General features: G+C 33.5%; 3 protein-coding genes across 6 annotated transcripts; 2 read left to right on the top strand and 1 right to left on the bottom strand.

Annotated features, from left to right (window-relative positions):
* The first annotated feature begins 4,917 nt into the window (after positions 1-4,917).
* Positions 4,918-26,071, top strand: LOC131846221 (uncharacterized). The gene is made up of 18 exons (XM_059195473.1): positions 4,918-4,965; positions 7,046-7,283; positions 7,375-7,583; positions 8,914-9,086; positions 11,180-11,280; positions 12,657-12,731; positions 13,380-13,542; positions 17,531-17,625; positions 18,128-18,306; positions 19,130-19,187; positions 19,441-19,596; positions 20,564-20,670; positions 21,168-21,323; positions 21,759-21,924; positions 23,456-23,622; positions 24,089-24,255; positions 25,069-25,150; positions 25,498-26,071. The coding sequence occupies exons 1-18, from the start codon at positions 4,918-4,920 to the stop codon at positions 25,498-25,500; spliced, it is 2,343 nt and encodes a 780-aa protein (XP_059051456.1). The 3' UTR covers positions 25,501-26,071.
* A 3,690-nt stretch (positions 26,072-29,761) lies between these two features.
* Positions 29,762-45,505, bottom strand: LOC131846213 (uncharacterized). Its single transcript, XM_059195462.1, has 12 exons — positions 45,121-45,505; positions 40,059-40,755; positions 38,709-38,933; positions 38,383-38,500; positions 36,686-36,874; positions 35,711-35,851; positions 34,228-34,364; positions 33,531-33,670; positions 32,941-33,091; positions 32,337-32,476; positions 31,267-31,374; positions 29,762-30,679 (listed from the first exon to the last, which is right to left on the bottom strand). The coding sequence occupies exons 1-12, from the start codon at positions 45,329-45,331 to the stop codon at positions 29,898-29,900; spliced, it is 3,039 nt and encodes a 1,012-aa protein (XP_059051445.1). The 5' UTR covers positions 45,332-45,505; the 3' UTR covers positions 29,762-29,897.
* A 35,647-nt stretch (positions 45,506-81,152) lies between these two features.
* Positions 81,153-141,846, top strand: LOC131846219 (forkhead box protein P3). 4 transcript variants are annotated; one of them, XM_059195469.1, is made up of 18 exons: positions 81,153-81,282; positions 88,468-88,494; positions 123,171-123,259; positions 123,927-124,020; positions 124,704-124,916; positions 125,378-125,489; positions 125,912-126,028; positions 126,696-126,804; positions 127,159-127,337; positions 127,623-127,700; positions 127,857-127,901; positions 128,012-128,088; positions 128,445-128,546; positions 129,262-129,410; positions 138,412-138,487; positions 138,889-138,980; positions 140,132-140,280; positions 140,982-141,846. In XM_059195469.1, exons 1-18 carry the CDS (start codon positions 81,235-81,237, stop codon positions 141,143-141,145), a joined length of 1,920 nt encoding a protein of 639 aa, XP_059051452.1. In that variant the 5' UTR covers positions 81,153-81,234; the 3' UTR covers positions 141,146-141,846. The 4 variants fall into 4 exon arrangements, with proteins under 4 accessions (XP_059051452.1, XP_059051451.1, XP_059051453.1 ...); XM_059195468.1 differs by having other exon boundaries at positions 123,912-124,020; XM_059195470.1 differs by lacking the exon at positions 127,857-127,901 and having other exon boundaries at positions 123,912-124,020.
* The last annotated feature ends 2,333 nt before the right edge of the window (positions 141,847-144,179 follow it).

The raw sequence follows: 144,179 nt of genomic DNA, 5'->3' as shown, positions 1-144,179 counted from the left end.
CTGACCTCCACGCGGTTCCTCTGGAAACCATCGTAATCAATTCCTGGTGAATGTGTCACGATGGGCACTTACCTGACTTCATGCTCATATTCATATTGTTGTCCACCGGTGCCCCGCCAGCGTAAATCATTAGCGCAAGCGGGGCTTAGGAGGGCCCGTCTCATCGTTTAAGAAAATATTCACCGTTTCTTAAAAAAAAAAATAGAAATCGAAGTAACTATCATCAGCTATATATTGATGGCCTTTGGTCAATCGGTTTAGCACATCGCCTTACTTTCGATGGTCGCACGTTCAATTCCGGTTCGGTTCACATAGTGCAAACATTTGTATACATGAGTAAGGTTGTTTGTTTCAGTCTGGGTTTTTCTATGTATATTATGTATATATTTACAAAAAAAATTGTATTTATATTTTGTTTTTATTTTATTTATTTAGGTAATAATTGGTTGTATAAATATGGGTAATAAAGTACTATATTATGAATGTATTAGGTATATAAATATATTTATTATATAGTATTTTATTAGCCTAGTCATTCAAAGGGGGGGCGCTGCCAGTATCTTCGGAACCTAAAGATATTTTAGTTACTATATTATATTTTATTTTAATTTATATTTTTTAAGGTTTTTGATATAGTATATTATATTATGATATTATATATCAGTAATCTTATTATTATAAAAAAAAAATTATTTACTAAAACTTCAATGCACAAATACACAAATACGTTATTTAATATAATGAATTTTGAACAAAATTGTCTATCATATTTTATTTCAACGAACACTTTAAGAGACATCTTAGTATTAATGAAAGAAGATCCTTACTGATCGACCGACGTGCGGAGCCAGGATGGGTTGCTAATGTTAAATAATTACACTCATACACAATATTTACATGTATATACATTACATTAGATTACGTTGAAAAAGTGTGGATGGACGTAAACAGCGCAGATTTAGTGTTCGAAGATTGCTATCAATAAATAGCATCAATAACATCAGTGCAAGTGTTTAATGACCGTATAACTATACTCTCCATACAAATTAAGGTGCTTGCGTCATACATATCCCTGAGTTACTTTGTATGCACAATCTATCATCCTTTTTGGGATAAAAATAACCTATGTATGTCATCGTGGTACAATTTATATCTTATCGTGTATATAAAAATTTCATTAAAATTTGGTCAGCCGTTTAGCCGTGAAAAAGTATAAGACATTTCTCAATATTTATTTTTATAATTATAATATAGTACTTAACTTTTATATTTTTATCTCAGGTCTAATATAACATGCATATTCTCATATTTACTGATGAATCACTGTTTCAAAGAAAAGGTTCATAACTTTATAGATTACCTCATTCTTCTTCATAAAGACAACAAAGAATACAACAGTAAATGTCCAATTAAACATAACACGCAACACTCGACATTATAACCTCAAGAACAAAGCCGCTTTTACATCAGCAAGGGATAATAATTTTTGTTCAAAAAACCATAAAAGTTATGAAAGAGATAATTCAGTGGTTTAAATTACCTGACTTCTCGGGAGAAGGATAGCAAACATAGCAACACAGATCACGAACTTTTGGACTTCTAAATATAGCACGCCCTAATTAAGCAATGTTGCACGTAACATGACACTTATTTTTCTTTCATTAAACAGTTCAGAAGGAAATAAAACGTATAGCGGATAATTTACTGTGTTATTTTTAACAGATTTTAAATATAGAGGTCGTGGAAAATAATAATAATAACCCTGGACAATTCACACGCGCCGTGTAGTCCCAAGCTTAGTAGAGCTTGTGTTATGGGTACTAGACAACGGTTACAATTACATAGATTTTTTATAAATACATACATAATTTACGTACAAAACACCTAGACCTGTACAAACAATCATACTCATGAATACAAAAATTTGTACCGTGCGAGGAATCAAACCCGCGATCATCGGAAGTAAAGCGGTGTACTAAATTACGTCATCGAGACGTAAATAATTTAGCACTGAGGTGGAATTTATACAAAGTCGTCTGCTTAGGTAACTCTATCTAACATATTAGTCAGCCGCTAAGCAGCTTCGGTGAGATATGGCAGTAAAATTACACTGTAATCCAGTCTTAAATTAGTTTGGCAGTCCGAATGACAAAGCAGGAGTGGTAGATACTACGAGTATCACCTGGTAATGTCAGGGAGCATACTATGTTTTGGCGATGATTACTTATCACCATCAGATGGGCCGATTACATAACTAAATCCTCAATCTATAGGTACATTTAATTTAGTAGACATACCGATTTATTTAGAAGTTAATAATAATATCTTTATTCACAAATATATCTGTACAATTTAATAAATTCAACCATTTAAATAATAGATAGATTTTGTTAGTAGATCGCATACAATCTCGTTACCTCGTTACCGTCTGAATACGAGTGGATGTGGACTATATTTATCTCATGATACGAGCCAAATCCAATGTGTCAGTGCGTAAAATATAACAGTTACACCCCCACATTAACTAAATCATGATGGTCATCGACTGAGGAGACATCAAGAATCCAATTAAAGTTTATTTTTTCGGTTTACTCTAATGCTGTCTGCCGCAGCTGGCCTTTACAGATTCTCCAGACGATATGCGAGTGCATATGACATTCCAAACCAAAGGAAGAACTTATGAAGGCCAACTCCTGCCGGACAGATACGACTTAAGTCTGAAGGCAGCGCTAGAAGTTCGTTTCATTCCCATTTGACGCCCATCCCCCCCAGGACGGGGGATCGATCAGAGGGGAACTGTGGTAGACTTTGTAATAAGTCGTTTAGTTACCTGTCTTATCTCATCTTTTCTTGTAGATATGTACATAATATATTGTACATTGAAAACATTCAGATCGATAGAAACAATCATAATCATGATTACAAATGTTGGTACCGTTCAAGGATTCAAACCCGCGACCGTAGACCTAGACCACCGATGCCGTAATTCAGTCAGTCAAATGCATAATGTCTACGTAAACCTCTATAATTTTCCAAAAAATCTTGACCTGTCTAGAACTGCAGTGAATTCAATACCAGAATGTATACCTAAAGCTGCACTAGCAGGCTGTTACCAGATTTGGCTGGGTAGGGAGTAACACGAACGGTGAAGATTCAGCAAGGGGGCCTTAAACCTACGCCCGGGTCAAAAGTCCCGGAAATTGCTCGAAGTTTCTCTGCTACACGATGGATCCATTACCCGTACGGTGAATCTATAGAATGCTATTGACTGTTGATGTTCACCAAGGGAACCCTTAAACCTACACCCGGGTCATAAGTCCCAGTAATTGCTCGAAGTTTGTCTGCTACACGATGGACTCATCACCCGTACGGTGAATCTATAGAATGCTAAGAAGTTCTTCACTTGTTTACATAATAGAAATATTACATACATGAAACATTACACGTAATATTTTCTTTCTTTCACGCAAGCTTCTTATATCCGCACGCAGTGTTCGAACTACTCGTTTAATTACTTAATATCAATTAATCTATAGAATGGCTACATTGCATTCTTTATTTGAATTTACATGCATATGAGATAATATTACATACTGAATTGTCCACACGGAATGATTTTGTTTCTTGGTCACGCGGAATTGAATTGGATATCCGCACGTTCCCGTCTCTGGATGTTAATGTTTTAATTTATGAACTGATGAATATCAATAATGACTTTTTTTTTTCTTTAACGCATACACAATGGTATATAGCATATGTTTGTTTATTTGAATTATTATCTTGCATATTATATATTATCAACGATGCATAGATGAATACATATTTAGTCTGCAATTGTTTTCAACGTGAACGGATTTGATGTATTCTAGCTTTATTTGAATGGTATGCGGAATTGAATTGGATGCATGGCGCCTCGTTCTCGTCTCTGGATGTTAATGTTGATTAATTTATGAACCGGAGTGATGAATTTATAAATAATGACTTTTTTTTTCTTGTAAATACATACACAATATGTATATAGAATATGTTTGTTTATTGAATTATTATCCAGTTCCAATATTAGTTTATATATTATCAACGAACTTCCAAATAATTATGGTATTGTGAATTCGACTGTATATTTATGTGTTACTTCAGGACTGTTTTCAACGTGAACTGATTTTTATGATTCTCTTTTTATTTGAATACACGTGCTTCTCGTTTAAAGATCTAAATAGGGACAGACAGACAGCGACGCTTACAAAAAAAATGCTGACTGAACTTGGCAACATGGCTGGCTAAAATGTACCATGTCATGTTGGGAATTACAGGGACACACCATCTCGACAGACTTTCCACACCACCAGCGATTGCATCTTTGATAATATTTGTTTGAAAACAAAATTTTCGTTCTTTAAAAAATATAGTCTTACATTTGACGACCTCGGTGGTTAGCGGTTAAGCACACCGCTTTACGACCGATGGTCGCGGGTTCGATTCCTCGCACGGCACAAACATTTGTATTCATGAGTATGATTGTTTGTATCGGTCTGGGTGTTTTATATGTATTTATAAAAAAAAATATCTATGTATATGTATCAGTTATCTAGTACCCATAACACAAGCTCTAGCTAGCTTAACTTGGGTCTAGATGGCTCTGTGTGTATTGTCCTGAGATTATTATTATTATTACATTGGTATTCATATGAAATTAATGGTATTCATATAACAAATTTTATTTTTTATTTATATTTATTAATTTCTGCAATCAAATTTTCTTATGGGCATGTTATGAACAAGAGTGAGAACCAGAAAGTGTTTAATATGAACGTGAATGGAAGGAAAGGGAGAGGACGTCCATAAAAAAGATTGTGTGAAAGATATAGGAGCGAGGATCATGGTGTAAGATATGTTTAATATGAGCGTTGAATACATAAGATGGATGGATTGTGTGAAAGATATGTAGAAGAGGTGAGTAAGCGAGAGGTGAGTGAGGAAGAAGAGGACAGACTTCACCGACCACAAATAATAGAATAAAAGCAAGGCGATAATGATAATATTATAATTCCTGCGTTTTATTTGGTCGAACACAAGTATAAGTCATTATCCCACGCCTGTACATGCCGTTATAATTATTTATAAACTATTCCTTTGTCTTCTAAATGTTTTTTTTCATGAGAATCTCCAGACGGCTGGTCTATGCCACTGATCTCCACGTGGTCGCCCAAGGGCAAGTACTACATCATAATCACCTCTACTCCGTTCCAAATAAATATACACTTACGTCACAATATGTCAGTGGACGCCTACCTTTATTTCGTCATATGTATTTGTGAAAATGATAAATCTTAAATATCAGTCATTATCCCAAAATTGCAGACTTGCGAGTAAGATCTTTAGTGATTCAATATTGTCTAGATTGCCCTATAAAACATTGAACGCGATGTTTATAAAATCATTCTGTAAAAGAAATTGGAGAGATATACATCTTAGTAATTTTGAAAAATATATTGTAATAAATTTGAAAATGCTTGCAACACTGCCTTTTCTACATGGTAACTATACGTACTTTGTTATACATATTCCTATAGGCCGGTAGTGCGATTTTTTTTATATCAACGGGTCTTTGTAAAAACATAGTGATAACTTACTTACAGAGTCTACTTTGGACTATCTGGTAACCTAAATTGGTTACCAGATTTTATGAATATTTATTTGAAAATGATGAAGAATGAATTGACACGATTGATATGTTCTTGTTTTTTTTTTTTAATTTTAATATACAACATCAAAGTCTGCTCGTAACTCACAATATATCACTAGAGATTTCTTCGAACTTCATGAAGCAAAATGTAAAAATTTAGTCTATGTTTTATTGTCACCATCGACAAATTTTACCGCGCAAAATTTGTAATTCAAATTGGAATTTTAATTTTTCCTGCCAACTTGTCTATGAACACGTATAAATTATGTTTTTTCCCCGCAGTTCGTAATGCGCTACAAGTTTTATTAGTTGTTGTAAAAATTACATGACTATCTTTCATAGGAAAATAGTTGTATTCAAAAATAATCAGTCAAAATAATTGTATTTTGACTTTGATTCTTAAAGTTGTCTACGTTCACATAATAATATCGTTAGATTTAAGCTTGTTTTGTTCTGTCTAGCCATTCTCCGCCATAATTCAATTTTCCAATTCTTTACCGACCCGTAAAGAATTCGAAAATTGACTTTTTGAAATGGACATTAAAAAAGATCGGTAATTAATTCGAAATTTAAATTATGGCGGAAAATCGCTTTTTATAAAATTTGTCCTTGATTCGATTTATTTTATTTCACCATGAACCTCAGTAATATTTTACATTTTATATTTAATGTATGATAATGGAATGTTGTGTCCGCCTGCGCTAACGTTATACGATTGCGGGGCACCAGTAAAGGATGATAGGATGAGCATGAGGTAGGGTCAGTTGACCATTGTGACAAATTCACCAGGAATTTATTGCGATGGTTTGCAGGGAGAACCGCGTGGGTGGAGCCAACTGACGTGGAACAATTGTTCTTCATTTGTCCATATTACTAACAATCCTTCCTCCCACTGAAGTCTGGTTTAACAGCGAACTATGGCAAGCGCTTACTGTTGACGCTAAAATATGCCAGGACTTTTTCCAAGGGGAAACCGCGTGGAAATCAACCTGACATAGTGTATTGCTGGCAACGGGGTCATCAGTCCAGATTACAACAATCCCCTGCCCCCCCTACTATTCTATATTACTACCATTCTATATTTAAACTTGTATGTTTACGAACTACATATATTTTACTTTCCTACAGTGTGGCATAATTTCACACGCAATGTTACACGGTTGGCAAAACAAAATAGATTTTGCTGAATGCTTTCTACGTTTTTACGGGCAGCCATTATTCATGTTATTGTTTATCTATTTAATTGTATAATTAGCCTGGCAAAGAAATAAAGTGGACACTTTTTCCTAAATATATACTTACGTCTATTCGTTTTTAGTTGTATGTACCCCAATTGTAGGGTTTTTTCATGGGTGGTTTTAGGTATTAGAAGGGTTCTTCTTTATGTGCCGTCTCCTACCGGTTGGCGTCTTAACTTTGTCCACCGCTGTACGGAACAAGGATCTGATGCTAATCCCAAACGCCATCTTAAGTTCTTTAGCCATGACGTGCGTCTGCCGGGTCTTCGTCAAACCTGGATTTTACCTTGCATTATTAATTGCAATATATATGCAATACAGCCGCTTGTCTATTTCTGACTCCACCTACCATCAGTTGAGCAGTCAGATTGGTGGTCCTTCCTGTTTCATAAAAAATACAAACCTGAATACCAAAAAAACTGTCCACTTTAAAAAGAATAAATTTTATTTCAGAACACAAGGCAATGGCGTTGGCTACTGCTTCTGCCACGATGGAGTCGTCACAGACCCTCATCCAGTCGGAGTCCAGGGTACAGAGAAGTTACCAGGAGGTGCAGGTCACAGAGCAGAGGCAGGTTACCGAGCAGAGGCAGGTAACGGAGCGGTCCATAAAGAAGAAGAGCAAGAGCAGGAGGCATAAAGATGAAGGAACCATATCTGTGGTCAGTACCGATATAAATGTAACCTGAGTAACTAACTAGCTGTACTTCGCGGTACTCTTCACGTAGAATGCTAGTCTATGATCTGTAGATGAAAGATTTTCAATAGACTTCAAAATGGAGGAGGTTCTAAATTAGAATATTTTTGTGTTTTGTGTTTGAAATCTAAATGAACTTTAGAACTTCTGAGGTTACACAAAAAATATACATATGGAATTAAAAAAAATCTATTTTCTAAATATGTCTACGTTCTACATGGACGTATATATTATTTTTTATTGGAGATTAATTAAATTAATTTTTTCAAAATTTAACCCATATTATAAATATTTTATAGACTAACATGTATAAATTTTTATTTCATTATTTATTAGACAAAACCAAATGTTTTCCTCTTTAAAATAATACTAGCTGTGCCCGAGGTTTCACCTGCGCGAAATGTATAGCCTATGTGTTATTGTGATGTATTAGTTACTGCAAAGTTTGATCAGAATACGCACAGTAGTTTTTGCGTGAAAGAGTAACAAACATCCATCCACCTATCCATACATGCTCACAAACTTTTGCTTTTAGAATGTTAGTAAGATTACTAGACCCACTCCGGTATTATACGGGCAATTTTTTTTTTTGATTGAATTGAATGATTAAATGAATTGAATTGATAATGATACATGCTGGAATAACTCGTTCAGTTAGGTCTCCTTTCTCAAATCCGTCTATTTCTCAGATATTCGCTCTATATCTAATCAGAGATTTTTCTCATCACACTCGATCGCTGTATTTTTTGCCTTAAATATTTACGATCCGCTCTACTTGGCTTCTTCTATTATTGCAGTGAATATAATAGTTTTTTACTTTATTCTAAAAATTCATTATAATTCCACGATTTCCCACTTTTTATATTGTCTTGGTTTCTTCATACGATTAAGCTAAAGATATGCTCTCTTTTGGTGAATATCGAATTTCTCAGTTTCGAGTATTTAAAAAACAAACTTGTTTAAGAAAATCTGTGCAATGTGAAACGTTGATACCTGTTGCCTTATCCTATATACAATTTTTTTAAGTTTAATTAGTTATTGTATATTTTTCGGACTACTTTAATGCTGTTGGTCGCAGCTGGCCTTTACTAGCTTCACCGCACAATAGGGATGAGTGCAGATGGCATTCCGCCTGATAGTTACAACTTTAGTCTAAGGGCACCGCTAGGGATTCAAACCTCGGCTCCGGCCGTAATTTCGATCCCCGCTTGATTTGGACGGGGAATCGAACGGATTTTTTTTATAGATAAGGGTAGAAGACATGCAGTTTAACTAATATCTATTAAATTTTACAGTCAAAAAGCTCCGAGAAGATATACAAGAAGATGAAGGCAGCGGCGGACGGGGAGTCGAACCCGCAATGCGAGAAGTGTGCACGTCCCGTGTATGCCATGGAACGGATTAAGGCGGAGCGGCGTGTGTGGCATAAGGAATGCTTTAGATGCGTACAATGCAATAAACAACTCACGTAAGTATCCATTTTTCTTTCTTTATTATCTTATTGCATTAGGACAGATTTTGTACAAAATTGTCTATGTGGCGTCACACGTCTCTATCTATACATATAAATAAAATTGGAGTGTTTGTTTGTAATATTGAAATAACCGTTTTTTATTACATGCATATGAATATAAATACCGTACATACACCAAAATATCATTTTTTACAAATTTTGTCTGTCTGTCTGTCTGTTTGTTCCGGCTAATCTCTGAAAGGCTGGACCGATTTTGACGGGACTTTTTTTGGCAGATAGCTGATATAATAAGGAGTAACTTATAGCCCAAGAGCCCACGACTGCCAGACATACGTCATTTTAGTAAACGTGAAAGTTCTTCTATGTGTGTCCCCAACACAGGTAAGAACGATCCCCAAACATGAAACCTGGATCGTGGTTCCTTTGGCAGGTACCAGGTAACAAAGGTGTAAAAAAAATCATATCAAATTCGTTATTTTAAGAAACTCCATATTTTCATATATTGTTCGTAGCATTATTATAACTTGCGCTGCTCATTGCCAGACACTTAGTGTGGTTCCAACCCCCCGCCGGACCCCTCTAAACTATACTATTTTAGAAATAGACTTACGTCATTTTAATAAAGCTGAACTTTATATATATTTTTGAGAGTTCTCTCAAACTGAGTTTCCTATATTGCCAGACAGTTTTCTTGGTTCCTTATCCTACCAGACTCATTGAAACCGTATATTGGGTAACAATTTCATATCAAATTCGTTATTTTAAGATGCTCCATTTTTCACATATTGCTCGTAACAGTATTGTAACTTGCTCTGCTCGTTGCCAGACCCTTAGTAGTTCCAACCCCCCGCCGGACCCCCCTGAACTATACTATTTTATAAATAAACTTACGTCATTTTAATAAAGCTGAAATTTATATATATTATTGAGAGTTCTCTCAAACTGAGTTTCCTAAATTGCCAGACAGTTTTCTTGGTTCGACAACGAGCAGAGCAAGTTATAATACTGTTACGAGCAATGTGTGAAAAAATGGAGCATCTTAAAATAACGAATTTGATATGAAATTGTATACACCATTGTTACCCAATATACGGTTTCAATGAGTCTGGTAGGATAAGGAACCAAGAAAACTGTCTGGCAATTTAGGAAACTCAGTTTAATAGTTCTCTCAAAAATATATATAAAGTTCAGCTTTATTAAAATGACGTAAGTCTATTTCTAAAATAGTATAGTTTAGGGGGGTCCGGCGGGGGGTTGGAACCACACTAAGTGGCTGGCAATGAGCAGCGCAAGTTATAATAATGCTACGAACAATATATGAAAATATGAAGTTTCTTAAAATAACGAATTTGATATGATTTTTTTTACACCTTTGTTACCTGTTGCCTGCCAAAGGAACCACGATCCAGGTTTCATGTTTGGGGATCGTTCTTACCTGTGTTGGGGACACACATACAAGAACTTTCACGTTTACTAAAATGACGTATGTCTGGCCGTCGTGGGCTCTTGCTCTATTAGACTACTTTTATTTTAGAAAAATAAAGTTAAATTCCACGCGGACGATGTCGCGTGAACAAGCTAGTCTAATATATAAAATTATCGTGTCACAGGTTTCGTGTTTATACTCCTCCAAAACGGCTTGACCGATTTTGATGAAATTTTGTATGTATATTTAGTAGGTCTGAGAATACCTAGGTTTATAACTAATTTTTAAAACAATATGTTAAAAAAAATTCCACTTTTTCGGCATTTTATTTTAAATTTTTATTATGTGGAATTAAAAAATACATACAGCCTTAAATTTGCTTCTTCTACTACCAATCCTTATTTTTTAATAACGTTTATAATTTATATGACAAAACAATGTTTAGTCTTATATTGGCTTGGCCGATTTTTATTAAATTTTATATGCATATTCAGTAGGTCTGAGAATCGGCTACTATCTATTTTTCATAAATGATAGGGGTCGTCCACCCCTAACATTTTTTTTTATTTATTGCCAAATTTTTGTCTTTGTCATCTCTTGCACGACATCGCCTTAATAAAAAAAAATAAAAATCTTATTTATATTTGGATTTGATTTCCAGAGTGGAGACATATCAAAGTGACCACACGACGTTGTACTGCAAGCCGCACTTCAAACAACTGTTCGAGCCGAAACCCGTCGATGAAGAAGACACCACCGATGGTAAGAGTTGTTTAAGTGTTGCCATTCCTGAAATCTAAAGTGTCATGTCTCCGTACCCAGTAATTAATAATAATAATAATGTTAGGATAACTCAAACAGCGCCATCTAGTGTCAAACTAAGCAGAGCTTGTATTATGGGTACTAGACAACTGACTAGTGGTCGAAATTCGGCTATAATTAATTTAAAATCTGAGTTAGTAATTTTTAAGGCACTAGCAGTCGCACATGATGGAGATATTGTGTGGAATACATATATAGCAGTAAATATAATTTACTTTGGTTCCGATCGCAGTTGCACGTTACATACAAACTGTTACTTAGCAACAATAGTTATTTTAAATGTGATAGATTATACTTTTTCTACTTAAATCAATGTGCCTAATAGCACAGGCTATAAACAAAAGAGCACATGCGCATGTGTTTCAAACACATGTATATAATGTTTTTTAAATTATTTAATGTATTTTTTATTGCATAATTATTAAAAAATATTCGCATTCTGCACTCCTTGCGGAACGAAACTCGTGTGTTTCTTGCTCGTTCTTTTTGTGATGAGTCTTGCTCGTTCTTTTTGAATGAGTGGTAGAATAGAAATAATATGACTATAAAAAAATGGTTGTATTCAATTTATTTGAATAAAGATTATTTCTATTTCTTCTCTAAATCTTTACATAGTATAAAATGACTTTCACTGTCTGTACCCTTAGATATTTTAAACTACGCAACTGATTTTGATCCAGTTTTAGCAATAGATAGAGTGATTCAAGAGGACGGTTTATATGTATAATACATACCCGTGCGAAGCCGGAGCTTGTAGCTATTAAACTATAAGTGTGTGAAAATTCCTTCATACGCGCAATTTTCTTAAAAAAAGATAGAAAGTTTTTGTTTCAAGTATTAATATAGTGATATATAATATATAAATATTGAAATTTATATAGATATATAAATTTCAATTAGAAAGTTCCACCGTCGAAGTTAAGGATCTTGCTTGGGCAAACGCCATCTGTGCATGCTGGAAAGAACTTCTGTTATTCCATATATTTTAATAATTTTAACTTCATTTACTAGATGGCGCTATATTAGTTGTTTGACTGCCTCGGTGGTCTAGCGGTTTACTTTCGATGATCGTGGGTTCGATTCCTCGCACGATACAAACATACGACGGTATTCATAAATATGATTGTTTATATAGGTTTGGGCATTTTCTATGTATATATTTATAAAAAAAATCGAAGTATTAATATCAGTTGTCTAGCACCCATCAGATCTGCAAAGCTTTAGATTACATGGCGCTGTATGAGTTGTCCTCAGATATACATATATATTAATTAAATAAATATATTAAAATTTTTATTTCTGAACTTTACCAACAGCGACTCAGCCGAAGAAGCACCAGATGATCATTTGTGAAAGTAACCCCGTGGAACTGCCACCAGATGTCGTTAGAGGTACGTATATATAAAAAAATATAAGTACAATTAAACATTATTTATATTGTTAACCGAGTCTTAACACGAATAATTTTATGGTGAACTAGCTTTACCCGCGGTTCCATCCATGTGAAGTTTATAGCCTATGTATACTATTATATTATATATCTATAGTATGTGCTATTCTGATGTATAAGCTATATTATTGTAAAGTTTCATTAAAATCCATTCAGTAGTTTATGTGTGAAAGAGTAACAAATATCCATAGATCTAAATTCACAAACTTCCACGTGTATAATATTAGTAAGATAAGGTAGTAGCTTTGCCCGTGACTTCATCCGCGCGGAATAGTGACCTTGACCAAATAAAGAAAATATATTTAATAACAATCTAACCCAAAAGAGCCAAAAAAAGTTTCATCGTTCTAGCTTCAAAAATTACGAGATTCCTTAGAAACTTTCATCCCCTATTTTATTTACCCCCTTAAGGGTAACATTTTCACAAACTTTGAATGTCATGTTTATTTATACTTAATAAACAGCCTAAAAAATTTCTAGCTAGCAGTGTACTTAACCACTGCACCACAGGGTTCTTAACGTCCTCGAGTGATATACCGATTGAGTCTACTAAATCAAACCGTAAATTAATACTATATATTACCTACAGCATCAGACAAACCGGATCTGGGTTTAGAAGAACTGTCTCAACTGGATGTCAAGTCGCGTTTCGAAGTGTTCGAGAAGAAAAGCAAGACCAGCGAGGAACCGCTGCCAGCAGAACCTCGGGCACCAAGAGAGAAGAGCTCAGCTCTGCTCTCCAAACTTGCCAAGTTAGTAACACTTACTTCTAACGGCCTACTACTTTGACAATAACAAAAGTTTATTTCTCTTCATTTCAATTGGTTTATAATATTTATTTATACACTCCTCTCCGATCCCCCATCAAACGGGTACCGAAATTACAACGGCCTGAGCCGTGGTTCGAACCCCCTTCTGTGCCCTCAGACTAAAGTCGTATCAGGCGGGAGTTGGCCTTCAGCCGCTCCATAAGTCCTTCCTTTGGAGTGCCATCTGCACTCGCCACCTATCGTCCGATGAACCTGTAAAGGCCAGCTGCAGCCAACAGCATTATAGTCCGAAAAAAAAACCTTTGGGTGGATATAAAAAAACAAAAAGAAAAGTACGTATGTAATAACCACAAATATATATACAGTGGACCCGCGGTAATCCGGCCCCTGTCTTATCCGGCCCCCCTTGTAATCCGACATGGTCTATTATTTATTACTGAGTATTTTTTTGACAATATAGTTGAGAGTGCATATACCTACATACATACACATATATATAACATAGAATCTTATCACTGGATCTGTAATTTGTCGGATTACAAGATACTCTACTAAAAAATTCCGGACTATAGGGGACCCTTAGGCAGTTAAATGTAAAACATCCTCACGTATATATATATATATATATATATATCCATAAATGTAAACCAGCCTTACATAATATAAAATGAAGTCGCTTCCGCTATCTCTTCGCTTACATCTTTTAAACTACGCAACGGATTTCAATGCATTTTTTAGCCATAGATAGATTCAAGAGGAATGTGTATATATGTACAATAATACATGTACCGGGGCTGATAGCTAGTAAATAAACCAAATTATATAGACGCACCTTGTTTACTTTGCAGTACTGACTGTTACAAATAATATTATATTTATTTATTTTCTCCACAAATATCAATAGTGTCCCATTTATAGTGTTTATATGTACCGTGCATAGCTAATTAATATGTATACATATAAATATAGTTGAGGGTCTGTTTGTAATATTGAAATAACCGTTTTTTACTACATGCATATGAATATACGCATGTATACGGAACATACATCTAAATATTATAACATTTTGTACAATTTTTGGCGGTCTGTCTGTCTGTTTGTTCCGGCTTATCTCTGAAATGGCTGGACCGATTTTGACGAGATTTTTTTGGCAGGTAGCTGTAATAAGGATTAACTTATGCTAATTTTATTTTAGAAATATTCTTTTATTTTAGAAAAATAAATATAAATTCCATGCAGACGAAGTCGCGGGACCAGCTAGTATAATAATAAAATAACAATATACATCTTACTACCACAGTCTACTCTATATTTGCAACGAGTATCCAACACAAAAAAATATACGAATCTAAAATAAACTGTAGTCGTTACACGTAAAATATACTTTTTACTTCTCGTGTTTCGTTTTTTTTTAACTTTCATATTGATAGTGTACAGAATTCAATATGTCAGAAACGGAACTGAGAACATGTGTTGTAGTTTGATTGAATCGTCTTGATACTTTATCTATACATAGTAGTGCCGGCGACTTCGCATGTACGTTTGTAGATCGCCATCTGTTAATAACTCTATGTTCGTATAAAGGAAAGTAAAACTGTAAATGTTTACTTTCCTCTTTTATTAATTTATTGTCGAATCTAATTACAATGAATTATTTATACATATTTTTATTTGACGCCCTCGGTGGTCACTTGTTCGATTCCTCGCACGGTGCAAACATTTCTTGAGTATAATTGTTTGTATCGGTTTGGGTGTTTTCTATGTATATTATGTATGTATTTACACAAAAAAAATATCTATGTATTTGTACAGTTGTCTAGAACCCATAAGACAAGCTCTGCTTAGCGTGGGACTAGATGGCGCTGTGTTAATAGTCCACGGTTATTTATTAAAGCAAATGTTATAAAAATGTTATCCAAAGTCATTCCATGCAGACGAAGTCTTAAATATATCTGAACATAATTTCATTATTTAACCGGATCAAAGATATTACAGATTTATGATCTATAAATTGATCAATAAAATCATAAAATGAAAGTATCAAAATCTCCATTATAACATCCACCTTACTACTTGCGTCACAAGAAGCGTTGATTTCAAATATTCTATTTTTGTGACCGCTGAGAAGTATTCTACCGTGTACCAAGCTACTCATCGATTAGAGCACGCTATCGCTATTACTTCGTACATTGCTTGTGCAGACGTTTATAATAATAATCTTAGCACAATTCATACAGCGCGATCTAGACCCAAGTTTCGCCCATATCGTTCATAAACTGAAGATCCATGCCCTTTTTTGTGTTTTATTTGTTTAGTACTAGCTGTGCCCGCGGTTTCACTCGCGTTAAATAAAAAATATAGCCTATGTGTTATTCTGATGCATATTACTGTAAAGTTTCATCCATACTTACACACTTTCGCACTTATAATATGAATAAGATTATAATATTCGTTTTTACTCGCTTTGCTTGCTCCGCGAAAAGATGTGTTGGGACCCGCAGTTTATTAATGAATTAGATAGGTTTTATAAACTTATTCTTATTCGTTCGTTACATAATTTAATTACAGTACATGTATGTTATAAAGTTACTAGTATTTCATTTATTCAAAATTTAAGAGCTGTGCTCTTGTCGGTGGAACTTCCGCCACCTTCCTTCTATCAATCTTTTTAGCTGTTGATACGACATAACTACAACTTTTGCCTTAACCTGCTTGATATAGCTGTGTCTTGGTCTTCCACCTCCTCTCTTTCCATCTATTTTTCCTTCGACAATATTATTAATAAGTTCGCTGTGTCGTATCAAGTGCCCCAACATTTTTCCCCGCCTATTCTCAATAATATATATGATCTGTCTCTTTTCTTTAACCCTTTGAACCACTTCCATCTTCCTTATTTTATCTTTCCAGCTAATTCTTTCCACCTTTCTCCAACACCACATTTTAAAGACTTCCAGTTTGTCACTTGTTTTTGTGTCAAAGTGTCCACGTCTCACGAGCATACAAGGCTATACTCGGGAAGAAGGTCATGATTAGTCGTTTCTGAAAAGACTTTGACTCTAGTATTTGACATTATAAATTCACTATGCTGCTAGTTAACACTTCCATGCATACCTTAATCACTATTTTATTGGCTGTATTTGACTTCGACAAGTAATGTACTACATTTAAACAAAATTCTCGCTCTATAGAAAAACATTGTAAGCACCAGACTTCTATAAAATACCAACTTCTTTTCTCCATCAAACCTAACAATCATTGGAAAATATTCCTTAACATAATAGAGTTAGGATAGTAATTTAGTTTTAATAATGTATTGTTAATCTTGTTACTTTAAAGAACATGGCATTATAGTGGAGTATTTCGAGGAAGTTGAACGTGTTAGAATCTTTATTAATTATAGTTAATCTGTGGATAGATTGAATTAATCAAACGGAAGTGTTTGGATATTTTTACACTGGTAATATATATTAGTCATTTTTGTATTTCGCGATTGGATACAGATTAAAAATATGTTCGTATTTTTTTAATAAATTCTCTATTAATTTACGGGCTCGGATGTTTAGTGGTCCTCGTACGATGCACACATTTGTGTTCATAAGTATTATTATTTGAAATGGTATATGTGTTTTCTATATATATTATGTATGTATTTACAAAATAATATATCTATGTGTTTATATCTGTTGTCTAGCACCCATAACACAAGCTCTACTAAACTCGGTACTGGATGACGCTGTGTGAATTGCCTAGGATTATTATTATTATATTCAAAGACCTCTATATTTAAAATCTGTTAAGAATAATATTGTAATATATCCGCTATAAGTTTTAAATTATTTTGTTTTCTTAGTTAAGATACTGTTATAATAATATATTAGATATTATTATTATTATTGTTGTGGTACTCAGGTTGACTTTGTACAAAATCTCCCTCTAGTTATGTTGTTTCTAATCAAATTTATGGTCACAGGTTCAAAGCTAAAGGCATGGATATCGGAGTGTCTGACGAGTCTCTGAACGGTGTACCGGTGGAGCAGAGCTCCAGTGAACCCGAGGATGAAGAAGGTAGGTAAAAAGTTATTGTCTAATAGTTTGGAATCGAGCCAACACCAAAATTAACATTATTTAGTGAAAATATTAATTTATTATACACAAATATTTACAAAAAAGAAAACTAAATTACTCTGTTAAATAAATGTACAATTGCATTTTTAAAGTAAAATAATTATTTGAATATAGTTATACTATACAATTAAATATTATGAATAGAAATAATCTTTATTCAAATAAATTTAATAAACGAGTTTGAATATTCATACTTTTTTCCACCACTCATTCAGAACGCAGTCTGCGTTCTGAATGAGTGGTCACATGACATGATGGTCTCATCACATGAAGAATGAGCATGGAACTTGTGTGTTGCTCTTTTAAATTAATACACTTCTTTTTTCAAATTTTCATGGTTTAAACATTAAAATACTATACTTAATTATATTAATTTATTTGAATAGAGGTAATTTCGGTTCTGTTCTGTTCTAAAAAATTTAAGTCAGTGATTGTTTTTTAGATGATGAAGACTCAGTACTTAGAAAATCGTACAAGCACACGGCAAACAAAGAGCAACCAGTCTCGTTCTGTAACATGAGCGAGATAGTCGGCAAGTTTGAAACCGGCCAGCATTCGTCCTCTGAGAGACACCGGGAGCGTAAGCAGGAAATACAAAATATACGCAGTAGACTCTTCATGGTGAGTGCAGTATATATGTATCTTTATATATAAAAATTGTGTCGGACACACAACGCGACATCGCGGACAAACAACGTGTCACGTTGTTTGGACTCCTAAAATACTGAACCGCAAATTTGATTTGCACATTGTGTGCAATTTGATCCAACTTGAATGATAATCCTATCATTCAAGTTGATGAACTATAGAGATATAAGCTATCCAGCTTACATCTCTATAGTCGCAATATTATTTTATTCAAGAAATTTAGCCACAGTATATATATCAGTATGTATATATATCTTTTTTTTTGCAAGACATTTCACTAAGGCTACTTCTGATAAAAGAAAAGAAAGAATTACTCATAATGACTAATGGAACGGAATGGCAACTCAAGCGTGATATATCACGGGTGTAACATGATGTCTACAGTGCTGGTCATTTATTTAGACGACCGTTACCACTTATCTCGTCAAATGAGCCGTCAACTTGATTGTCACTCTAGCCGCATAAAAAAAAACAGTATTTTTATGCTAATTTTGTAATTAAAATGCGTTTCTTGTTATTATCATTATGTATTTATTATAAATTTTACATGCCCTAATGGATCTGTTACACTATAAATCGTGGAGAAAATAAATCCATTACATAATATAAAATAAAATCGCTGTCTATCTATCCCTATATATGCTTAAATCTTTAGAAGTACGCAACGCATTTTGAAGCGGTTCTTCTTAATAGATAGAGTGATTCTGGAGAAAGATTTATATGTATAATACATGTACACCCGGGCGAAGCGGGGGCGAGTAGCTAGTAAATATTATAATACGATTATTTGTTATAGGGCAAGCAAGCTAAAATTAAAGAGATGTACGAACAGTCAGTACTGCAAAGTGAACAAGGTGAGTCTTTAATCTTTGGTTTATTATTTGCTACAAAATTTGTGTTCTTTTTTTTATACATTACCAAAAACTTTATACCTACACCCGGGTCACAAGTCCCGGGAATTGCTCGGAGTTTCTCGAAAATGTCTATATTTACTAATTTTTGTATATTATTAGAACATTTATTTTTTTTCGTTGGATACAATTATATTATGTACTTACCGAGTTCAAAAAAGGTTTCTTATTTCTAAATTTTTTTTTCCATTAATAGGTGTGACGTCAGCAGATAAAATCGCTCGCGAACTCGAGTTAGACGCAGAGAAGTCGCGGGCTATCAAGCAACGCTTCGAGAACGGAGAAGTGTTCAATGATGAGAATCAACCGCCCAAGAGCAGGGAAATTGACGACCGTACACTCTTCAACGAAGGTTGGTTTTTTTGTTGAAATATTTTTTTATTAATTTAATTTTTTTTTTATTTAATTAATTATTTGTTTTAATAGATGGCAGGTAATGCGTAGGACTGAAGATAATGTTTTAAGGAAGGTGTTACATATGAATGTGGATGGTTATAAGGGCAGAGGGAGGCCGAAAAAGAGATGGATGGACTGTGTGAAAGATGATATGGTAAGATAGGGAGTAAATAACAAGATGACTGCGAATAGGGATGAATGGAAGAGAAAAACATTACGCTCACCGATTACGGTTTGTTTTAATAGAACATCACACCAGGAATATTGGTATTGTTTTTTTTATGTTTCTTTTTGTTCATTTCTCGAACATTCCGCTGTGTCATTAAATCCAGTATACCATTAATTCTATAATTCCTTACATGGTACAAATATTTGTATTTATGAGTTTTTTTATTGTATGATAATGACACGGTGCACCCCTTTGCTAGTAATAGGTTCGATTGACCTATGTACATACGTTTCCCCTGAAAACCATCGTGATAAATTCATGACGAATTTGTAACGTGGGCTAACTGACCTGGCCAGGGGGAAGGGGATTGTTAGTAATGTGGACTAATAATCCTATTTCCCCCTGGAAACTATCGGGATAAATTCTTGGTGAATTTGTAACGTGGGCTAACTGACCTGGCCAGGGGGAAGGGGATTGTTAGTAATGTGGACTAATAACCCTATTTCCCCCTGGAAACTATCGGGATAAATTCTTGGTGAATTTGTCACGATGGGCTAACTGACCTGGCCTCATGTTCATCTTATCATCCTCCACACACACAGCTGCCGCCAGCGTAGACCGTTAGCGCAGGCGGGGCACCTGTGAAGGATGATGGTTTTCAAGGGGAAACGGAGGTCAACCATGGAGGTCAACCGAACATATTACTAGAAAGAGATTGAACACAGACATGAAATTCAGTGTATTTTTTGCGCAGGTATTGGCAAGAAATCTCGCTCTATATTCTTGGAGCTGGATGCTAACGCCAAGAACATGTCACCCACTTCCCCACCACCACAAGAACCGCCCAAACGGAAGGAACTGGTGAGCTACTAACTTGTAATACTTCCCTTATCTTGCTAGCTGTGCCCGCGGTTTCACTCGCATGAAAATAGCATATGTGTTATTTTGATGTGTAAGCTATATTATTGTAAGGTATCATGAAAATCCGTTCAGTAGTTTTTGCGTGTAATAGTAACAAACATCCATCCATACTCACAAACTTTAGCGTTTATAATATTAATAAGATGTTATAAACTTGGAAGTTTCTAAGTGTGGATGGATGGATCGATGTTTGTTACACTTTCACGTAAAAACTGCTGAATGAATTTTAATGAAACTTTGCAATAATATAGCTTATACATCAGAATAATACAATAGATCTATGTAGGTCGCAGTCCTACGAGTCTAAACATTTGCCAGTAGCCTAAACCCCTCGATAAAAAAAATAACTCACGATTGAGCTGGCTTTGCCGCACTAAATCGCACGTGAACGAACGTGTCATCTATAGCTATTGTTTAATCCATCAATTTGTGTTTAGGCTTTCGTGCCTAAGGATGTGGTTCGCGCGGCAGATAAGATAGAAGAGGTGCAGATCGAAACTGCTGACATCTCTGACCGGTTCAAGTTCTTCGAGACTTACAAACCGGAGACCAAACGCAAGGAGTTCCGCATGACGCCGCCCAGGCAGACTCAGGTGAGTAACTTCTTTTGTTTTATACCAATTTTTTATTGCGCATATAATGAATATAGAGTTCATATACTTGTATGAACAGATGCAAGCATCACCAATATATATCTATACTAGCTGACTCGGCAAACATTGTTTTGCCATATAAATTACTATTAAATAATAGGGGTTGGTGATACCAGGGTAAAAATTTAAGGTTGTATGTATTGTTTAATACCACATTATAAAAGAATAAAAGTAATAACATTAGACTAAAAAATAAAAAATAAATGTTATGGGGGTGGAGAACCCTCACTTAGAGGTATGAAAAATAGATAGTAGCCTATTCTTAGACCTACTGAATATGCATATAAAATTTCATAAAAATCGGCCAAGCCGATTCAGAGGTATAATAACTAACATTGTGACACGAGAATTTTATATATAAGACTATTATTCCAGCGTCCAAAGTCACCCTCGCCTGAAGTATACCACGAGCCAAGTGTGGTCCGCAGCGATGAGCCAGCAGTCGACACTGGCCTTGCAGCCGACCGCCACACTGCTTCCAGGATGATCTCCGTCTTCCGCCAGATGGAGGAGCAGCTCCACAAACAAGAAGAAAACCAGGGTAACCTCACTGTCCATTAGTTGTTTTTTTAATAGGTAAAAGGAAGCTCGTTTGCCAACGACCTGATGGTCCACCTCTTGGTAAGTGGTAACCGTAGCGCATATTCGTGAACAGTGGGCTAATTATGTAACTTCGTTCGCAACGATTTTCGTATGTAACGTAGTGAAAATGACGTCATCTGTCAATAATGCGATCATATAGACGCCATTTGACGCTGTCAACTAGCATTGCAACGTAAACGCAACTTTACATATCGATAAAAATTATTTCTATCGAATGTCGATTTAGTAACCTCGTTGCAACGTCACGTAATCGCTATTTTGCCGAAATGACAGCGTGGAATTGAAACGGTTTTTACATTATGAGAAACAATTTAGAAGGTGTTTCTTTTGGTTACAATCTTTAAAATATCAGCATTAGCAGCATTATTTATCTTGTTTTGGTAATTTTCAGTATTACATATATTTTTATTATATTAAATATTACGTAGAAAGTCGTGAAAAGGTTTTAAATTTATTAAAATGGGAAAATTGTCACGACTCACAACACGACATCAGTGTTGCCAATTCTATTTTATTTTCGTCCCAAATCACATAGAATGTTGTATTAACTAGAGTAAATGTTTAATATAAAATTAGGGTTGATTATGATATTAATATAATTAAAAAACTATTTCAATGAATACGGTGCTCTGTGAACGGAATACAACGTTTATGATGCTCTGTGATTTGTTTAAAGTAAATAAATTTATTTGTTTAAAGTTTTTACAATTATGTACAAATTTAAAAAGATGTGCCCATATCATTTAAATTTATATGGATACCTTTACTTACCTAGGTATCTATAGCAGAAAAAAAAATTTAATTTGTAGGTTAGATTAATATTATTAATGATTATAAATAGTTTGTATAAAATATGCTTTTATATTCAAAATTATTAACCTTATTTTTTCATTAGAATAGAATAGACTTTCTTTATTTTATTTTATTAAATGTCTATTAATAAAATTAAAATAAAAACTAACAAGTGAACACTGCAGTATATTTTGTATTTATTGAACGCAATAAAAATTGTTTCAAATCAACCAACTAGTGTAACAACCCAATAAATTAAAATGTATCCCTCTAAAGGTATAACCTATCTAATGTACTGACTTTTTAAATTGGTCGGATTAACAATATTCCGCTGCAACTTCATAGTAGTGTTTTATCGATAGAAATGATTTATGTTGCGGTCATTAGACCTTACTTGATCGCATTTTTTAAATTGATGAAATGATTTCATTTTTGAAATGATTTCATATTGCATCACAACTTCAACAGAAACAATTTCATATCGTGTTACATAATTAGCCCACAGGACTACAAAAAATATTATTACTATATACCTATGCAAAATATAAAAAAGAATAATTTCGAAATAAAAATAAATTGCATAAATGTGATAAACAACCTTATTGCTTAAACTTTAGGAAAAGTTATCGTTTACACCAAACAAAACAGCCGACTTAATCTATACTTGATAATTCCAGGCCCAAAACCACTAAAGCGGTTTACTCCCCCACCACCCGGAGAAAACAACCGTCACGTAGACTCCTCAGAGGAGGAATATAGCTCCGAGGAGTACGAGGAAGACAGCGAGGACGAGCGGAGGAGACTCTACCTCGAGGCGAGGCAGCGCGACGAGGCGCTCAAACAGGTCAGAACAGAAACTTCTTTATTCAAATATACTTAACTTGAAGCACTTTGAATAGTTATACTTATTTTTTTTAATCTAGCAATAAATAGTCTTATTGTTTTTTTAATCTGGTATTAATAGTCATATTTATTTTTTTAATCTGGCAATAAATAGTCATACTTATTCTTTTAATAGGGCAATAATAGTCTTTTTTTTAATGTAGTAATAATAGTAATATTTTTTTTTATCTGGCATATTTTTTTTTTAAATATACATACTGTATTTTTAATGTACCAATAAAGGTATTACCTATTTTTACTTTAGCAATAAACATTTGTGCACTAGTATGACGAACGAGCCAGCCATCAATGTACTAAAGTACTAGACTAGACCATACGCTCGGACATCAGTATGACGGATAAGCCTAATTATTGTACTTGATTGTAGGGAACATAATGAATGAATTTGATTGGAATGTTCCCCACAGGCTCAGCAATTGGCACGCACGACAAGTTTCCGCGACCGATTCGAGAACTGGCCTGATGCGGAGCAGCGAACACCACCCGCCGCCCGCCTGCAGCCAGACCTCAGAGAACGGATGGAGGCCCGGGATGACGACGAGGATGGTGAATCCCAGTTGGAGACCGCCAAGAGGTCTGTTATTATAACCTTACATAACTGATATAAAAAAAAATATATTTTTTTTGTAAATAAATAAATAAATAAGCCTGGACAATTAACACAGCGTCATCTAGTCCCACGGTAAGCAGAGCTTGTGTTATGGGTACTAGATAACTGATATAAATACTTAGATATTTTTTTTGTAAATTCATACATAATATACATAATAACAACTAAAATAATACAAAATTTATGAATACAAATGTTTGCACCGTAAAAGGACGCTTCCGATCTATCGCCTGTCCAATTCAAACGGTAATCGCTAATTACGACAGCCAGAGCCGAGGATTGAACCTCCAGCGATGCCCTCAGACTAAAGTCATATCCGTCAGGAGAGAGTTGGCCTTCAGCCGCTCCATAAGTTCTTTCTTATATTTGGATCCATCCATCCATCCATCCATCTTATATTTTGGTGCCATCTGCACTCGCCCCCTATTGTCTAGTGAAGTTGTAAAGGCCAGCTGTGGCCAACAGCATTAGAATAGTTCGAAAAAACCGTGCGGGGTATCAAACCAACGACCATCGGTAATAAGGCGGTATGCTAAACCACTTGATCGCCGAGGCTGTGAAATATCTTATTAATAAATAATATAAATATAAACGCGAAAGTTTGTGAGTATAGATGGACGTTTGTTACTCTTTCACACATAAACTACTGAACAGATTTTGATGAAACTTTACAGTATAGCTTATACATTAGAATAACATATAGGCTATAAGTTTCACGCGGGTGGTAAGTTTCACATCTAGTAAATTGTAATAATACAATGATTATCACTATTTCAGTCTACGCGAGAAATTTGAAAACATGAAAGTGCAGCAGACTACCGTGACGAAAGCCTTTGTGCCAAAAGTTAATAGATTTGTGGTGAGTACACAATTATTATTAACGATAATAATAATCTCAGGACAATTCACACAGCGCCATCTACACCCAAGTTAACCTAGCTAAGGCTTGTGTTATGGGTACTAGACAACTGGTTTTTTTCGCAAATACATACATATTATACATAGAAAACACTCAGACCGATACAAAGAATCAAACTCATGAATACAAAATGTTTGTGACATGCGAGGAATCAAACCCGCGACCATCGGAAGTAAAGCAGTGCGTTAAACCGCTAGACCATCGAGGTCGTCAAAATTATTAGTCATTAAAGAGTTAGTGGCGTGACCATTTTGTGTAAGTTTTTAATTTTGTTCGTTTGTTTGCAGTGACCGCGCCGCCGCGCCGACTTCCCACAAACCATCAATTACCAAAGCGTTTTAACCCTTCAAGTTGTAAAATTAACATGACTTGCCTTTATATAATCTTAAATAATAATTAAGAAATGGTTGTAATCCCCGAATTTTGACGAATATTATTTAGATATATTAATATTTATTTGTATAGGACTGATAGTTGTTGCATTTTATGGAACAAGTGCCTTACGCGTGCAATTGTATTGAAATTATAGAATTTGTTGTTCGACAACTTTATATTCTTACATTATATTTATATCATGTTTTAACTTGAACATAAAACTGCGAATTTGACATGAATTAAGGATTATTTACACTGTTATATATATAAGAAATATTTTATATTAGCTTAAGGATGATCTTTTTATACTTATACAACTTAGGACTCCAAAATTTACAATCGAAATTAACGAATTTAGAATTCTATATATAATCAGATGTATCGAAATATGGTCATATATATATATGGCTATTTTTGTGTGTACATCAATTTAATTAAATAATCTTGTTATTATATGATGTTCACACCTAATTGAAATTATTAATATTATAATAAGAACAAACTGTCCCGAACATTTTTCAATGCAGCATCGCTACTATTGGTCGTAGCGTGATAATATGAAACGAAATGGTATTTATTAGATAAATGCTTAAACACGTAATACTCACAAAACAAAAACAAAAAAAATGAAAACATTACTAAGAATTAAAAAAAAAATAGATATATATTGACCTCTAAAAAAAATTCAAAATTAGACCTACTGGGTCGGAGAGTACTTCGTACATCCATACGCACAAATATAATCTATATAATATTACTATTAATGAATAAAAATAACTATTGTACTACATATAAAGTTGTCGATATATAAATAAATTATTTAAAACAAATGGTAGGTGAAAAAGATCTCCGTTATGACTATGTTAATATCATTTCATTAGACAATGACCTGTAGTTATTTATTAAAGATATTATTAAAGTATCATATATTTGAAATTATTAATCACCATTCAAATTAAATCAAATTTTTTTGCGATAAGCATAAGTTACATTAGTTGTCATTGTAGAATATAATGTCCCATTATATGTTTTGCCTCAATAGGCATGCAAATTTCATAGGCTTTTTGATATTTTGAGTGAAATAATGAAGTTATTGATCGAGTTATTGATCCTTAAGGAACCGTAATTTGTAGAATATTTTTTTTTAATATCAAAAGAGGTCGGAAATTATTAATTATTTTGTCATCTTGCCATTACTTTATTTATTAAATTCGTCTTTGTGCCATTATCATTTAGGTGTCATTTTCTATAACATATTATTTATATAAGTTATTTTTTAGGCTGAGTTTAGACTGCAAGCGATTAATTATATATTGAATATATGGATTATATAAATTTATACTTATAATAAAAAATATATAAATATTTATACACATAGTAATAGGGGAAGTAGTTGATAACTCTATAGGTTCAGAAGTGTGCAATGATTGTCTGCAATTAACACCTACTTATGGCTAATAATAATAATAAAGATGATATCGAATCGAAATACCACTTGAATTCACTTCGAGAAACTTTTCACACATGTTATATCATTTATATGTGCCTTAATTTTTTACTATATACTGATTAAAATAATCCACTATTTTTATGTGATGCTTCTTAAATATATAATTATAATTTTTAAATATACAATTGTATAAAGCTCTATTTAAAAAAATACATTTGCGTATGACAGTCGCGTAAAATAAAGTTTACGTGATAGGTCTGATGTCGCTCGAGCGCTCGCAGTCTAAACGAGGCCTAAAGGCATTGATATTGTACTCATTTAATTATTATGTATTTTAGATAATTTTACGAATTTTACGATCTGACTGAATACCGTCTTTGTATTAAGTAAAACTTGTTTGTACTTAAAAATTGTTTTGTCGACGTCTTCAGTATACCTTGACTGCGGTATAAGGAAATAAAAAAATTGTAAAACGTTATCACTCTTGTTTTATTTTTAATTTTACTATCCTGATGCCCTGCGAATTTCTGCCGATTAAATTATAACTGAAAAATTCTTTTTACATGACACCAGTTTTCGTTGGCAATTATTTTAAACTTGCTACCAGGCCTGGCTTTGCCCGGCTTGTACATCATCATCTGCTTCTTCCTTATCTCATTTATTTGGGGTCGGCGTAATATGTCTTTCTCTTCCAGTCATCTCTGTTCGCAGACATCCCGTTATTTACTCCCTTTCTCACCATATCATCTTTCACACAGTCCATCCATCTCTTTTTCGGTCTTCCTCTACCCTTATAACCATCCACATTCATATATTATATGTTTATATAGTACATGTATTATATAAAAATTATGTAAACTTTCCTCTTGAATCACTATCTAAAGTAAAAGGTAACTATACCTATACCAGGTTCACACAAAGAGGAAGTGGTAGTAAATTTTTTATTCTAATAACGTGTAAACAAAATTATTAAAATATTTTTATGTTGAGTACTGTATATACTTTCATATTAATCATTTTTCATAGGAAAAAACTGTTAATTTTAAATTACAAACACATCAATTTTATTTAATTGTAAAGATAAGAAGTCGCAGAGTGATTAGTGAATAATTTAAAATTAATGAAATTATCATAACTGTCCAAGTTTGTAAGAAATCTGTATCTAATCTCATATGAAACTCTAAGGTTACTTTTCTTTTTATAGTCATAGACAGAATTGATTGTACATTTTAGGAGGCAATTCATAAGAGCCCTAGTTTTTTTATTTTAATGTGTAGGTACATTTTTTTATTGAATTGTAATAGTAAACCATAAAATATATCACAAACGCGGTCCGATGTTATTATCCAACATTTTATTGATTCGCCAGGAATATTTAAAATACCAAGTTTTATTTAAATAAAGATATATAATATTCATTTACTTATTTACAAAATTTTATATCTCCCTCACAAAAATATACCAGGTCTTTGAAGGGTTCGGGGGCCTAGCGGTTTAGCATACCTTAATTCCGATGGTGGCGGGTTCGATTCCTGGCACGGTACTAACATTTATATTCATGACGATTGTTTGTATAGGTACCCCAGACCAATTTTTTTAGTTTAGTATGTATTATATGTATGTAATTACGAATAAAAATCTATGTATTTATATTAATTGTATAGTACCTATAACATAAGCTTTAGCTAGCTTAACTTGGGTCTAGATGGCGCTGTGAGAATTGTCCTAAGATTATTATTAACTCTTAGACTTAGGGGACAGTGAGCGAAGTAATAAAACATATTATGTCAACTATTTTTTATTATTTAATTCTTTAGCGAATTTCTTTATACGTAGAACAATAATCGAAAATCGATAACGTCAGATTGCATTCAGAATTGAAGGTTCCGTTTTGACAATAACTTAACCGATAACTACAAAATAAATAATATAAAGTAATCACAAAACGGTAAGTTTATACTTAACTAAGCTATCTGAATATACTTCTATAAATATTAGTGCAGTTTATTTTTTCAAATATTGTGAATATTAATTTATTTTTCTTCTTAAAAATTATTTATTATATTTCTTTTTCAGCTTCATTAAAACTCTCAAATCACAATCGCGACGCAGTTTTAGATGTTGCGAAATTAATACTAGTTCACTTCTGCTACATTGTTTTGTATTCACTTCTATTTTGTTTCTAAAAACATAACTAACACGTGAAATATAAATTTATTAAAAAAACAGATCATGGTGAAAACTGATACTTTCATCAAGTTATTTTTAATTATAAATATAAATATGGACAGACAAGATAACTACGTCGCCTACATATACGTATTCTTGGACAAATAGTAGAAAAAGTAAAAATAACTCAAAAGAATATACAATCTAATCTGTTAAGACATATAATAATCAACAATATAAGTTATTAGTTATTTTGCAATCCTATTATGCATGATAAACTAAATTTAAATTGAGAAACAAGTTTAGAACTATAAACTCTATATTTATTATTATAAAGATTGGTTTTGTTTGGAAGATCCAAAACTGCGCATTCATTCATATCATCGCACGTAGCCTCTACGAGACCGATTATAGAATATTTACAAAATTTGTCCTAACGCTAAGTTCCAAGGAGACCGCAGTATCATTTTGCATGACAGAGAAATGTGGACTTTATTGGTTATGAATTAAAACTTAAATTGTTTTTTCATGAAGATTTCAACTTTCAACTTATTGTTAAAATCACATTGGAAGTGGAAATTGACGTTCTTTTTAAAAAAATGTTATAAAATATTACCATTAAAGTCCACAATCCTTTGTCAAGCAAACTGACACCGCACTCACTGGAGATGGTCAAGTTTGTCCAGTCAATAACTAATCCGGGGGCCGATGCACCACCTCCTGTGGTAACTTGACGGCTTCCAGCGTTGCCTTGTTTTCTGAATACTTGGCATCTTTCCCACTGTCTGATCTATGTTTCTCATACTTCCTATCATCAGTTCTGTGTTCTTTCCTGTGGTCTTTGTGATCTCTCGGCCGATCCGACTTGTGCGATGATTTGTGCGACCGCGACGACGAGTGCCTCCTGTGGTGATCGTGTGATTTGTCGGACCGACTTTCCGTGCGATTTTTATCCGATTCTTTATGTCGGTGCGTGTGATTCTTATCCAGTTTCTCCATCTTATCCAGTTTCTCCATCTTTTCCACTTTCTCCACTTTGATATCATTCTTGTGGGACTTGTCATTCCTCTCAGATTTTTCAGTCTTATCGTGCCTCTGTTTTATTCTATCTGTTTTGTTGTGTTCAGTCCTATCTGTTCTTTGGTCCGTTTTGTCGGATTTGTGGTCGACCCTATCAGATTTCGATTCCGTCTTCTCAGTTTTTATTTCCGTTCGTTCCGACTTCACGTCGTTTCTTTCCAACTTTTGTTCTGTCCTGTCCTTGTCTGTTCTCTCGGGTTTCTGCTCAGATCTGTCTGTTTTCGAGTCTGGCTTTTTGTCTTTTTTCTCGTCCGCCTGCTTTTCCGTTTTCACTTGAATATCTATACTTTTCCTTGCTTCAGTTAGTTTTAGTGCAGGTTTTTCTTTGAATTTTGCGCTTAATGCTCTCATTTCTATCACTCCAGACTTATGTTTTGTTGTAGATTTCTTAGATTCTAGAATGAAATAGATAATATTAGATTTAATACTTTTTCAAGAATAATAACCGAATTCACTTATAAAGAACAATGTGTGATGATAATGATAATGGTCAGTATTATAAAATCTTTTTAAACAGTTTAAACTTTACTGGGGCATCGTGAAAGCCTACTAGTAAAATAGGTGTAAATGATATATTGTAAATTTTCGAATATTAGTTTAAAAACTATCGAAACGCTCTTATAAATAGTCAATTATGAGTAACAAAGTTATAGTCAACCCATGGGCATTAATTTATTTAACATATTCATATTTAAACATATGCAGAATAAAATAGATTAATTTAGATTTAGTTTTGACCTTTGTAGTGTATACCCATGGTTAAAAATTGTGCTTATTTAGAATAATACTAAGCAAATAGGTACTGTTCCATATGAAAAACCAGACGTTACCGGCAGGCTGAGCCTTTAGCCGTTCCATAAGTTTTTTCGCGAATTTGTATTACCATTTCGCCCCCATTTTTGTTAGGTGAAAAAGCAATGACTTTATAGTAAATAAAGACGAATTTGGAGAGAATGATAGAAAATATTCAAAAACTTTTTACCATCAACCGTGATCTCATTGGGAATGGGCTGAGGATTGGTCGGTCTCTCGTCGGCTGGTGATGAGGCCTCTGATGAGGGATAATACTGCTTTAGCCGTAGATGCCACGCTGTTGATAAAAAAAACATTAAGTGGTTTTAGTACAGGCTCGATTTTAACTAATGATCTTGGGGTTTTAGTTGGGCTCGTAGGGTACTTGATCAGCTGGGAGGTGATGAAATATCTGTGGCAACACATAACAAACATATACATACATATAATTATTATAAATAAATAATATTACAATCAACTTGCACAAATTGCTAGCAAACGCGGGAACGCGCCCTTCAATTTGAGAGAACCATAATGCCGGTTCTCGAGGCCAGAATGGACGCACTTTTACTGTTACTCGGCTGACTTCTAATTGTGGCGTTGTTGATTTGTCGGCGTCCATATTTTAAATGTTCACTATGGTGTAATGTTTATTAAGGTATAATAATCCGCACGCGTATTCCAATCGGGGTCACCAATTGCAGCACAGTACTCCCAGGGACTATACGTCACTAAATAAGACAATTATGATATGATTGTTTAAATAAAATGTCCATTTATTGCGAGCGCTTAATCAACATACATTCACAATGAAAGAGCAATCGGAATGGGCGCGGTCGGCTGATGCGCAGGTAAGTTAATACAGCTACTGTGTCTGCGGGGAACAGCGCGGGTTGAAGGACAACGCGTTCCCGCGTTTTCTAGCAATTTGTGCAAGTTGATTGTAATATTATTTATTTCTAATAATTATATGTATGTATTATGTATGTGTGTATATGTTTGGTATGGGTTGCCACTTATCCAAGAGTAGATCAATTTGACAAAAGACTTTACAATAAACAAACAGTATATATGCGCGTGTCAAATACATTGTAGTGTGCGTAATATTTTTTTGTTTTAATGTATTTTTCTTGCATAATTTATTAAACATTTAATAATTCTGTATATAAACTATCCTACTTACTTAGTCCTTATCTATATTTTCTAAAAAGCAGTACACAGTTTTCTCTTCACGTATTAATGTATAATTTATGCACTTACCAACTGAGGTGACTGCGGAGGTGGTCCTGAACTGGTGTATGATATTCCTTGGGAGGAAGTAGATGTCGTCCGAACACAGCGACAGACGGGAGTACCGGACGCCCTCTCGCCTTAACTGGTTCAGTTTGGCTTCTTCAAGCCTATGTAATACAACAGGTATATTAGTAACTAGCTTTTGTCCGCGGCTTCGCTCGCGTTAATTTATCCCCTTAGGGCTGGAATTTATCAAAATTCTCTCTTAGGGGATTCCTACGTAATAGTAAATACATACATATTATACATAGTAAACGCACAAACCGGCACAAACAATCAATCGTACTCATGAATACAAAATGTTTGTATAGTGCGAGGAATAGAACCCGCGACCATCGGAAATAACGCGGTGTGCTAAACCGCAAGACCACCGAGACCTCCCAGCAGCGCAGAAGCCTCCTGGTGTCTTCACAGGCTTCACGGAGCGACCTCACCATTCCAAGGATTTGTGTTCGTTGTGTGGTCACTACGCACTCTACGATTACGTGAGCGGCCGTTTCTTCGGCTTCAAAGCAGCCTCGACAAAGGGGACTGTCTGTCTGTGTAGATTGTACCACATGGACATACATACCACGTGACACACTGCGATATGGGCGGCTCGTAGAGATCGAGCTGCAGCAGTTGCACCAGCTTGTTGAAGTCTGCCGCGTGGAACGCCACCACGTCCTTCGTGATACGACCGCGGTCCGACTCGTCGCCGCACTGGATCGCTTTTAATACGCCTGTCGATATTATTCATAATTATTAATAGATTTGAATAGAATATCCTTTATTCATATTAATTTAATTTCGCCATTTTTGAATAGTAGTCATTTTTTTAAACTAGATCAGTGTTTCCCAACCTTCTTTGTGCATGCCCCACCTTAGCCACACAATGGCTAATTCTGATGTATAAGCTATAATATATATATCAATGGTCCATATTAGGTTGACCTCCACGCGGTTCCCCCTGGAAACCATCATGATATATTCCTGATGAATACATTTATTCAAATAAACATGATATATTCATCTCTTGATGAATTTATCACGAGGAGCTAACTGAGATTAAATTCATCTTATCATCCTCTACAGGCGCCCCGGCAGCGTATACCGTTAACGCATGCGGGTGCACCATTCCATTATCATACATTTTTAATAAATTTGAAAATGAATACTCACCGACAGCGGCGGTGGTAATCCTGTCAAGTCCGTGGCCCACGTGGTCCGCGTGGGCGCGGGTTCGATCCTCGAAGAGGAACTCTCGCGCTTCGCTGTAGCGCGGCAGGTACTGGAGATTGCGCAGCTCGTTGATGCCCGTCCTGTGACATACAGACAAACACATAAATAAATAACAGTAGTAACTGTGGACAATTTACACAACGCCATCTAGTCCCAAGATAAGCCGAGTTGTGTTATGGGTTTTAGACAACTATATATATAATATACATAGAAAAACCCAGATACATACAAATATATTCACGCATGCAAATATATGCATAGTGCGAGGTTATGTACCGTTTTTCTTTTTTTTCGGACTACTCTAATGCTGTTGGCCGCTGCTGGCCTTTACAGCGTCACCGGACGATAGGGAACGAGAGCAGATGGTACACCAAACACGCGGAAGGTCTTATGGAGCGGCTGAGCGTAGTAAAGCGGTGTACAAAACCCGTTAGACTACCTACGCCGTTTTATGTACCTGTACATATAGTCACAAACATAAGAACTGGATAGCTAATAAACATATTTAAAACTATGTATATAGCTACCACTTCCTACCCATACAACATTTTTGTTCAAATAAATATTGGAATCAATTTTAAGTTATGTTTACCACAATATGTACAATTGTGTAAACAGCACCAAAATCGGAACATACCTTCGTTTCTTAATAGGACTCTTGCCAAGTTCTGCCGTGGGCACCAGTTGTTCACCAGGCCTGATCCACAGTATGGGGCCATCATTCGACTCTTGGGGCTCCATCTCGACCGCTGACATGGGGCCCCATGGCATTGTCTGTAAGAAATTTATTCGTTATTAACACCACATATTAAGATTTCTGTCATATTCTATTATAATCAATTTACATTCAATCAGTCGAAGACTGATGTAGTAAGAGTAACGTCGCGGGTAAGGAGCAAAAACCGCCCAACTGGGTCCCGAACCCTTCTGTGGTGTGCCTCATTGCCTAAAGCTGGGACATCTCAAATCAATAGCCAAACGAGAAGCACTAAATAACTGGCAAGAAATGCCAGGATTGACACATTCAAAAGCCCTACTATCGGGCTTCTCGAACAAATACTCCAATAGACTGTTGCTATTGAGTAAAAACAACATATGCATGATGACTAGGGCCCTCACAGGACACTGCAAGTTGAACAATCATATGGCTTACCTAGGCCTATGCACGACAAAAATCTGCAGATTCTGTCAAACTGAAGAGGAAACGCCACTACACATCCTATGTGGTTGTAGCCCACTCATGCATAAACGAAATATCTCTCTTGGAAAGTTTACACTCTTTCCCGAGGAGATAAAAGCCATCGCTCCTAAGAATATCCTTCAATTATTGTCCCTTACGGGTCTAGGTAGCGAACTTTAAAAAAGGGCGAGCACAATAGATCTACGTAGGTCGCAGTGTTGAGGTATCTGACAATAGCCCAAACAATCCAATAAAAAAAAATCGTCGCGGGTAGAGTTTTTTTTCGAACTACTATAATACTGTTGTCTGCAACTGGCCTTTATAGCTTCACCGGACGATAGGGGGCGAGTGTTTTTTTTTTGAGTGGTAAACGATGGAGGCTCGATGGTCGACCTTTGATGAAATTTTGGTCTAGATCGGTCAAGCTCAATTAAGTTACTGAGAGTTCAAATCTGATAATCTAATCTCTAAGATCGTTCCGCGCTTCGCTAAACAGATGATTAGTGTTCAGCTAACTTCGTGCGTGTGGATTTAACTTTATTTTTCTAAAATAAAAGTAGCCTAAGTTATTCCTTACTACATCAGCTACCTGCCAATAAAAGTCCTGTCAAAATCGGCCCAGCCATTTCAGAGATTAGCCGGAATAAACAGACAGACAAAATATGTAAAAAATGTTATTTTGGTGTATATCCCGTATTTATATTCATATGCATGTAGTAAAAAATACAGACATACATAGATAATAGATAGATATAATAGCCCAATTTGCTATAGATTGAGATAAAAAAAATATTTATGTTAAAGACATACACAGACAGGCACAGCAATATTAACAACCAAAAAGAAAAAATTAGATACACAATTACACTGGCCAGTCATCACAATACAATACAATACAGATAATAAGTATAAAGTCTACCGAGCACAGTGCATCACTCACCATTTTGAGGAACGGGCAGTTGGCCAACATCTGCAGCATGTCAGGGAAGTACCCGCCGACCTCCTCGTGGACCGTCCCCACCAGCGAGATCTGGTGCAGCGGACCGCACCGGAACGTGCCCGCAGCATACGACTGCTGCACCTGGTTACACCACAAATAATTTATTTAAAAAAAACTCACCGAACAAAATAATCATCGAATCAAAATATTAATTCAGAATTGATGGAGCTAATAATAATAATCTCAGAACAATTCACACAGCGCCATCTAGACCCAAATTAAAAATTTCAGGTCAATCTGATATGCATTGCTAGCAATGGGGTTATTAATACACATTACTAACAATCCCCGTCCCCAGTTAGAAAGACCATTTGAAAGAATATTATTAGATACAAAAAAATATCTATGTATTTGTATCAGTTATCTACTATAACACAAGCGTTAGTTAGCTTATCTTGGGTCTAGATGGCGCTGTGTGAATTGTTCTGAGATTATTATATTATTATTACTAGCTGTACCCGCGACTTCGTCCGCTTGGAATATAACTTTATTTTTCAATAACTAAAAGTAGCCTAATAACTTTATAAATAAAAGTAGCCTAAGTTACTCCTTATTACATCAGCTACCTGCCAATAAAAGCCCCGTCAAAATCAGTCCAACCATTTCAGAGATTAGCCGGAACAAACAGACATACAGACAGACAAAAATTGTAAAAAATGTTATTTAGGTATATGTACCGTATTAATATTCATAGGCATGTAGTAAAAAACGGTTTTTCGATATTACAAATAGACACTCCAATTTTATTTATATGTATAGATTGTATATGCAGGCTGTATCTGTGGGAACTACGCCATCGGCGTATAGTTCACCCACAGGCTACACATGTAACATGGACTGGCAAAATGCTTTAAATAGCGTACCTTCATCTTATTTTGTACAGCGTATGTATAAGAATATTATAAAAAAAATTACCTGCTGGTAATATCTGTTAACGGTGGTAGTCTCTATATCAGACGCCCTGGCAAGTACTCCGGCTTTGACAGTGAGGTTAGGATGTTCATCGGACAGATACCGCAACAGGCAAGGCAACCTGGCTGCCGCTCCTCGCACTATACCACACACGAAGTGGGCCCATCCTTCGCTATCCTCTGAGAATACCAGCTGAAAAAGAAAATAGTTATTTAGTACATTATTATATAAAAGACGCAACACGCAAGTTCGGAAAATACCAGTTAAAAAAATACATTACTATTTAAAAGGCCATACGAAAAATTCTTGCTTTCTTCTTGTGATAAGTCTGTGTTCCGAATGAGTGATATAATAAAAAAAAAGAACACGGAAGATTCTAGTTTTCTTGTGATGCGTCTGCGTTAACAATGAGTGGTAGAATAGAAAAAAAAAATGAACACGCAAGATTCTAGCTTTCTTGTAATGCGTCTGCGTTCCGAATGAGTGGTAGAATAAAAAAAATGAACACGCAAGATTCTAGCTTTCTTGTAATGCGTCTGCGTTCCGAATGAGTGGTAGAATAAAAAAAAGAACACGCAAGATTCTAGCTTCCGTCTGATGCGTCTGCGTTCCGAATGAGTGGTAGAATAAAAAAAATGAACACGCAAGATTCTAGCTTTCTTGTGATGAGTCTGCGTTCCGAGTGAGTGGTAGAATAAAAAAAAGAACACGCAAGATTCTAGCTTTCTTGTAATACGTCTGCGTTCCGAATGAGTGGTAGAATAAAAAAAAGAACACGCAAGATTCTAGCTTTCTTGTAATACGTCTGCGTTCCGAATGAGTGGTAGAATAAAATAAAAAGAACACGCAAGATTCTAGCTTTCTTGTAATACGTCTGCGTTCCGAATGAGTGGTAGAATAAAATAAAAAGAACACGCAAGATTCTAGCTTCCTTGTAATGCGTCTGCGTTCCGAATGAGTGGTAGAATAAAAAAAATTAACACGCAAGATTCTAGCTTCCGTGTGATGCGTCTGCGTTCCGAATGAGTGATAGAATAAAGACATGTTTCTAGCTTTCTTGTAATGCGTCTGCATTCCGAATGAGTGGTAGAATAAAAAACAATATATATAACATGCAAAATTCTAGCTTTAAATCACACAGCACCGTCTAGTCCCAAGCAAAGCAGAGGGTTATGGGTACTAAACAACGGGTACAAATATTTATCACTTTTTTGTACATACACATACAACAAAAAAATAAAATCAAATTAATGTTTTCAAATGATTGTATTGTGCGTGGAAAGTAACCCACGATCCACGGAAAGTAAGGCGGGGCAATAAACCACTAAGCATCGATGTCATCACATACTATAACAACTCATTATTTATTTATTAGACTGAATGAAGTTTATTTATGCCAGATGTTAAGAAAGTGACATTGCACCGTTACGACGATCCATTGGCTATTTCCCATTTTTACATAATATAAAATGAAGTCGCTTCCGCTGTTTGTTCGCTTAGATCTTTTAAACTACGCAACAGATTTTAATGCAGTTTTTAGCAATAAATAGATTGATTCAAGAGGAAGGTTTATATGTCTGATACATGTACACCAGTGCGTAACACGGGTGTATATGTATATATAATCAGTTTTAAGTCAGAAGACTGATTGCAGATTTATACACTTTGTAAAGAATGTACTAAAGAAGAGATGAATATACCTTGAGGAACTCTTTCGCGAGGGACTCCTGCTGAGGAGCTGGGAGCATGTCCACGTCTCGCTGGTGAAGATACAGCACGCTGGCGCCTCCGTTCGGATGCTTCTCTACGTGCATTAACCTTGGAGTTAAAACAAAATATAGTTATTGTTTGTTTTCACAAAAAGGCAAAATGGAAATCTGAATTGAAAATACAATCGCGCTCTTCGTATGAAATTTTTAAAAGTTCGTTTTAAATTCCTATTTTGTTGCGTATGGAAACTTATTCACCTTCCATCATTAGTATTCATCATAGTATAAGTTTTAACTTACACTGTACAATATAATACCTGTGATATTTGAGTCCTTTGACGTCGGGGTTCTCGACAAGTGTGAGCGTGCCCCAGGCGTGTGGCGGCGCGGGTGTGGCGGGTGTGGCGGGCGTGGTGGGCGTGGTGGGCGTGGCGACGGTGGCGGCGCGATCTCGGCGACACTGCACGCCGATAGAGCATCGCTTGATGCGCGCCCGCCGCCTGCAGCGGTGACACGACGAATGCCGGGACGAATGTGACGACCTAGAATATATATTTAATTTGCTAAAGTTCATACAATTTTTTTATTCAGGATTTGGGCTATTGTCTGGTGCTTAGACCTATAGCACTACGACCTATAGAAATCTATTGTGCCCGCCCTTTTTTCATAGTTTACTACCTAGACCCGTCAGACAGAAGAATCGAAGGATATTCTTAGGAGCGATTGTTTTTATCTCCTCAGGATAATGTAAACTTTCCAATGGAGATATTTCGTTTATGCATGGGTGGATACCACATTGGACATATAGTGGCCAATATTAATAATTGTAATCTGTTTTTAATCACGGACACGAATTTGACAGGTGTAAATGTCAATTTTTCAAATAATATTAGTTTTTTTATTTTTACTACTTTATAGGTACGCAGTTTCCACAACATTTACATATTTATACTAGTGTCCATTAATGTCGTTGTATTATACAACATAAAAAAATATACTTTTTGGTTCCCGTACATATAGTAATTTTTACAGTATCAATCTATCAACCAACAATTTATTTTTTTCAACCAGCTAAATATTTAACTGGGTGTGTTTTATTAAATATGACACCATAAGAAGATCATTTGTTTTATAAAAAAAAAGGTAGTTAGTTTTTGTTTTAGTTAAATATATGTCAACTGAAAAAAACTATTTGGATACAACAATCCATTCATTATTATTCATTAATGTCTATAGTTTATTAATTTTGTGTTAATGTATTTTAAATAAACATCCACACGTTATTTCTGCGTAACCTATAAAAATGAGTAATTAATATTAAATCCTGATAGTGCCACAACTCAATTTAAAAATTGTAAAAAGCTGGCAACATCGGTAATATCAAATTTGTCTTTGAAATTATAAAACAGACTACAGTGTGGTCTAAATTAGACCATATTTATTTAAAATTATAACATTGAACATTATTAGGGTTCTATTATCAAAGACAAGACATCTATAATCACAGATTTCGCCAAGGCTACACTGTTTTGCCTTTTGTCATGGTCCTGTTTATGGAGGAACAGTTGCCATTTACCATCAGGGAGGTTGTTATGTTACCATTCCAATTAAAATCAAATTAAGATACATTAATACTATATGATAGTGTAATAAGCTGTGTCACTCACCTATCCCTGTCTCTCTCCTTGTCTTTATCCTTGACTTTGTCCCGTTCTCTGTCCCTTTCCACTTTCACTTTATCACTTTCCACTTTACTACCATCTTTCACCTTATCAATGTCTGTATTTACACTAACAATACTTGGGAACATTTGATTTGTTGGTTCTTGTTTGATCTTCAATGGCAACTCCAAGTTACCATAGCAAGGCAACTCCCGCCTGGGCGTCGACTGGAACCGTATAGCCCTTAATGACATGCTGAAATGTGTTGCCGGGCGACGATTGTTGGAACTTTCTAGAAGAACATTCGATCTTGTCACTCTCGGATACTTATATCTGAACATAGACCTTTGGAGATGTGTATTTATGATTTTCAGCTGACGAGACACTGATGAGAAGATCCGTTTAGTCACATCATCGTAAGGAACATTGTGAGCTAATTGGGCTTGCCTCCAGGATACATTAATACCACCAAACCAATTTGTAGTCAACGGTTCTTGTAGACTTATGACAGATTCTGCTGTATTGCAGAGTAATGGATTTTGCTCTGCAGGAATCCTCTTCATCACATGAAGAGTCAACATGGTTGCATCTCCGTACCCTCCAGAGTCGAATACTGGCCATATTTTGCTAATTTTAGCTGGTTTAGGACTCTCTCCCCAGACACATAAGTCATTGGAGTCCTCGCTGTACTTGCGCTTTTTAACTGGAAAAGAAATTTTTATTATAGTATTTTTGTTTTTACTTTATTTATTAATATTAAACTATCTCATAGAATATTTATAATCTAACTATAACTATCATCTATAGATTCTATAATACTGTTTTACAGGCGTTTAATCTTAACACTGAAAAATCTGAATATTTCATTTCCTATCTCAGTTTGTGTTTCTTGCCAGTTCTTTTTATTAAAATTACGCAACGGATTTTGAAGCAGTTTTCTTTTAATAGATAGAGTGATTGAAGAGGAAGGTTTATATATATAAAAATATATGCATAATATTGTAGAGAAACATTGATAAATTTAGAGATTTCTAATGTGATGTCGTAAATAAACATATTTTTTCCGCTTACATTGCAAACGCTGGCTGAACCTCACGAGATAAATCAAAATAATGTACTCCAGTATTATACACCTTAAAAAGATCAACTAAAAAGTCCGCGATAGTATATGTATATCTCTTAAGGATAACCTACAATAACCATTTTTTAACCTTTATATTTTACGGAAAAAAAATGACTTATTTACGAACTGATTTTAAGTAATACAGCATTAATTTTTATTCAATGGAGTACCTCTCATACATTGTCCATTTAATATAGATCAATATGGATTACAGCTTGTAAGTTATATAAATATTTCTGAAGATATTACAGATTTAAAACGCAGGGACATAGTTATCCCTCGCGCGTCGTCGACAAAACATCGTCGATTAAATGGAAAAATGCTTCTAATTTTTCGATTAAATGGAAAAATTAGAAGCTAGAATTGCATCCTTTTATATGAGTCAATTAAATTAACCACGCCGTCTTAATCATTATATAAATAAAAATTAAAGTGCTATATAATAAATGTGTAAATTTAAAACTTTAAGGGGAAAAATATTTAAATAAATTTAAAAACTTTAAATGCTTGCCGCAGTGTTCAAAATACATTTTTGTCCTGTCTTGTAAGACAAAAATGTATTTTGAACACTGCCATATTTCTATTTATCCGACGACATGTTTGTACTGTCTTATAACAGACAAGCTGTAAATGTTGTTTATAAGCTGTATATATATTCTGTAGTAAATAGGTATATTTAGATCACCATTGCACAGAGCGGGTCGCTAGTACATAAATACATTACAAATAATGTGTTATTATATATTATTAAATTATTAATACTACTTGAATAATAAAGATTAATATAGGTACATTGATATAGCTCTTGAGACTGATAAGACCATGCTTACAGGCTTAAATAATAAATTTAGTTTACATACTAAATTCAAAATATGTTTTTAAACTTCTACTTTATTTCTTGGTGAAAATGATCCAGTTTCATGCATATTCCAGCTGGTTTCAATACCTTTATCCAAAATTGTGTAACATTTGAATTAATTTTTTTTCAGTTTTATTATTATATTATTATATATATGTATTTTTTTATCTTAGAAATTCACAAGCTAGAATAGCCATATCTACAATTAAAATAACCTGATAAATAGATAGTATTAAAAATTTCAAAACACTAACTGGTAAGTGCCAACTTAAGGACCAAGAAATATATGTATTGTCCATATGTGGTCCTTATTTATCGATACATATAATAAATTTGTAAAGGCTCATGTCTGCCTGCTCTTTAAATGATATTAAAAAAAAAATGGATCTTTATTAAAGCAGCAGAAGCCATGACAAAAGTTTTAGAATTTGCTCGAAATAAAATTTACATTATTACAGTCTGTATGTACTTGTACAGTATATTTACTGGTGGAAAGTGTATGCAGTCACCAAAACAATGCTAGAGATCACATTTAAAATGTAGTCTTAAGTATCCAAAGAAAGGGTGATCACTAGTTATTAAATTAAAATAAATTATTCTGCAATCAGTTTTCTGTAGATTGAAGTAAATCAAATCAAATAAAATGATTTATTCAAGTAGAACATTTTAGCCGCTAATGAACATCAAGTTTTTTGTATTAATATTTTTCCATACCATCCAGTTCAGTATACTGATTCATTTGAGAAGAATAGTAAGGAGGATAATTAATGAAATCATAGAGAAATACTATTTTATTTTATGTTAGAAATCATACATAACAACACTTATTTATAATATTATCATTGTCAAGTATTGAAAATCTATATTGAAATGTATATTCTTATATCATATTACAGTGGACCTGTGGTAATCCAGCCCCTGGCTTATCCCCCCCGCCCTTGTAATTGGACATGGTCTATTATTTATTATTGAATATTTTTTTGACAATCTTCACTAATGCATGATTGAACAAGTTTGAACAAGTTTGGTGAAGATAACGGTGCCCTATAACATGTGTTTTTACTGTTTATTCATTGTGTATTATGTATCAGCTCAGAAGTGTAAGAACAAAACACTGATTATAAAAGAAAAATGTGATATTTTAGACCACCTAAATTGTAAGGAATTTTTTAGTAGTTGACATATATAATGAAGTATGATTTGTACTTTCGAGTGAATATATATGGGACACAGTCACCTAGATACCTCAAAATAATAATTGCATTTAATAATGTCTAGTAAGACAAATTTAATATTGTCTACTAAGCACTGCTGTGTCTAAACTGTGTCACCCCACCTTACATTTTCCTATTGTTATTTAGTATATAAGATCATTATTTCTATGTACACATTGTCAGTTTATCATCATATGTAATATACATCGTCTAGACCAACAACATCTTATTATTTACCCGCAACACGAGTGCATATACATACATATGTAACAGAATCTTATCACTGTATGTGTAATTTGTCAGATTACAAGGTACTCTTCTATAAAAAAAACCAGACTATAGGGGACCCCCTTAGCCAGTACTCTGTAATCCGACAAATTTGATGGCCGGACACTGCCCAGCAAAACATTTGTCGGATAACCAGTGGTCCACTGTATTATCTTTACAACATGTATTATAATTTTAAATAATCAATTACTTTATAATAAAATTTGAAATTATACTATTTCATACTTCACAATTATTCTTTTCTTCTATGAAAAACATATTCTTATCTGTCTATCTGCTGTTATTTCAACTTCATCTTTGACCTTCACCCTTGCCTTATAGTTACAATTTGAACAATACAAATAAAAATATATTAAAAATGTAAGTTTAAAAAGATTGTTACAAAAGTTTTGTTGTATTAAGCTTAGAGTTTACTTACTAACAACCCCAAAAACCCCTTTTTGTTTTTATTGTGGTTTTAGGCTATTGTCAGGTACTAAGGCCTGTAACACTGAGACCTGCATAGATACCCACTATTTAGACCAGCGAGGGATAAGAATTGAAGGATTTTCTTAGGAGCAATAGTTTTTATCTCCTCAGGATAGTGTATACTTAAAAACCCTAAAAAGATTTTTGCTACTTCATCCATACTTTTTGAGCCAAAAAACAGCCAATATCCATTCTAATAGTAATATCAATCTTCATATCCAATTATCATATGTTCTGTAAAACTATTCAGCGAAAAGGTAACATAGAGACATATAGACATTTTAGTATTTATAATATTAATATTGATAATATAGTTACTATGAAAAACTAAATATAATAATAATAATGTTTATTGAACTAATATTTAGACAACAACCTTGACAATATTCTTACAAAAATAAATAAAAATAAAAATAAATGACATCAATTAAAAAAACCCCAAAGATTTACAGTAGAGAACCAAGGACATTATTCCATTTTTAATATATTAAAAATAAGAAAAATTTTAATAAATTTTTGTGATATTACATTTTAAGTTTTGTAGCAAAAACTGAAATATGCAAAAACCTTTTTGAAAGACCTTCCTCAAAAATTCTTTATGAAGTAAAATGAATGTTGAAAACACAATGAAATAGGACTTTCTCTCATTTCAGTCAGCTTTTTCATAGGTATTAAAGACTTGTGATGCCAACCAATGATGTTTATGTGAGCTCAGAGTTTGTTTGAGGTTTATATAAATGTAATTACTTATAATATTGTATATATTGACATTAAAGTACATTAAAACTAATAGAAAGTCATGATCATGCTGAGGCAAGGTCATCCAATGATGCAATCAATAAGATCTGCATTATAGTTTATTTGTATAGTGCAAATTTTGTATAAAATATGAAATATAATGATATAGATAACATATTATGAGCATTATTACACTCTAAATGCACAGCAAATGTTTATAAACAGTTATGACCTCCATTTTAATGATGTAACTGGCAAATTAATAGGTTACCAGTTTTCCCACCAAAAATCTACACAGTTAATTCTTGGTGGCAGGAGTTATTATACAATTTACCAATATAGAAGAGGTTAGAGAGTAAATATAATGTGGTTTTATACCTTTACCATCGCAGGACTGCAGCAATTTCGCATCGGTTGACATACTTGGATCGTATCCCAATTTCGAAAGTTTTCTGTAGTCATGAGTCACTCTGCGACGCTTAATACCCTCACCGGCGTCAGCTTCACTCAAGGAAATGGAGTAATCTTCGACGTATTCATGATTCTCTACTACTTTTACGTTGGATTGTATGGGCTCTTTGGACGCCATTGTTTCAAAGCCAAATCACCGAAACCCGACTAAGTAAATGTAATTCGTCAATGAAACATCAATAGCACTTACTAATTATATAATATGAGAGAAATTAAATCTATCAAATACATGAAACAATTAGAAACACATTGAACTCTAATAAAAAACAACTTGAGACGCCATTTCTTGCAACTTCACTTTTTTATTGTACTTTTTAATTTTTAGAAATCTGTGTACCATGAGGAACAAATGCATGTGTCATACAGCCATAACTATGAGATTTTTTTCTTAAAAACACACATAAAACTGTTTCTATATGCACAAAATACAAATTGCGATTATTTTATATATTTAAGTATAATTTTTAATTTAAATTTACATTTATTGTAATAGAATTTTGAAATAATTTCATATCATGAGTATGTATGCGGTGCCATCTGTAGTAAAATAAAGGCAAATAAACATACCATAGTGATAAGTATGTGAACAAAATCAAATAGATGGCACTACAGGAGCAGTAAAATATTATTCATGTCAACAAAAGTGAAGGGAAGACACGTCACTACCAATTTAGGAATGTTTGTTTAAGCAACACAACAGATGTCACTATAGTCCATAAAATGTGGCAAATTTTAAACAATTTTTCAAACACCCTACTAAATATTTTTTTTTGGAGCATCAAAACTAAAAGTAATGTATACTGAAAATTATACCGACAGTCCTCATTAAGACTGTCGATATAATTTTTTCTCAGTATAAAATTAAATCATAATATTGTTAGAAATAAGGCCTAGTTTTCTCATTGCTAGCCAAAATGCCATGTCAGACTGACCTTCAAGTGCCGCCTGGAGACCATAGTGACAATTTCCTGGCGAATTTCTCACTGTGAGCCAATTGACCTAGTATCATGCGCAGTCTATAATCATGCACTGATGCCATGCCAGCCTACTCCAGTACTCCATCGTTACCACGCGGGTGCATCATTTCATCTTAAAAAAAACTCTAACTTTAGATAAGTTCATTTTAAATTCAGTATATATTTTGCATGAATCAGCCTTGTCTCCATGGCATGAGATGAGTAATATAGTGAACATATCAAGAGTGGCATCAGTTATATTATATACAAAAAATACTGTACTCTGCTTACCCTGTAAGGTGCTTGTCATGATGGTACATGCACAGATTATAGTATGTATTTAATGCTATAATAACGGTAATAATTTTAGATCTCTGGCGTGTTAGATATATACGAAATAAACAAAGAGTAAACACTACGCGTGGGGAAATTAAACAGATTAAATTGATAGGTGAAACATTTATATTGTTTAAGTAATATATAATTTTTTAACTGATATACGATGTATGTAACCAATTTAGCTATTTAGCACAATAGATAGCTAAAATACTATTATTTACTTTAATATAGACGGTCTCGGTGGTCTAGTGGTTTAGCACACCGCTGTACTTCCGATGTTCGGGGGTTCGATTCCTCGCACAGTGCAAGCATTTGTATTCATGAGTATGATTGTTTGTATCGGTCTGGGTGTTTTGTATGTATATTATGTATGTACAAAAACAAAAGCTAAACATTCTGATCAGTTGTCTAGTGGCCATAACACAAGCTCTGCTAACCGTGGAACTAGATGGCGCTGTGTTAATTGTTCATGGTTTTTTTTTTATTTTTAATTGAACTAAAAAACCAGCCTATTAAAAACCGGCCCATCTGATGGTAAGCGATAACGATCGCCTATATAAAAAAGGCATTATGGATATCAGGTTATCATTTGACACCCGTAATATTTACCGTGGGTTGCCATTCCCGAGGTCCTTTTATCTTGTAATTTCACTGCCTAATTGCACCCTATAACCAAATACAAGCAAATTTGATTAAATTACATTACCTATCCATCTTAGGTTGTCTGGAAGAGAGCGCTATTTAGCAATAAGGCCGCCAATTGTTACCTCTATTTTGCACAATATTTGTTATTTATTTGTAAAAGAATTTCTTAAATTCGTACGGCATGTTCGGAGTTTAGATTTCTAATTACAAAATACAAAAAAAAAGAGAGTGCTCTTTGTAATTGTAGTATAAAGGGATCAGACCTGACCTTGTGCTCATATTATCATCCTCCACTAGTGCCCCGCCAGCGCAAACTGTTAGCAATATCATCCATAAAAAAAACTACATATCCCATTGCATATAAAACTCGACTACTCTTTACACTGACAACTCCCCTCTTCCATAAAAGTGGCACAGATAGGAACTTTGATTTTTTTATGAGTTTTTGAATGATTTTTTTATGAATGATAATGGAATATACACACACACCTGCCCTAAGGGTACAAGCGAGGCACCAATGGAGTATGATACGCATGAAGATGAGCACGTGATGTCAAATCTATTCGTGAATTACCAACAATACTTCCTATGAGGACCGTGTGTCGTGTGTGTAGGTCGACCTAATATAGTAGATTGCTAGAGATTGGACCACTAGTTCATTCCATCCATTCCATCAAAGAATTTCTTGAATTGGTACGGTATGTTCGGAGTTTAGATTTCTACTTACAAAATACAAAAAAAAAGAGTGCTCTTTGTAATTGTAGTATAAAGGGATCAGACCTGACCTTGTGCTCATATTATCATCCTCCACTAGTGCCCCGCCAGCGCAACTGTTAGCGCAGGCGCCATTGCAATATCATCCATAAAAAAAACTACATATTTCCATTGCATGCAATAGAACTACTATTTATACTAACAACTCCCCTCTCCCACAAAAGTGGCACTTTGAAAATTTTATTTTTATATCAGTTCTTGAATGATTTTTTTATGAATGAGTACACGCGAGGCACCAATGGAGTATGATACACATGAAGACGAGCACGTGATGTTAAATCTATTCGTGAATTACCAACGATGCTTTCTAAGGAGGACCGTGTGGAGGTCGACCTAACATAGTAGTTCTATTCTATTCTATTCTATTCTATTCCCCTTCAATAATTTCCACATTCTGCCAAGCTGAAGAGGAAACGCCACTACACATCCTATGTGGTTGTAGCCCACTCATGCATAAACGAAATATATATATATATTTTTATAACACAGGGGACAAACGAGCATGCGGCTCACCTGATGGTAAATGATTACCGCCGCCCATGAGCACCCGCAACACCAGGGTAAAAGGAATAAGCTCTTTTCTTGAAAGTTTCAATATCGTATCGGTTCGGAAATTGCTGGAAGGTGATTCCACAATGTGGTTGTGCGAGGCAAAAAGAAATATATATCCTTTGGAAAGGACACTCTATTCTGAGGAGATAAAATCCATCGCTCCTAAGAATATCCTTCAATTATTGTCCTTCACTAGGTAGCGAACTTTGAAAAAGGGCGAGCACAACAGATCTATGCAGGTCGCAGTATAGATATATCGATCTTAATACTAGACAATAGCCCAAAACCCCTAATAAAAAAAAAACTAACATAAGCAAGCTTTACCATTCCAGTGACAACAAAAATTATAACCGTAAAAGAAAAGGAAGATTGGTAAAACGTACAGATAAACAAACAGGACAGTGACTTTGGAGGTGTGAACGAGAAAAATGAACTTGTAGATATGTCAACAATGCTAACATCAAACGAGAACTGTAATGCCGGCGCGGGTTAAAACATTAGAAGCTGGTTGTGTCGTATTATTACTAGTGGTCGCCGAATGGTCAAAGTTCGAACGAAAAGACTAAGTTTCTATTGTCAACAATCTTTATAAATTTCCTTAGTAAACTATGATTAACGTCGTTGTTAATACATTTAAAAATATTTAACCTTATCACATATTGTACATACACAATATATTGTATTACTGTTTGTTAGTCCTAATAAATAAAAAAAAATTGCATTTTGTACTCATACTCTATAGAAACCATAAGTGTACGAAATATCTCCTTCGTTCGCGTAAATTTCGTAAAAAAAACAAAAGAAAGTAAATCCAATGTCAATTGTAATATGAATATTTTTTAGCAGTAATGTTTTATTTACACGTACGACCCGCGTTCTCTTCATGAAATATTAAGAAACTCAATAACATTTTTTGTACTGTACGACTACATTATCTCATCAATTGAAGACAAAATAATTTTAAAAAATTAAAAATATCAAAAATATACAGACATGGCTGTATCGGCGCAGTTCCCTTTGCCTTTCCGTTAAAGAATAAACCGAATAAAAAAATATTGGCAACATTTTTCAATCATTTTATTTTCTAGAAATTATAATCTGATAATAAAAATTACAACAATTAATTGTTAAGTTTATTTTCATTGTAAACAGATTCATATTCTACTCTTGTAGTCGTAGTTACATACGGAATCTATAACGGTGTAGTAATCCCGAATTCTGAAAATATTTCTCTACTATTCTAAGCATTTGTGTTTTTATTTCATCTATAATATTCGTTTGTTTGTTTATGGTTCACGTACGGAACTACATTCCGAACTAGGTCGTAGATTACCATCAATATCTTTAAATAGCACTACAATTTTCTACCTACGTGTAAAAATATTTTTAATTTGCAATGATTTATTCTTACATTTAAAACCATAATGAATCACGATCCTTATTCATAGACAAAAAGTTTTTTTTCATGTTTATTTGCGTTCCCCAGGTATTCCTGTTTAATAAAGTATCGAACCATAGATTATGCGTTAACACCTCGAAATAGATTATAATACTTGGAATTCTTTGCGTCCATAGAGATATGCTTGTTTACAATAGTTTATTGTAAAACCATTAAATTTTAGATAGCTATCAAAATGGTTTTAGCGTGTAATCTCGAATGTTTTTTTTTATTTCTTTCAATTTTGCATCTGAGGTAAAATTCCTATGGCCATAGAGTATTATTCACCGAAGATATAATAGAAATGCTATATAAAGCAATCTTATGACTGTACAAAACGCCTTATATCAGCTCATGGCGAAATTAGACCTTAGTTCAACATCAATCTGAAGATTTTGCCAAGCAGAAGAGGAAACGCCACTGCACATCCTATGTGACAGGCCTCTCATGCATAAACGAAATATCTCCTTTGGAAAGTATACACTCTTTCCCGAGGAGATAAAAACCATCGCTCCTAAGAATATCCTTCAATTTTTGTCCCTTACGGATCTAGGTAGCGAACTTTGAATAAGGGCGAGCACAATAGATCTATACAGGTCGCAGTATTACAGGTCATAGCACCTGATAATAGCCCAAATCTTCCAATAAAAAAACGCCTTATAGTAACCAACCAAGGTTTTTGAACCTACTAATAAAAAGAGGAAGTTGTTTTAAATTTGTTTATATTTTTTTAAGTAAAGCTTCTATATTTATTTGATTCCGTTGCCGTTCATATTTCCATTTGTCCAAGTCCATATTTCCATTTGTCCATTTGAGGTTACACTTCTTTCCTACTATGTGTCTCAGCGCACATAACATTAATTTCCTATACTGACAACATGGGTAATGTCAAATTAGTCTCCGGGATTAAAAAACAAACTTATTTTTTAATTTCACGTAACTGAAAAACTCTATTTTCACCAAAAAAATAACCTACTTTAGCTCATTCGTATGAACAATCCAAAACAATATAAATATTTGAAAATATATGTAAGACATTGGAATTGTAATGAATTTATATGTATAACAAAAAAATACCTTTATATTTACTGTAATAAATATTTACGTTTTATTAATATTTCCATGAGAACACGCAATCAAGAGAATATTCTTGAGATAAAAAAATATTTTACAAATTGGTTCTGTATAAAAAATATAAAACAATTAATTGAGAATCTGCTCCTTTATTCAAAGTTGGTTAATAAGGGCCGTAATAATGAGTACTTGTATCTTAAGTTTAAAACATTGCAGTTATTAATTTGGTAGAGTATACTACAGTATACTACCACAGATAACATATGATACTAAAATTCATGGCTTAAAATTCGCTTAAGATTCCAATATGAAATCGAGAGGAAGATTTTTTGTCCATGTTTTAATTTTATTGACTTCAATGAAAATGATCTTAGTCGCACTTTTAAATGAATATTGCACTATTGAAGATATTAAAATAACAAAATCTATTTAAATGTACACGCGAACAAAGTCACGGTTGCAGCTAGTCTTAAACAAATTATGTACATATCAACACGTGCGTAGATTGAGTTAGCTATTTTTCGCTATAAAATTGTTGGTGTTTGTAGAAACGGATGGGTGGTCGCCCATCCAGTGATATAAATAAGTTAACTGGATGAGACTGCTTTAGCAATATATATGTTTTGTACCTTATTACTTTGTAAATGTTCCCTATGAGGGAGGAAAGGAATTGTGGACGTAATGTGTGACGTGACGAGCAATGTGGACTAATTTGATATTGGTAGCATTGTACTATGTGAGGTTGATCTCAATGCGATTCCCACTGGAAACTATCGTGATAAATTACTGGTGAGTATACCACGATGAGTTGAGTAACTTCTCCTGATATTCATCTTATCATTCTGCACTGGTGCCCTGCCAACGGAAACTTTTAGCGCAGGCGGGTGCACCATTTTATTATCATCCATAAAAAAACTACAAAGTCCAACATCATATCATCATAACATCTCTCTATCTCATCAATTAAAAAAGTTATACCTACCTATGATCATAGAGTTACTACCTTATTAATCCGTTTCATATATATACATGCAATATAGAGTAAATAAATAAATATTTAATTGATTTAATCAACGATACATTTATTACAGACATATAAGTAAAAAAATGTTAACAAACTGGCTTTTAAAATAAAAGATATTCAGTTGAGTTTCTTTCTAATTCTTCTCAATTGAATGTTTATACAGAACTGTTGAGAGTAATAGGGAAAAATATTAATACACAAACTTAAATTTCAGCTAGAATGTTCTAGATGAATAAATTATTTTTGATTTCATTTCATTTATATTTTCGTGTCCATTTTTGTACTATCACAACAGGTTTTGTTCTACCACCACTAGTCATGGGCTGGCGACAATAATGGCTAAGAAAGTTTTATTTCAAAATTCAAAAGAAATCAGAGGCTACGGCTATTATATATAAAATAAGCGCCAAAGAAGCTAAGGAAGTCAGGTCAAACACATAACAAGAATATATATTTTAAAATGAATGCTTCAAATTTGATTTGATTTGACTATTTGATATCAATGGATGGTAGATCCCCGACGCCACCATGCTGCTTATATGAATACGGCAGACCATTACGTCATATTATGTAAGTGTAGTTCCATAAATTTAAGTCGATTAGCAGTCTGTCCGCGGTCTAAGATTCGATTCTCGCTTGTTAAAATTTGTATGCCGTAAACACGACGTTTGACCGTGAACAATTTGCGAATGTAGGCACCGTTCACATTCATAAAGAGAGAAACAAGCATATTTATTATTGATTTGGCGATTACTACGAACAGTTTATAAAATACTAGCTACTCGCCCCGGCTTCGCCCGGGTGTACATGCTATCTATTAAAAAAAGAATTAAAGATTTAAGCATACATAGGGACGGACAGACAGCGACCGCGACTTTGTTTTATACTATGTAACAACGGCGGATCCAGGGGGGTCATGGGGGTCATGACTCCCCCCTGAGCTGATTCCTCTCGACATAGACATACCTCTGTTATGTTAGGTGTACAATAAAGAATAAATATTTGTTTTGATTGAGTATTTACGTACATTAATAAAATATCTATTTTTTACTTGTATCTATTGTTATCAAAATTAAATTATAAGACTATGTGACCTCCTGGCGCCAAATTTTGATCCGCCCTTGCTATGTAATGATGTACCTATGTTTATAAAATGAATATATCTATTACAGAGTGCGGTGGGCCGGGTCTTGGTTGGGCTTGCTTGCTGGGTTTTTTTTTATGGATGATAATGAAATGGTGCACCCGCCTGCGCTAACGGTTTACACTGACGGGGCACCAGTGGAGGAGACAAATTTCCGAATGAGCGGTAGATAAAAAAAAATTGTTATGACTATTAAAAAGTGCTTAAATTAAGTTGATTTGAATAAATGATTTTCTATTCTATTCTACTCATGTATTTCAGCTGCCAAGCAGCTAGCTTTATAATCTGTCTTGAGCTGTAGGGTACAGATTAGGCAGTGAAATTACAGGATAAGAGGCATGACATCTTAGTCCTCTGAAGTGTCAACGCATGAGTATCAAGGGTGTCACATGATAATCGGCAACTCGCACGTGACACCCCTAGTGTCTCAGGCGTCTATAGGCCACGATAACCATTTACCATTAGATAAGCCCCATGCTTGTGGCAAACAATACGGCCTATCTAATCATAATAACAAACCATCATAATATAAAAAGAACACTTGATGTCCGTAATGCTATTCATGTATATAGACGATGGTTATCGCTTGCCATCAGGTGAGCCGTCAGTTTGTTTGCCGTTGGAATTACAGCTTGTGAATAAAAAAATAATCATCGAAATCGGTTAACCATGAAAATATATAGAAGTAAGAAACATAAATTGATTTCTTTTGAATTGAGACAATTCTTCATTCTTTGGAAGTCGGTTAAAAAAAATATTACAGCGTATCGTGGAACAGTCAGCATATCGTGGTATTTTCGCCATGATGGTTTCCAAGGGTTACCACATGGAGGTCAACTTGACAAGATACTTTGTTAGCAATGGGGTTATTATTCCACATTACTAACAAAGATTGCCAGAGTGAGTACACTACAAATAATACATTTATTAAGTTAAAAATTATATTCATTTTAAATATATATTAAAACAGATTAAGTAATACTTGAGATTTTTTTTTTAATCTAAATATACCGCTTTCTGTTCTTACCTAAGGGTTAGCTGGTAGAGAATGCCATAATATGGCATTAAGCTCGCCAAATTATAACAAATACATGTTTTAAAAGTGCAATAAAGAATAAATAAATAAATATATAACTCAAAGGTGACTGACTGACGTTGTGATCTATCAACGCACAGCCCAAACCACTAGATGGATCGGGCTGAAATTTGGCATGCAGGTATGGCTACGTCATAACAGATGTTATGACGTAGACATCCGCTAAGAAAGGATTTTGATTAATTGTACCCCCAAGGGGATAAAATAGGGGATGAAAGTTTTTATGAAACTTTGTCAATTTTAAACCGATCGGGCTGATACTTTGCATGCATGAAGCTACTATGACGTAGGCATCTCCTAAGAGAGGATTATTATAAATTCCACCCCTAACGGGATAAAATAGGGGATGAAAATTTGTATAAATCTTCTTAGATTTTCGACTGATTGAACTGAAATTAAAGATTGGAGCTACTATGGTGAAGACGTTCGTTTCAATAGGATTTTGATAAATTCATCCCCTATGGGGATCAAATAAGGGGTGATGCAGGATGTAAATGTATTAGTTTGAACCTATCAGTACCTAATGGAATGAATAAATTAAGACGAACAAAATAATTTTTAAGAACTAAAAACTTTTATTTTGGAAAAATAAAGTTAAATTCCACGCGGACGACGTCACGGGTATTGCATATAATCATTCACTGTGAACAATTCCTACAAAATACATTGTGCGAAGCTTTTTGAATATAGACGTGATATTCAAAAATCTTTATTATTTTATCGTTGAATGGTGGGATTTCATTGAAGTTGATATAAAATTATCAGTTAAAATAACAATATCACAGGCTTGATTAGGTAATGCAGTTAATTGACATGCAAAGTTTATTAGGCACGATTCGAACTTACTTTCATTGGACTTAAACTTAAATCGAAGTTGTAAATCACTAAGCTACAACACGCTAATTATTTTATAATAAAATGTAAGAAAATATACTAAACTGATAGATAATATAACAGTAATAACCTTGGATAATTTACACAGCGCCATCTAGTCTCAAGCTAAGCAGAGTTTCTATTATAGGTACTAACCTACTGTTACTTGAATACGTTTTTTTTAAATACATACATAGAAGACAACCAGACCAAAAAACATCATACACATGAATACAAATGTTTGCTGTGTGCGAGGAATCGAACCCGCGACAGGAAGTCAGACGGTGTACTAAACCGCTGCACCACCGAGGTCGTCAATTAATAATTATATTTCTTAATATCATATATAATATAGCATATAAAATTTTCTTTCTTCTAAATACTTGTAATATATAAATTAAAAATAAATAAGTGTTTAAAATGTTTTTAAAAAGGTTATAAATTGGTTGCTAAGTCGATATAAGAACTCTTACGAAACTATTGGTTTGGAAAAATGTCTGAGAAGTACCGTTACTAACTAAATATTCAGTGCAAAACTAATTACTGCCCCCGACTTCGTCTGCAGTATCCACATAGTTAATACATCATATATTCTACACTTGAAAAATTGTTAAACCCTGCACGAACTTTCATCCCCTATTTCACCCCTTTCAGTTTTATTTTCGCTACAAAAATTAGCCTATACCCTTCTCCACGTCTCAATCTATGACTATACCAAAATTCATCGAAATTAATTCAGTAGTTTAGGTGTGAGCTGATAACAAACAGAAAGTGTAGTTTCTTTCGTATACATTATAACATTAGCGAGGAAAACATTTTAGCAAGACTTCAATCTAAATGTAATTAGTTGTGTTAGTAAATAAATAAATGCCAGCGAGTGGCGAATTATGTTATAGTGAACATTTATTTTTAAATTGTCTGTGGTAAACAGCTCGCGTCTAATTAATTCGCATAGACAATGAGCATGACGCTGGCCGCCTAGACGGCACATGGCATAACCTCGCGAAATTAAAAATAAATCGCAATATAAGCTATGGCCGCGTCCGACTCGTTCGCGTTCCACATTCGAAATAATAATTGTATTAAGGAAACATGAGCGCGGCGCATGTGTTTGTTTGTTTGTTTACCCGTCGGTGACGTCATATGTTTATTCTGGTGGGGAGGTCGGGGCTAGTTGGACTAGAGACGAATATTTATTGATTTTATACTGCATATTGAATACATTAGTTCGATATGTAATAGTTAAAGTAAATATGAAATATTAACTCAATACTATTTCCTTTACAGTTGTTCTAAACCTATATAATTATATTTATAAACCTATGCTAATATAAGATAAACATTTATTTATTTTAACAATGATTGTTTTATTTTATTAACTGTCTTTATGTAAAGCAGATAGAGATCTGGGTAAAATTTATAAAACCATATAAAACAAATTGTGAGTATGTGTTAAGAGCTACACCTGAACTAAACCTATTAGAAGTTGCTCATAAACGTAGAATATTTACGACATATTTTCTGTGAAGTATACTCGCTAATACTTCTTCGCTTTATTGAAATACAGTTCGATGACTTTGATGATGATTTTATAGTTACGAATTGTAGATTCTATATTTAAAATTTTGATATTTTATATTTTCATTTAATTAAAATACATCATAATTAACGTCCTTCCGTTGGTGATGAAATGTAGAAATTAGGACGTAATAATGAGGTGTCATAAAATGAGATTTTAGGTTAGAAGTAAAACGTTGCCCAAGTGAGAATTTATAGCATTTATTTCTCACAAGAAATCTTAAAAGTCAATTACAAATTTCTGATAGACAAGTGTTGTAATTGTAAGTTTTAATAAATGCCGATCTATGAATAATTGTAGATAGTGATTGTTAGTGAGTATGTCATGCAAGCCGTGTTGCCCCTTGTTTACACACGCACACAGCGGTACTCACGCACACTCGGCCGCGCCCGTCGAGCCGCTTATTTAGGTATATTGTTGTTTATTTTATTCGGCGCTATGCTCCAACACGGGGCGAGCCTTTCGACTCAGTTTTAACGCGCACGTTTTATGAAACGACAACTATGCGTCGATGTTCGCTCGCCGGCGATAATAATTATTCATATCGGAACCGCTTCTAACGACCAAAATAGCAACGCGGTAAACAAATTCGCGACTTTATTGGCAGGTCCTCTTTGTTGATTATAATAATTCGATTTTTATTTATTTGTTTTTCTGCAAGCCGTCCGTATGTCGTTCTCGATGCCGGCGCGAGTTGTCTCCGCGAATCTTAATAGCAGTTAATCATAGTTTATTTTTACCGCGCAACGTGTGTTAATAATTGTGTTGGGGCCACTTGTCGCAGTTTCTTTTATTTTACTATCGTGTTTGATTTAACTCGCAACTACGATTGCGGAAGCGTTTTGTGTTGTTACAATGAACGTTCGCAAATTTGGACTATGGAATTGATATTACTCATGCAGGCAGACATTAATTAAGTAGATAAAAATTTTTATTTTAAAATAAAATATATAAAATTATATTTGATTATCATCGAATTTGAATGAGATAGTTGCGTGCAGTTCGGCAAAGTTAATACGAAATTTGAATTCGCGTTTTGGCGGGAAGAATCACAGGAGGTGCTAACTAAGAAGTAGGCTGCACAGAAAGTTTGGAAAAGTGTTGAGTACACATCGGATGCTGGCGAGTGTTTTTTCAACGCGTTTTCGAGGCTAAGCGCTAGTTGTTTGAACAAGTGTGTTTTCTAATGGATTTATTTTGAGGTGAGTTTAAATTTACTTGTGTGTTGGTGTTTGTATTGTTTGCTCTTCGTGTTTTGTGTGCGTGTTCGCGCCGGTGGTGGCGGGAAACCGAATACCTAGCCGGTTCGGTGCATGTGTGAGTGTTCAAACAATACACTGGTGTGTGTACGAGACTTATTGTCACTTTGTGTAAGAGGGGAAACAAGGAGGGAGAAGTTACTTGTCATGTATTTAGGCGAAGACAAAACTTTGATGAATTGACTTTTTAATTTATATGCTCCTTATATGGAATTCGGTAGATGACATGAGATGTACGTTTGCTCACGTATACATATGCCAATTTATCTTTATTGATTTTAGACATCACGCCATCAAATATGTGTACACGCGATACTTCCTACCTAGGCTCATTTGTGGTACCTATACCATAAATATATATAATTTTTTTTATGACTTATGAACAAGTATCTCGGTATTTAATATCAGCAGATAGTTTTAAAGAACGTGCTTAATTTTTCTTCAAAATAGATAAGTACCTATCTCAAAATCACAGTTATAAAATTTCCATAAATAAATAGTGAATCTCGAAGTGAATATACACATAAACAATGTAAATATATAATTTTATGTCATACATTTATTTGTCTACTTAGTACTTATAGCTATCACACCGTTTCACGGAAAAGGCGTGATGTTTATTTATGTTAAGTTTATATTTTCAGCAAAGACCTACATTTCATTTTACACACCTACGCTCTATCTGGTAATAATATGCATTATGGTGTTAGACAGGTAGGTAAACACTAAACTATAAGTACGGTTTTTTTAATGAATAATACACGCTGGCATCAAGGGAAGGGGATTGTTAGTAATGTGGACTGATGGCCTCATTGCGAGCAATATACCAATAGACTTCCACGCGGTTCAGCCTGAAACTCATCGTGGGCATTTCCTGTTGAATTTTTGACGATGAGCTAACTTACCTGACTTTATGTTCATCTTATCATTCACTGGTGCCCCGCCAGCGTAAACGTTAGCGCATACGGGAGAACTATTCCATTAACATCTATTAAAAAAATATGGAGAAGAGGCTGGCTATATTTTTTATGTTTTATAGCAATGAATTAACTACGATAGTTTCCATGAGGACCCTGTGAAAGTCCACCTGATGGCCACTATTAAAAATCTTTCTTCAAATACATGTTTAAATATATTTTTATGTATCTTTACACAATATAAAATGAAGTCGCTTCCGCTATCTGCTCGCTTAGGTATTTTAAACTACGCAAAGGATTTTAATGCAGTTTTTAGCGATAGATAGTCATCCAAGAGGAAGGTTTATATGTATAATACATGTGCTTTAATATATGTGTTAATAATTACACAATATAATACGTAATCGGTATTTTTAGGCTTATTATTTATGATCTTAATTTTTTTAAATCTTATTATCAGCAATTGGTTAACTTGTAAACTTATAGGCTTAACTGCATACTATTTTTGTATTAAAACAGATAAATATTTCATGAGTCTGATAACGTATGTTATTGTGGTCATTTATTTAAGTCAGCATGATGACAGTAGAAATATCCCCCTTTACAGACATACATGTCTTTTGGAGTGTGCTCTTATATCTCTTTATTTTTTTTAGGATTTTTGTACACTCACATATAGACAATTCTATCGCGCATATATTAAAAAAAAAAAAATAACTAATGTGATATCGGCCTGAACAATAACTTGGTTGTATCCGAAGCTGGATCTGTCAATTCTATGCAATACACTTATTTAACTTCAAAGCATGGATGATATAGTCTCTCTGGAGTATGGTATTAATGCACTTTTAATAAAAATAAAAAAATTCACAAAATGTAGTCCAATATTTGCATTGTAAAACTATTTTAAAAAATTATTTCTTAAGTATTTGAGAATGTTAATAATACTATTGACTTATAATAATAATAATAATTTTATTTGCTCAAAAATGCATAAGAAGATAATTAAAGCATAAGATCATGTGTTTTGCCATAGCAATGGCATGCAAAATATTATTGTTTCAAAATTGTACATAAATAATGAACAAATTCTGATAATGATTAATTTATAGGAATTCCATTTATAAAATCCCGACATACAATTAGAATTATTATTTATTTATTAAAAAAAAAATTAAACCGTAAGTACATTGAAAACAGGGTAATCCTTAATATCAATACTACAGACGATTCTGAAGAAACTTCTTTCCAGAAATGCGTTAATTCTGTTACGTGTTGTTTAAAGCAATCAATCAATAAATGTTTTCTTATCTGCTAATATATTACCTACTAACACACTTTTACCTATAAGATTACTGTTTTAAATAGGTAATTTGATTTTATTAAGAATATATTGGTATCAATAATAAAATAGATAAATTAATTAACCACGGTCTTAAAATAAAACATTTAAGTCCTGTGTTCCATTTATATCTAATCGCCCCATTAGCGGCCATTTTGATTTTTATAGGTTATCTTCAGTTTTGCTTGCGAATTTCGATTTTCTTCATTGGGTTCAGTACCAGAAGGTAGACAAGGTAACTTAATAATATATTTCATTCCACGTGGGCAACCTCACCTCACCTCACGTGTTTTTATACTGAAATTGAAATGTAATATCACAAACTCTAAGTCCTAGATTTCATGAGATATTTACACGAACTTTCTGACTCCATTATTACACAATGTTACAATTTGTCAACAAAACAAATCAGGGAGGGGGTTACTACCCCCTCCCCCCTATATATTAACGTGTCTTAATTTCTGGAAACTTTTATTTACTCATTCTTTTTTATTGGGGGTTTTAAGCTATTGTTAGGTGCTTAGACCTGTTGCACTGCGACCTACATAGATCTATTGTGCTCGCCCTTTTTCAAAGTTCGCTACCTAGACCCGTCAGGAACAAGAACTGAATGATAACTGATTCCTAGGAGCGATGGTTTTTATCCCCTCCGTATACAATGTATACTTTCCAAAGGAAATATTTCGTTTCATGAATGGGCTACAACCACATAGGATATGTAGTGGCGTTTCCTCTTCTCTTTAGCTTAAGACTTAATAGCGATATGTGAATTGTTCAAGGATATAATATTATTTGACGGCCTCAGTGATCTAGCGCTTTAGCACACCGCTTTACTTCCGATGGTCGCGGGTTCGATTCCTCGCATAGTGCACAATTACTTTTTTATATTATTTGACGGACTCGGTAAACTAGCGGTTTAGCACACCTCTTTACTTCCGATAGTGGCGGGTTCGATTCCTCGCATAGTGCACAATTACTTTTTTATATTATTTGACGGACTCGGTAATGTAGCGGTTTAGCACACCTCTTTACTTCCGATAGTCGCGGGTTCGATTCCTCGCATAGTGCACAATTACTTTTTTATATTATTTGATGGACTCGGTAATGTAGTGGTTTAGCACACCTCTTTACTTCCGATAGTCGCGGGTTCGATTCCTCGCATAGTGCATACATTTAACACATAGTGTGTGTGCGTTTCCTCTTTTACTTGGCAAAATCTCTACCTCCCTTCCTCTTAACACAATTATGAGGCAATTTATGGATGATCGCAATTCTATTCATGCATAAATAAAAAAAAATGTTTTCGTAGACGTTTGAAGGGAGCCAGACATTATATAATCAAGGTTGTAGGTATGAATATATAGAATTTCAACAGGTTTTCGTTTTGAATAATTAAACGCTGTGACACGACGATGTATTAAAATTATGTACATTTATGTGCGCTAAATATATAATTATGTGTCAGGCCAAATTAAATGTTTCCTTTTTTTCGACTGGAATGGTAAACAAGTTAAGTGGTAAACCACCTGATGGGAAATGGTAACTAGATTATAGAATGACAATATAGATGTAACAGTGCTAGTTGGTAGTTTGTATTCACACATTTCGACATAAAAATGTAAAGTTAAAACGATTATTTAAAAGAGCAACACGCAAGTCTCTTTCTCGTTCTTTTTGTGATGAGATAGCTTTCAGGTAGATTAAAAGAAGAATAACCATGACTATTCAAAAGTGATTAAATTAAGTTTATTTGAATAAAGGACTTTCTATTCTATTCTAAAAAAATTGACGTTCATAAGCGCCTAAAATGTCATACATGAATAAATGATTTTTGAATTTGTTTAAATTAATATTTTGTAATACACATATATGGTTTGTGTTAATTTAGTTATTGTTAAAATTATTATTATAGATGTAGAAATCGTTACGGTGTTGACAGATGAAGGAATGCTTAGGCAAATAGAAGGGGGACGGATTACAACAACAAGGGGATCGAGAATCTTTAGGTTGAACTTTTTACAGGGTTCGTTCATATAATCTTCTTTTTCTGTATGTTGAACTAGTGTGGACTAGTGATTCGTTGAGATTTCGTTCGGGTGCTTATAATCGATACATCTATACATATAAATAAAATTGGAAAAAGAAAATCAAACAAAAATGTTAATTAAATTAATGATACAAAAATCGTACCAGTAGATTCAAAAATCGTATTGGACAATAAACCTATTAATTTTGTTGACGATACTGTATTTCTAGGTATCACATTAGATTCCAAGTTGCAATGGGGTGCTCATATTACTAAATTGGCTTAGTTCTGCCGCTTATGCGGTAAGAAGAATTAGACAATTAACAAACGTGGCAACGGCTAAACTATAATTATTTTAGCTATTTCCATAGCATTATGTCGTATGATATTTTGTTATGGGGCAAAGCAGCTGATGTAAATACAATATTTACTTTACAAAAGAGGGCCATTCGCTCCATTTATGGTATGGGTTCCAGGGAGTCATTGCGAGAGTGTTTTAAAGAATCAAACATCCTCACCGTTGCTTCTCAATACATTTATGAAAATATCATCTATGCCAGGAAGAATATAGACAGTTTCAAAAGAGTCAGTAATTGCACCAAAAAAAGCTTACGTAACAATAACAAACTGATTTTACCTAAATGTCGTTTGGCTAAATTTAGTAATTCGTTTTATGGCAATTGCGTAAGGTTTTACAATAAAATACCAGAGTCTGTTATAAATCTGCCAAAAAAAAGGTTATACACATTATATTATACGCTGGTGGTGTAGTGGTTTAGCACACCGGTTTGTTTCCGATGGTCACAGGTAATATAGACTTGAATTCTACAATATGCTCTCTTTTGGGCTGAAATGATGTTGATGATGATTTCTCTTAGTTGTCCATGACAAGAGTTCTGCTTAGCTTGGGGCTAGATGGTGTTGTGTGAACTTTCTGAAGATATTATTATTATAATCTTTTTCATGAATAGGATGGACTATAAATGTTAAATATTATGCTTTCTTTAGCATTTAAGACAATATATATAAGTTTCGAAAGAGTTAGTGATTGCACCAATAAAAGCTTACGTAACAATAATAAACTGATTTTACCTAAATGTCGTTTGGCTTAAGTTAGTAATTCGTTTTACAGCAATTGCGTAAGGTTTTACAATAAAATTCAAGAGTCTATTATAAAACTGCCAGAAAAAAAAATTTAAATATCAAATAAAACAGTTCCTTTGCAAAAAAGCTTACTATAAAATTGAAGAATTCGTTAACGATAATAATGTTTTTATAGAAAAACTTTAAATCCATAGCATTGACAATATTATCTGATTACACTAATAATGAGTGCGTAGCGATTTCTATGTTGATTATCGCATGCCTCTTACTTGTTATACTGTAATTATATATATAAAAAAACATCTATTAAAAAGAGCAACACACAAGTTTCTTGCTCATTCTTCTTGTGGTGAATCTGCATTCCGAATGAGTGGTAGAATCAAATTATGACTATTCAAAAGTGCTTGTAATGAGTTTATTTGAATGAAGATTATATCTTTCTTTCTTTCATACGACAAAGCCCTAAATAAATAAAAAAAATATACCGAAGATAGTCAAATAGCTTGCTATGTAAGCTCTTTGTTGTGCCACAGATAATATAATATTAGATAGTTGTGCGTACAGTGAGATAATCTAGTGAAATCACAGGATAAGAGGCGTGTCATCTTAGTTCTCCAGAAAGGTACCGAGTGGGCGTCATATGATAAACATACTTATGTGTATTTTTTATTTTATTTTAAATGTAATAAATATATATGCAACTTTATATAGTTAAAAAACCTGCAAGTTATTTTTTTTTTATTAGTTGGGGCTGCCTGAATACCAGCGCTGTATAGGTCCACCTCATTTAGGTCGTACTTATATCAGCAACAGCTGAGGCAGCTCCTATTGCCAACATTCTATGTTATTTCTTATTTTGTGTCTTATTGTAAATTGTATTATTTGTGTTATGTTTGCAATAAATCAATTATCTATCTATATGTAGTGCTGATCATGTATGTGTATATACGATGGTTAAGATTTTTTTTTCATGGATGATAATGGAATAATGCACGCCTTAGCTAATGGTTTATGCTGGCGGGACACTAGTGGAAGATAAGATGAGGTTGAGGTCAGGTCGATGAGCTTGAGGTCAGATCAGTTAGCCCATGGTGACAAATTCTCCAAGAATTTAACATGATGGTTTCCAGGGAGAACCTCTTTAGAGGTTAATCTGACATGGTACATTTCTAACAATGGAGTTATTTATCTACATTTCTAACATTCCCCTTCCCCCGATGGTTATCATTAGATGGGTCGCTATGTAGTGTTCTATTTTAATTACATAAAAAAAATAGATTTGACTATGAATAGCACCCGTGCGCAGCCGCTGCGGTTTGCGAGTTCGAAATATGTATAAAGATATATGAAAGTATAAAACTCCACACTCATACCTCACCGTCGTATGAACTCTCAAAGCTCACAGACCAACTACATACCGAAGTAACGTTAAACATATCTTAACAAAAAAACAAACATTTTGGTCCAACTGTTGTTCAAACAATTCTTTTTAGGCGACTTAGCAACAAACAAACGATAAAGGTATCCGCACACGGGCATTCCGCCGCGTAAAAATGTACGCGTATCGCTCCGGTATTTCAATTAATTCACATAAAATTTTAACGAATTATACACCTCAACCTCTCAGAAATCACGTAATTGATAGACGAAAACTAATTACAATCTATTAAGTATTGTTTTTAAACTTTACGTGTTTAATACACATCGTTACATAGTATAAAACAAAGTTGCTGTCACTGTCTGTCCGTCCCTATGTATGCTTCAATCTTTAAAACTTCGCAACGGATTTTGAGGAGGTTTTTTTTAATAGATAGAGTGATTCAAGAGGAAGGTTTATATGTATAATACATGTATACCCGGCCGAAGCCGGGGCGAGTACGAGCTAGTTATTTATATTGTTAACCGGGTCGTAACATAAATAATTTTATGGTAAATAAAGATTCCATTCTTAATACGTTATTTACTTTTAAATATAACAGATAGTTTCCTGAGAGACGTCTCGTCACCGGTATTCTGCTGCTTCAACTTTAAAATAATAATCATCTATTGCCTATATGTAATTATTAGGTTTAGTAATAAAAATTTGCATGCTTACTGAGAGAAGGCATATGACAGCGCAGCCTGCTAATGTGACTATAGCTTAATTGTTACATATATATAGGTACATCTGTCGGTAATGCGAATAAATGACTTACTTACTTACTTACTATGACTAATTGAAATTATATTCGCGAATTGTGCCGAAATTTGTTACCTTTCAATTAAAACAGAGCTTCCAACGCAATATAGTCCATAGATAACACAATAATAATAATATATCAGAACAAGCCACAAGTCCCAAGAAAAGCAAAGCTTGTGTTATGGGTATTAGACAACTGATACAAATACATAGATACATTTTTTTGTAAATTGTTTGTATCGGTCTAGGAGATTTCTATGTATATTATGTATGTTTTTACAAAAAAAATCTAAGTATTTATATCAGTTGTCTAGTACTGTGTGCTTGTGTTACAAGCTCTGCTTACCGTAAGACTAGATGGCGCGTTACTTATCCAGTGTTATTTATTATTATTTGTTTGTAAATACATACTATATACAAAGAAAACACCCAGACCGGTACAAACAATTATACTCATAAATACAACTGTTTGTACCGTGCGAGAATCGAACCTGTGACCATTGGAAGTAAGGCGGTGTGCTAAACCAAACCACCGCGGATTTAAAAAATATGAAACAGAGCTACCCACTATGACTGATGATGATTATGTTTATTGTCAATTCTTCTAACTCAAAAGGACTGGGGGGAAGGGGATTGTTAGTAATGTGGACTAATGACCCCATTGCTAGCAATGTACCATGTCAGATCGACCTCCACGCGGTTCCCCCTGGAAACCATCGTGATACATTCCCTGTGAATTTGTCACGATGGGCTAACTGACCTGACCTCATGTTCATCCTATCATCCTCCACTGGTGCCCCGCCAGCGTAAACCGTTAGCGCAGGTGGGTGCACCATTCCATTATCATCCTTTAAAAAAAAAAACTCAAAAGGACTTCTGTAGATTTGACATATCATGAGAGTCTGTAATAGACCTACATGAATAAATATATTTCGAATTTGATTTATTTTATCGCATGCGCCCGTATTCACGTCTATAGATCCGTGCCGTGTTGGGTCGCTCTAACAAGACTTTTTCGCATACAAGTACGTACACGTTTGCGTGTGTTTGTTTTAGCGTGTGTGTGCGTGTAGGCGGCTACGATAGTGTTATCGCTGTGGGCCTTGCAAAAATACACAATAAACATGTACACAGTATATGTGCAAATAACACATGTTTCACAGGTGTTACTGAAAGATAATTAAAGTAGGGCTCTAGTTCGGTTCCTGATAAACTAGTTTATATATACGTTTGTTTGTGAATTTTTTTTTGTAATAATTATTATGATTTTTGAATTAATGAATGAAACTCTTAATTCGTCCTCTCACAGAAAATGTAGTTACATACTCGCACATAATTATGTATGGAATGATAAAAACAAGACGAAGAGGTAACAATGGGCGGCCTTATTGCTAAAAAGCGATATTATTTTGGTATTATATATTTATAGAGGTTCAGATTAAAACTTAGCGTTTATTTTTTACTGAATTTCTATTCTATACTAAGATTTCCACATTAGCTTTATATATATTTTACGTTAATTGTAATTTTGTTATGAATCTGTCACACGATGGACCTAGATGTACTGTACTAAGTCTATAAATCCCTGGAATGCTAAATCTCTCTCAAATTTATAGGTCTCATATTTTTGCTATTTATGAAACTGGAATGAAAATATTACACTTACACTTACGACACCACGAATTAATTAATGATGTTATCGAAGGAAAAATTGATGGAAATAGAGAAAGAAGAAAACCAAGACACAGCTATGTCAAGCAGGTTAAGGAAAAAGCTGGAGTCGTGTCGTATTAACATTTTAAAATATTCATAGGAGATCATAGCGACAATATTATCTGATTGGATTGAGAATAAGTGCGTAGCGCTTTCTATGTTGATTATCGCATGCCTCTTACTTGTTTTTGTGTAATTATTTATATAGAAAAGAAACATGTATTTAAAAGAGCAACACACAAGTTTCTTGCTCATTCTTATTGTGGTGAATCTGCATTCCGAATGAGTGGTAGAATCAAAATATGACTATTCATGCTTGTAATGAGTTTATTTGAATGAAGATTATATCTTTCTTTCTTTCTTTCATACGACAAAGCCCTAAATAAATAAAAAAAATATACCGAAGATAGTCTTTGGAAATAGTAATTTTGTGTACTCTGTACATTTACTTCAGCCGCCAAATAGCTTGCTATGTAAGCTCTTTGTTGTGCCACAGATAATATAATATTAACAAGTTTCTTGCTCATTCTTATTGTCATCTGCGTTCCGTATGAGTATGACTATTCAGTGCTTGTACTGAATTTATTTGAATAAAGATTATTTCTATTTCTATCGTGAAAGGTGCCGAGAGCTCCACCGACAATAGCTCAGCTCTTAAATTATAAAAAAATGAATGTAATTGGAATGGCAAACAAACAGACAACTCACTTGATGCTAAGTGATAACCATAACCTATACATGAACAGTACTATAAGTGATGCAAATGATACCACTTATATGTTGCTATTCGGAACAACAAAGATATGATATTTTCATATCCCGTAACTTCATTCCCACTTAGTTGAATTAAATCCTTCAACAGAAATAGTTAACGAAGCAATCTGCTTAGCGGCTGAAATAGGTAAGACAGACTTATCCACGATGACGAGTTTGTAGAATATCTGCTTCGCTAATTAGTCATTGAGTGAACATTTTCTTATAGGTAATTATGATAATAAACAAATTGAATGGAAACCATCGCCTATGCTTAAACAACACTAAGAACTTCACGTTATCATGCTCCGCGAACTCATTGTTTGTCATTCTATGAGAGACTATGAGAACATGGCTCTATAACCTGTAATTCCCCGTTACTAACTTCGCTTTGACGATTTTCATCTGAGGGCACAGCTGGAGTTATAGATATTATACTATACTTGGCTGGAGTTTCTAACTTCGGCTCAGACCGTCGTTCAGAATGAGACAGATGAGAAAGGAACAGAAAGGGTGCAAAGTTGGGAAAGAATATCTGAAATCACTTCACATTTGTGGTCCCGTACATGCTAATTGTAGCGGAATTAAGCAAAACAATATAAATACATTAATTAATGAAATGGTCCTCCGCAATATAAGACCTAATTCGATAAAATATTTGATCTAAGATATGAGCGGAATTAGTGGCATTTATATCATGGGCTTTTTCAAGGTATTAAGGTTTCTTAAGAGTCGGCAACGCGCACGTGATATCCCTGGTGTCTCAGGCGTCCATAGGCTGCGGTAACCATCGGCCGTATGCTAGTTTGCCACCATCGTAGTATAAAAAACCACGATACCAGTACCAAAGTTGAACCCTCCGATCGATCCCCCGTCCAATTCAAACGGGGATCGAGGATCGATATTACAACAGCCGGAGCCGAGGTTCGAACACCTAGCGGTGCCCTCGGACTAAAGTCGTATCCGTCAGATGGAAGTTGGCCTCCAACCGCTCTATAAGTCCTTCCGCGGGTTTGGAGTGCCATCTGCACTAATCCTCTATTGTCAGGCGAAGCTGTAAAGGCCAGCTGCGGCCAACAGCATTAGAGTAGTCCGAAAAAAAAACCAAAGTTGCAACGTAATAAATTACGATTTCTCTGTAAATCCAACGTTTACACACATTGTATATACGAAATTGCGCCTTCCTACTGATAAAACAAAACAACCTAAATAATGTAGCGGCCTCGAAATCTAAATAAATGACTATCAGCATGCTTCCGACCTGGTTACGTTTCCTAACTCAGAAACTAGTGTGTATTCATATAGTTTTCATATTTTTGTAATAGTCTGGGATTAATTAAATTCAATTGCTATGTTATTAGCTTAATTAGATGTATTAGCAATACTTTAGTGGAATTACTAATAATAATTACGGTAGGAAGTCATTAATCCCATTAATAGGAGATTCCTTGTCCCATAGCAATAGGGATTGAAATTACTGCCTGGGCCAAGATTCGAACTCCTGGCCAGGGTTGCAAACCTTTTTTTTATTTATAGCATAGGGGACAAGCGACTGCGGCTCACTTGATGATAAGTCCGTGAACACCCAAGGGAATTGCAAGTGCGTTGTCGGCCGTTTAAGAAGATCTTTACTTGAAAAAAATAATTGGGAAAATGGCTGGAAGGTGATTTCGCAATGTGGTTTTGTGTGGCAAAATGTGTCTGCCAACAAAGTTTCAACCTTTAAACAAAAGTCTTTCACAATAAAAATAAATCTGATAAAATTTCATACATAAGTCAAATTTGCCTCTCTAACTTATATGGTATTTTGACCGATTTTCGGAAATCAAAATTTCGTACAAACTTGTATGAGAGTGAGAAATACCCTATGGGGTGTTTCTCACTCTCATAAAACTCATACAACATAGCAAAGGGTAATAATCTCTTATTATTACGAGGACACTAGTACGACTGTCCTTGCTCCTAGAGGTATTACGTTAAAGTTGTATCCGTCAGATGGAAGCTGGGCTTCAGCTTTCAGCCGCTTCCTAAGTCTTTCCGCGGGATTGGTGTTTCCTCTGCATTCGCCGTCATTTCGACCGGTGAAGATGTAAAGGGATGTATAGCAAACAGTTTTAGAATACTTTGAAAAAAAAAAGGAAAATCTGTAGTAATAATCTCTTGAGTCTTTTTATTTTTTACTAGCTGTACCCGCGACTCCGTCCGCGTGGAATTTAAGTTTATGTATCTAAAATAAAAGGTTTTTTCTAAAATAAAGGTAGCCTAAGTTACTCCTTATTACATCAGCTACCTGCCAAAGATAGTCCCGTCAAAATCGGTCCAGCCATTTCATAGATTAGACAAACAGACAGACAGAGAAAAATGGTAAAAAATGATATTTTGGTGTATGTGCCGTATTTATATTCATGTGCATCTAGTAAAAACGTTTATTTCAATATTACAGACACTCCAATTTATATGTATAAGTGTATATAGATTTTATTTGGTTAATGTACCATGCCTTAATTACCCTATACCTCAGTCTGTTTATAATTTTAAATTCGCTGCTTTTCACTTTAAATACATATGAAAACATGAAAACACGATACTTACATAATTTATTTCAGTCTTTCTGTTTGTTCTTGCCTTCGAATCTCTTCTATCTTTCTTTTTTCTTTTCTTCAAATCTTCTAATCTCTGAAACGGCTGAAACAATTTTGATGGGACTTTCACTCGCAGATAGCTAATTATAAGGAGTAACTTAGGCTACTTTTATTTTAGAAACTTTACAATTGTTATGTGTGAAGTTTTAAATTCCATTTCAGACTTTCAATTACTTTGTACATATCCGTCAGCCTGCCTGACGAAAAAGACGACTGAAAAGTTAGCCTTCAGCCGCTCCATAAGTCCTTCCGCGGGTTTGGAGTGCCGGCTGGACTCACCTCCTATAGTACGGTGATGCTGTAAAGATCAGCTGCGGCCAACAGCATTAGAGTAGATCCAAATATCACATACTTTTTACGTGGATAAAGTCTTCAAGAATTCTCCTATATTTAGTTTACAGACAGCAATCAATTTTTATTATATAGGTATGTATATGTATAGATGTAGCTCTGTACGAGACGCTCATGATACGTCAGTTTTAAATGACGTGTAGACTGACGTCTTTTGTACGTTACTACCTACATGTCCGTATCAGTCAGATGTTAGCGAAAAGGTGAAGAAATACGCGCGAAAGTTTCTATTTATGTTTTCTAAATAAATATTATTCATGACATTGTGATAACAAATAAAAAGTTTAATGTAAATGTCATCACGCATTTTTAGAGGACGTGTGTTATGTACGTATATAATATTGGTGTGTTCCCACGTTTTTTTTTTAATGATTTATGTATTTTGGATCGATTAGTTTGAAGCGTTTGTTTTTTTAACGATATTATGGAAATGTAGGTTCTAAATTCAAATGTGATTATGTTTTTATAAATCACTGTCTGTTATGCGGTAGGTAGAGTGAATTAAGAGTAATTTTTTCACCAAAGTTGTAATTGAAATATATAATGTTTTTAAAATCTCTATACAAACAGCGCAATTGATTTCATGGTCAAATTTATATATTGCATTTTTTCATTTAATAATTGTTACAGTATATACGTTGATTACATTTTAATAATAGTTGTTGTCAAATATATACATTGTTGTAAAAGTTTTGGTACGCTTGGTGGGAAAGATCTCTATACAAACATTTACTGTAGGCTACCTGAAGAGCAATCTGATTTATATACATGATTACGTCAAATTTATATAAATATTATATAAAAAGCATTTTTAAATTTATTATTTAAAATACATTAATAATATAATAATAATATACATTTATTTAGCAATAAAGTTAACATTAGCTTACCTATATTAAATTAATGTATACATAAACACCACTCCAACATAGAAAAAAATAATTAAAAATCAATACACTACTAACAAATATTTACTAAACAGGACTCCGCTCAGCATATTGCTGCAACCGAACTACAGCGCTGATTTTCAGCGGAGCCCTTAGGGTCATTAGGCCCATTTAAATAGTACTGGAAATTTTGTTAGCAAAGGAGGACTTATCTTAAGTAATTTTATACTTACCATCATATGTTTTTAACATAAAAAATAATAATAATAAAAATAATCTCAGAACAATTCACACAGCGTCGTCTAGACCCAAGTTAACTTAGCTAAAGCTTGTGTTATGGGTACTAGATAACTGATACAAATATATAGATGTATATTTTTTTTCGTAAATACATACATATTATAAATAGAAAACACCCAGACCGATACAAACAATCATACTCATGAATACAAATATTTTCCAGGCGAGGAATCGAACCCGCGATCATCGGAATAAGGCGGTATGCTAAATCCCTAGACCACCAAGGCCGTCAAGTCAATAATGGTGTTTTTTTTTTATAAAAATGTTCAAATATAAGGCATAACCCACATGTTCCAACGTGTAGATCTATAAACATATTACGTTATTGTGTTGGCAACACGATACAGTTGCTTAGCTTAGACCTATTTCGCTTATAAATTAATTATAAACAAACCGCAGTGGTACCTACTTACGATACGATTTATGAAATGACTTGAACACGTCCTAAGTGTTTTAATATTGTAAACTAAAGCAATAGCTTATGTGTTTTAACATTTTTTATTTCTATTCGCAGCTTATTGTTAGTAGAAATAGAAATAATCTTTATTCAAATAAACTTAATGTAAGCACTTTTGAATAGTCACATTTCTTTATGGTATAACTCATTCACAGATTCGAAGAGAAGAATGAGCAAGAATGTGGACTGATGACCCCATTGCTAACAATTTACCTCATCAAATTGACCTCCACGCGGTACCCCTGAAAACCATCGTGATATATTCATGGTTAATTTGTCATGGGCTAACTGACCTGACCTCATGCTCATCTTATGATCCTCCACTGCTGCCCTGCCAGCGTGATGCGTTAGCGAATGCACCATTTCATTATCATCCATTAATATATATTGCTTAAAATATATATAGCTTGTAATAAGTTTTTTTTTTATATTTATATATTAATTTTAATGTGACACATACATATTACTATACTTTCGTATCTTGTAATTTCACAGTCAAAACTCAGCCTTTGTATGAAACAGCGTTTCTAATTATAATTTAATCAAATTAATCAATTGATTGAAAAATATATCGATTAATGGAACATTGAACATTCCACATACAGCCTTCAACCGTAGATTTATAAAGCCCCTTTTACACTAGATGGCATGAATATTTCAGTCATACGACAGACTGATAACAAACGCGTCACGACCGATATGAAGTTTGCAATAAATATTGTTGTTTATACTACATAAGTATTTACTGATAGTACTAATATAATATTACAAATACAGACAAACACATAGAAATGTTATAATTATAGAGTGCTGCTATCACAAGGGAGTATGTTTTTTTAAGTAACTGAAAAAGCAAAAAAATCATGCATAAGAAAAAAATTACTGGAAAGGTAAAACGGTAAAGTGAGTGGGGAAAAGCTATTGCTAGCAGTGTACCATGTCAGGTTGACTTCCACGGGGTTCCCCTTGGAAACCATTGTGATAAATTCCTGGTGTAATTGTCACGATGGGCTAAGTGACCTAACCTTATTTTATCATCCCCCACTGGTGTCCCGCCAGCAGCGTAGCCGTTCGCGAGTGCACCATTCCATTATCATCCACAAATAAAAAATACAATACAAAATATCTTGCCGTAATTAAAATTGAATAGAATGGAATAGAGGTAATCTTTATTTAAACGAACTTAATACAATAAATTTATTTATATATTTTTTTCTACCATAGAACTCATTCGAACTCAGAAGAAGAATGAGCATGAAACTTGGGTGTTGCTCTTTTAAATAAATCACTAGAAAAGATATTATTCTTTCTTAAAGTCCGGCAATTTCCCTGGTGTTGCGGGTACTCATGGGCAGCGGTGATCACTTAGAATCAGGTGATGCGTTTGTCCCCTGTGCTATAAAAAATAAAAAGGTTGTTAAAATTTTACGTTTAAAATTTTGTATGAATACAAACTGCCCGAATAAAAAAAATACTATTAAGTATTTGGAACGCACATAAATTCTAAACGCATAAATGACCCGGGACAATTAACACTGCGCCATCTAGTCCCACGGTAAGCAAAGCTTGTGTAAGGAGTACTAGACAACTGATATAAACAATTCGATTTTTTTAAAAATACATACATAATGTACATAGCAAACACCCAGACCGTTACAAACATCATACTCATGAATACAAATAGTTGTACCATGCGAGGAATCGAACCAGCGACCATCTGAAGTAAAATCGGTGTGCTAAACCGCTAGACCACCAAGACCGTCAATGCATTTGCGTAAGACCTATATAATCGGTGATTTAACAATTATGAATTCACATGAATGTTATTTTGCATGTCTGTGTCTACATACGTACTAAATACATGTACAAAGAAAGTTAGTTCCCATCATTCATTGTTTTCCACTTCTCGATGTAACAATAACAAACAAATTGTGTAACTACATTAGTTATACAAGGTTATACACATCATATTATACGCTGGTGGTGTAGTGGTTTAGCACACCGGTTTGTTTCCGATGGTCACAGGTAATATAGACTTGAATTCTACAATATGCTCTCTTTCGGGCTGAAATGATGTTGATGATGATTTCTCTTAGTTGTCCATGACAAGAGTTCTGCTTAGCTTGGGGCTAGATGGTGTTGTGTGAACTTTCTGAGGATATTATTATTATAATCTTTTTCATGAATAGGCTGGTCTATAAATGTTAAATATTATGCTTTCTTTAGTATTTAAGACAATATATATAAGTTTCAAAAGAGTTAGTGATTGCACCAATAAAAGCTTACATAACAATAATAAACTGATTTTACCTAAATGTCGTTTGGCTAAAGTTAGTAATTCGTTTTACGGCAATTGCGTAAGGTTTTACAATAAAATTCAAGAGTCTATTATAAATCTGCCAGAAAAAAAATTTAAATGTCAAATGAAACAGTTCCTTTGCAAAAAATCTTACTATAAAATTAAAGAATTCGTTAACGATAATAATGGTTTTATAGAAAAACTTTAAGTTATCTGATTACACTAATAATGAGTGCATAGCGATTTCTATGTTGATTATCGCATGCCTCTTACTTATTATACTGTAATTATTTATATAAAAAAAACATCTATTAAAAAGAGCAACACACAAGTTTCTTGCTCATTCTTCTTGTGATGAATCTGCATTTCGAATCGAATTCGAATATTCGAATTTGTGGTAGAATCAAAATATGACTATTCAAAAGTGCTTGTAATGAGTTTATTTGAATAAAGATTATTTCTATTTCTATTCTATATAATCTCAAAATTTCGTATAAAACATTTCTACCTGCCCCATCCTGTCTACACAGCAATATTTACATTTATTTTTATGTTGATATGAATGTGTGTGTTTAGTTTGGTATTAATGTTTGTTTGTTTGTTTCTACGCCATTCTGTTCGTCTATATATATGGAACGGGAACGGTTGAATATTTTTCTGTTTTATTTATTTAGTTTTAGTGTATATATTTATCTTGACAGTATAACAAGCTCGCGGCTTCGTTCGCGTTATTCCATGTAAAATTATTTTAGTTCAGACATTCTTCTATATTACATTACCGAGGGCTTGATTATGTAAATTTATTTTTAGCAAGGTAGACTTTGTAAAAATTTGTGTGTGTAGGTATACCTTAGTTTCGTCTATTTTTTATATGGATGATAATAGAATGGTGCACCCGCCTGCGCTAACGGTTAACGCTGGCGGAGCACCAGTGAAGGATCATAAAATGAGTATGAGGTCAGGTCAGTTAACCCATTTTGGCAAATGGCAATTTACCACGATGGTTTCCAGGTATGACTGTACCATGTCAGGTCGGACTGGGACAGTCATAGTTCCAGTTTCAAGTTTCAGGGGGACCTCTACCTGGTTCCCTGGAAACCAGTGTGGTTAATTCCTAGTGATCTGTCACGATGGTCTAACAGACCTAACTTTTTTCTGATACAAATCATCCTCCACTCGTACCCCGCCAGTACAAACAGCGCAGGCGGGTGCACCATTCCTTTATCATTCAATAAAAAAAGCGACTTCAAGACTTAGTTAATGAAAAATCAATATCTGTATGATATTGGTTTTTGATAAATTTAATGAATTAAAAATTAGATATACTTAATCATTTTTTTTTGTTTATCATATTTTTTACATTCATACAAAGTGATAAGGGGATAAAGCAACGTCATATAGATCAAAGATTAAGACATTTTGATAAATGTCGTTATCATCACCGCGCTACTGCATGGCGATATTTGATGGTGATAGCGAATTATAGAAATTATTATTACCAATATTATGAATGCGAATGTATATCTGTCTGTTTGTTATGTTTTCACGGCGAAGCGGCTGAACGTTTCTTAATGACATTTGGTGCGAAGATATGTCGTAACAAGAGGACGTTGATATATTAAATACATTTTTAGATAGATAGATAAATGACAAACGTGCATGGCAATAGTTGTTCATGCACGAGATTTTCATTTACTGTTAGACATAGGCACCTATACTATAAGTATACAATGTGAATCAACTGGCTTTTAAAAAAAGAAATTCAATTGAGTTTTTTAGCCAGTTCTCAATTGAATAGGTATACTGAACTAAACGGTAGAAAAAATAATAATAGGTACAATAAACTTAACGATAATAAGTGGCTAAAATATTCTACATGAATAAGTAAATGATTTTGATATGATTTAATAATTTATTTGCACTTTCAACACACGTAGGTACAACAAAATAATAATTATAATTTGGATAAAGATGAACTTTATTTGGTCATTAAATAATCTGTATACGAATGAAATAGGGATGAATGTTTTTGAAGATGAATTCGTGGCTACTAGCTAGTCATATAGGTTAATGATTTTACATTTATTTTTTCATTATTTTGGCCTTCTATGTATTTTTCCGATCTTTAATCGACTTGTATTCTAAGATTTTACGTGAAAGTGTTCAGAGGTACAAATTGAATTGAATTTAGAATACCACCCAAATTTTATAGCACTGTCACAAAATTGTCTTTGGCCTACCTTCAAACATACTTGAGTCAATTCCCGGCCGAAGTAATTCTGAAACAATGGGGTAGTGATGTCTTCAAGAAAACTACATGTGCTTTCGTAAAAGACCGGAGCTCCGCTTCTGTTGCAGCAGAGCCCATGGCCATCAGATGAGCAGCATGTCCTTTGTCCCAATTGCTATATATATATTTAAAAAAAAAGAGACAATAAATTGTAATCTGTACTTAAAAATACAAACCTACTCGTTATCTAGTTATCTTAAGTAGGTGTTATTGCATAAAAATACGAGACAATTTTCGATAAGTTATTTTTGATAAAAAAACTTCGACTTTACACTTCTATAATTACATACGTGTGTAGGCATTGATATCGATAAGAAAGATACCTATCGAATGACGTAACGAATGAAATATCAATCGATTCAGTATATTCATTACTCCTTCGTCATGTAACAGAATATTTCAACTCAGAATTTATTACCGAGTCGACTCGTGCAAACAACAACATTTTGTGTACCGTCCTCTATGGCCGGCTGTGAAAACACACACACACACACACATACACGCGTTCACACACAAAACAAACCAGGAAACGTCTAGCGAAAAACAAACAAGGGGTCTTTTGTATTGTGTAAACAATTGGCTGGCTGTATGCAACAGGCGTGACGTTTGTCGAAAAAAATTAGCTACAGGTTACGCTCACTAGATGGCGCTGATCAGTAAAATGAACGTAAAAGACAATGTAGTTCGAATAGTAATTAATAGATGTCGCTATTACTGATAAATGAAATTGCAAATGTCGGGTCTCAATATATTTATTTTATTATATTATCAGTTTACAGTATAAGTAAATAAGATGTTTATTGTAGTGCATAAGTGTATGTAATCATATCGTAACTGATAAAGAAATCTGTTTATAATACTGTTTTATAATAAGCAAATATGATACCGATAAAAATTTTCAGGAAGAATTAGAGGATCTCGGTTTAAACATATGTTTACATTTTTTTTATTGTACACACTCAGGAAAAAAAACAGTGATACGATAAATGTAATGTACAAGGACGAGATTATCGCAGAAAGATATTTCTTTCAGCTAACCTTGAAAATGGTATATGTCAATGTTTTTTTGTACATGCTACCAGTCTGCGTGGTTTCTTCTGACTTGTCTATTTCAACTCTCAAGCTGCTTGCTTTACAGGATGTGTTTCTATAGGAGAGAGACGTGCCCGTGAAATTATAGGGTACAGAGGCATGACATTTTAGTCATGGTATACCACGGGCGTGTTCCAAGGAGCACTATTCATGTATATAGGCCACGGTTGCCCTTTAAGATCAGGTGGGCGGAGGAGGTATGGGTAGTTATAGTAATATGATTAATAACCCCATTGCTAGCAATGGTTCCCCCTGGTCGTTCCCCCTGGTCGTTCCCCCGGGACCAATCAACGTGATAAATTCATAGTGAATTTACCACGATGGGCTACCTGACCTGACCTCATACTCATCTTATCATCCTCCACCGGCGCCTTGTCAGCGTAAGCCATTAGCGCAGGCGGGTGCACCATTAAATTATCATATAAAAAAATTTGGTGGAGGGGGGGGAAGGGGATTGTTAATGACGTGGACTAATGACCCCATTGCTAGCATTGTACTATGTCGCCTCCAAGTACTTTCCCCTGGAAACCAACGTGATAAATGCATAGTGAATTTACCGCGGTCTAACTGACCTGACCTCATGATCATCCTCCACTGGTGCCCCGCCAGCGTAATCCGTTAGCACAGGCGTGTGCCATTTCATTATCATCCATAAGAATACGATCATGTGAGCTGTTGTTTGTTTGCCATTCGAAATATATAAAAAATTCCAACATTTCGCTAGTATATATTCAAACCAACGTATCAGGTATAGAAGTTATGGCTGACGTATTAATTAATTCATTACGATTCTTTGTATCGGACTACTCTAATGTCGCAACTGGCCTTTACAGCTTCACCGGACGATAGGGAGCAAGTGCAGATGGCACTCCAATCCCGCGGAAGGACTTATGGAGCGGCTAAAGGCCAACTCCTGTCTGACGAATACGACTTTAGTCTGATGGCACCACTAGGTGTTCGAACCTCGGGTCAGGCCGTCGTAATTTCGAACCCCGTTTGTATTTGACGGGGGATCGATCGGAGGGGATTGTATCACCGGAGAATAAACCACAATATAAATAAAATTTAGTTCGATAAGTACACCACGTCGTGTGAGTCAATGTTTTAGAAACTGACACGACCGTGTTTTGGAGATATCGGGTGACCGCCAAACCACCATATTGTTTACTGTTGATTATATTGAGTCAGCTCGGTCTTTTATAAACATTACAAAGGTACTATGTATTATAAAGTCACATTACTGTATATTACAGTATATTATAAACGCGAAAGTTTGTGAGTATGGATGAATGTTTGTTACTCTTTCATTCAGAAACTACTGAAAGGATTTTGTTGTAACTTTATTTAGCTTATACATCATAATATATATATTGTATTATAATTATGTGTATTATTATTTTTTATGTTTAGTTTTAATTATTTTGACATTTTCATAAAAAATATAATTTGCACATTTTAACCCACTCAACACTTCCTATGCCACGCTCTATTGGGTTGACTGGAAGATATCTCTTTTAGAGATAAGTCCTCCTTTGTTAACATTAGCTGTAATTAATATACTTATAAATGTATTTAAGTGCAATAAAGAATATTTATAATAACACGTAGGCTATAAATTTCACGGGGTGAACCCGCGGGCACAGCTACCTATACATAAAATCCTCGAGTCACAGTGTTTGTTACCATACTCTTCCAAAACGGCTTTACAGATTTTTATGACATTTTATATGCATATTCAGTAGATCTGAGAATTGGCTACTATTTTTCATAATCCTAAGTGGTAAGGGTTCTAACTAATTTTTTTTTTTCGACATAATATTTTATTTTATTATGATCTAGCGTTGAAAAATACATAAGTTTTCGCCCTTCTAACATTAACCCCTAATTTTTAATAGCGATTTTAATTTATATGACAAAACAACGTTTGTGGGTATTATATATTTTTGTGGGTGATTATGGAAAAGCATTAAGGTCTCCGATATAACGTCAGGTCAGTTAGCACTTCAATTACGATAGTTTCTAGGTGGGATGGTCTCATTGAGGATATAGACTTAATTGAGTAGACCCTTTTGCTAGCTAGCTATAGAATTATCACTTCCCACAATTAATAATCTCCTCCCCTTTTGTATTGCCTTACAATCAATTTTGCTACGATATACTTTTATTTGTATTTGATTTAATGTATATTTTTTTAAATTCTACTAATTTGAAAAGTGTGTCTTTCTGTGCCTGTCTCTAGCGTTTTTTTTACTAAACGGGTGAACGGATTTCAATAAAATTTGACAGAAAGATAAATTGCATTCCGAGGACGAACGCAGACTTAAACTCAAAAAAGTTTACACAGCGCCACCTAGTCCCAAGCTAACCAAAGCTTGTGTAATGGGTACTAGATAACTGAGATAAATACTTATCTAATATACATAGTAAACTTCTAGACCAATGCGAACAATCGTACTCATGAACACAAACGTTTGTATTGTGCGAGGAATCGAAACCGCGACCATCGGAAGTAAAGCATCCCGCTTTACTAGAAGTAAAGCACTAAACCACCGAAGCCGTCATCATAGACAATAATTTTTTTTGCCATTTCCATTTCAAAAAATACTTTGTTTCAAAGCAAGTCACTATCATCTTGTATTTTAATTACTGCAGAAGTTTTATATAGTGCTTTAGATTGAGTTACAATCACCATACCTTCTATAAATGTACATAAACACACGGCTACTGTGACTGTTACGTTTATTATTGTTTTTTTTTCTGTTTCAGATTGTATTCAAAACATAAGGAGTTATACTGCTTCAGTCGTTTTAAGAACGCGATAGCGGTGTGCCGCTAGGCACAATTCTCGGTTTCGAACTTTCTCTAATTGCTAATGTTTAAGTGAATAAACTGTTTAATTACTGCTGTGATATCTGGATGTGTCTCCAACGTGATGAAGATGGTGTTAGCCACTTAGATGAATCGGTGAGTTGGTTTTGTAATTTATTTTTCTAATAACTATAATTTAGTTTATACTTTTATACACCCGGTTTCACGTGGGTAAATATAATGACTACGAAAATAGCCTGCTTCGATGTAAATTTTATTACGATTTTTTTAGCTTGATATTAGACCTTTTATTAGAATAACAATCAATCAGCAATTATTTGAGCTTTTATGCTTAAACTGAATTAGAATCAGAATTTGAAATATTGTCAGGAAAACTTTTATTTCATTTCATTCATGATAAACACGTGAATTGACAGAAACAAAAATGAGGATGATAAGATGATCCGATACATCAGGTCAGTTAGCCCATCGTGACAAATTCACCACGAATTTGTTACGATGGTTTCCAGAAAGAACCGCGTGGAGGTCAGCTTGACATAGTACATTGCTAGCAATATGGGTTATTAATCCACATCACTCACCTTCCCATATTTATATTATAGTATTATAAATGCGAAAGTGTGTCTGTCTGTATAGTTTTATCTTTTCACGACTAAACGGCTGAACGGATCAATTTTAATAAGAACTAACTTAATTAAATTAAAAATTAAAAAATTTATTTTTTTATTTAAAAAATGTTAATGGGAATGAAATAGGGAATGAAAGTTTATGCAGACGAAGTCACGGGTAACAGTTAGTATAGAATTTCTTTTAAAGTATGAAAGCTTTGCTGTAATAAAAGCAGATTGAAGGAATATTTTCGACGGAGCAATATCATCGCATGACTTTGGATTTTTTGAGAAAAACATATTTTGATGTTCCATCCCCTTCAATGGATGAAAGAGTGGATGATTTTAATAGCAGTATTATTGCGTTGTGTTTTTTTACCATGATTATTGAATGGTAATCATCTCCGTGAAAAATCTGTGTAAACAAGCTGTCGGTACCCAATAGTACCGCCAACAATTATCCTCTGGACCGCCTATGGTTCATGATTGACTGGTAGAAAATGCCGAAAGGTTAATTCCACTAAAAATGTACATTATGTACATTAAATGTACTGCACTATATTTTCTATTGTGTCCATTGAAGTTTAATAAATCTATATATATAAAAACCAATTGCTGTCCGTTAGTCTCGTTAAAACACGAGAACGGCTGAACCGATTTGGCTAATTTTATTCTTGAAATATTCCTGGAAGTCCAGGGAAGGTTTAAGTATGATTTATATAAGTAGTCCAGTACTACTAGAACACAAACTCTGTTTAGCTAGGGATTAGAAGATGCTGTGTGAATTGTCCAGGTTATTATTATTATTACTATTATATCACCAGATAATCGCTAAAATTTGGTGATCCATTTGATTCTAACCGAGGTAGACTTTATTGAAAGCCAAGCAACTTCGCTTGTAAGCTGTTTTTATTTCAAGGACCTTTTGTTAATTATGTTTATATATTTATTGCTGTATGTGTTTTATTATAGTGTAGGTAGCAATATACGTTGCGAATACAAGCATTATTATTATTTTTATATAGCATTATCAACAAGTGCCACATTATCTGTATTTATATAACAGCCCCATACTGCAGATAAGGAATACAAACAAAAACATCTGTATTATATTAGTATTTATATTACACGTTCAATATAGATATGGCTACGTCCAATATTGTGTGTAATTTTTTATACTATTCAGAGAGGCAAAGGACTATGCGCGCATACAGCTGTCAAAATAAAAAAATACGATCTTTGTTCTTAAGGTATACAACCATGATGAAAATTAAATATTATCTGTATTATATTAATATTTACATTACACGTTCTATATAGATATGGCTACGTCCAATATTGTGTGTAATTTTTTATACTATTCAGAGAGGCAAAGGACTATGCGCGCATACAGCTGTCAAAATAAAAAAATACGATGTGTGTTATCTGTATTATATTAGTATTTACATTACACGTTCTATATAGATATGGCTACGTCCAATATTGTGTGTAATTTTTTATACTATTCAGAGAGGCAAAGGGCTATACGCGCATACAGCTGTCAAAATAAAAAATATGCGATCTTTGCTCTTAACGTATACCACCGTACCTATGGAAAAGTTGGTGGTATTTAGTAATGTATTCGATTAGCCGGAACAAACAGACAGACAAAAATTGTAAAAAATGTTAATGCTTATGCATGTAGTAAAAAACGGTTGTTTCAATATTACAAACAGGCACTCCAATTTTATTTATATGTAGATATAGATTTAATTGTAGTCTTTGACAATAGTTATATATAATCGATAATGTTATAACTTATAATTTGGACCACTAGGCGATCATTTCGTATTTATAAAATAACCGTGTTGTATATATACGGTGTCGCCAATATTTGTTATCAATTGATTTTCTTGTTTATAATAATCAACTCGAGCACTCGATACTGGTACTGTTTAGATTTTTCCTCTCCGCGCATGTTACAAGTTTACGTTATGTTAAATTGTTATTTGATAACATCTGTGCACTGCTGTTTTCCATTTACATACTTATATGTTTTTAATTTCAATATCTTCACGCTATAATTGTCTTGCGAATTGGATAGAGATATTTTTCATTTATACGACAGACTTCTGCATCACGCTTACTTGACATTTATCATTATATTTCGGCCAATTTACATAATATCTTTTTCAATTATAGCTTATATTTTATTCTGATATTAAGCTGTATTACCGTAAAGTTTGATTAAAATCCGTACAGTAGTTTTTGCGTGAAAGATTTTTTTGTAAAAGACATATATATATAGAAGACATCCAGACCGATAAAAACAATCATACTCATGAATGCAAAATCTTTGTACCGTGCCAGGAATCGAATCCGCGACGATTGAAAGTAAAGTAAATAATTTTACTTTCAGTCGTTGCGGATTCAAACTGCAAAGGCACCGAAGTCGTCAGCTTTTTGGTATCGGCCATGACATTGCGATCTAAATTACGGTAGCAAATTTCTAGGCCTAGACACTCCTAAATGTGCCCCCTCCGAGGCAGTCGTAATTTCGATCCCCCGTACAATTCAAACGGGGATCGAAATTACGACAGCCTGAGCTGAAACCCTAGCGGTGCCGTCAGACTGAATTCGTATCCGTCAGGCTTCATAAGTCCTTCCCCCGGGTTTGAAGTGCCATCTGCACTCGTTCCCTATCGTCCGGTGAAGCTGTAAAGGTCTGCTGCGGCCAAGAGCCGATTATTGAAGTCATTATTAGCCATTAGTGAAGTCCGAAAAAAAAAACTCCTAAATGTACATTTACATACTGACATGCATAGAACACCACTGTTATGTTTTTTTTTTCAGTTTCATAAAAAAAAACACTCTCTACGGAATGACGTGCGAAAGGCTTTCCCTTTCGTACGTCATTCCGTATCATGCATTTGTCATTCCATCAAATTCCATAAGTATATACGTTATTTTACCTAGAGGGATATTCCAATGAGAAACAATAATGTTACAAATACCCCAGACCTATTCGTAATCCAATAAAAGTGCATGCGCGTAATAGCAAATATAAAGCGATTTGAAAATTGTAAAATCATATTTTCCAAAATCAAAAATTATAACTTTAGCATCGGATATATATTAGAGACTTGCCCGCGGCTTCGCTCGCGTTAATTTATCCCCTTAGGGGTGGAATTTATCAAAATCCTTTCTTAGGGGATGCCTACGTCATAGTAGCTTTATGCATGCAAAGTCTCAGCCCGATCGGCTAAAAATTTACAAAGTTTAATACAAACTTTCATCCCCTATTTTATCTCCTTGGGAATAGAATTAATCAAAATTCTTTTTTAGAGGATGCCTACGTCATAACGTCTACCTGCATGCCTAATTTCAGCCCGATCCGTCCAGTGGTTTGGGCTGTGCGTTGATAGATCACGACGTCAGTCACCTTTAAGTTATATATTTTTAGATGTCCATCTCATATTTATTGGTAATCATTTATCGTATTCTAGTTTTAAAAGTAATAGACTTAAAAACCAATTAGCACTCCCTTTCCGATCGATTTCCCGTCCAATTCAAACGGGGATCGAAATTACAACGGTCTGAGCCGAGTTTCGAACCCCTAACGGTGCCCTCATACCAGAATAGTATACATCAGGCGGAAATTGGCCTTCAGCAGCTCCACAAGTCCTTCCAAGCGTTTGGAGTGCCCTCTGCCCTTGCCAGTGCGGTAATGCTGTAAACCCCAGTTGCGGCCAAAAGCATTAGGTTAGTCTGAAAAAAATCTAGCACTCCCTACTAGAAACTAAAATAGAAATATTTAATGTAAGTCCTTACTACCGATCAATTTAATATACAAAAAAATTACCGAAAGCATAAAAGGAGAATAAAAAATTATTTAAAAATAGGCTTAATGAATTAATCAATAAATAAATGACCCTGGACAATTCACACAGCGCCATCTAGTCCCACGGTAAGAGGAGAGCTTGTGTTATGTGTACTAGACAATTGATATAAATAATTAGATTTTTTTGTAAACACATAATACGAATTTATTATAATATTTAATTATAAATAAATAAATAAAGCCTACTTCAAATCGTGTACCACGTACTACTATCGTATCTATGCTTCGGACTAGCCTTATAACCTTGAACTCTTCAGTATTGTATACAAAACAACATCATTGTTTATTTCTTTAGGGAGCATATATAATTTACGTCACAATATGATATTGTATAACAAAAGGTTGGGGAGTCAAAAATTTTAGTATAAAATAGTGATGAACTGAAAATTTTGATTTTGTGTATTAAGTTATGTAATTTTAAATATGAAAATGTTTGTGTAACCAGTTGTAACAAGGGGGTATAGGATTGTTAGTAATGCAGATCAATTAACCCCATAACTAGTACCATATCAGGTTGACCTCTACACGGATCCCCCTGAAAGTAGTCACGTTAAATTCATCATTATGAATTCTGAAAAATACTCTCACAGTATATATGACAACAAAAACCAATTTATTTATTTATTTATTTATTTAAACCTACATCAGTGTAGAGATGATGCTGTCCTGACTCCCAAAACAATACAAACAAACATCTCATAAAGACAAAATATTGTGCAGGATTGAACCCATAATCATCGGCAGGTCGAGCAATAAGTTAACCACTGCACCACCAAGGTTACTCATATGAATACCCATTAGCAGAGATTGACGTAGACACAAATTATGAATATGTATCATAACAAAACGCGTAAACAACACGTACACACGTATTTGCTAAACCGATTTTTTTGTTACTAATAAGTAGAGATGTGTAAAGATAATCGATTATAAAAAATCGGCTTGTTTTATCGATTTTATAATCTTATTAATACTATAGCGCGAGCACAGCTAGTATATAAATAAAGAAAAAATAAGAATCAATATACATTATACAGATATTCGTCCAAATTGACATAAAACATAAAGAAATATTATTAGTACAAAATATATAATACACACAGCTAGTAATAATATAATAATAATAATCGTAGTATAATTCACACAGCGCCATCTAGACTTAAGGTAAGCTAACTAAAGCTGGTGTTATGGATACTAGATAACTGATACATAGATATTTTTTTTTCATCAATATATACATAGAAAACATCCAGACCGATACAAACAATTATATGTATGAATACAAATGTTTGTGCCGTGCGAGGAATCGAACCCGTGACCATCGGAAGTAAGGCGGTGTGTAACCGCGAAACCAACGAGGCCGTCGATTTTATTGTTTCAAAAACATATTTTTTTTATTTGCCGCCTGGATACAAATCGAAGAGGTCTAAAAAACAAGAATATGGTTTTATTTTTAACCAATAGCGATGGAACCTAACGATGATCTAAAAATTAAAAACGAACACTCACATGCCAAGGTGTCATAAAATAGTGTTGTATGAAAATGATCGATTATAACTGATTGAAAAATCGATTCTTATTTAATTTACTTAATCGAATATTATACTGTTTGAATAATTAATAATCGATATTTTTTTATAGAGAATGACACATCCTAACTAGTAATAAGATACATGTCTGAGTGCGTGGAATATACACTGTCGAACTGTGCAGACATTTTTTCGTGTCTTTTTGGTTGTTATTGAAAAGTGAGTTTTTATTTAAGAATTTTTAGAAATACAATTTTTTTTATATTTTTTTATAATAGTAAAATCCTTGAACAATTCACACAGCGCCATGTAGTGCTAAGCTAAACCGAACTTGTGTTAGATAACTGTTAGATTTTTCATGAGACTACAGCATGAGGTTTTTCACGTGACATCCATGGTGTCTCAGGCGTCCATAGGCTATAGTAACCATTTAAACCGTATTCTTGTTTGCCATCATCGTAGTACATAAAAAATATATAAATACCATAGAATATAATATATATAGAAACCGCCCAGACCAATACAAACAATCATGCTCATGAATACAAAGGTTTGTAACATGCGTGAAATCGAACTCGCGACTATCGGAATGAAAGCGGTGTGTTAAACTGCTAGACTATATATATACTTTTGAAAGATTATCCCAAATGGGATAATTAGAGGCATTATCAAATGTAAATGTAGTTGGAGTAATGATCAACACTTGATATGTCCACATTTCGCTCGATATATTGAAATCCAAGATGGTACGGTCATTCTTAACATCAACGACGACCTCGGTGGTCTAGAGGTCTAGCACGCCGCTTTACGACCGATAGTCGCGGGTTCGATTCCTCGCACGGCACAAACGTTTGTATTCATAAGTATGATTGTTTGTATCGGTCTGGGTGTTTTCTATGTATAATATGTATGTATTTACAAAAAAAAATATCCATGTATATGTAGCTTAACTTGAGTCTAGATGACGCTGTGTGAATTGTCCTGAGATTATTATTATTATTATCAATCAGAAGATGGATGTATAGAAAGATCCCAAAAGTTAAATATTATATGTAGTTTCATTTATATAGAGTCGGTTTTAGAATGATACAAATCTCAAATGGTTGCGTACAGTGCGATCTAATAAAAGACTTTTGTTCAAGGATTAGGTAGATCCTTGAACAATTATTGTTATTTGCATATATGCATTATTAGGAAAAAGAAATATATGGTTTTTAGAAATTACTTTCATTCATTCATTCATTAATATATATTATTAATACCAGGATAATAATAATCCAAATCTATTTTCTTTTGTTTTCAGAGACCAATGGTGCAGTTACCTATACTGGTAGGTATAACTTTCTTACCTCTTTTTATATATTTATTTTATTATATAGTATGTTTTATAGAATAAAAAAAGACGGACAACGCTCGACTAACCAAAGAAAATATTACGAAGTACTAGGATAGTAGATGCATACAGGAGGTTCTGTGAACAAGTTTTGCAAAGACTAATTTCAATAAACATCTCTATAGTTATGTTCGCCTGGTACTTTGTCTTCAATTATAAAGAGACTTGTCTTGATGATTGATGAATGTGGGCTCGAGTTATTAAGTTGATATTTTAATAATTATATTATTATTTATTATTATTATTCTATATATGGATTAACAATATTTTTATGGGAAATGAAATTATGTTCACATTTGCGCTGTCGGAGCATATAGCTCGTAGAAGATGATAGCATGAGAATGAAGTCAGGTCAAGTCAGCTCTTATTTTTAGGTAAACTACATTTAACTTCCGATTTATACATTGCAATTCTAAAGAACTAAGGTATGATACCTTAGGCTCTTAGATCTCCCAACCGGTATTATACTTCTATATTCACATTAAACTGAAACACAGCTTACAAAGCAAGCTGCTTGAATAATTTAATTCAGAAAAAGTGACGTCACTCATTATGGTGAGTATATTTAGCTGAGTATATGTCACACCTGTATTTCGTCATTCATGTAGAGTATGACGAATCGGGTTTCATCAGTCTAAAAAATTATGAATATCTTATCTAGGTTTACTTTTGTAAGCCCCTTTGCCTGTCTGTTTTCAAAGGCGTCGATATTTTAATTTAATTATTAGATAAATGTATCATAACAAATATATATTTTGAGGGTCAAATATAATATAATCTATATATAATTAAATATCTGTATGAACATTTGTTCAGTTATTTCTAAATGCCTATTTACAGTTATGAGCAAAGGTCAAACGCGCGAATCGTTTTCTTACTAGTTTCATTGACAAACGACTGTGTTATATGTCATGTTGGTATCTTATCAATTGTTTTTTAAAATATGTATTTATAAATATTGATGCAGATAACAACTAAACATGACGGTTTAGTCTTCTCTATCTACAGCCTGGCCTAGTCGTTTACTATCCCGAGTTTGACGCCAAAGCTCATCAGTTCGAAGCCGACATAAAAGTCTATGATTCTCAGGTGATGATAACACTGATAACGAACTAATTTGGTAGACAGCAGGTGTTGGAACATATCGTTGTCAAGAACAGTATATTAAACGTCCTTAAGGGTCGACAACGCGTACTTGACTGGTATTTCAGGCGTGCATAGGCTACCGTAACTGTTTATCATCAGATTGGCCGTATGATTGTTTGTCAGCGTCGTAATATAAAAAAATTGTTTGCAAAGTTTCAATATAACATAAAAGATGCAAAGCAACTTGTTTCTACATCAAAGTCTCAATTTAAGATCAAAGTCCAAGACTCAAAGTCTACTAAAATATCAGTCTCATAACATCTATGTGTCATAACTGTATATAACATTATTACTTTATGTACAGTATAAGCTTGATATTGTTTAAATTCGGTTTAATCCAGTTACAGTAAACAGAAAATAAAAATTTAGTATAAAAATCCGCTAAAATACAATCTCGTATGTTGGAGAGTACTGAAAATTTACAGAATTTTCAGTACTCTCCAACATACGAGATTAGAATAGCTTTTTATTTTATACACAATATAGACTACTCTTTATTTATTTAATTAGACATGATTATGCTCCATTTTAATTTGGTAAACTAATCTCCGGAATCTCTGCAATGATTTGAATATTCTTCTCTAAAAATTGCAATAACATATGCTGGTGCTCACACCTTAATTTGAATTTGAAAATGAATCTGTATTTTTGTAATTATGTACAAGCTCATTTAAAATGAATAAAAGCTGAGTTTCTTGTCAGTTCTTCTTAGCTCGAAAGCACTACGACTTGACGCAGATTTGACATATCATAATAGTCTCTATTAGAACTACATGGATATAGATATTTTAATTTGATTCTTAGCTCGAAAGCACTCAAACTTGACGGCAGATTTGACATATCATAATAGTCTCTATTAGAACTACATGGATAAAGATATTTTAATTTGATTCTTAGCTCGAAATTTTAATTTTAAAAATTTTAGAACTTCAAAATTGTAAAACAAATTTACATGATAAGGATTTAGAACAAAATAAATTAAAGAGTAAAATTCAAGAGTTAGAATCTTCATTATCTAATTTAACAAAAAAATATGAGTGTGCTCAACTTGAAATTAATAATTATAGTAAATCGCTGGATAAATTAATAGAGTATTACAACATGGAGCGGTTTACCTCATTGACAGAGAAATGTTGTTGTGAGACACCTGAATCTCCTAAATCTTGTCAGTATAGCCCTAATGGAAATAACAATAAGTCAATCACATCGGTATGATCAATCACTCCTTGTTCTAGTTTACTCAATTCTAACTTGTCTTTAAAAACTGATAATTGTAATGTTGCACCAGTACGAAGGACAATTATTTATTCAGATGAATATGGTAAGGGTCTGGGCCGTTCATTATCAGAAAGTCTATATCAACATGTCATTAATTGTCTTCCTGGTGCTTCATTGCCTAATATTTTAAATAAGGTGGTTAATGGTAGGTATGATAAGTTAACCACATTAGTCATTGCTTTAGGCAACTGTTTATATGTAAAAAAAAGTCATGTAATTAAACTTGTAAACTCTTTGCTTAATATTGCTGAGCTGGGCATAGGTAAAATAATATTATGTGCATTTCCTTACTGTCGTTCTCTGACCATTGAACAAAATAAGTTCATATATTATATTAATAATTTAATTTATAATATGACATGTCGTCATAATTTTTTATTTTTTGATAGTCAAATTTGTTACAAACTTTTGTATGACTGGAGATAGATTTTATCTGCCAATAAGAAATATAGTATTTACTAGCTAAATATAAATGACCCCATTATAAGTAATATAATGGGTTGCATTAATCCAATTAGTAACTTGTACTAATGTTATACTAAACATACTGAAAATATTGACATAAATATTGATTCTAGTAAGAATCCTTTTATTTACAAAAATTTAAATATGACTGCAGATTTAAACTGCTGAAAAAGACAAAGGGAAAGCTATCAGAATTGAAAATTGTTCACCAGAACATACAAAGTTTTCTCGGCTGTGAATTAATTATTCAATTGTTTTTAGAAAAAAATAATATAGATGTTCTATGTTTAACTGAACATTGGCTCAAAGTGAGCAATATGATGTTCAGCTTAAACAATTATAATATTGTCAGCTGCTTTAATAGAAAAATAGTAAATAGAGGAGGTTCTATGATATTGGTGAAAAATAATATAAAAGTAAAAGAACGTAGTGATATTGGCAATCTTTCTGTTGAATGTTGTATTGAAATTTCCTGTGTGGAACTAGACAATTATATAGTTATATGTGTTTATAGACCTCCAAATAGTGATTATAATTTATTTGAAGAGGTAATGGAGGATATTTTAAAAAGAGTATTTAATATTAACAAAAAAATTATAGTGTGTGGTGATTTCAATGTTGACATTTTATCACATAATACCACAAAAACTAAATTAATGAGTTTATTTCAATCCTTTGACTTGAGTAATGTCTTCCACGAACCCACTCGTATCACTGCCACGTCTGCTACTTGCTTGGATAACATATTTAGCAACAGTGAGTATTTAGATAAAATAATAATAAACAACCTTCCTTCTGATCACTGTGGTCAAATAGTTATTTTTCCAAATCACCTAAACAAAATTGGGAAAATTAATTTATTAAAAAGAGACTTAACTAGTTATAAGATAAATAAATTTAAAATATCAGTTCGTAAAACTTTATACAGATTTCTTCAATATTGTTTCTAACGAATATAATAAGGCTTTTAACAAAAAAACTATCAGTATTATTAACAAAACAAAATTTTCAGAATGGGCAAAAATTCTTAAAAGTAGAAATATATTATTTGATTTATATGCTCAAAAAAAATACCGTTTCGATAGTACATTCGTAAATTATGTAAAAAGATACTCAAAAACTTTTAAAAAGGTATGTAATGTAGCAAAGTCTAATTATCTAAATAAAAAAATTAAAGAGTCCAAGGATAAGATAAGGACAGTGTGGAATATTATTAACAAAGAAACTGGCAAAGTTAAAAGTCCATATAACGATTTTACGCTAAATTATAATGATAAACTAGTAACGTCCACAAAAGAAATTGTCAATATTTTTGAAAATTTTTTCGCTAATATTCCAACTGATATTATTCCTCACTCTTCTCCTGGTACAGCTAAATCATTCCTTATTGATAATGTTGTTTCTTGTCCGGTTACATTTAAATTTACATTTATTGACATTGCTACAATTACTAAAACATTTAAACAATTAAATTTAAAAAATACTGAAGACCATTGGGGCATGTCTGTTAAAGTTATTAACACCGCTATAGATGTTATTGCTCCATATTTAGTAATTATTTTCAATAAATGTATTTCTGACGGTGTTTTTCCCAATTTAATGAAACATAGCAAAATAACTCCACTCTTTAAGTCAGGAGAAAAAACTGTGGTAGGTAATTATAGGCCTATATCTATCTTACCAGTATTGAGTAAAGTGTTTGAAAAAATTATGCTCAATCAAATGCTACAACACTTTAAAGTAAATAAACTGCTTCACAGTCGACAATTTGGTTTCACGGCCGGTTCAACTACTGATGCCGGTGTAGCTCTCATTAAATATATATTTGATTCTTGGGAGAGGTCTCAGGATGCAGTCGGTGTATTTTGCGATCTTTCAAAAGCATTTGATTGCGTTGAACATGAAACACTTTTGCTCAAACTTGAACATTACGGTATTAAATATGAAGCACAAAGCATGATGAAATCCTATCTAAATAATAGAATGCAAGTTGTCGAAATAAATGGTCAAGGAACTAGTATTAAAATGGGTGTTCCTCAGGGCTATTTTAGGTCCTTTCTTATTTTTAGTTTACATAAATGATCTTCCTTATATGGTAGAAAAGATAGCTGACATAGTTCTGTTTGCTGATGATACTTCATTAGTATTCAAAGTCAATCGACATATTGATGATTTGGACGAAGTAAACGGTGCTCTTTCTTATGTTTTAAAATGGTTTACGGCTAATAATATGTTACTAAATGCAAATAAAACTAAATGTATCAAATTTACTCTCCCCAATGTAAGACCGGTAGATTCAAAAATCATGTTGGACAATAAACCTATTAATTTTGTGGATGATACTGTATTTCTAGGTATCACATTAGATTCCAAGTTGCAATGGGGTGCCCATATTACTAAATTAGCGAGTCGACTTAGTTCTGCCGCTTATGCGGTAAGAAGAATTAGACAATTAACAGACGTGGCAACAGCTAAACTTGTGTACTTTAGTTATTTCCATAGCATTATGTCGTATGGTATTTTGTTATGGGGCAAAGCAGCTGATATAAATACAATATTTATTTTACAAAAGAATTCGCTCCATTTATAGCATGGGTTCCAGGGAGTCTTTGCGAGAGTGCTTTAAGGAATCAAATATCCTCACCGTTGCTTCTCAATATATTTATGAAAACATCATGTATGCCAGGAAGAATATAGACAGTTTCAAAAGAGTTAGTGATTGCACTAATAAAAGCTTACGTAACAATAACAAACTGATTTTACCTAAATGTCGTTTGGCTAAAGTTAGTAATTCGTTTTATGGCAATTGCGTAAGGTTTTACAATAAAATACCAGAGTCTGTTATAAATCTGCCAGAAAAAAGATTTAAATGTCAAATAAAACACTTCCTTTGCAAAAAAGCTTACTATAAAATTGAAGAATTCGTTAACGATAATAATGTTTTTGTAGAAAAATTTTAAATACATAGCACTGACAATATTATCTGATTACACTAATAATGAGTGCGTAGCGATTTCTATGTTGATTGTCGCATGCCTCTTACTTGTTACACTGTAATTATTTATATAAAAAAAACATCTATCAAAAAGAGCAACACACAAGTTTCTTGCTCATTCTTCTTGTGATGAATCTGCATTCCGAATGAGTGGTAGAATCAAAATATGACTATTCAAAAGTGCTTGTAATGAGTTTATTTGAATAAAGATTATTTCTATTTCTATTTCTAGAAAGCACTCAAACTTGACGGCAGATTTGACATATCATAATAGTCTCTATTAGAACTACATGGATATAGATATTTTAATTTGATTCTTATCTCGAAAGCACTCAAACTTGACGGCAGATTTGACATATCATAATAGTCTCTATTAGAACTACATGGATATAGATATTTTAATTTGATTCTTAGCTCGAAAGCACTCAAACTTGACGGCAGATTTGACATATCATAATAGTCTCTATTAGAACTACATGGATAAAGATATTTTAATTTGATTCTTATCTCGAAAGCACTCAAACTTGACGGCAGATTTGACATATCATAATAGTCTCTATTAGAACTACATGGATAAAGATATTTTAATTTGATTCTTATCTCGAAAGCACTCAAACTTGACGGCAGATTTGACATATCATAATAGTCTCTATTAGAACTACATGGATAAAGATATTTTAATTTGATTCTTATCTCGAAAGCACTCAAACTTGACGGCAGATTTGACATATCATAATAGTCTCTATTAGAACTACATGGATATAGATATTTTAATTTGATTCTTATCTCGAAAGCACTCAAACTTGACGGCAGATTTGACATATCATAATAGTCTCTATTAGAACTACATGGATATAGATATTTTAATTTGATTCTTAGCTCGAAAGCACTCAAACTTGACGGCAGATTTGACATATCATAATAGTCTCTAATAGAACTACATGGATAAAGATATTTTAATTTGATTCTTAGCTCGAAAGCACTCAAACTTGACGGCAGATTTGACATATCATAATAGTCTCTAATAGAACTACATGGATAAAGATATTTTAATTTGATTCTTATCTCGAAAGCACTCAAACTTGACGGCAGATTTGACATATCATAATAGTCTCTATTAGAACTACATGGATAAAGATATTTTAATTTGATTCTTAGCTCGAAAGCACTCAAACTTGACGGCAGATTTGACATATCATAAGAATCTACTAAAACTACATGGATATTTTGATTTGATTTGATGCACCAAACTCACAAAGTTATGAGCAAACGGGGGAAGCCAGACCAGATACACAGTTTTCAATAAAATTATAACGACAGTATCTATTCGCTAATATATTGTATTTTATTATGAATCGGTATAATCTTAACATGAATGTTATAATTACGTAGAACTATAAGGTTCTGTTTTAAATTTTCGCTTGGCAACCCTAAAACAATGGGTTTTAATAACACATTGAAATTGAACTATACTTAAAACCAGCTGCAATTTTATGATAAAAGTATTTTGTGTTAGGTCGACTTCAAAGTTTTTTTGTGAGTTGTTCTCAGCATGGGGTTTTTCAAGAAGGTTACGGTTTCTTAAGGGTCAGCAACGCGCACTTGACACCCCTGGTGTTTCTGGCGCCCATAGGCTAATCCATTTACCATCAGATGGGCCGTATGCTTGTTTGCCACGATCGCAATATAAAAAAAAAAGTTATAAGTTGGTGCGGCTCAAATCCAATTATTAACAAATTGGGTTAATAATTAGCTTAGCTAGTGATCAACTTCCAACAGAATGACCCTACTTTTTTTATGGCTGATACGCTGGCGGGGCAACAGTGGAGGCGAGATGAGCATGAGGTTAGGTCAGCTAGCTCATCGTGGTAAATTCACCTTGAATTTATCACGATGGTTTCTAAGGTTTCCCCTGGAAACAAACCATCACGAGGAGGTCAACCTGACATGGTACATTGCAATCAATGGGGTTATTAGTCCACATTACTAACAATACTCTTCCACTTTAAGATCGATCTTACTTTACATTTTGGATACAAAACAGTACCTACCGTCCGCGGACGGCTTCAAAACTTAATTGTTACACAAATCGTCTTATCTAAAATGGGACAATTTAATTTACATATATTATCACATCGAAACACAAATGTTGTTTTATTTTTAAAGTTTCTAAATATAAATTAAGCATATCACTTTTGCTGTAGCTGTGTCACAGATTAGATATATAATATAATTAATATATTTTTTCCATTCAGTAAAAAAATATGATCGCATCAGCACATGACGGCCGCAGCGGTCTAGCGGTTAGCGATTCTTCGCAAACAAACATTTGTATTCATGAGTATGATTGTTTTATATCGGTTTGGGTGTTTTCTATTTATAATATGTAGCTTAGCTAGATTTACTTAGGTCTAGAATGTGTGTGTGAATTATCCTGAGATTATTATTATTATTATTATATATACCATGTACTACACAATAACATAACATTGGAGATCAAATGAGTTGACCTACTGTATTATTCTTTAAACTGTGGTCATATTGATAACGTTATCTATAGACTGTAAACAGGTTTTTTAATGCGATTGGGAATTGCAAAAATAAACAAACCATATTATGATAAAAAATTACAAGTAGGTACTGGCGTTTATAGTCATGGAAAACCTGGTTACAAATTATGTATGCACAAGGTATATAGACAACCCTAATAATGTTGACGCAATATCTTCACGCTATAATCTGTAGGGAGCAACCCTTATTTAGTTAAAGGATCACTCGCCATCGAAAGCATTTTTTTTAAGCTGCAAGATTAATAACTTGACCTTTAATACTGAAGTGATGTTTAAAATCTTTTATGAAGAGTTGAGTAAGCTTATATCTATATATGTATATTTACTGCATACAATAAAATTTTGAGGGTTGGGACATACAAATCGACGGGCACAAGCGATAATTCCGCTTGAAAAATCCAACTTTACCCCCGAGCCAAAAAACTGTTTCAAAAATTTGTAACTCTTATATTTATCGAGATAGAAAATTTAAATAAAATGAAAAAACTCCTTATTATTCCTCTGACAGAAAATAAATAACAACTACCTCTTATTAATATTATACACACGAAACTTTGTGAGTAGAGATGGATGTTTGTTACTCTTTTATGCAAAAATTACTGAACGGATTTTGACGAAACTTTAAAGTCATATATATCATTAGTATATACATCAGAATAATATATAGGTTATAAATTCTACGCGTGAAAAACCGCGTGCATAGCAAATTAATATGTATATCAAATATAAAAACAACATAATTACAATACTGAGGTAACAATTATATATTACAGGGCGGCCTTATCGCTAAATAGCTACAAGGCCCCCAAAATTTGGTTAACACATACAAACTTTCAACTTTCTATCCTGATAAATAAGCTACATGTATGAGTTAAAAAAAATGAGATAAATTAATCTAAAAGTACTTTATGTAAAGTTGGCTTTTTCAAGTTGCGACAAATGCGCTTTCTTCTGTCAATATGGTATGTCAAGAATTTTTGAAATAATGTGTCCAAAATTTTTTTTTGTAAAGTTGGTTGTTCAATAGTGAGAGCGTTTTCTTCCGTCCATATGGTAAGGCTATTTTTCAGATGAAGGGTAAGATAAGGCAGTGAAATTACAGGAAAAGGAGGCATGACATATTCATCGGATATATAATGATAATGAAAGATAATGAGACACATGTGTGATATAAATAACGGGTATCACATGATAACGTGATGTCTGTCGTGCTGTTCACGTGCATAATCGACGGTTACCACTTACAGTTACGTGGGCTGTCAGATTGTTTATCAATTATATGAAAAATAAGTAAAGTGATATTAATAATAACAATAACACATGAAAAAATTATTACAAAAACAAACACTTTATATACATGTGCTTACCAAAAGGCGGCCTTATCGCTTATAGCAATAATAGTGATTATATAACTGTACATATGACCCATGAAGTAATATTGATATTGACAAGAACTTTCAATTTGCAACTGTGTTCGTCCACATTTCTTGGAATGTGGAGTTTGACTTCTCTTATCTTTCTCGGATATCATATTTGATAGGGTAATGTACCCTTAAAGTTTGGAGCCAACTAATCCAATAACGATCAAATAGTGGTTTTGACCTACATGACTATGTACCATTCCCATAAGGGTCAGGGCTAATTAATCCAATGACGATCAAAAAGTGGTTTTGACCTATATGACTATGTACCATACCCCTAAGGGTTAGAGCCAACTAATTCAATGACGATAGTGGTTTGGACCTACCTGACTATATACTATACCCCTAAGGGTTACAGTGAACTAATCCAATGACGACCTAAAAGTGGTATGGACCTACCTGACTATGTACCATACCCCTAAGACGATAGTTTTGGACCTACCTGACCAATCTAATCCAAAAAGATGATCAAATAGTGGTATGGACCTACGGAAGACTTGTACCTAAGGACTAATAAAAACTGTTTTTGTCCTTGTAATAAATGCTCCAAGCTCATAAAATACCGTTTCATCTAACGACCTGGCTATTTTGTTAAAGTTACGAACTGGGGTACAATAAAAGTGCTTTTTATATGACACTTGCTATTTCTCGCGTCATTGTCTGCTTTTTAACAATAAAAGGTAGTCTATGTCCGTACACTTGATACAATCTGTGTTGATGATAAATTGGATCAAAGTAAAAAAAAGCACAATGAAATAAAAATATTCATATAGAAAAATGTTAGTGAAATCTATATTTTTTTATGGAATATAATGCAATGGTCACCCTACCGCTCTAACGGTTTACGCTGTCGGGGCACCAGTTTTTTTTTTATCTCAGGACAATTCACACAGCGCCATCTAGACCCAAGTTAAGCTGTTAAAGCTTGTGTTATGGGTACTAGATAATTGATACATATACATAGATATATTTTTTTTATATATACATACATATTATACATAGAACACACCCAGACCGATACAAACAATTATACTCATGAATACAAATTGTTTGTGCCGTGCGAGGAATCGAACTCGCGACCATCGGTCGTAAAGCGGTGTGCTAGACCACTAAACCACTGAGGTCGTGGTTGAGTGGAGGATGATAAGATGAACATGAGGTCAGGTCAATTAGCCAATCGTCGTAAATTTCACATGGATTTATCACGATGGTCACCACGGGTAACCGCGTGGAGGTCAACCTAACATGGCAATAGCAATGGAAGCGCATGGCTATCAATTTACCATATGATAGGTTAGGTTAAGTTAGTAAAAAAGGGAATAGTAACTCTTATTCATTATTAACAATCTTATTCCCCCAGTGAAATCTGTATTAAAATTATTGCGAGGTTTAGAAGTCAGGAGGAACAGACAGACAAATTTACTTTAAAGTATATATATACGGTTTGATAATCATTGATAAGTTTACTATCCATTAGCTGTGCTATTAGTAAGAACACATTTGTGGGTTTATTTTTATGGTTTTCCGTATCCAAATAGGCACGTAACATAATGCTGAATAGCGCCATCTAGTCTCGTAATGAGTAAACTAGTACTGATCAACTGTAGGTAATATGCACTAACGATTCATTTCAGGAATTATTAAAACGTATGATAATACATTCAGAAGTTTTCACATTATATATGCATAGCTGTACTCGCGACTTCGTCCGCGTGGAATTTAACTTTATGCTTCTAAAATAAAAGTTACTCCTTATTACATCAGGTACTTGCTAAAAAAAGTCCCGTCAAAATCGGTCCAGCCATTTCAGAGATTAGCCTGAACAAACAGACAGACAGACAAAAATTGTAAAAAATGTTATTTTGGTGTATGCACCGTATTTATATTCATATGCTTGTAGTAAAAAACTTGTTTCAATGTTACAAACAGACACTCCAATTTTATTTATATGTATAGATGTATAATACAGCCAGATCAATACAAACAACCATACTCATTAATATAAATGTTTGTAGTGTACAAGTAATTGAACCCGCTACCATGAGAAGTATATTGATTTGCTAAACCAGTACACAACCGAAACCAAATTTTATTAAGTGATTTAGAAGAAATATTTGGAGATACAGACAGACTTATACAGCGACTGTTTCGTGGAGTTGGAAATAACTTGGTCTGAAACGAAAAATGGGCACTAAGTATATATGTATAGGTATAAACAAACATATTTCCAACATTTTAATACACACTTAAGTGGTGTTTACGTATATCTATAAATCTGCCAATCGGTAACTAATGTCTTACTAAAATAACGTCTATTATTTGCTATCAAGGTTTATTTTCGTCCAACACTAATAGTTTTAGAGTTATTACATTACGTATCCAAGTCTGCCAAGGTTCAGTATATCCGGTATATCCGGAAATAGTTTAAAAAAAATGTTGATCGAAATGAGTAACTCAACTCAGAAATCTATATTCAGGAAAGTATGTATGACTGTCTGTTAGCATACATTATCTATGCAATAAAATAAAATTGAAGTGTCTGTAAGTTTAAATTAACACATATTCACTAAATGCATAGGAAAGTATATACGGTCTTTAATTAAAAAATTGATTTAATAAAATATCTGTCTGTCTGTTTGTTATTGCTAATCTCTGAAACAGCTCGCCCAATATTGACGGATCTTTCAGTCACAGATAACTAAACTTATAAGGAGTAACTTAGGCTATTTTTATTTTGGAAATTTTAGTTATTTTAATAATAAAAAAAAATACGCGTGATGTCGCGGGTAACAATTAGTTATGTAATAACAATATGTTACTGTAATATACATATATATGTTACAGAATATCTTTAAAAATGTCAACGTACGAGTAATGGCGACATTATCCGCTTTTCGTCAAGTGTGCCACAGCTTTTTTAGTTTATTATTCCAATTACATAAAATATAAATATTAAAAATAAAGAAGAATTTTTAAAAAAGAATTATTAATAAAAATTAAGAAACTGATTTATACGAGTATTGTCAATAAGTCTTAGGTGTGTGCCACGCCACATATAAAAAAAAAGTAAGAATAAAAAAACTTACCATATTTGAATTAAGAATAATACAACAGTTTATAACTAAATGGCAAGAGAATATTCATATACAGTTTAAACATATTGTGTGAGATGCAATGCAGTCGGTTGAGAGAGTAGTCTGAATACTTCGCACCTGCAGACGTTCCTAATTTATACAGAAAATCTTCAGTTTTATTGTTCACTTGCTCTCGCTCACTATAGATTCATTTTGCCTTCCTCCGCCATTATCTTGGCTAGTCCTGGAGATAGTATAATAAAATATTTGTATATAAATACATAATTAACATAGTCTATAATTAATCTGTAATATTTTTTTATTTATTTAATTAACGCAAGAGTTTCTCTATCTGACCGAGATATTGTTACAAAAAGCATTTGTAAAGATTTAAGATAAGATTGTTTGGAAGACGTACTTTTATGTAGTGTAAAATGTACAGATCTATAAAAAAAAATACTGAAAGCCTAAAGCTGACCGTTTGTAAGATTATGTTTAAAAAAGTAAACTAAAGAAAACTAACTGCTAGAATCATAAAATACGACTATTCGAAGTGGTATAGTGTATAAACCTACCTGCAAAGAAAAGTAAATATGATTAAAGAAAATATTTTTTATTGGAATAAATTAACAATGTATTTTCAATACAGATTATTTCTGTAAAGAACTATATTTTTAATACTGTCGTATTGCAAAATGTTGAGAAACTCTTTTGATATTAATATATTTTTTTTTATTGTATTCTTTAATCGAAAACTATGAAACAAAATAATATATGTCACTTCACTATCTCTACTATAATCATTAAAATATTTATCCCTTTATAAATAGTTTTACTATATATTCTTACGGTGCAATAGAATAGAATAAACAATCTTTATTATCTGTAGATTTATAAAAATTATGTACTTAAAGTAGAAAACTATATATAATTCTGTTTTAAACTTGACGCGGTCATTATTTATACGTATAATTAGTAAAAATCACGGGATCTTACCACGTTTTATATTTATTTGCTGAGTTCCCGATATTTCGAGTAAACAGTTTACCCGTGATCATGGTGGTTGAAACACTACCGAAATATCGGGAACTCAGCAAATAAATATAAAACGTGGTAAGATCCCGTGATTTTTACTAATTATACGTATATATATAATTCATTTATTTTCTATTCTATTCTGTATAATCTTATCTTATTAATATTATAAATGCGAAATTTTGTGAGTATAGATGGATGTTTGTTACTATTTTACGGAAAAACTACTGAACGGATTTTGATGAAACTTTATTTACATCAGAAAAACATATAGGCTATAAATTTCACGCGGGCAAAGCCGCGAGCACAGCTTGTTTTATATAATCATTACATAGTATAAAACAAAGTCGCGGTCGCTGTCTGTCCGTCCCTATATATGCTTAAATCTTTAAAACTACGCAACGGATTTTGAATTTGTTTTTTTAATAGATAGAGTGATTCTAGAGGAAGGTTTTTATGTATAATACATGTTCACCCGGGCGAAGCCGCGGCTAGTAGGTAGTTGTAAATATTCTGTTCCAATAAATTTTTTACAGTAGGCGGTCGCTATAAAGCGTCGCTGGGCGTCGCATTTGAGAGGGCGTGGTCGACGCCCTCCGACGCCGACTTGCAAACTTATTATTAAAACCATATAGTTCCGTCTCATTATTATTTTTTTTCACGCAAACACAACTATTTTTATAATCTGTGGAATTTATCAATCGATAGACTACGATTTTGCATTTTATTTTTCAGTCGAAACGTGTTCTTATGAAATTTATTTAATTTAAATTGTATTAAATCGAGATATATAATTAAAAAATTAAGTATTTATCTATTACCCGTATCTTTACATTTCTTAGATAAATTAAAGCTAGTTCTTTTCTTAGATAAATGTAAGTTTTCATTCTCGATGTATGTACAATCAAGACATTAATTTCATTAAGATCTGTTTAATCATTTAAAAACAATAAACAGACAGACATATTTATAATAATAGTATTTATGGATAATTTACTTAAATTAAGGGAAAATATATATTTTTTAATGAGTTTTAATTTTTTTACATATTTTCCAATAATTTTTAACTGATACACTATTGTTTTTTCTACTAAACTATTATACTATAATTCTAGATATAACGATGAATATTTCAGTATAAGTACAATAGCATAGTTAATATATATTGGAAGATATATTATTAGAAATCTATTTGTATCATTTTTCATATATAATTTATAAATTGTACTTAACAATACAACATTAATATTTTGTTTAGTATTTGTATAAATTAAATCGTTTAATAAGTGAAATAGAGACTTTATAGAAAGTTGTACCTTTGTCTCGAAGCTCATATGTCTTGGGCCCATAAACTGATTTCTTTGGGCTCCTTCGGTATGATTTTCATACCGAAGGACGCAGGAAGGACGAAGGACCGCAGGCGGATTCCATCCCATCATTGTCATCATAATCATCATCAGTAACTACTGATGATGGTTGATGATCGTAGACTTGTGTGTTATAGGTACCTATATACCCAAAGGTTATCATAAGGCAGGCCGTCAGCTTGTCTACAATTCCAGTTACATAAAAAATGAGTGTGAAGTTTAGGAGTATTTTTTTCAAGATGAATATAATCGATAGGTGCTAAATCATACTGCAATAAAAATGTCATTGGCCCAGTAACCAAGAGAACGCATTTACACCGAACACATTATTTATTCAAGATCGGTGGAAGTGTTCACACCAAATAAAACCTTTTCTACCTTAAAACAATTATTGCATAGCTATGCAAGTTCTTTTTCAGAACCATTACAGATTGTTACATAGATTCAATTTCGGTTCAGTTCTCACAAGTTCGCTGCGAACTCTTATAAAACGCAGGAGGTGTTTATTGATCTACGTTTTAATTTCTGTATATCAAACCCAATAAACATTAGCCAATATTAATATACTCTACTATATTGTGTTCACACAGCGTTAATTAGTAAATGATTTGATTTTTCTATCTTCTAGTAACGAGTATATTATAATATTTTACTAAATTGTGATGCTCGAGATTTGTACTATTTAACCACACTTTTGATACGAAATACGACGAGATGCTTAAATCTCGTAAATATATTAGAATATTGAACAGAGATAGGTGGTCCTGAAATTTACTGTTTTTTACTGACATTATGTTGGTGCATTTAGACTACATGTTGAATATTAATTATTTCATAGTACCTACTCTAAGAAATAAATAAATCTATTCGCTTCGGTGTAAATAATGAATTTACGCATGCGCTTACTATTCATATTGGATTATAATTGAAATAAATCCAGTTCTAACTCCCCACAGACTTACTGAAAACTGATTACCTCATCTTATTTCATATCTATTTTCTATGACGACAAATTTGTAATATTTTCTAAAAAAAAAGTAGAGCCATGTTTTAGCAGTTTGTAGACATTTCCATGGTCTCTATCTGAAATAAACTATTCCTATGCCTAGTTCTAAATTTAAAAAATAATTGTATGTAGTTCATTCCATAACGTTCCATTTTTAAATATTGGAACATTCTGCAACGGTGTTGCGCCAAAAAATAAACATTTTGCATCGTCAATAACATTCGGCATCGGCTACTTGTGCGCATGCGCGCGACGCTTCCGTACCGACGCGGTTCCTGTCAAATATATGCAAATTAATCTATAAAAAACTGATTTATCGACGCAACTACAACACCATGACTAGTTGGAAAGTAATATTTTTAGTAAAGATCGTTTTAATAGTGTCGATTAACCGATTGTATGACTTTGGGGCACATGCCGCGCTGTTCTTGCGTCCCTGTCTGTCGGTACGGCGCATGCTCGGCTTTAATGTTTATATTATTTGTATTTGAGCTGTGTATCACGTAAACTATAACTACCACAGGCGTAGCGCCAATACTGAGGGCCAGTGCCCGCCCCACCCCGCTCCGGTAGTTAAATATTTCTTGCTTATTTCGCCGAAGCATTGTTGTTGCCGCGGCGCCGAAGGCTGTTGTGTTTTGTTTAGACGCGCGTTTTCTAAGCAAATATTTTTTTAAATATAAATAAAATAAACAATTTCCATTATTACATAGTATTATGTGTTGGATGGTAGTTTAGTAGGTTTTTGCGGTAGGATGCAACGGATTGCAGTTCTGTAAATAATTTGCATTCCGAACTGCAGTCGCGGAGGAACTTATCAGTGGTAGTTTTCGTCGCTGTACAGTGTTGATGTTTTTGATGATTTTATTGTTTTTGTTGTTGTTGTTCTGTTGTTTATAATTGTTGTAGTGTGCCGCAGTGAGTGAAATAAGCTGTGTTCGCGCGATTTCGGTGTCTTTCGCTCGAGTTTCTAACGTAACGTCTTTTCTTATGAACTGTTTCCGATTCACTTTTCAATTTATATATCGTTATAATATTAATTTATTTACGTTTTAAAGCATGTCTACAATAAATTGTAAGTAAAAATTCTATTACTCTACTCTATTTATTCTAATTTCAAACAATAATACAAATTAATTAAAATTTAAATTAAGAATATTTTTGAATTTAGAAATCATATCCATTCATTTATTGATTTCTATAATTAATACAACAATAAAATGATGCAGATTAAAATTGGTCATTTGCATTAATAAATAAAAATTAAAAGTCTAAATTTGAATAAAGAACGTTTCCGAGTCGCGAGAACTCGCGTGAAAAGTTTGAATTTCCACGACGGAACTTATAAGCACGTGGTCCGTCGCTTATGTGCTCCGAGAGGGGACCAATCAGAGCGTCGCTTATCAGCGGCTGGCCAATGGCGTGCGACCGCTTTATAGCGCCAATTTTGACAGCTGATCAGAGATTGCATTCTCCAATGAATATTTTCTTAACTTCGGGATTACGAAAAGTTTACACCGTTCTTTATTACTGTTAGAAAATTTTAAGAATAAATTGTTATGTAAAATTTAAATAAGATTTTTTTTAAATTGAGTAAGTTGAAAAACAGATTCAATATATCCACATTTATGATATCCACAAAAAAAGGATATAAATGTTAAATATAAAAGATTTCTCGCAAAAATAAAAAATAAAAACTAAATATCTTGGTATTTATCGTAATTTACTACCTCGCCTAAAATAGATAGCAAACTACAAACTGGCTGAAGGCTTTATCTGTTAATTTAAGATTTAGACTAGCACTCCTCTGATATTAACACTGTCATGTAAAATTAACCCTAACCTTTGTCTTTGCTCTCCAAGCTTGAGTATAGATTACATCGATTGTCTTTGTTTTCTGTCGTTAAAACAATAAAAATAAATTTAATTTTAAGCACTTTTCATTAATTGACACAATAATCATAGCTAGAAGTTAGAAGTATTAATATATTTAAAAAAACGTTTGAATATCGAATACAATGCAATTGGTGTTCTTATTTTGAAATACAAAGCAATTATGCGGCCAAATTATTTTAATGCATTTTTACGTTTTACGTACGTTATGAACAAAATATTTTTTCTATGAAACTGTGATACCAATATTTTTAGAATTGCATCATTGTAATTGTATTGATAGGTACATTCATTGTGATGACATTCCCTTATCTAGCAAGCCCATCTCACTCAAAACGTAATATTTTTGTATTACAATGTGAAAATGTTTCTTTTTCAGAACTATTACAGCATGTTACATAGATTCAATTTCGGTTCAGTTCTTACAAGTCCGCTGCCAACTCTTATAAAACGCAGGTAGTGTTTATTGATCTACGTTTTGATTTCTGTATATCAAAGCCAATAATCATTACGTTTTGCAAGGCACCACTCGTATACGGTCTCAACTTTCAAAAAGATTCTCTGGAACCAATTATTTGCGAAAAGATTGTAATAAAATTGTGGTTACACAGTTTCATACGAAAAATATATTGTTCTGAGTAACGCGGGCCGGAGTATACTATGACTTTTTTCTGTTTATTCAATAGTAAAGGCAAAGGGTCTGTACCTACACAGCCATTCAAACTAGGTTTTTGAATAGGAAAGTCAATGACCTCGACCTATCAACTGTTACTTGAAGAGTTAGTACCAATTTATAAATTTACTTTGAATAGAAATGTATTTTTATTACATCCCAAAGCAGACTTTGTATGAAGTCGTCAGGTACATTTGTGTCGCCTAATTGAGCCACCAAGTAGTTTATTTTGTATGTTATGTTTCGGTTGAACACTAAGATAAGGTAGTAATCACAGAATGGCACAAGAGGTATGACATCTTAGTTCTCCGGAATGGAAACCCACTAGTGATATCACAGGCTTCACGTGATGACGTGGTGTTGTTCATGTATATAGTCGACGGCTGCCATTTACCATCAGTTTTTTTATATTCTCTTATTTGTCTATAGTTTGTTAAGTAGTTGGGTACAAGGACCATAAACAACAAAATGTCAATTTAACTCTTCTTCTAAACATTTTTAGTTTTTATATCAGTTCACAACGATCAGTTAATAATTCAAATATTATCTATGTACGGACCTAGTATTAGGATTTCGAAAACAAATTCAGCTGAACTGCTTGCCAGTTCTATTATATTGAAAAATAATATTAATACAAAATACTCGACTTGCCTAAGTGACTATAATCTTCTACATTAATTAGAATTTATTATCCTCACAATTTGTACTAATAACCACTTGAAATATATTAAAATCCTACTAGTTTTATAGACGAGACTGTATGTGAGGACATATGTTTATCTGACGTTCGTTTAAACGGATGGTAGTTTCGAGCACCAAATATTGAGACTAGACTTAATAGAACGAAACATACTTGGTACATTGGTGTAATGATTTTTACCCGAATTTGCCTGGGGAGAACCGCTATAAAATCAAAGTAGTTCATATTAATATAGGACATTTTTTACCAATTATTTTTGACACAAACTTACGTTTCAAATTAAGTAAAACAAAATATGATTTATTAATATTTTGATGACGTAACAAACTCCTAAAGTTGGCAACATTTCAAGGATCTCGTTGTATCATGTTTACTGATCATTTTAAAACTGCTTGCAAGTACACAAATCTATTTAAATAACGATTATTTTGAATATGGATTTTACGTGTATTATTTATATTTACGTATGTTTATGTATTTTTTATTCGACATTGAAATCTTTGCAAACACAGAAAACATTGTCGCGACCTTTGTCTTACTAGTTAAAAAAAAAACCTTAGACGTAAGCCTGCTACAAAATACGTGAATTCTTTTCTAATAATAGCTCACAGTGCATTTAAGGGTTCTAATAGACTGTAAAATGTCGTCTGCATGAGATTTTTTCGGACTACTCTAATATTGTTGGCCGCAGCTGGCCTTTACAGCTTCAGCGGACGATAGGGGGCGAGTGCAGATGGCACTCCAAACCCGCGGAAGGACTTATGAAGCGACTGAAGGCCAACTCTCTCCTGATGGATACGACTTTAGTCTGATGGCACCACTAGGGGTTCGAACCTCGGCTTAGGCCATCGTAATTCCGATCCCCGTTTGAATTGGGCGTGGGATCGATCAGAGAGGTACAGCTCTATTTACGTACTTTAATCCAAAGCAGTTTGCTTGCCGGGCGTCACATGATAACGTGATGACGTGATGCTTCCACTTACTAACAGGCATGGCATCTTATAACACAGCAATGGTATCACATGAGAGATATCACGAGCCTCTCCGTGGATATAAAGGGTGATGCCATTTTCAAAATTAAACATTTCTTTGAAATATAATAACAGCTGAATGTAACCTATTAATATAGTAAAAATATTATTGAAAAGTGCTTATCTTAAGTTTACTCTATTCTAACTCTATCTATCATCAAGGAGTAGTCGGAAAGAAATGAATGTGGCCTTCTGTCCTTACGCAATTTATGCGTTATTCAAATTTATAACTCCCCTCACGTATGAACACCAGTTCCATAAGATCCTGACTCACCGATCGTTGCATTCAAGTCATCATGACATGATCAATCTGATCAAGATAGGTCAGCCTCCCCCGGTATCTGAATCTATCCACTAACGCATTTTTTTAAAATTCATAACAATGGTATGGCTCACCCGCCTGCGCTAACGGTTTACGCCAGCGGGGCACCAGTGGAGGATGAATGAGCATGAGGTCAGATCAGTGAGCCCATCGTGGTAAATTGACCAGGAATTTATCACGATGTTTTCCAGGTGGAATCGCGAGGATGTCAACCTGACTTGGTACATTGCTAGCAATGGGGTCATCAGTCCACATTCCTAACAATTCCCTACCTCCACTAACGCACTGTATATCTGTTTCAAAAGTATGTTTCATACTTTTTGTATGAGGCCTTTCGTACAATGTCCTTCAGTGATATTAAGTAGGTCCAAAATACAACTGAAATTTACGCTCGCAAACGTTAATATATATACTCATAGTTATGAATGAGAATGGAGAATTTCATCGTTTCGTGGTAGTACATGAAACCTCTTTTTTATAATATGTAATCCGTAAAAAAATTTTGTAATGGAAAAGAAATATATTAAATTCTTTGCTATAGTCAACATGGTCTACTATTTATTATTAATATTAATTTTAATTTCTCCAAACAATGTATCCGGGTTTCAACACGATTTCGTTTCTGTTTCGGTAGAATTCGTGCCTTCTTGTCTCTGATTAGCGCGACTGTTGACTGGTACAGAATGTCATCAGACAATATTCAGTATTTCAAACTAGTTATACCCTCCAACGTAGTTCACGCTATCTAGTGATGATAATTAAAAAACTCCAATAAACCATGCAGCGATTGTTATAGAAATTATATAATAAAACATTACAGTGGTTAACGTATCGAAAATATTAAAAAAAATATCACATTATCGCATTCTTTAGCTTATGTTCTCATTAATAATTTAACAACACATTATGAAAAAAATTAATCTTAATTTTACGTGATTCGAGTCGATTTTACGCAAATTCTTAACACACGAACAAATAATCAGACAAACACGAAGTTTTTGCTTCATCGTTATTTTTAATTATATGTATATGAAAGTAATAAATAAAATAATATCCATTATGTTATAAAAAATATATATACTAGACAAATAATATCGTTGGTTTGAAACAGTTTTCCGACTTTATTATTGTTGTATATCCAGGTTTTCAAAGATTTGGCAAATTTTGTTAGATTTCATTTTATTTATAAATAAATATTATTATATGTATGAATGTAAAACAGTGTATATCTGTCTATATATTCGTTTGTGTATTATCTTCTCACGGCAGAACAGATCTTATTGAATTTTGAAATTAAAATAGATTCTTTCGCAATGTTGAACATGAGAATATTTTGTCTCGAAAAAAGTAGGCGAAGTCGCCTGTAAGAATTAGTATTCAATAACTAAATTGTATAAATAGCTGTTAGATTCCATTCCAATTATTTATCATGGACCGTTTTAATCGTATTCATTTGCATACCGCTCAATAAATAAACCAACGCCCGTTCTCCTCTTCAATATACCCTGAAAAGCGCCGGGACTGCCCCCTTTTCAGCGGCGGTGAGATCAAAGCGACCGCCGACCAATCGGAAAACTTCGCTGAAAAGAGCCACGCCTACCCGCTATAAAGGGACGCCTAGTTACTGCAGTATTATATGTAGGTTTTTATTAGTCTTCATTAGTTTGCACAAAAGTTCGTGTACAGCGTAATATAATGGCGTTATGGGATATTAAACGAAAATACTTTTACTCGTAGAAATATGAACTAACGAGTCGACACGACTTGCCTCAATAGTATTGGCTGTATGCCGTAACTTCGTAATTTTTTTTTAGATAAACGATAGCATATGTACTTTCTCATTATACAATCAATTTTCACGTTAAATTTTATTGAAATCTGTTCAGTATTGTAGTCGTGAAATGGTACCATCTAGACAGATAGATAATTTTCAATTTTGAAAATATTGACATGAATATTTCACTCACTGCTCTATTACATATATGTATGGTTGTCGTTTTAAAGATGTTTCTTATTATATTTTAGCTTCGTAACTGGATCAATTTATGATATTAATCTTATACTTTCAGTATGAGTAAGAATTTATAATAAAATTTTATTTATTTACAAGACTGTAGTGACTTAATAAAGTTTAAACACAGTTTTATGATTCATGTTACAAATATACTAAGAGACTCAACATTTTTACAAAAAAACTAAGATCTTATTACACAATGTAGTAGTATTCTTTTATTCTTAGTATTCTTTTATTCACATGAATAATATATATTGTAATTAATAATTTTATAAAACAACATATTGATGTACAATATACTTTGGTATTCCACATATAGTATACGTTTTATAAAGATTAAACTTCCAAAAATAAAGCAACCTAATTTTGACGGCAAGAACATAAAATGGACATCATTGATATCTTCAATTCAACACTGTTCAGCAATTTAAGACAATTCATTATTTATTTTTAATTATTATGGCAGGAAAGTAACAATAATGCAAGAACATAATTTATAACATGAGATCAAAATTGACATTTAGTGAATTGAATATAATAATAGTGTTTATGAATATGACTGATAGTTAATAAAGGGGGACAATCGCATCGATAGATAGTGATCACAGTGATAGAAGAAAATTTTAACAAGTTTGACTGAAGAGAGAAGAATCTGCGATGTTGTACGCTGTTAGACAGGTGAGATTGTTTTTTATATATATTTTATTGCACCTTTAAATACAAGATTTCAAATACATGTTAGAAATATTGTGAGCAAAGGAGGACTTATCTCTAAAAGAGATCTTTGCCAGACAACACAAAACAGCGTGTGTAGTCACAGAAGTGAAAATAATAAAAGTAAGAAAAGACAAAAATAAAATAAATAATTAAAACGAAAAAACAAACCTATATACGTAACGTACCTGGAAATGGATACAATATACAAATACATATATGTGTATGTAAGTGTATTTTTTAATAGTTTTAAAATTAATTATGCTCCGTGCACTATAGTACAGTGTGGAGCGCTACTGTCATTCATCACTATTACTGCAAAAATGGTTTTCAATAAAGTATTTATGAATTCTGTACCTATTATATAATATTTAAAAACTAGATTGGATCAGTGGAAGAATAATATTGTGGGTCAACCTTAACAATAACTTAAAGTTTGTGTATTAAGCGTTGCCATAATTGGCAGGACTCTTTGATCCCATAGTGATAACATTTTGCCAACTTATTGCTTTCACCAGATCGTTATGGGTGTAGTACACTTCACTTACAGTAAATGGTGCCCGTGTCGGAAGGTGAAATGTAGTTGAAAGAACCCTTATATATTTCAGCGCAGTTTTGCTACTCGGAGCATCTTGTATTTGATAATTTCTTCTAATCGTATAATTAGTAAAAGTCATGGGATCTTACTACGATTTATTTCTAGTTTTCGATATTTTGGCAGTGTTTCCACCGCCATGATACCCGTATACCCGTCTTCTAATCGATTGATATTTAAGTTTTAACTTTCACCATGAAAAAAATCTTTAATTCTTGATCTATTAGTGTCAATCCCCATTGGAATGTTACAGGGTATCGATCGGAGGGGAGGACCTCTTCGTGGGTTGGCTGTCTCATTTGATTCAACTCCTATCAATTTAGACTGTAACAATTAAGCGACGCTAGTAAAAACCTGTCCCTCCAATCATTCCCCGTCCAATTCATACGAGGATTGAAACTCTGAAAGCCTGAGCCAAGGTTAGAATCCCTAGTGGTGCCCTCAGACAGGAGATGAGCTTCAGGCACATCGTAATAGAAATATAAATAATCTTTATTCAAATAAACTCAATACAAGCACTTTTGAATAGTCATATTTTTTTATTCTACCACTCATTCGGAACGCAGACTCATCACAAGAAGAATGAGCAAAATAAATAATTACTCAATCTTAGTGCAATCAGATAATATTTTTAGCGCTGTAAATTTTAATATTTTTCTACTTAAACAATATCCCTTGGAAGAACTTATCCACGTATTTAGAATGTTATCTGCAGTCGCTCCCTATCTTTTGATGAAGCTGCAAAGGCCAGCTGCATCCAACAGCATTAGACTAATTGAAAAAAAAAAGTATAAATTACAAACAATTCGAGTCAGCAAATCAATGTTTAATTATCGGGTTACGTTGTTATGTTTTTTTTTATGAGAAGCAGGCACGGCTGCTTGGACTGGACCAAACAATAACATAACTTGTTATTACTCAAACGTATGCGTTGTAATGCTAACTTTATACAAATGACCCTTATAACGATCTAAAATTATAGCGAATTCAATTTAGAATATTACGTTATGAGCAAATGTAAACTTTGCTGAAACTGAAACCTAATCCTTAACCAATATAAACGCGGAAGTACTTTTGTTTGTTAAGCTTTCATACATGTGTCATGAAATTTGGGGTGGAGAGTAGAATCAGCAAGAACAAACAGACCAACAAAGATTTTTTTACATTAATTATAAATGTAACAATAATAATAACAATATCTCTAGACAATTCACACAGCGCCATCTAGTCCCAAGGTAAGCAGACCTTGTATTGTGGGTACTAGATAACTGATATTAAATACTTATATTTTTTTTTGTAAATACATACGTAATATACATAGAGAACACCCCAAACGATACAAACTATCATAATCATGAATACAATTGTTTGTGCGAGGAATCGAACCCCGACCATCGGAAGTAAAGCGGTGTGTTCAACCGCTAGACTATCGAGGTCGTCAAATATAAGCGTATGTACTTTCTAATGCATATTTATTGAACAGCTGTTAATTTGCAATTACAAACAGACACTTAAATTCAATTATTTGTAATAGTTACACGATCTTAAGTAATTTTAACTATTGTAATAAGATGTATCATAATTTATGAATGGTCTCTAACCATGAGGTAATAAAAATGTGATGTAAATATTAGTAATATAATGTAACTAACAGTGTTCTGAGCAACAGCAATCTTCTGTGATGTAATAATTTAGGGAACTCCCCGTTTATTGGATTTCCCTTTAATATGGTTGGAAGTTACATTCCAAACTGCTCGCGATTTCGTACCAAAACAACTTATTTGTTTGTAAACCGATTGGTATGAAACAAATAATAAATTTTAAGTTAAGCCTAACACAATATAGTGAAAAACGCTTTTTTCGGACTACTCTAATGCTGTTGGCCGCAGCTGGTCTTTACAGCGTCACTGGACGATAGGGGACAAGTGTAGATGGCACTGAAAATTCGAGCAAGGACTTATAGAGGATCCCGCCTGACGGATACGACTTTAGCCTGAGGCCACCGCTAGGAGTTCGAACCTCGGCTCAGGCCGTCGTAATTTCGATCCCCGTTTGATTTGGACGGGGATCGATCGAAGGACAGTAAAAAATGCATCGTAATCGGTTGAGCCGTTTCTGAGATTACTCCGTACAGACCAATAGATAAACAGACAAATATTAATACAATCATTGTTTTCAGTTCTATTACGTTGATAAGGCCAATTATAGTTTTTTAATCAAATACATTTGTATTTTTGGGTTTTAGCTTCAGTGCTTTAGGAATAGAATAGAATAGAATAGAAAATCATTTATTCAAATAAACTTAAATTGAAGCACATTTGAATAGTCATTAAGTTTTTTAATCTACCGCTCGTACGGAAAGCTGTCTCATCACAAGAAGAACGAGCAAGAAACTTGCGTGTTGCTCTTTTAATAATTTTATTAGGATGCGCATTGATAAGCCTCTTTTTATGTACCGTTATTTACATAAACAGTATTTTTATTATAATTATCAAGCTTGTGTAATAATTGTTTTTGGCAAATCATACTCGGAAATGCATATGGACGTCTAAAGTTTAATTTCGTTTGATAACCTAAGCCTTGTCAGTTCATGATTCAGTAAATAAAACCCCAAATAACTGATAATATGTATATTTTAATAATATTATTTTGTATGTTTATTTGTAAATGGAATGGCACTATCACATGGTAAGTGACAATCTTTATTGTAAATGAACAAACTGTTCTGTAAATGTTATGTCGCCATGTAACCGTCGTGGTTTTATATTTTTTTATACTATGAATGTGGCCCATCGGATGATAATTAGTTACCGTAGCCTGCCGACCCTTTATCTTACCTCTCTAGCGTTACCATTCCTGAGTACGTTACCATATCTCAGGACTAAGGTATCATACCTGCATCCTTTATAATTTCACTGCCTTTTAGCCCCAAAATAGAGTATACTGCTTGTCGGCAGTAATATTTCAAACAGAAGATAAAATTTTGATGATCCGCCCACATGAATCTCCATTTGTCCAATGATTGATTGGGAGAACATCCCTAGAAGTGTTAATTCTGCCATGTACACTTTTATTTTCGTATCTGTGCATTGATATTTTAATAAATAAAGGAAATTTCTTTAAGAAAGAAAACATAGGATGGTCAAGTTAATCAACTAGCACAATACTCGAATATTTTTTATAGAGTAGAGAGAAACGAACTTTCGTCTCACCTTTCGCAAAACCAGGGGAATAAATAGCAAGTGCGTTGCTGGAGTTAACAAGAAATAAGCTCTTTTCTTGATGGTTTCAATATCGCATTATAGAGGAATGGGATTGTTATAGTTAGTAATGTGGATTAATAACCCCATTGCCAGAAATTTATTTTTTATGTCAGATTGACCTCCACACGATCCCCTCTCTACCCTGGCAAATTACAAGGAACTTATTACCCATGGCAGAAAGTTTCTTGTAATTTGCCAGGATGAGCTAACTGACCTGACCTCATGCTCATCATATCATCCTCTACTGGTGCCCCGCCAGCGTATACCATTAGCGCAGCCGGTGCACCTTTCCATTATCATATATTAAAAAAAATATATCGTATTTTTATTCGAATGTTACCGTTGTTGTTTACAAGAAGCTTATGATGCTTCATTGACTAAAATATCAGCGAATCAGTATTATCAGTAAGTTGAACTAGCAACTATACGACCACACAACTCGGAGTGCTGATAACCAATGGGTTATCTTCTTAATTGGTGACCTTGTACAAATAAGCACAATCAAGGGCGATCCTCAAGGGTGGATTCTCTATAGCGATATACAGAGCATATAAATCAACATCGCCCTTCAAAGTTGTTACGGTTATACGGAAGTAACGAAATACAGTTATCCATGTCTATTCTGATTGTGTATAGATAGATAGATAAAACTTTTATATGCGTTATAGAGCAAATACACAAGGCACAGTACTATAAAGAAAAAAATACACAATTACATTGGTCAGTTAACAAAATAATAATAACTTCCCTGAACAATTCTCACAGCGCCATCTAGTCTTAGGCTAAACAGAGCTTGTGTTATGTGTAGTTGACAATTGACATAAATACATAGATTTTGTAAATATATACATAGAAAATCCAGGCCCATACAATCATACTCGTGAATACAAAGGTTTATATCGTGTGGGGAAACCCGCACCATTGGAAGTAAAGCGGTGTACTAAAACGCTAGATCACCGAGGCCGTAAAATGTACTAAAGTAAATTAAAAAAATTGGAAAATCTTTAAAGCTTCATATATTTAGGGTTGTACTGCCAATCAGCTTTGCTAATCCTTTCAGGACTAGACTTGGAAAAGAATAGACTAAAGTGTATTTAAAAAAAATAGAAAAATCTTTAAAGTATGATATAATGTATGATATATTTGCTTCATTTATTAAGGGTTGTTCCACTAATCAGCTTGGTCAATCCTTTCACGTCCAGACTAGGCAAAACAGTTACACGTGCCATACTTTTTTTAATAACGTTGGGGAGCGATATAACGCTTGATACAACGCCGTCGGTGGTTTAGGGTTTTACACACCGCTTTACATCTGAAGGTCGCGGTTCAATTCCTCGCACGCCAACATTTGTATTCACGAGTATGATTGTTTGTATTGGTCTGACTGTTTTATATGTATAGTTATATATAAAAAATGGATTTCAGTATTTATACCTACCTAATTGTTTCGTAAACAATACAAGCTCTATACTAGATAGTGCTCTTTGAATTTTCCTGCGTTATTATTATTACTATTAGGGATAATGTGGATATAGGTATGTTTTTTATTCTTCATAATCAAGTTTATAGCACACATAATTTTTTTTTCCGATTTCATCGTGGTATGGACAAATGCCACAGACAGAAGCCAGTTTAAATTATTAGTAAGTATAAAATGCACGTTCCCTTCCGCTTACGATGCATAATGAAGTATCAGATTTCATTATATAATATTGTTTAGTGATATACAGTTTGTTTGTTTGGCACAATATCACGTAGACCCCGACGATGTGCGGCCGATACGTGATACAATACATAAACATGATTAAGCGTTATTTTCTTATTAATTTACGTATTTTGTTATGTAAATTGCGTCAATTATATCCTTATAAGCAGCGAATAATACTAACATTTAAACATATGTCTATATTTATATTATTTTCATCTCATCTCATCGTATAATGAACAGAATTCATCTCTTCGGCGAGCTAGCAATGATTTTAATAGAACAGAAAATAATTTATTCAAATAAACTTACATTGAAGCACTATTGAATAGTCATCACATTTTTTTTAATCTACCGCTCATTTGGAAAGCTGTCTCATCACAAGAAGAACGAACAAGAAACTTGTGTGTTGCTCTTTTAAATAATTTTATTCTTACTTTACAATTTAAGTGTAACAGTGTAATAAACTATCTAAAACTGTTAATTTGAATCATCATCTGCTTCTCCTTATCCCATTTATTTGTTGGTCGGCGTAATATGTTTTTCTCTTCCATTCATCTCTGTTCGCAGTCATCTCGTTATTTACTACCTTTCTCACCATATCATCTTTCACACAGTTCATCCATCTCTTTTTCGGTCTTCCTCTACCCTTATAACCATCCACATTCATATGTGTGTTACATAGTGTGTTCATAGGATATGATCTCCATTCCTACGCATTACATGCCCATACCACGATAGACGATTACTCTTTAATCTCTCCGACATGTTAATTTTAATCTATTTTCTCTTAATTTTAAGTAAGCTCTTCTGGAATAATAAATAATAATTATATATTTTGTATTAATTCATTATTTGTTACTGTACTCGAATAATAGTAATATTTAAACGCATGTTTATAGTTGAATTATTTTAGAACTTACTAGAGAATTGTCAATCAATGTCATCTCAATGAATTTTAAACAAAATTCTTTTCTAATATATTAGAAAAAAAATGATTTAATATTATAATATTAATTCAGCGAGACACCAACTACATAAGCCCTTCATTAAATAATAAATAATTTTATTGAAGAATATATCTACCCTTGTATATATTTTGTATAAATTCATTATTGGTTACTGCAATCTAGTTCTTATCCTAATTTTATTAAAGTACGCTAACGGTATACGATGGCAGATACCAGTGGAAGAAGATAATATAAGAATGAAGTCAGGTCAGTTAGCACATCGTGATAAAATCACTTGGTATCCAGGAGGAACCGTATGGCGGTCAATCAGACATAGTACTATGTCTGGTCGACCGCCATGCGGTCATGCGCCTTTGCGGTCATCCCCCATTACTAACTATAGCGCCATGCGCCTAAGTTAGTGATGGGGTTATTAGTCCACATTATATACAAACCTTATCCCCGCATATTGTTCTAATGGATAATAATGGAATGATCCACCCACCAGCGCTAATAGTTAACGCTCGCGGGGCACCAGTGGAGGATGATAAAATGAGCATGAAGTTACTGCATGTAAATTGACATTTTACAACAACGATTTCAAGGAGGAACCGCGTGGTGCTCAACCTGACATGGTACATTGCTAGCTATGGGGTTAGCCCACTTACCTAACAATGCCCTCGCGCTAAGATTAGTACTTACTAACTAGTAGGTCAGCCATACATACATATATACATACGTACAATCATGTAACAATCTAGGAGTTATGTTTAAAAAATAGGTCATAGTTTACATTACAGCTGCAACGGTGGTTTATGTTTGTAATAGTAACAGTATTTGTCAAAACAAATCTCTACAGTGACCTCACAGTGTAAATATGAGTGTGTATTGAAACTCAGCGACTTAGCAGTATTACAATAACAAGTGCTAACAATTTTTATTGATTTTCAATAGTCTACTATTGAATGTATTAATTTCATTTGTAATCAAATAGTATGACTTTTCTATAAATATAGATAGCCTTACTTCCGATTGTTGCAGATTCAATTCCACACGTTAAAAATATTTGTTTGTATTAGTCTGGGTGATTTCTATGGATATTAAGTATGTATTTACAAAAAAAATAATCCAAGTATTTATATCAGTCACCATAAACAAGACTGACATACATATGAAATCTAAATATGTATAACTCAAAGGTGAGACTGACATAGTGATCTATCAACGCATAGCCCAAACCACTGACGTTCGGGGGACTGAAAATTGGAAAAAGAAAAAAGACTTGAAAAAAGACGGGTCGGGCTGAAAATTGGCATGCAGGTAGATGCTATGACGTAGGCATCCGCTAAGAAAGGATTTTGATTAATTCTACCCCCAAAGGGATAAAATAGGGGGTGAAAGTTTGTATGAAACTTTGTCAATTTTAAACCGATCGAGCTGAGACTTTGCATGCATAAAGTTACTATGACGTAGGCATCCTCTAAAAAAGGATTTTATTAAATTCCACCCCTAAGCGGATAAATTAACGCGAGCGAAGCCGCGGGCAAAAGCTAGCAATTATATAAATTGTCTGTATAGTCACGACACTGACTAACTAGCCACGGTAATGCAATACCTCACACTTCGCCCAGTCCTCCTTCATGAAGGTGGGCAGCATGTTGGCGGCGACCCGGGCCTTAAAATTTGCGTTGAAAATAGACTTCTCCACTATTTATGAATACACTACCGACAATTTTTATTTATGCATATTATGCTACACAACAGACATACACAGAAAAATAAAAAAAATACGAACATGAATAATTAAACACCAGAAAATGTTTTCAAAATGTCTAAAGTATTATCTCAATAGTATATCAAGATGTCAGCATGCCATACAGCTGGCAGCAGAAAAAAACTCTATCTCACTACGCACTAGTGCATTTAGAGAGACATATTTTTCCATCTCAATTAAATAGCCCAAATATATGACATATTTCAGCATTTAATCAGCATCAATAATAATGGAAAGAATTAAGATCGAAAAACAAAAATTATTTATTGGCTACAGTCTACAAAGCATAGGTACATCCAACATAGAATGAGACATTCATTTGACGGTCTCGCTGGTCTAGCGGTTTAACACATCGCTTTACTTTCGATGGTCGCGGGTTTGATTCCTCGCACGGTGCAAACCTTTGTATTTATGAGTATGATTGTTTGTATCGATCTAGGTGGTTTCTACATATGTTATGCTACATGCATAGAAAAAAAATCTAAGTGTTTATATCAGTTGACTAGTATCCATAATACAAGCTCTGCTTTTCGTGGGACAGGATGGCGCTGTTTTAATTGTCCGAGGATATTTATTATTATTGTAATAAATGAAAATTGCTTTGCCGTTATCCAATTATTTGTTTATTTCAACAAATTGGATAAAAAAGATAATATTTTTCTTCTCCATTCCTAAATCACCTGTCATATTATGTATTATTATTTGTATGTCATCTTTCTCAAATCCTTTCTCCAATTCTCTATCCTTTAATTCATCGTTTGGTACATCACAAGTTCCATAATTTACCCATTTATTTATTTAAGATCAATGCACAAAATAAAATGTACATATAGCCACCTTGCGGCGTTATCTACCAGGCTACCATGAGTGGTGCGGAGAAAGATTGTTGGCGATGCACTATATGAATGAGACGTGTTAAAAAAAACATGTACAGCAAAATATATATGTATAAATTTCTATAAAATATAAAGATAAATATTATATTCATAATATTAATGAATTCCCTCAGCCACTGTGATGGTGTACAAAGTTATGAGTAACGCGAACACATGTTTGGTTAGTATTATGAACCACGTGTTAGGGTAAATTAAATAACATAAACAAAAGGTTACATCATCGTTGGCGATGTTGTAGGGAGTTGTTAATTACCCACACATACTGCAAGTATTGTATTGGCACAAGTCATTTGCTTTTACAAATAACATTTCTATTATTTGTACACTTGCTAATTCAATAATTTGTGACATCGACTTATGGCAGAAACCATCATGGGAGTAAATTCATAATCTATGGGAAATCTTACTAATATTACAACACTAAAGTTTGTGAGTATGGATGGATGTTTGATACTCTTTCACACAAAAACTACTGAATGGATTTGGCTGAAAATTAACAGTAATATAATATACATAACACACATATATAAATAACACATTGGCTATAACTTAAAAAGATTTGTAAGCTAGGCGAAATGTAATGCTAAACGTCAAGTGTGATGCAGACGAAGTTTCGCGGATAAGCAGGTATAATCATAAAATACATCGTATAGAATTATATTATTATAACTTATAAATATAATTATTTATAAATATTATTTATATAATTACTTAAACGTAACGTCTACGAAGTTTAGACAAATTAAAAGTCTCTTTGAAGTTAGTTGATAAATATTTGTTTGGCTTTAGATAGAAATAATTTTATTCAAATTAACTTAATATACTTTGGAATATACGTAATATTTTTTATTCTATCGCTCATTCATAAAACATCATAAGAGGAACGATCGAGAAACTTATGTTTATGCCTCTTTGTGTCATTTGAAACTTATTCTGAGAAATTGTTTAATATTATGTCTACAATCTATTGCTTGTGTATTTAGCAGAAAATTTACCTTCGAATTATACGAAGAAAAGAAACATATATATATGTATGTAAATTATTATTATTTAAGATTGAATTATAATTGAAATTACTACGATCGTTTAATGCCAGTTGCAATTACTATTGCCAGTTACAATTGTATACTCAAATGTATACTTGAACAAAATAAAAAATACATTTTTATTCTCTATGACTTTAAGCATCGTTTAAAGTCGTAATCAACAGTTAAACAGAAGATCGTGGTAAGTGGCAAGAGCTCTACAGACAAGAGCGTGGATCTTATATTTTGATCGACTGATTGACTTTAATACTACACTACCTAAAAAATACTGTACTATAATACCAAAAATTCCTGCTCTTTCAAATTAAGAAACTAATTAGAAAGTAGAAGACAACAGTAAACTAATTAAAATTTTGGCCATTCATGAATAATAATTTTGATTTTTTAATCGTGTTGACTAGAATCGAATAGAAAATCATTTATTCAAATAAACTTATATTGAAGCACTTTTGAATAGACATCACATTTTATTTAATCTACCGCTCATTCGGAAAGCTCTCTCATCACAAGAAGAACGAGCAGGAAACTTGCGTGTTGGTCTTTTTAATAATTTTTATTGTTATTTTTTTTTTAATAAGGTATCATCAAGAAATTTTTCAGTCAACTCTTGGCAGAGCAAGCGGAGCAGAATTTTCGTCATCTAGACTGCAAAATTAATAGTTTCATTTACGTTGTTACAGGGTCCGGAGCCGGCACTGAACTCAAACCCTGGTGGCGCCGCGAAGCCACCGCTACTCAACTCATTCGAGCTGGACCGCTGTCTGGACCGGTACATACAGTTGTTAGTTAATAGTTACACAAAGGTTTACTTTAACCCATTACTGCCTAAATGATCAGATATTGGCATTCAAGTTTGAACTATTGCCGTACAATGAGTGCGGCCAGAAAAATCTGAAATCTTTTATGTTTTCGAGGGTGCTCTTTCGAATGGTGAAGGTTATAATTTCGTTATATTGATTATGAATGTTTATCGGTAAAATTTCTTTATTTCAAAGACAAAGTAATAATTATATAAAAATTGCAGAAGGTCTCGGTGGTCTAACGGCTTAGCACACCGAATTACTTCTGATGATCACGGGTTCGATTCCTCGCACAGTACAAATAATATGATTGATATTGTTTTGGGTGTTTTCAATTAATATATTTACAAAAAAAATATTTAAGTTATCTAGTACCCATAACAGAAGCTTTAGTTGCAGAAGCAGAGCTAGTGTTATGGGTAATCCATCTAGTTCCAAGGTAAGCCTTGGGACTAGATAGTGCTGTATTAATTGTCTTTGGGTTATTATTATTATTATGTAAAAACTATAGTTAGCGTAAATACAATTTTGTAACCAACTTCCAAAGGGTCGATATTTAAAAATCGACATGGATATCGATTTTTTTCTATCGACTAAAAATTGAGGAAAAAATTGCTACAGAGACGAGTCCGGCAGGTGGGGCGGCGATGCGGCGCGGCGACGCCGGCGCAGCTCGCCCCCGCGCCGCGCCTCACCCCCTCGAGACCATGAGCCTCTTGCACTTGCTCGGGTAAACCCTTTTACATAACTACCCACCCACATTCCACAAAACAGTACCGCAGAGAGTAAACTGTATGTAAGGGAGTGAATGCTGATCATAGATATAAAAGTAACGAGAAAACTTAACTGAGTATATATTTATTCGAATTAGGTGTTATTTTGCGGAAGTCCATTCATCCAGTCCATTGATCGCCATTAGAGAAGGCCGTAATGGTAGTTGTGGTCGCACACATGCTCATTATAGTGGAATACACAAAATAATATAAATTCATTTAGTAGTAACTTAACTGAGTACTGTTATAGAGTTAAGTACTAGTTACTAAGGTAAGTAATATTATTATTAATATTATGTTTAGTTTCCTTTTAGGGGAAGCATACAGAATCGAGGGTCATAGCATTCATACATTTCTAGTTTAATCTACTTTCATAAGTTGTTATGACATACATACAATGCTTTTGGAAGTCTTCAACTCCTTCATTAGATAGCACACGTTCAATATAATCGTAATTGTCTTTACATTTTGCTGCAAGTTCTTTCTAGTCCTAGTTTTAACATGTTGCTTAATATCAATCATTCACAATTTAGGAGCTACGCTCTTATCGATGGAGCTCATGTCGCTTCCAACGATCTTCCCTTATCCTCTTTAAATTTTGTCTTCCTTAATATAACAATTCTTAATTTGTTTTATCCAGGCTTCAGCGCCTACATCTCCAGCGGGTGGCTCAGCACAATCCAGCCCTGCACCAGGCTCTCCCGGGGGCAGTGCAGGTGGTGCAGCGGGAGCGAGATCTCCTCTTCCATTGGTGCCACCAGACCTGCTAGCCATGCAGCTGTTAGATCAGCACTCTCAACTACAAGCGCTGATGAAGCAGCGATTATTTCATCAGCATCATATGCAGAAACAGGTACGAAATTAAATTTTTACATTAATTGGCCGACCAATGATTCACAGGTGAGTAATGGAATAGCTCTTATTATTTCAACTTTAATATTTTGATAAAAGTAAGAAAGAAGACAGGTTTATGTTTATTTTTAGTAACTTTCAGGTCATTAATTATCTAAAGATACATTTACAAGCTTTTGCATTCCAATATTAACTTAGGTCAGATCTTATCTTGTGATAAGGAAGGCAGTCCTATGCACATATCAAATGCATTATTGATCTAATTGTATTTTAAGAGATATATAATCATCATGATCATCATTGCCTTGCCTTTATCCCGTTATTTAGGGTCGGGGAAGCATGCTCTCTTCTTCCATTGAATTCGAATTAGCCATATTTTAAGATATATAGGTACAACGTCGACGGAAATTATGTAAAATTAAGTATGAGGGTTTTTTATTGTAAACATTGATTTATCTGCAGCATATGACTTCGGAGGCAGCAAAACGTCAACTAGAGCAATCACGTCTGCAGGATCAGATCAATTTGAATCTGCTGTCACAGTCTCATCTCCCACCACCTGATACTTCACCTGGTAAGTATTTCACTAAAGATACGATCTACATATATATTTCATATTTCATTTAACAACTTAAGTGTCCAGTTATTCTGAATTCACTGTTATATCTCACTCTACGATGACTAATACTTTTTGTTTAATAATGGAAGATAATTAATTATTGTCCATTAATGCATCCGCCTTAACTAGCGGTTCACGCGGGTGGGGCACCAATGGACAATGTTAAGATGAATATCAGGTCAGGTTAGTCAGTCCATCATGGGAAATTCACCTGAAATTTATCACAATGGTTACCAGGGAGTAAACATCAACCTGACAAAATGCATTGCTAGCAATGGTGACAATAGACAGCAGAAGTTTTAGAATTTTTAGTAATGTGGACATTACTAAAAAGTCTGTACAGTATATAAGTATTAACAATAATGCCTCGTTTATAGGATCTCTTCAACAGCAATTAGGTGCTCAACAGCAACAGCTAGTTCAACAGTTGCAAGCAGTACAACGCCAGTACCTGATGCACGGGTCCCTTCCCGTGCCACCCAATGCTCCACCGGGTAAGATTTTATTATATTAACGAAAAAAATTAAAGTCCAATGTATTTATTATTGATGGTTGAAATTTAAATCGAATAAATGAATAACACTGCAAGTTTAAATCAAAATATAAGAATTAATGTAAATTATATAATATGTATCCAAAAGACTTTATAAATGACAATAGAATTAATGAACAAAAACAATAACAACATACACTACAATCCAATGCATATTAAGAAAGAAAAAAGCTTAATTTAGTCAAGAATAAGTTGGCTAAATTAAGTAAACTCCTGAACTTTTGAACTTTTAGAATTATCTTTCGATAAATTGAGAAAAATTTATATTGATTCCTAAATTTGACCTTTTAGAATTAATTTTGATTAAAAATATTCAACAGATTTTTTAAGTCTTAAATAAATTATTTATTCAAATAAGAGTGATTATAATAAATTGTAATGCGAGACATAGTGAATATCTCATGTAAAACGGCGAAACTATTCACATCGTATACTGTAAAACTCGTACAGATAATAAGGTTATGGGACTGGAGACTAACTACTGATTTTAAAAAGATCATAAAAATGGGCTAATAATAATTAGTCAACAGTACAGACACAAATAATGTAAGAAAAGAAAAATTAAAATAGAAGTTTACTAAACTGATATTCTGTAAAATATTGTATAGGACTAATGTTATGGGGAGGCGAAATCGAGGAACATCCATTGTTTGGACGAGGTGTCTGCAAATGGCCGGGTTGCGACGCACTGGCTGAAGATTATCAAGCATTTCTCAAGTAAGTTCTCATATATATTCAATTTTGTATTATTAAACTATTATTTTAATATCAATATCAGTGATGTTATCAGTAACAGTATTTTTTTAGAAATTAGCATTAGCATTTGTTAATGTAAATATTCTCGATCTCATCAGTTTAAGACACTATTTTTGTATTAAATACCTGTAATATTAGAGAATTATTATCTTTTCTGTATTGTATATATTTATTTTATATACTGTATTTTATATATTATAGTAATTTATTGTATTTGTTTGAATAATTCGGCATAAGGATGAAAGATTTAAAACAATATTTCAATATAGTAAAAATATAGAGGGAGACAATAATTTTGAACAACATTGTTACCAGACATTTAGAAGCAGCGCATACTCTCGACGACAGATCTGCAGCACAAGCAAGAGTCCAGATGCAAGTGGTAGCGCAGCTGGAGTTGCAATTACGTCGGGAACGTGATCGCCTTGCAGCCATGATGAGGCATTTGCACGCAGCTAGGGACACGTCGCATCATGCTGCTAAACATCCTCATGGTGAGAACAAATAAAAAAAGTAGAAAAGGAAAAGAAACACTTAATTAAGTGCATATAAAATTGTAAGATATATACGTATAGACTATAGTTAATAAAAACATATAAAAAGAAGTCTCGACTTACCATAGACAGTGAAAAGACGAGGTAGATTTCCCTTTCACAAAAACTAGACTAACTACTATAGAATAGATTAGTTTAAAAAGGCATTTGATCTTCCAGTGAAATAGAATAGGCTATAAGTAATTAATTATAATGAAAGTAATACTTTTTTACTTTACATTTCAGGTACAGCCAGTGAAGGCGCTTCTCCAGGACCAGTTCGACGTCGTGTTTCCGATAAATCTGGTGTTGCTATTGCTGGAGGTATGTATGATCAGCATATCTATCATATAACATAGTTTCTATTTTATTATATACTCATAAATATTTAATCATTTTTATACAACAAGTTATCACCTAAATACAAAATTAATAAAGAGTAATATATGTTAGACTGTAGTATATATTTCTGTCTCAAAGGTCTTCCCTATATGCTCGAAAGAGCTGGATTAGATGTTCAACAAGGTAAAGTAATTGCTCAATGTTATCAAGCCCAATAGCTCAATTGTAGGTCTACAGTTTCAGAGTTATGTTTTATTTATTTTATTTTATATTATATCTAATATATTTTACAGAGATTCAGCGTAATCGTGAATTTTATAAGTCGGCAGATGTAAGACCTCCATTCACCTACGCTTCTCTGATACGTCAGGTGAGTTAATATCTTATTTGGATTTTTAACTGGCTTTTGATTAAGTAACTATACCATTTTTATTTCTATTACATTGAATATACATTACCTTTTTAAAACAAATATATAATTTCTTAGTGTTATTTAATCTGGCAATTACATAGTTTTGTACTTTTGATAGATACAATGAACATGAAAAATGTAGTTTCCCAAGGACTGTTACTGGAACCATAGTAATTTTGATGAATATTTTATTAAATTCATCTTCAACGATACTTAATTTATAACCTTTTTTGCTCTCTGTGTCTTCCATATATGTGTAACAATACAAATTTAGTAATTAATATTATTAATTAAATATTTTTTTATTGTTTTAGGCTATAATAGAATCTCCAGATAAACAATTAACTCTGAACGAGATATACAACTGGTTCCAGAGCACATTCTGCTACTTCAGACGCAATGCAGCTACTTGGAAGGTATGTCTTTAGAATACATTACTAAATATTTATATTTTAAAGACAAATGAAATATTTTATTACATGTATATAAAAATAATATGATTGTCATTTGTTATTATAATATATTAGGAAAAAGAAACACGATGACTATTAAAAACGTAATTATTATATTCATAGTAACTCTGTACAAGTTTATAACTGATGTGAGAGCAATACAAAGTAAACAATAAATCTAATACATTTTTTAAATCACTGTATTATCTGATGTAACCGTATGAAAAGGTAATAGTAGATTTTCGTACTATTTGAACTAGTAATAATTTTTTTTCAATATCTTCAAAATAGAAATATATAATATAAAACTGAAATTGTATATGTTAACTTTATTTTGAATTGAACGATATTGAAAAAAGTTATAATTATATATTTTTATTTTATGCCTACTTTATTTATAAGTGCTTTATTAATTGATGTTTAGATAATAATTATAAATAAGATAGTTAACTATAAAAAACTACTTAAATTTAATATTGCCGTAATCGATATCTATAAAACATTTTCTACATTACGTGTCATTAATAGAAAAGTATACTCATATGGTAAATGTACAGCAAAAATATGTTGTCACTTATCACATTTGGGGCTGCGAACGTCGTCACATAAGTGACGCGTGACAACAATTGTGACAACGCGCCCAATGTGAACGAATAAATACTAGAATAGTACGAAACAGAACGCGGTCCGTCACAACCTGTCGCTGCACAAATGCTTCATGCGGGTGGAGAACGTGAAGGGCGCGGTGTGGACCGTGGACGAGGTCGAGTTCTACAAGCGGCGGCCGCAGCGAGCCGCGCACGCGCCGCCGCCGCTCCACGCCGCCGGGTACGGGCCCCGCCGCCGCGCTCAGACCTGTTCTATGGCCGCCCGCACCACACGCGCCACACGCTCACCACACACTCTAAACAAACTACACATGACCCTACACTGCGCTCCACGCCGCCGGGTACGGGCCCCGCCGCCGCGCTCAGACCTGTTCTATGGCCGCCCGCACCACACGCGCCACACGCTCACCACACACTCTAAACAAACTACACATGACCCTACACTGCGCTCCACGCCGCCGGGTACGGGCCCCGCCGCCGCGCTCAGACCTGTTCTATGGCCGCCCGCACCACACGCGCCACACGCTCACCACACACTCTAAACAAACTACACATGATATCAAGCTACTGCACATGGCGACTCCCAACATTGTAATCAAACTACACATACACAAAAATATTAACTACTCACTGCATATATACACTCCCAACATGGTAATCAACACATATCCATAATCCACACTATACAGAATTTCAAAGCGCGAGATTATATTACTGTACACATGTGGGGTCGGTAGTAATTATAATGTAAATAAAATAGACCTTCAGCAAATGATATAATGTATATTAAGGAAAATTATATAAATCGATACTAGAAAATATTATTACAATTATAGTTGTATGTAGCGAGTGACGGATGACGTGAGAATATTTTATAGGTGAAAATATGGAACGTGTCTGTCTTGTCTGTAAGCGGCCAGTTGTCATGAAAAGAGGTAATGATGTGAAATGATTATAATACAAATATATACAGTACACCATAACACTCCCTTGCCGAGACCGTGTCACGGGCGATAGTAGTCCGGGAAGTGAACTGTCCTGCCGCTGCGTGTAGTACGTGGTCTCTCAGGTGCGGGTTGTGATCGCTGTTGTGTTGACGTAGAGTGCGGACTGGAGTCGTTGTCGCTGCGTGCCATATAAGCTGGTTTCAACCGATCTATGGTGACGGTAAGGTCCTTGCCTTGAACGTCGATCTTGTACGTCTTAGCTTCTCTTGAGATAACTCTATGCGGCCCCGTATAGGGTGGTTCGAGAGCTTTCTTGATAGGACCTCTGCGTAAGAATACATATTCTGCACTGGAGAGATCTTTTGGAAGGTAAAATGTTGGCTTACTGTGACACGATGCAGGAGTTGGTGTAAGCTTGGCCATATGTCTGCGCAAGCGAGCGACGAAATCCGTGGGATCGGATGTGGTGTTAGCAGCTGGAGTGAAGAACTCGCCAGGCAATCGGAGTGTCTCGCCGTAGACAAGTTCGGCTGCTGAAGATTTCAGGTCTTCCTTCCAGGCGCTGCGGATACCCAATAAAACCAGTGGCAGTACTTCGGTCCACTGTGGATTATTATGGCACATAATCGCCGCCTTGAGTTGGCGGTGTAGTCGCTCTACTATGCCGTTGCACTGCGGATGATAAGCAGTGGTGGAATTGTGTTGAGCACCGACCAGTTGTGAAATGTGCTGGAAGAGGTTTGACTGAAATTGTTGCCCCCTGTCCGTGGTTATGGAGTGCGGGCAACCAAAGCGGGCAATCCAGCCGGAAATGAAGGCGTTTGCACATGATTCTGCGGTGATGTCCACCAGTGGGTAAGCTTCAGGCCAACGAGTAAACCTGTCGATGGCGGTGAGGCAGTACCTGTAACCAGAAGAATGTGGCAAAGGGCCAATTATGTCGAGGTGAACATGAGAAAAGCGTTCGGATGGTATGGGAAATGTAGTGAAAGGTGAGAATGAATGACGTGTGACTTTGCTACGTTGGCAATCTGTGCATTGTTGAGCCCATAATTTGCAGTCACGTCGTATACCAGGCCATACATATTTCTGTGCAATTAGTTTGGCTGTTGCTGCTGCTCCGGGGTGACTTAAATTGTGCATGTTCTCGAATGCTTGTCGACGGAATGATGGTGTCAAGTATGGTCGATGATATGCCGTTGAGTGGTCACAGTACACATTCTCATCGGTCTGTCTTAAATCTAGTGCTGATCCTTTTCTGAGAAGATCTTGCAGTTCAGGGTCTTGAGCCTGATCGCGTGCGAGATCATCATAATTTATCTCATGCCCGATTTCTTCTATGCGAGAAAGTGCATCGGCCACAACGTTGTCTCTACCAGCAATGTGACGTAAATCTGTTGTAAATTGGGATATGAAGTCTAAATATCTGAATTGACGAGGTGAGCATTTATCTCGTTTTGTTTTGAATGCAAAGGTAATGGGTTTGTGATCAGTAAATATGACGAAATTTCGAGCCTCTAGCATGAATCTGAAGTATCTTATTCCTTCATATATGGCTAAAAGTTCACGATCGTAAGGACTGTACTTCTTTTGTGAAGATGACAGTTTGCGTGAAAAGAATCCCAATGGAGACCATATATCGTTCTGTCTTTGCTGAAGAACGGCGCCAATAGCTTCATCAGATGCATCAGTAAATAAGGCTAATTCGGCTTGAACATCTGGATGTGACAAGAGCGTAGCCTGAGAAAGACTGGACTTACATTTGTTGAATGCGGCTTCGTAGTCTTCGGTGACATTGATAGGAGTTGAACCTTTGATGTTTCCTGCGAGTTTTGAATTGAGGTCTCCTTGTATTTGTGCTGCATTAGGAATAAATCGTCTGTAGTAATTCAGCATTCCTAGGAATCTCCTCAATTCCTTGGCGGTTTTAGGTAGTGGATAACTTTGAATTGCTGTGATCTTCTCTGGAAGTGGGCGAGTACCGTATATGGAAACGTGGTATCCTAAAAATGTTAGCTCACTAACGCCCCAGACGCACTTTCCTGTATTGATTAATACGCCGTAAGCTTTGAATCTTTCGAACAGGATTCTAAGGTGTTGAAGATGCTCTTCCTGACTTCTGGAGAAGATAAGAATGTCGTCCAAATATCCGAATACAAATTCGAGTCCCTGTAGCACTTCATCGATAAATCGTTGAAATGTTTGGGCTGCATTTCTTAAGCCGAAAGTCATAAACGGGAATTCGAATAACCCGAAGGGTGTGGTGATGGCGGTCTTTGGAATATCGGCTTCATTTACGGGAATTTGGTTGTAGGCTTTTATTAAGTCAATTTTTGACAGTATTTGCGAACCTGATATGTGGTAACTGAAGTCCTGGAGGTGTCTGATTGGATACCTGTCAGGTATCGTCCGTGCGTTGAGTGCTCTATAATCTCCGCAAGGACGCCAGCCATCATCTTTTTTGGGTGCAAGATGAAGAGGTGATGACCAGGAACTCTCGGATCGCCGTGCAGTTCCATTCTGTAACATATCTTCAAATTCTTTTTTAGCTATGAGCAATCTGTCGGGTGCTAATCTGCGAGGCTGAGATGCAACTGGAGGTCCGGGAGTGGTTCGGATGTGATGTTGCGTGTTATGCTTCGGTTGGGTTAGTGCACCGGCAGGTCGTGTGATTTCAGGATACTGGCGCAGCAAATCGTGAAATGGTGAATCTCCTGTAACTGCTTTAATTGTAATTGTTTCCTGTGATGTATCTTAGCAATGAGGGGTTGAAATGGAGAGAGTGGTGAGTCCGTCTATAAGTCGATGATTGCGGCAGTCGATTAATAAATTGTAGTGACTTAAAAAATCGACTCCTATTATCGGCTTGGTAACGTCGGCCACGATGAATCTCCAATTAAAATCTCTTCTGAGGCCAAAATCAAGGTGCAGTTGGAGATAACCATATGTTGCTATGACTGTATTATTAGCTGCGAACAATTCATACCTGGTTTTAGGTCGTGGTCCTCTGGTCGCTGATTTTGGGAATACGCATAAGTCAGAGCCTGTGTCTACTAGGAACTAGACCTTGGTTTTCCTGTCAGTGACGAAGAGGCGGCCGTTGCATACTAGGCAGTCATTTGCCGCCACTACTGGCTGCCTGTGCAGTTTTCCGACTTGTATGTGCAGGGAGTAGTACATCGTCTTGCTGCAGCTCCGAAGGTTCTATGATACCAGCATACATCGTTGGTTTGTGATTTAGATCGGGAGCGGGATCTTGAATTAGTACGTCCACCATAGTAAGGTCTGCCTCTCGATCTGGAACGAGACTGATCTTGTTGCTTTAGTACTAAGGCTTGTACTTGGCTAGTTAACTCCTCTACTCGCTGGCACATGGTGTTGAACGCGGATTCCGGTACGGTTGACGTTACCTGTGCGATGGTAGGTGGTGCGATATCGTGTACATGATCAACCAAGTCGGCGGTGGCTTCAAGTGTGCTATCCTTTTGCAAAGCGACGATAGCCTGAAGGTTAGCGGGTAAGCGACTGGACCAGATAGTACGCAAAAGATCTTCACTTACTGCTTGTCCAGCGAGACTTTTCAGGTGACGCAAGAATTGTGAAGGCTTCCTGTCTCCGAGCTCTTCGTGCATCAATAATTGCTTAATTCTACGCTCCTTTGACGTGGTAAGTCGTTTTATAAGTTCGGATTTTAGTTTTTCGTACTTATCCGTAGGTGGTGGTGAAACAATTATATCTTTCACTTCGGCTGCGTACTGGTGATCGAGTTGACTGACCACGTAATAAAATTTTGTGGTATCGGCCGTGATGTTTGATAATGTGAATTGTCCTTCGATCTGAGCGAACCATACGGCTGGTTCTTCGGGCCAGAAAGGTGGTACTTTCACGCCAATTCGAAATGTGTCGGCTCCGGAATTGTTAGTATCGTTTGGTACATACCCGATTTGTTGTTCCATTATGTTGTATTTGTTCCAGTCGGTAGGTCACCAATGTGGGGTCGGTAGTAATTATAATGTAAATAAAATAGACCTTCAGCAAATGATATAATGTATATTAAGGAAAATTATATAAATCGATACTAGAAAATATTATTACAATTATAGTTGTATGTAGCGAGTGACGGATGACGTGAGAATATTTTATAGGTGAAAATATGGAACGTGTCTGTCTTGTCTGTAAGCGGCCAGTTGTCATGAAAAGAGGTAATGATGTGAAATGATTATAATACAAATATATACAGTACACCATACACATACAAAGCTTGCATAAATGCAAAGTTATAATCAAAATACGTATAAATATTTCCATACGAAATAGATATCTATTTTGCTGGCTTCATGAAAAGCGTTATACATTATATACTTCTAATCTCATAATGAATGTACACATACCATAAATACCAACACTGAATTGTATTTATCTTGACGTCTACATATACTACGCTACACACACACGACTCATACATCTACATATCAGTCACATACTCACAAGACTCGTACATATATATATTACACATTTCATAATCAAAGTAACAATAAATACAAGTAACACTATACAAATTACCTCGACGACTACATACACAACACTACATGTTATACACATACAAAACACATTTTATACTTATACAACACACTTACAACAATATAATAATTACAGTACACATTATTCAAACCCACAATAATCAGAAATTCCATAAAACATGCTATACACATACAAATCAAACACTACCCTTTTACAACTCACTACAGTTATATTATCAATATATACATACATATCTATAAATACAATCCATACTAAACAGTCCTCTTATAAATATAAAAGCCACGCCTTTTATATAAAAATGCACGTCTATGCAATTCAAATTTATGTAGTTGTATTTGTTTGCACAATGTTTACTATTTAAATATACACATTCAATTTGAAAAACAATCCTGGAGTTTACAATTTTACATATACACATAACACATAAACTGATTATCCTCATACATTCACCTGTACACATACCAAATACAATGAAAATAACAATTGTCACACAACACATACATCTGAAACTTTTCTCAAAACACCCACACAGTTTCACAAAAAAAACCTACTGCAAACTATAATAACAATAGTTTTTTTTTAAATACTTATACAAACTGTATGACTAAAATACAAACCCAATATGTACATCATACGAACTCGAAACATTTTGCAATTGATTCTGCAGAATTTTCATATTAGTTAATTATTAGTTAACATAAACATAATACTACACAATAATGATTGTTGTTATCATCAGGACATACACAACTTATAATTTTACAACACAACTTAAAATACACTTCCATATAATGACTAAACAAAATACATATCTTGGTCGTAACTCATATTACACATTCAACACAACTATCAATAAAATATAAACATTAATTAAAATTATTACAATAATAACAATTTACAAGTATATTCATGAACACATCACAGAAATGTACTAATAATAATCATTAAATTATATTAAACACATGAATCATAATATTACTCTAAACCAAACATTATAATTTGTGTACATATAATATTTTTTAATAAATTAAAAATAATTACCACTATAGAATTTACAACTAGTAAAATTTAAAAGAAAGATATTATACTCCTAATTAAATATTATGTTTAAACAATAAAAAATATCTATTGGGTAGAATTTATGTGATCGTATATACATACATTCTCATTTTCATTATAATCTATAAGACAATTATTATTAATTAAATATTACTATTATCCACAGATAGTAATAATAACCTACATATTTAAAATTATTTCAATTGCTCACATTAAAAAAAATCCATAATAAAATTAGCTAATTGCTAACATACAATAACACAAAACACAACAACACTGAACAATTTTCACAATTTAATATTTTAATCTTCTCTTAAATATTTTCTATCTAATCTAGCGATGTATCTAACTCTTATTGTGTAAATAAACGTTTTATCTCGTTACAGATTTGACTTGTAATTATTTGTGTAGATTTTGAATTGAATTTGTAAGTAGTGCTATAACCAAATACACATACATTTCTCCATTGGTTACGGCACTACAAAATGTGAAGGTCTTGTATTTTTCGTATTTAGGACTACTCGTTATTTGTGTGTGTACGTGGATTTCAGCAACGGTGAATAACGTTTTTCTCGCTTGCCTATTAACCTTCCTCCTGTCTTTCCCTTCCTTTGGGGTCTCTCTTCTTGGGCCATCGAACCCTGCATGATGAATCATTATTATAATATATTCTCCACGACGATCTTGCTATGCATCTATCGTTATTTCATTAAATTCATTTTGATTAACAAATACAAAGAATCAAAGATTCATGAACGATGGAGGCATGGTCGAAATAGATAAGTTAATGAGATGGGCGCCGGCCCTTTTGGCCATATGTGAAATTTGTTCTAAACGGCGATGAATTATAGAATGCGATCCGGACGAACCTGTCACTACACAAATGTTTCGTGCGCTACGAAGATGACTTCGGCTCGTTCTGGATGGTGGACGACGCGGAGTTCGTGAAGAGACGGCACCTGAGCCGCGGCAGGCCCAGGAAGTATGAGCCCGCGCCGGGCGCCAGCGCTCCGCCACCACAGTAAGGGCGCCGCCGCATCCCGAAGTTGCGACCGTCCAACGAATCTTTAGCCATTTCGCATTTTTCAGTCCACAGTCTGCACTATTTTCTTAAGAATTTTAACAAACTCTCGAATATATTGATTCAAAATGACACGAATTTATCAATTTATGAAGCTATAATTTTTTTTTTAGATATCTGTTTTAAAATTTCTAAGTTTAATATATAAATTATTTTCATTTCCTTTCTGTATTTAAGATTCAAAATGCAGATATGATCAAATTTTTAACAAAGTAATACCGCCCTATAATATTTCATCAAATGATGTTTGAGGTCTATATTTCTTGTCGGATCTAATGGTATCAAATTTGAAGTAGTGCTGTCTTGGATATTGGAACTAATGAAAATGCGAAAATTTTATTTATTTGAATTTGAAATGTACATTTCCCTGAAGCGGAGAGTCTAAATTATTAAAGTTTTTCTATTGTAATAAGATCATTTATCCAATATTTTGAATGGATTAAACTTCTTTGATATAAAACGAGAATCGTTGGACGATCGTGTCCAAAATAGCGTTTTGTATGTAAACGATTAAAAATAGCCTAAAATTATCAAAATATTATTGCATAATGATAATTTTAGGTGCATAATATTAGATCGATGTTTCTGACATTATGTAAAGTGTATCACTGTGAAAGTTTAGATTAATTAAATTGTCATGTTAGAATGTAACTAGAACACGTGATTGTTCCAATATAAATATAGTTAATTATGAGCTGGTGTCTGCTTGGAATTCTATTTTTAATAAAATCCGTATAAAGTACGTCATCAATATAAACAAGCATCCATCAGTGTCATAGACTCTTAGAGTGCAAAGCTATAACCGATTGTTTTGCTATATAGTTTTTAACATCACAATATAATATTACTTGTTTAAAATTAGCTTAATTCATATGTTGCTAATGTAATTTCCAATATTTTCTTTTGATTTGTATTTGATGAAAAGCCTTAAGGTGCTCGACGTTAAGTGAAAATGTCTACTTGATACGATATGCATGTATTTAAAATTATTGTAAACGAGGATCGTCGTTGGACTCCCAAGTAAGATTAAAGAGATCTTTTAACATTTTTTAATCCCTTCTAACTTTTGCATGTATAAGTATCCAATTTCTAACATTTCAGGTAAGTGTTTGGCCTATTCGCTTTGCATGTGCATTTTTGTCGCACGGTAGATGTATATTTTTCTTAAATTTATCAATAAGCTTGCCTTTTTATACTATTTTATTCTATTTATCTTTCTCTATCACACACAAACACACATCTCATATATACACTTACCACTTCTACAGACGAATTGGACTATTTTATTCAAAATTCAACACTCCACAATTTACACCTTCACAAGAAATTCTTTCGTTAAATAATTAAGGGATGGTTTTCAACCATTATTTTAGAAGAGGTCTGAAATGGCCGGGGTATGATTTTAATTTATTATTTATTTTTAAGTCAATGATGTTACAGTTCATTCCTTTATTATTTCGAGTCATGTCTTTACAATGAAAATTTAGTGTGGTAAATATGATAATAAATTAAATAAGGTTTTATAAATGCAAACAAAATTATATATTTATAGTATACAAATAGAAATTTGCAATAGTCTTTCTGTTCGACAGATTTATGGGAGCCCAAAGCCCTCCAATGATGACCAGCCCGCATGGCTATAGTGAAGCGCTCAAACGAAATCTTCAGGTATATATTACAATACTATGATCATACTATGATATGATTCTTTGACATAATAAAATACTATTATTAGTTAAAATTAAAAAAAATTCACTATCACAAAAATAGTCTGTAGCATTTAATTTTTCCAACATTGGATTTACAGAATGAGTCTAATTATCATTCTGTAAATCCAATGTTGGAAAAATTAAATGCTACAGACTATTTTTGTGATAGTGAATTTTTTTTAATTTTTAAATTTGTTACTCTGTTGTTATATGTGTAATTATCAGTCAGCCTAATTAAAATTTAGTGTATTAAATCAACTTTTTATTTTTATTTTTTACAGTTTACGTTAATTTGTGATCATGTATATATACATCATCGTTTATTTTTATACTAATGATTACATATCTCTATTCCTCTAGGGTATGATGGAAGATTGCAATTTGTCGTACATGTCCGGTGAAGATCATATGATGCAAACTGACGAGTATCCATCATCTCATGAAGATTACAGGTATATGGTTTATTATTAGAGCAGCAGCAATAGTAAATTTGCAGCTGAAACTGCAAATCAGCAAATGGGGTTTTAGGGAAAGAGCTTAAAATATATAATAAACTTCCTAAGGAATTAAAATCTATAAACAATATACATCAATTTAAAACTGCTCTTAGAAATATATTAATAGAAAAAACATGCTATACAATTGCAGAGTTTCTAGCTGATATATATCATTCTATACACATAACGTAATACAACGATGTCCACTGAACAAAATTTGTCAAGTTGCTGGGCCGGGTCAATGTGTATCTTGTGTTACTGTCACTACATTTTCCCTAATTAAATTTAAAAATATATCTGTATTTCTGTAATCATGCACAAATTCATTTGAAAAGAATAAGATCTAAGTTTCTTGTCAGTGCTCCCTAGCACGAGAGCACTCAGAACTGGCGGTAGATTTGACATATCATAAGTATCTGTAGACATACATAAATAATGATATTTGATTTGATATTCAGTAATTACTATTTTACAATATTGATGTTTATTACTAACATTTGGAAATGATCTTTTCAAACTTTGTTTTCAGTGGATTGTTGTTTATTTTGATTGGATTGTTTATTTCCTGTCTATTATTAATACAGTTAAACAGGTTTTAATACGAATAATTTTATCGTAAATAAAGATATGTTCAAGAAAAGGCATTTTACCTGCACCTGTACCGTTACCTTTATCTATACATATAAATAAAATTGGAGTGTCTGTTTGTTGTAATCTTGAAATAACCGTTTTTTTTACATGCATATGAATATAAATACGAAACATACACCAAAACAACATTTTTTACAGTTTTTGTCTGTCTGTCTATCGGTCTGTTTGTTCCGGCTAATCTCTGAAATGGGTGCACCGATTTTGACGGGACTTTTTTTGGCAGGTAGCTGATATAATAAGGAGTAACTTAGGCTACTTTTATTTTAGAAAAATAAAGTTAAATTTCACGCGGACGAAGTCGCGGGAACAGCTACTTTACCATAAAATTGTTCTTGTTAAAACCCGTTTAACTATATTAAAAATGAATACTAAACACGAAAGTATAAAAATAAGTTCTTCTTGCGTCTCTATTGCTACACATGTACAGTTAGATACACAATTCTCTTTATCTTCAGTCGTCCTCCCATAATGAATGGATACGGTAGCAGCAGTTCATCTCATGACGTGAAAGCGGAAGATTTAAGTGCATCTGACGCACAGGACATCAAGCCGAATATATACGCGCTCAAGAATGAGATGCAAGCTTCTGATTATTCCAATAAAGGTGACTAAACAAAATATATTCATTGAATTTCAAATTTTACTTAATTTCCATAAAGACATGCATCTTTTCTGCAAGTTAACTTACAAGAAAAGTTGTGACAATATTAAAATTTAATAATTTTAAATTTAAGTAAATGTAATCAATTTCATTTGTCTATTTATGTTTAATCAATTTCATTCTAACTGGCCTCTTAGTGTGACTAGACTGGATAATTGAGTGAAGTTCTTTATTAAATCGCTAAACTCTATCAGAATATTTTGAAGATAACGGACAATTTTCTTTTAAATATTATTTTAAGAATTTCTAAATTGATAGAAATAGAAATAGAATTAGGTAATATTTATTCAAATAAACTTAATATTTTCAAACTTTTAACACTTTTGAATAGTCAAGTTTTTTGATTCTACCGTTCATTCGGAATGCAGACTCATCACAAGAAGAATGTAGATACTATAACTTCATTTATTTTTATTATTACTTTATTTTACTTAATAACACGTAAACATTGTATTTTTTTCTTTTGTATAACATTATTATATTTAAACTTACGGCATAATATATGTTAAAAATGTACTTGCTTTTCTTTTTTGTATATTGCAATTTTATATAAAACTTACAAATTCACTTCTCTATAAAAAAATATATAAATTGTAATGTTATTTGTATTGAATTGTAAAACCTATTCATTTATTAAATTTCAGGCGATTACGCAAATTCCAACAAGGAGTCTTCAAGCAATAGATCTGGCGAGACGAGCCCCTACGACGACTACCCTCGTTCTGAGGATAGATACAGAGCCTCCATATCTCACATCAAGGACGAAGCCGAGAATCTATCCCTCAACGAGCAAAGATCTGATAAATAAACTGGCCGAAACCAGTTCGAACCAGTTAAGTGTTGCGAAAAGTGGTTATATCCGGTTATTAAAACCGTGCTATCGATGGATTGTATTAAAAACGCAATGTGAGTCGTGATTTTTTTGCGTAATAATATTTAGAGCTATAATGTAAGTATCACAGTATGTAATACTTTATATTTACGGGTTTAGATCTATTTCAAGTTATTTAGAATGGTGTTCTAGAACGTGTAATGTGTTCACTGTTGGACTTTTTATATTTGAATGGACGATCTCCGTACGAGGAATTGTATAACTGTAACCAAATATATTTTTTGTTCATTTTTTTATCACCCGGTTTTAACGGGACCCTTTGAAGTATTATAGGTTTTAATTATTTTATTTCTATTCGCCTTACGTTTAGGTTTGGTAGCTGTAATTCAGATATTTGTTAGTGATCTATTTATAGTGTATCTAAGTGTTAGAGAAATTTAGGCAAAGATGTGCGAGTGAACAGCCAATGTCGAGTAACCTTAAAAGGTCCATATCAATATTTAAAAATATTTAATCATCTTGTAACATACAAATAGTAAGAACAATAAGTAGTTGTATTAAATTATAATAATACATACGGTACATAAACGTTAGAACATACATTATTACGCATAGCGTTTCAGTTTACGCATTTTTATATTCATTTTAAAGACACACCCACTTTTTTGGAATTGATTTCAAAGATCTCATTTTAATTTGCAATAAATGATATATATAATTAATAACTAATACACTGAGGATTAAATATACAGAGTGGAAGATTTTCAGCCAGTGCTCAGTCGTAAATGATAAAAGCATGCACATAAACACGATATTTCGATTAATATCGTTGTTTTTTTGGTCCTTCGAGCCGATTTTTATTTTTTGTATTGTTGATATTTCTGTTTGACTAATGCAATTTAGCTGATTGTGGTAATGCATTTAAACTTACACTCTGTAGAAATATTATCCTCTATGCTAATAGTACATTATACACTAAGGGATGAAATAATGCGGTTAACTAGTGTGAAATTTAATACATCAACCTCAAAAGGCGAGTTTCCAAATCACACAAGTTTAAAAGTAATATAAGAAATATATATTCTCATCTGTTATTTTATAATGACGATATTTTTCTATTAGATTTATGAATCGTAGATGAGATGGCTAAATCCTGGATCTATAGTGTTAAATACACAGTTTAATTATTTGTCAACATTGTTAACATTATTATTATTAAATACCAGATGAGGGTAGAAATTTCTTATGCCTTAGCTATACTTTCTCCCGAGTGATACATAAATATTTTATGTCACACCTCCTAGGAATATTAAAGATAAAAACAGAAAGATAAAAGATAAAATTGTGATTTGAAATTAAAACTTTTACACGCATTTATTATGCCTTTCTAGGAGATATTGAAAAATAAAAAAATAGAAAAAATAAATAAACTCTTTCACTTTTTATCACCGCTTATGGATTGTCATGTAATTACCCAACTACGTTCATTTTTTCATTCTTTCTTGCATTTTAGTGCATACAAACTATCAGTCGTTTTTTAAGAGTAAAATATTTCCAATTAGGTGTGATATAAAAATATATTTGCAATTATTTTAAAAACAAACTTGGTATATTTTTGTATAAGTAGTAATTATTTTGTGATTTATTTAATAATGATCTGAACGTTTGTGTTTAAAGAAATGGTTATGTTATTTTTTTTATTAAAATTTTCTAAAATGTCTACGATGTGTATACGTGCCATAGACTATATGTGGTACCAATTTATTTGATTCCAAGGAATTGTATTTTCGTTTTAATTTTCGCTAGCATAAGAATTAGAATGTAAATATTTACCATGATTGTCATGAATTGTAAATTCTTTAAAATATATTTGAAAAAAAAAGGTGTAATTTAGACGCGTGTAAACGTTTATATAATATTATTATTGCATTAAATCGTTCATGTTGTAGAAAATTTAGATGAAAATTTAGAGATTAGTAAAAATTTTCACTGTACTGTTTACCCATTATGTCCGATACATAAATAAAAAAAAACTCAAAACTCTTATGTTGTCTCTTTCGTTCCATGCATTTTCGAATATTGCATTTATATAAAAAAAATGTTATATTTAGTGAATATAATATAAACGAATAGGTTTTTTGAATAATGAGAATTTCAATAATCAATCGAATAGTTAAGTAATGGGTGGAAATAATCATATCACATCTATGTATGTATACCTATTATAAATGGATAGATAATAAATACGGTCGGTAATATTAAATGTATATCGAATTTGCAATAACTTTCATGAATGTATGAAATAATATCTTAATACAGAATGTAGTAGAGACAGCTCCATTTCCTACCTATAATTTTTTTATACATTTGTGGTAACATATTAAACATAATATATACATACGTATAATAATTATATGCATGTATATGTCTTTGGATATATATATATACAATGACATACTGCGCTGACCCCAAATAATGGGATAAAGGCAAGGCAATGATGTTAATATGTATGTTTGTTATGTACAGTATGTTGCCACACATTATATTAGGACTAAAATAATAATGGGTACAGAAACAGAAATATAATCCCATTACATTTTAATACATGCAACACAACACAGACATTTTTTTTAAACTTAAAGACTTGTAAGTTTAATTATTTTGTTTGATGTTAAAAATATAATTAAATTAATAATTGGGACGTTATAAACTATCACGCACAAGGCCTATCACGGTTGTCATATGATAACGTGATATCCATGTTGCTTATCACATATTAATAGCTTGGTAATCCAATTACAAAATTACTCCTATTCTAAGAATCTGAACAACCTGCGCCTATTATGCAATTTTAGTCCTAATTATAATGTGCTATTAGATACAATTTACTGTGATTTCAATCTGAAATAAAAGATTATTTAGCATTTTAAATTATGTTTTAATACACATAACATTACAAGTTCTAAACCAATGATAGAAAAACCTTGTAATTATTATTTACCTAAACAAA

Source organism: Achroia grisella, unplaced genomic scaffold (genome assembly GCF_030625045.1).
Source record: "Achroia grisella isolate CSIRO2021 unplaced genomic scaffold, CSIRO_AGI_Agris_v1 utg506, whole genome shotgun sequence".
NCBI lineage: Eukaryota > Metazoa > Arthropoda > Insecta > Lepidoptera > Pyralidae > Achroia > Achroia grisella.
The sequence above is the reverse complement of the archived record's forward strand: the minus strand, read 5'-3'. Positions and strand labels throughout refer to the sequence as shown.

Excerpts from the sequence above, each read along its gene's own strand:
- LOC131846219 (XM_059195468.1), top strand. The coding sequence starts at position 81,235 with ATGTGTCTCCAACGTGATGAAGATGGTGTTAGCCACTTAGATGAATCG. Across the intron at positions 127,338-127,622 it reads TGCTGCTAAACATCCTCATG|GTACAGCCAGTGAAGGCGCT; the intron begins GTGAGAACAAAT and ends TTTACATTTCAG. Across the intron at positions 140,281-140,981 it reads TTCTGATTATTCCAATAAAG|GCGATTACGCAAATTCCAAC; the intron begins GTGACTAAACAA and ends ATTAAATTTCAG.
- LOC131846221 (XM_059195473.1), top strand. The coding sequence starts at position 4,918 with ATGGATGGATTGTGTGAAAGATATGTAGAAGAGGTGAGTAAGCGAGAG. Across the intron at positions 18,307-19,129 it reads TACGCAGTAGACTCTTCATG|GGCAAGCAAGCTAAAATTAA; the intron begins GTGAGTGCAGTA and ends TATTTGTTATAG. Across the intron at positions 19,597-20,563 it reads CCGTACACTCTTCAACGAAG|GTATTGGCAAGAAATCTCGC; the intron begins GTTGGTTTTTTT and ends TTTTTTGCGCAG.
- LOC131846213 (XM_059195462.1), bottom strand. The coding sequence starts at position 45,331 with ATGGCGTCCAAAGAGCCCATACAATCCAACGTAAAAGTAGTAGAGAAT. Across the intron at positions 35,852-36,685 it reads TTAACAGATATTACCAGCAG|GTGCAGCAGTCGTATGCTGC; the intron begins GTAATTTTTTTT and ends TGGTGTAACCAG. Across the intron at positions 30,680-31,266 it reads CAATGAGATCACGGTTGATG|AATCTAAGAAATCTACAACA; the intron begins GTAAAAAGTTTT and ends ATTTCATTCTAG.